General features: G+C 42.4%; 2 protein-coding genes and 1 non-coding gene across 4 annotated transcripts; 1 reads left to right on the top strand and 2 right to left on the bottom strand.

The window, feature by feature from the left end:
• Positions 1-25,363: 25,363 nt before the first annotated feature.
• CAB39 (calcium binding protein 39) lies at positions 25,364-133,719 on the bottom strand. 2 transcript variants are annotated; one of them, XM_055109198.2, is made up of 10 exons: positions 133,330-133,713; positions 106,796-107,047; positions 86,331-86,487; positions 55,405-55,569; positions 53,109-53,227; positions 47,533-47,701; positions 36,125-36,184; positions 32,340-32,405; positions 28,560-28,703; positions 25,364-27,944 (listed from the first exon to the last, which is right to left on the bottom strand). In XM_055109198.2, exons 3-10 carry the CDS (start codon positions 86,442-86,444, stop codon positions 27,756-27,758), a joined length of 1,026 nt encoding a protein of 341 aa, XP_054965173.1. In that variant the 5' UTR covers positions 86,445-86,487; positions 106,796-107,047; positions 133,330-133,713; the 3' UTR covers positions 25,364-27,755. The 2 variants fall into 2 exon arrangements, with proteins under 2 accessions (XP_054965173.1, XP_034811233.1); XM_034955342.3 differs by lacking the exon at positions 106,796-107,047 and having other exon boundaries at positions 133,330-133,719.
• Positions 94,353-94,459, bottom strand: LOC112439234 (U6 spliceosomal RNA). Its single transcript, XR_003027516.1, has one exon. It is a non-coding gene; the product is annotated as a U6 spliceosomal RNA (small nuclear RNA).
• On the top strand, positions 121,045-129,180 carry LOC103786663 (barrier-to-autointegration factor-like). The gene has a single exon (XM_063595604.1). The coding sequence runs from the start codon at positions 121,148-121,150 to the stop codon at positions 121,415-121,417; it is 270 nt and encodes an 89-aa protein (XP_063451674.1). The 5' UTR covers positions 121,045-121,147; the 3' UTR covers positions 121,418-129,180.
• Positions 133,720-144,179: the final 10,460 nt, after the last annotated feature.

Below are 144,179 nucleotides of genomic sequence, written 5' to 3'. Positions count from 1 at the left end.
GTGCTTTGAAGAAAATAAAACAGTGATGTAAGAGGAATGAAGGGTGAGGGGTGGCCAGCATTGGCTAGGGTAGTCAGGGTGGGCTTTTCTGGGGAGGCATCGTTGAAGTGATGAGCTGATGAACAGGAGTCAGCCGGGGCAAGATGGGTCTACTAGAGATCACCCACTCTTGTCAAATCCAGAGTCTATTTGTTGTAGAAGTGGAAATTCAATCAGGAAAAACGGTAGCACGTGCATCTGGTTGCCTTGTCTGTTCTTTCATATTCATGTTTCACAGCGCAGTTGTGTTTCACCCACAAGATTAAAGTTCAGGTTCATCCACAGGGATAAGGGCATGTGGGTCCCCCTAGCAGTTTGTACTTGTTTAGGGAGTGTGGACCTCTTTGGCCTGGGTATGGGAGGCATTTCTTTTTAGAACTTGAGCTGTCTTTCGGGCTATGCTTAAGGACATTTTTTCATCTGTAATTATTGTTGTCAATAAAAAAGTTAAGTCTAGGAATTGGTGACAGTTTAATGGGCTAAATTGTACCCCTATCCTCAATTCATATGTTGAAGTCTTAATCTCCAGTACCTCAGAATGGGACTGTATTTGGAGATAGGGTCTTTAAAGAGGTAATTAAATTAAAATGAGGTCATTAGAGTCGGTCCTAATCCAGTGCTGGCCACCCCCCTCCCTTCATTCCTTTTACATCACTGTCCTTATAAGAAGAGGAGATTCGGACACAGACACACACAAAAGGGGGACCACGAGACCCCTTGGGAGAAGATGGCATCTACAAGCCAGGGAGAGAGGCCTCTGGAGAAACCAACCCTGCAGACACCTTGGTCTTGGACTTCCAGCCACCCAGTCCGCGGTACTTTGTTACGGCAACCTTAGCAAACTAACACACTTAGATAATGTGATCCTTAGAATGAAATTAAGAAAAATCAAAGTATAATGGTTGAAAGGAATGACCCACTCTAAGACATTATTTGTAAATAGGCCTTAGGCAAGCTGAGGCCTAAGTAGTCATGCTGTACCTGGTGTGAGGAAAGAATGTGTTCAGAGGAGGTGGAACAGGGAGCTCAAAGGATAGGGACTTGAAAACTTTCAAAAACTCATTCATTTAACCAACAGTGTAATAAGCACCAGCTGCTTGCTAAGGGGTGGAGGTGAATCAAGCCCAAGGAAGGGACACATGAAGTTCAGAGCGAACTAAGCAACAAATCGAGTCTGCAGGTCTGGTGAAAGTCATTGGGTATTTCCATCATCTGCTGAAATAGTCCTTGAGACACCCCCTCCACTGTGCTGCCTGCTGCCCTGTCGGATGCCTACTAGACAACCTTTTGGTTTCTAATTTCGCTTGACTTAGGAGAAGGGTGTTCACCACCCACCTGAAGTTTCATTTAATGAGCACCTACTGTGTGCCAGGCACTGGAAATAACAGTGAGGGATTGACCAGGTCCCTGCTTTTAGGGAGGCTTTATATTCTGGGATATAGAGAGAAGTGGGTGGAGTTGCACTATGTTTGTAAATAGAGTCAGAAGAACATGGAGAAGAATTGGATGTGTGGGGAGGTAGGAAGGAAAGAGAGGACTCCAGGATGACTCCCAGGCTTTTGGTCTAAAGAACAGGGTAGATGGTTGTGAAATGGAAGCCCATGGAGAGGGGAATGGGGGAGAATTATCTCAGTTGTGTTGGGTTTCAGATGTCCTTTAAGCATCCAGGAGACATTAAGTAGCAGTTTGATACATGGATCCTGGGAGGAGGCTGGGCTGGAGATACAGATTTGGGATTCAGCTTACAGGGAATTGAAAGTCATGAGGCTGAATGAGAATACCTGGGAATAACCCATAGAAGGAGCAGCCAAAGGCCAGGATGAAGCCTTGGGGCTTGTGCACATTTAGAGGTTGAGCAGAAGAGGGGAAGAAACCAGCACGGTGACAAGGAGGCCTCCTTCTATCAGGAATGTGTGGTGCACAGAAGCCAAGGGAGGATCATGCTCTAACAGGGAAGGTGTAGTCAACTGTGTCACATGCTGCAGAGAAGCAGGGTAAGACGAAGACAGAGACTGGAAGTCTTGGGTGTCCTGCCTGGCAGCCACAGGGAGAGATCTGTGGGGATGGTGCCACTCTGCACTGCAAACTGATCACCTCGTGAGATTCCCTAGTATCGGTGAGTCCCTGGTCACTGGGATTCCTGCTCAAGAAGTGGGGAATGTTTCTGGGTGTCTGTCTAGACAGCCCCCCACCTGCCAGTGCCAGTAGACATATCCAGAGACCAAAGTACATTGTTAAGGTATTTTCTGTCTTTGAATAACTAAATTATCTTCTCAGACATGAATGGGAAGGTATAAAACACCATTAAAGATTGGGATGGGGGCCTATGAGCAAACCTTACCTGTAGTCTTTCCAGGATGAACCACATAGTCGTTAAGGTAAATACAGAAGGAATAAATAGATAAAGATATGCCTGGATGGTAGGATGGCTGGCTGGATACAGAGTTTCACAACCTTGGGACCATTGTTATTTTAGGCTGAAAAACTCTCGGTTGTATGGGCTGTCCTCTGCATTAGTAACATCCCTGGTCTCCAACTACTGGATGCCAGAAGCACCCTGCTCCTCACCACCAATTGTGATAACCAAAGAATATCTATCTCTAGGCATTGCTGGAAGTTCCTTGCAAAATTGCCCCTGGTTGATAGATGTTTGGATGGCCACATGGATGGCTGAATGAATGGATGGATGGCTGGCTGGCTGGATGGATGGATGGATGGATGGGTGAGGATGACAAGGGCAATAGAAACTAGAGACCCTCCAAGGGAAGGAGGAAGAAACCTGGGAGGTAGAATACAGTCTGCTTAGCCACCAGGGACCCTCTGCTCCTGGCAGTTCTTCAGTGCTAAACCTTTATATATTAATTGACTTGGTTACTTAGGAGATTGGACAGGGACAGGTATCTGGAAAGGAGGGTTGAGGAGTCCAGAATAATTAGTGGGTGGGAACAGGGTAGGCACAGAAAATCTACTCATGCTTTCCTCTCAGCAGCTAGGACAGAACTGTTGTGAACAAAGTCTACCAGGAAATGACTTAAGATGATTCGGTTTCCCAGCATAAAACTGGGCGGACATGGTGAGGAAGGCGGTTCCCCTGAGGTATCTATAGTTATTCATATATCTATACCTATGTCATCTTGGAAGATAGAGATCTAGATCTATATTAAAAGCAGCAGCCGCTAACATGTATTGAGCATTTACTACTTTCAATACAGGCATAGTGCTAAGCACTTTATGTCCATTACTTAATTTCTCCCATCTCTATGAGGTAGTTATTACTACCATTACTATTGTCCCCATTTTATAGACCTGGAAACTGAGGCATTTAATTTTCGCAAAGTCACAAAGCTGCTAAGTGGTAGAACAAGGATTTGAACCCAAGCAGGCCACCTCCAGAATCTGTACTGTCTACCATCAGCATCTTTAATGATTTGTCTGTTCTGCTGTCTATATTCTCAACCTCATCTCCTTTAGTGACTTGGAGCCTTTAAAACAGCAATGCCTGTTACCGATTGCTAGGGGTTCAGCCTAGGTCCTGCTGCTTGCCACACAGAGAGCCAGTCACTGAGACAGTGAGTATTGCCAGAGAAAATGGCTTTATTACAGGTGACGTCAGCTGGAGGGATGGGAGGCAAGTTTCAAATATGTCTTTCTCTCGCCAACTAAAGTTAGGGGTTTAGATTATAGCAGGGGAAGGAAAACAGGTGGGGCAAGGAAGAAGAGTTGCTCAGCAGGTGGTTAGATGAGGGGTCTAGCATCTGTCTCATAACCACGTGCAGGAGAACAGGAGTTAGGGAGGGGTGAAGAAGAGGAACTGGTCAACAGGCAGCAGGTGTGACTCACTGTACAAATGGAAGTTTCTCAAGCTTCAGTTCTACGGGCATCTGGCTTGTTGGAAAATTGAGCCTGTCTTTCCTCTGTTACTTCTGCTGTAATGGCCTCCTTCTCTTCATGAATGACTGGGTCAGGGGTCCCTTACTGGGCCCTGGGGAGAGCAGTTGCTGATGAACTCTTACTTTATGATACGATGTTCCATTCCATCCCATTGCTTATTGTTTTCTCATCTTCCTTTCTGCATGTAGAGACCCCAGTGACAGCAACTTTGTCTTCATTATCTTCATACACCCAGTGGTTGTTACAATGCCTAACTCAAGAAACAGTTGTTCACTAACTGCTAATAGTAGGTTATTGTGCTTTATCATCTTTAGTGCTTACTAAATTCAGTTGAATAAAACAGTTATATACAGCAAGTTTTATACAGCAAGTATAAAAATACTTCCAAGTGTTTGACATATTATTTCTCTTAATTTGAACATATCCCTTATGTAAAGGTACCACTTTTATCCTGGTTTTACAGACAAGGAAACTGACATACAAAAGGTTAAGGTGGCTGGGCAAATTGGCTCACGCCTATAATCCCAGTACTTTGGGAGGCCAAGGCAGGTGGATCACCTGAGGTCAGGAGTTTGAGACCAGCCTGGCCAACATGGCGAAACCCCATCTCTACTAAAAATACAAAAATTAGCGGGGCATGGTGCCGTGCACCTGTAGTCCCAGCTACTTGGGAGGCTGAGGCATGAGAATCACTTGAACCCAGGAGGTAGAGGTTGTGTTGAGCTGAGATCACGCCACTGCACTCTAGCCTGGGTGACAGAGTGATACTGTGTCTCAAACACACACACACACACACACACACACACACACACACACACACACACACGGTTAAGGTACTTGCTTGAGGTCACACATTTAGTAGATCAGTCTGTCTGGATGCATAGCCTGGAGCTCTTACTGTGCAGGCGAAGACTGTGGGAAAGGAGCTGTGGAGGACAATTAGAGTGAAGGGAGGTAGAAAGTTGGGCAGAGATGGCCGGGCACGGTGGCTCAAGCCTGTAATCCCAGCACTTTGGGAGGCCGAGGCGGGTGGATCACCTGAAGTCGGGAGTTCGAGACCAGCCTGACCAACATGGAGAAACCCCAGCTCTACTAAAAAATAAAAAAAAATTATATATATATTTAGCTGGGAGTGGTGGCGCATGCCTGTAATCCCAACTACTCGGGAGGCTGAGGCAGAAGAATCGCTTGAACCTGGGAGGCGGAGGTTGTGGTGAGCTGAGATCCTTCCATTGCACTCCAGCCTGGGCAACAAGAGTGAAACGCCCTCTCAAAAAAAAAAAAAAAAAAAGAAAGAAAGAAACAATGAAAGTTGGGCAGAGATAACTAAAATCCAAATATGGATAAATAAGTCTTTAAAGACAGCTTTAAAAGATCGTTAGATTTTTTTCAATAAAGATCAGAAATAGCCCAGTGCAGTGGCTCACACCTGTAACCCCAGCACTTTGGGAGGCTGAGGCAGGAGGATCGCTTGAGCCCAGGAGTTCAACACCAGCCTGTACCACAAAGCGAGACCCCATCTCTACAAAAAAAATTTAAAAATTAGCTGAGCGTGGTGGTGCCCGCCTGTAGTCCCAGCTACTCAGGAGGCTGAGGCAGGAAGATGGCTTGAGCCCAGGAAGTTGAGGCTGCAGTGAGCTGTGATCGCACCACAGCACTCCGGCCTGGGTGACAGAATGAGACCCTGTCTCAAAGAATAAAATAATGATAATTTGTGTAGTACGAGTCTGTCAAATTTAGCTGGGTGTCCTGTGTTTAATGTGGCAGCCCTGCTTGGTGGTTCTCTTGGCCTTGGCCAAATACCCATTTGGAACATCAGGGTTGCAGGCATACTCTTAAAAGCATTAACATTCTTCTCCAATAATTTTTACTAAAGTACAATTTTTCTTAAGTTTCTAAGGTTTTTTTTTTTTTTCAGCCAACAGAGCTCTCAGCCTATTATCGTGGGTTTTTTCTCTTACAGGAAATAGGCTAGCTTGAGTAACAGCTTATGATCCTTCTGCATTTTTCTGACAGAATTTGGGCTTGTACTTTATAAGTCTCCAGCATGCTTGATCTTGCCATCTGCTTCGGAAATAGTCTCCTCTATTATTAAAGGGCAAATTCTCTCTAAATTGGCTATTTGGTGCACACTGATTTCTTTTTCTTGATGCAATTCAGGAAGGACTTGGAGTTCCTGCTGGAGCTGTTACCTCCCCTTTTGCTGGAGCTATTAACTCCCCTTTCTGTGTTTGTCTGACTTCAGTGAGGCTGTCTCAGTTTGTAGATTTTAAATATGAGGGCATCGATCATTTCATCTCCTTCAGCTAATTTAGTGTACATTTGATTTCTTTTAAGGTGTTTTAGCTGGGCTCAGTGGCTCATTGCTGTAATCCCAACACTTTGGGAGGCTGAGGCGAGTGGATTACTTGAGCCCAGGAGTTGGAGACCAGCATGGGCAAGCTAAAAAGACCCTGTCTCTACAAAAAACACAAAATTAGCCGGGTGTGGTGGTGTGCACCTGTAGTCCCAGCTACTTGGGAGGCTGAGGTGGGAGGATTGCTCGAGCTCAGGAGGTCCAGGCTTCAGTGCGCCATGTCTGTGGCACTGCACTGCAGCCTGGGCAACCCTGTCTCAAAAAAATAAATAAATAAATAAACAAAAATAAATAAATAAATAAAGTGTTTTATAAGAGTTCTTTGAGTTGCATTCACTTCTTCAAACTCCTTTTGAATAATCTAGGAGCCGCTGGTTTTCGAATGCAGTTGTTCTACCCAGTTCTGAGCTCCCACCATCCATGCTGCCTTCTCCCAGGAAGGCCGCCCAATCACTCCTCTTTAAGCAAGTGGCCACCTAGAGGCTTGATCTGATCTCCTTCAGAGTTTTCTATATTTCATTCTGCTTAATATGCTCACTCACTCTTCCTTCTCTGGTTTCTTGCGAAAGCAGCCTCACACACCCCTGAATACCACCATGGTCATCCAGGTCATGCTTCATGCTGTCTAAAGGTACTCTGTTTCCTTTGATGTATTTTGAAGGCTGTTTTGGTTGCAGATACTTGATATCAGATATATTTTGGTGCATCTTCTAAAGACTGAATGTTTCTTGCAATGCCAGCCGTCAACTCAACTTGTTCTGAATGTTTAGATTTCTCTTTACGTCCTCTTCTAAAAAGCCTGTATTTTAAGCCCAAATAAAGAGTTGGCACTTTCCAACTCTTGATTAATGGCCTCCAGTTTTTATATTTCCATGTGGCTGAGTTTCCAAAAATGTGATGTATTCCCCCTAGAAGGATAGAAATGGCAGTGGCCAGTCTGTCTCTACTTGCATAAAGTAGGCTCTCAACTAAACTCTGACTATGACCAAAACCACCCTCTTGCCCAACAGTCCTTGGGGAGCTGGGCCTGGTCCTGGGCATTGCTCCCACTGCCTGGCGTGGGATCTCTAGGACCAGTGTGACACAGAGCATCATGGCCATAGCAGACCCTACATGGCCCTGACGCCACTGTGAAGTCCCTCAGGTTGTCAGGACCCTGCCAGTTACAACAAACTGAGAAAAACACAAAGACTGAACCAAACCAGCCTTGGCAACCAGCGCAGACTCCAGTGGAGGTGGGGCAGGGGACAAGTTAGTAGACCTGGCTAAAGTTCTTTCTTCTCGTAAACTTTTCATTCTGAGGCCCTGAAGGCTTCATCTTACCCATAAAAAGTTACACAAAACTCCTGATGCTCAGTCCCTCCTTGGTCTGGGTCTGGCCACCCTTGAATGTGTGTAGGGAGGGGTTCAGGAGGGGTTACTGGGGGTCCTGCAATGAGGTTTGGCTTACTTCACTAACTTCATCTTTAAACAAGGAGGAGGAAGTAAGTGGGATTTTTTTGTCGTAATAGTATAGCCGCCCAAGGGGTTCACCTTGCCTGCTGCCTAGACAGAGCCAATTTATCAAGACAGGGGGATTGCAGTAGAGAAAGGGTGATTCACATAGAGCTGGCTGTGCAGGAGACCAGAGTTTTATCATTACTCAAATCAGTTTCCCCCAGCATTCGGGGAGCAGAGTTTTTAAGGACAACTTGGTGGGTGGGGAGAAGCCAGTGAGCCAGGAGTGCTGATTGGTCAGAGACGAAATCATAGGGAGTCTGAGCTGTCTTCTTGCGCGGAGTCAGTTCCCAGGTGGGGGCTGCAAGATCAGATGAATCAGTTTATCAGTCTGGGTGGTGCCAGCTGGTCCATCAAGTGCAGGGTCTGCAAAATATCTCAAGCACTGATCTTAGGAGCAGTTTAGGGAGGGTCAGAATCTTGCCGCCTCCAGCTGCATGACTCCCAAACCATAATTTCTAATCTTGTGGCTAATATTAGTCCTACAAGGCAATTTAGTCCCCAGGCAAGAAGGAGGTCTACTTTGGGAAAGGGCTGTTATCATCTTTGTTTTAAGCTATAAACAATGAATTAAGTTTCTCCCAAAGTTAGTTCAGCCTACACCCAGGAATGAACAAGGATAGCTTGGAGGTTAGAAGCAAGATGGAGTCTATGAAGTCAGATCTCTTTCACTGTCTCAGTCATAATTTTGCAAAGGTGGTTTCAATAGTTCAAGAAATAAGCCGGCCAACATGAACAAGGAAGACACGACATTCAACTCTTCTTATAGGAGTGAAGTGTTTGATGAGTCAGAAGCCCTTAGAAGGTATTAGATGCTGGATAGAATGTGTGACAGGAGGTTTGGGCCACCTGAGCACTTCTGCAATGTAGAATCTGGTCCCTGGGCTATGGGGGAGACCAGCCTTGTCTAGCTTAATGAGCAGCCAGGTGTTGTTGATGATGAGGCTGCAGGTCAGCTGGAGGTTGGCTGATTTGGGCTGGGCATGGCTGGGAAGTTCTGCTGACCTCAGCTGAGCTCACTCCGGTGTCTCAGGTTCAGCTGAAAGTTGGCTAAGCTTGACAGCCCTCTGCCTGACTTGCTTATATGTCTCAGGGGCTGCTGGGGGTTGACCAATTCTGAGACTGGGCTGTGGGGGACATTGGTGATCTTGGCTGGGCGCGCTCCTGTGCCTCAGGGTTGGCTGAGTGTCTGTTGATGTAGGCTGGGCTTAGTGGGGTGCTCGGCCCTGCCCCACGTGTGTCTTTCCTTGGAGACGTCAGCGATTGTTTTGATGACCGTTTTCCTTTCTCTTCCTGAAGTCATCCTTGTCAGGAAGGCTGTAGGTTTCCAAAAGCAGGATCTAGAGTAGGAGCAGGTGTAGTCACCCGTTGCTTATTTTGTTTCTATGGCTCGCTTTACCTCACCAGCCACTGAATAATAGAAAATGTATGGAGAAAATCTCAAGTCTGGTAGGGCCCCATTAAGTGTGGACAGTGCATGCTTGGCAGAGCTGATGGAGCTAAGTTTCGACCTCTGTAGGGTTTTCATGAAAGAATAAGCCAGAATCCATGTCATATGGATGCACCAAGTCATTTCTCCTATGGCCTTGTTCAAAGGCCATGAGCTTTTAATTCTTGGTCTGGAAGAACAGCTGCAACCAAGAGCTCCAAAATCTCAGTCAACTTGGCATTTTGCTTTTCATCTCTCATTTCCACCTCTGAGAGCCACTGGCCCTTCTGCTCCTTGGGGACTTCCGTGACTGACTCCCTTGGGCTGGGCAGTGGCAGCAAAGTGCAGGGGGGTATCCAGAGGAAGCTGCTGTCTTCACTGGATTATTCCATTAATCTTATTCCATTAATAACATAATGTCTGCTTATTCCATTAATGACAGAGAAAGGCATGTTTCATTGATAGACTGCTGCATAGCAAACCACCCCAAAACTTCATGGCTTAAAACAACTCATTATTCCCCATGAGTCTGTGGGTCCACTGGATCATTCAGTTTGCTGAGGTCTCAGCTGGTATCATTTAAACAGCTGCAACCATCCAGAAGCTCAGCTACTGCTAGCTTCACTTATGTGTTGCGGCCTTGGCTAGAATGCATCAGTTCTAGTCCATGTGGATTCTCTGATTCCATGTGATCTCCCAATTCTCAATAGTCTAGTCCAAGGTATTCTACATGGCAACTGGCTTCCAAAAAGTGAAAGAGAATCTTCCAGCCTCTTAAGGGCCAGGCTGGAACTGGCCCAGAATCACTTCTGCTACATTGTGTTAGTCAAAGCAAGTCATAAGGACCATACTGATTTAAAGAGTAGGAAAATACAGCCGGGCGTGGTGGCTCACGCCTGTAATCCCAACACTTTGGGAGGCCAAGAGGAATGGATCACTTGAGGTCAGGAGTTCGAGACCACCCTGGCCAATGTAGTGAAACCCCGTCTCTACTGAAAATATAGAAATTAGCCAAGTGTGGTGGTGCATGCCTGTAGTCCCAGCTACTCAGGAGGCTGAGGCAGGAGAATCACTTGAACCCAGGAGGTAGAGGTTGCAGTGAACTGAGATCACACCACTGCACTCCAGCCTGGGTGACAGAGTGAGACTCTGTCTCAAAAAAGAAAATAATAAAAATAAATTAAATAAATAAAGAGTAGGAAAATAACTCTTGTTGGGAGGTGTAGTACGTGGTTGGATGATGGTGACATTTTTGATGGCCATCTTTGGAGACAATGTGACAATGATTGCAGATTCATCTATTTCTCCATTTAGTTCTGTCAATTTTTGTTTCATGTATTTTCAAACTGTCATTAGATACAGACACATTTAGGGTTGTTATCTTCTTGATAAATTAACTCGATTATCATTAAGAACTATGTCTCTTTATCTTTGGTAATGCCTCTTGCCTCAAAGTCTATTGATATTAATATGGTTACGCCAGCTTTCTTGTGATTAGTGTTTGCATGTTCTTCTTAATCCTTTTACTTTTTATCTTTGTATCTGTATCTTTATATTTAAAGTACATTTATTGTAAACAGTATGTAGTTGGGGCTTGTTTTTTATTCAGTTCAACCATGTTTTTTGTTTTCTCCTCTCATTCTTGCTGTCATCTTAACAGTTGTTGTCTTCGAAATGGAGTGGTTACCCTGTTTACATTTAACATACGTATTGATATGGTTGAGGTTTCAGTTCATCATTTTGCTATTTGTTTTCAATTTATCCTATCTGTTATTTGTTTGTGGCTTCTGTTTTTCTGTCTTGTTGAGAATTAATCAGGTACGTTGTGGTATTTTATCTTATCTCCTCTGTTGGTTTTTCAGATATACATCTTTGTTTCCATTTATTTGATTTTTTTTAAGTGGTTGCTTCAGGCAGTCAATAAAACATGTATCCTTAATTTATCACAGTGTACATTGAATTAATATTAAACCACTTCTGTATAATACAAGAACATTACATTAGTATAATTATTCCTCTGTTGTCTTTGATCTATCCGTGTAATAGATTTTGCTTCACATTTGTTATAATAAACTCCATATTATTTTTTTGCCTTTTAAAGAAATGAAGACAAGAGATAAAAATTGTCTTTTATATTTACCCATAAATTTGTATTTCTGGCTCTCTTTATACCTTCCTGTTTTCATCTGTATCATTTCTCTTCAGCTAATGAGCTCCCTGTAGCATCTCTTGTCTGGTGAGTCTATAGGCTATGAATTCTCTCAGCTGCAATTTCTTCAGAAGTGTCTTTATTTCACCTTCAACTGAAAATTTTTTTTAAACTTTAGTATGATGGAAATTATTCTTTTTTTTTTTTTTTTTGCAGCATCTCATTCCCATGGCCCAGGCTAGAGTGCAGTGGTGTGATCATGGCTCACTGCAGCCTCGACCTCCCAGGCTCAGGTGGTGATTTTACCACCTCAGCCTCCCAAGTAGCTGGGACTATAGACACGCGCCACTATGCCTAGCTAATTTTTTTGTATTTTTAGTGAGATGGGGTTTTGCCATGTTGCCCAGGCGGGTCTCAAACTCCTAGGCTCAAACGATCCACTTGCTTTGGCCTCCCAACATGCTGGGATTACAGGAATGGGCTACTGTGTCCAGCCTGGAAATTATTATTTATTTCCATATTATAATGATATTTTACCACTACTTTGTACTAAGAAAAATGTATTAGCAATTATTAATTTATCAATAGATCATATTTATTCAATAAAAAAACACCAACTTTTTTTTTTAACAATAAAGTGTCTCTGAACTTTAAGATAGCTGGGGCCAGGCATGGTGGCTCATGCCTATAATCCCAGCACTTTGGGAGGGCGAGGCAGGCGGATCACTTGAGGCCAGGAGTTTGAGACCAGCCTGGGCAACATAAAGTGAAACGCTGTCTCTACTAAAAATACAAAAATTAGCCGGGAATGGCATGCACTGGTAGTCCCAGCTACCTGGGAGGCTGAGGCAGGAGAATCGCTTGAATCTGGGAGGCAGAGGTTGCAGCAAGCTGAGACGGCACCACTGCACTCCAGCCTGGGCAACAAAGCCAGACTCCATCTCAAAAAAAAAAAAATATATATAGCTGGATAGAAATAACACATTGTCAAATATCATTTTTTGGTTAAATGATACTTTTTTCATCATTTTGGTTAATTGCTACTTTTTCATTATTTTGGTTAATTGCTACTTTTTTCAATTCAATGATTTTTAGTAAATTTATGGAATTGAGCAACTATCTTTATAATCCAGTGTTAGAACATTTTAGTCACCCCAAAGTGTTCCCTCATGTCCATTTGCAATTAGTTTTTGCCCCATCCTCAGCCCTAAACGACCACAGATCTGCTTTCTGTTCTCATAAACTTGGGACAGTTCATATAAATGGGATCATATAATAGGAAGTCTTTCGTGCCTGGATTCTTTCAGTTGGCATAATGTTTTTCAGGTTCATCCATGTTGTAGTGTGGACCAGTAGTCTCTTCCTTTTCATTGTTGAATAGTATTCCACTGTATGAATCTATCAGACTTTGTTTATACATTCATTAACTGTTGGACATTGGATGGTTTCAAGGTTATAGTTATTATGAATAAATAACACTGCTCTGAACATTCAGGTACTGGCTCTGTGTGGCATAAGTTTTCACTTTTCTTGGGAATATTCCTTAGAAGGGAATGGCTAGGTCATACCGTAAGTTTTTTTGGGGGGTTGTTTTGCTTTGTTTTGTTTTTTGGGACAGAGTCTCACTTTGTCACCATGATGGAATGCAGTGGCAAGATCTTGGCTCACTGCAGCCTCCACCTCCCGGGTTCAAGCAATTCTTCTGCCTCAGCCTCCCGAGTAGCTGGGACTACAGGTGCATGCCACCACGCCCAGCTGATTTTTTTGTATTTTTAGTAAAGATGGGGTTTCACCATGTTGGCCAAGCTGGTCTCGAACTCTTGACCTGTGATCCACCTGCCTCGGCCTCCCAAAGTGCTGGGATTACAGGCATGAGCCACTGCGCCCGGTGCTATTATTATCATAGTAAATCTATATATTATAGATATAACACTACAGCTATACTTGTTGCTTTATACAAACTTACATCTTTTGGAAGTTAAAAGAAGAAATAAAAGCAAAACATGTTTATCTGTTATATAAATGTATATATGTATGATTTCTGGTACTATTTACTTGGATTTACCCTGTGGATTCAGCTTAAAACATCTGGTATCCTCTCCTTTCACCCTAAAGGACTTTCTCCAGTATTTCTTTTGAGTCAGACCAGCTAGCAATCAAGTCTCTCAGTCTTCATTTATCTGAAAATATCTTTATTCAGCCTGCATTTTTGAAGTGCAGTTTTGCTGGATATAGAATAGTTGACTGACAGTTTTTTCCTTAGCACTCAAAATATGCCATTCCACTGCCTTCTGGCTTCTATAGTTGCAGATGAGAGAAGCCAGCCAGTAATTGTATTGTTGTTCCCCTGATGGATGGGTGTTTTTCTCTTACTGCTTTCAAGATTTCCTCTGTTAAAAGAAAAACTTCGGCCGAATTAAACTGAAAGGAGTTTAATTGAACAATGAATGATTCATGAATTGGGCAGCCCCCAGAATCACAGCAGATTCAGAGGGACTCCAGGAGTGTCTCGTGGTCAGAACAAATTTATAGACCAAAAAGAAAGTCAAGTGACATACAGAAATCGGAAGTGGGGTACAGAAACAACTGGACTGGTTACAGCTCAGCATTTGCCTTATTTCAACACAGTCTGAACACAGCCGTGTATAAGTGGTTGAAGTAGGGCCACTAGGATTGGCCAAGACTCAGCTATTGTTACAGGTGCATACTCCTAAGTTAGGTTTTCAATCTTGTCTACCTATTAAGTTAGGTTGCAGTTCATCCACAAGGACTCAAACATGGAAGTATGGAGTCCTTCTCAGGCCATAGTTAGTTTGCTTTAACAACTCTTGGTATGGCCGGGCGCGGTGGCCCACGCCTGTAATCCCAGCACTTTCGGAGGCTGAGGCAGGTGGATCACGAGGTCAGGAGTTCAAGACCAGCCTGGCCAACATGGTGAAACCCTGTCTCTACTAAAAATACGAGAATTAGCCGGGCATGGTGGCACATGTCTGTAATCCCAGCTACTTGTGAGGCTGAGGCAGGAGAATCGCTTAAACCTGGGAGAGGGAGGTTGCAGTGAGCCAAGATCGTGCCATTGCACTCCAGCCTGGGCAACAAGAGCAAAACTCTGTCTCAAAAAACAACAAGAACAAGAACAACAACAACAACAACAACAACAACTCTTGGTAGGTTCAACATATTTGAGGACCTACCATGTGGATCTCTTTTCATTGATCATACTTGGGGTTCGTTGAGTTTCTTGGATGTGTGGGATGATGTTATTTCACAAACAATCATAGTTGATGGTAAGCCTTTCCCTCCATCTGGTGCAGGGATGGATCTTTCAGATTCCTTCTAGAACAAGATGAGTTTGACTGGGCTGCAGCTTTAATCAGGGGCATTCTCTATGGGGAGCCCAGTCCCCAATCTCCTGAGCCACTGCCTTTTGATCTTATAGACAGGGAGCTGATTGTCTTCAATTTCAGCTATTTTTGGTTCACCTTTGGATTCAACGCTGGCAGAGCCCCAGGATCCAATCACTGCAAGAATGTTTCGGATTACACAGTTTCTTTCTAGTTATCATCCTTTGCCCTATTGCTGTTTTCTTAGCAAAACCAGAGGAGGATATTTCTGGGCCAAGTGATCTGTTCTTGTGTTTGAGGCTCGTCCAGACTCCAGTCTGCCCCACAGCCCTGTTTTTCAAGATCTGACTGATTTCCCCTAAAAGTCTCTCCATCCTGGGCAGAACTGCTCTCACCCAGATGAGGCATCACCTCCCCGTATGGAAGCTGCCTCAGCTTCCCATTCACCTACAACAACCTCAGAATGCTCTGGAATTTACTTCTTCCAGGTTCCTTGTTGCTACCACTTTTTGCTAGCTCATAAGAAGCACGCTGTTTCTTATTTTACTTGTTTTCTTCTTGTTACCACAAGACTGAAGTCTCTTGTGACCTAAATCCTAGCTGGGAGCAGAGGCCAAATCGGGAGCGCTTTCTTGTGTGTCCTGAACTTCAGGGTGACTGTTCTTGAAATCACCATTGCAAAATTATAACTGAGACACTGAAAGAGATCTGACCTGACCACCTCCATCTTGCTTCTAACCTCCAAGCTGTCCTTGTTCATTCCTGGGTGTAGGTGGAACTAACTTTGGGAGGAACTTAGTTTATAGTTTATAGTTTAAAACCAAGATGATAACAGCCCTTTCCCAACAAACCCCTTTCTTGCCTGGGGACTAGACTGCCTTTGTAGGATTAACAAATTAGCCAAAAGAATAGAAATTATGGTTTAGGCGTTATGCAGCTGGAGGCTACAAGATTCTGACCCTCCCCAAATCGCTCCTGGGGATAACATCACTATTGCAAAACCTAAGATCAGTGCTTGAGATATTTTGCAGACCTTGCACCTGATGGATCAGCTGGCACCACACAGCTGATGGATAAGCTGATGCATAAGCTGGCTCATCTGATCTTGTGGCCACCACCCAGGAACTGACTCAGGGCAAGAGGACAGCTTCGACTCCCTATGATTTCATCTCTGACCCAACCAATCAGCAATCCTGACTCACTAACTCCCCACCCACCAAATTATCCTTTAAAATTCTGATCCCAGAATGCTCGGGGATACCGATTTGAGTAATAATACAACTCTGGCTTTGTGTGAATTTCTCTGTTGCAATTCCCCTGTCTTGGTAAATCGGCTCTGACTAGGCAGTGGACAGGCTGAACCTGCTGGACTCCTACCCAGTGTGCTTCACTGTCCTGGCAGTCCTGACCTCACTGTGTGAGGGTGGAAGGACCGAGACAGAGCCACACTCAGCATCGCCTGGGCTGGCAGCAGGGTTCAGCACGCACTAGCTGTAACAGTGGCTACAAAACACGGTGGCCCAAGCAGGGAAGGCACCGGGATGTTTCTGGCACAGTAAATGCCAGTGAGCGGCTGTGCTTTCATCCATCAAACAGGGGTGATGAGTCAAGGCAAGCAGTGTCCTGAAGGTCACGCTACACACGTGACACCCAGTGGTTTTTCCAAGCAAGCATGTGTTAAGCCGGGCACTCTCCGAGGTCCTCACAAACCCTGGCTTATTTAGTGCTCACAGAAGACCTAGGAGGTAGCTCTTACTCTCTCCGGCCTGCACAGAGCTGAGGAAAGCAGGCTGGGGAGAGGGGAAGCACATGTCCTGCCATTGCACTTGGCTTCAATGCCTGCACGAACTTGACATTTCATCTCTCACATTTTCAAAATGTAGTAATATTTAAACTGACAGGATCTTTCACTGAGACACTTTTTAACACTTTGTCCTTCATAACTGCAGGTCTGGGTCAAAGGCCCACCTCTTACACGAGGAATAAAGGATTTGCCGTCTTCCTGGCCTCAGCGACGTTCCCATGTATGTCAACGAGAAACCACCCGCGGTGTCCATAGGGACAGCCACTGGCCCAGGCTTCCTCCCTCGCACCTAGCGTGGCCAACGGGGATCTCGGGGACCCTTTCCTCAGGAACTGTGACTGGATGCAGGTGACAGAAGCCATGTGGCAGTGGCATGGGGTTCTCCTCACTTCACAAACGCTCCCAAGTGGGGAGTCCATGCCTGGGCCGGGCCGTGTCCGGGTCGGCACCAAGCCTCTAGGACGCTTTCACCCCTGCTCAGCACCCCCAGAGCCCAGCAGTTGTCCTTCTGGTCCTGTCTCCACGCCTGGCTGGTGGTGGTCTGGGGTGGACTGAGCAGGGCGACACCATGTGTATTGCTTCTTCCCTTGACTCTCTCGGGGGGCCGGCCCACCAATCCCTGTACTGGTGTCCCTTAGAGTCGCCCAGTGAACTGGAAGGAGTGCGTCCTCGTCACCACCTCCCTGGGCACCAGGCTCAGCCAGCAGCTGCCTCTTGCAGAAGTGCCTCCCGTGCTTGCCAGGGCTCAAGGAGGGTCCCCTTCTGCACTGCACCCCAAGCCAGGAAGAGCTGAGTCCTGCACTCAGTGGGGGAGGCAGAGGCTGCTGCCGCCATCGGAGCAGAACAGCTTTCTGGCAGACGGACCCCAAACATCACCTGGGGACTCTTGAGGGTCCACTTTCCAGGCCTAGGCCCTGCGTCAGGGACAGTCCCTTGGGGCAGCAAGGACAGGCCCTCTGAGTGGGAGACGGCCTCGAGTCCTGCACAGGCCTTCGACACAGCAGGGACAGGCTCTAAGGGCAGGGCCGCAGGGACAGGACCTTGGGGCAGTAGGGACTGGACGTCGGGGCAGCAGGGACAGGCTCTCAGGCCGCAGGGACAGGCAGGCCCCCTTGGGAGGTCTGAGGAGGGCTGGGCCACGGTCTTGGCCGTGGGCGGGCGCCTGCGCTCAGGACTCCCCAGAGATCCCCGGTTGCTTTCCCAGGCTCCAAGGCCCCAGCCCTGGGGCGCCGCCGCCTGGCTCCCGGAGAGTCTGAGGCTCCGGGCCGCTGGGGGTCTCCCTTGGGTAGGGACAGCCCGGGGCGGTCGCGGGCCGGAAGGAAAGGGCGGCCTCCTCCCCAGTCGCCGGGGCCCTCTGCAGGGACGCGGCCCAGTGAAAGCCGCAGACCTGGGAGCCCGGGCCCGCCGCGGCGCTGGGCTGAGCCCTGGGTGGGGCCAGGGGTGAAAGGCGCGCTAAGCCGGCTTCCGACCTGGCCACGCCCTAGCTCCGGGTGCCGGACGCGTGGACAGGCCGCGGGGACGCAGGCGAAGCCCACAGCCCAGGCTCCACCCGGGTGGCCATCGGCGTGGCCTCGGTGAGCTCCCTGGGATCTGGCATCCCAGCGACGCCGCCATACGCCCGGGCGCGCCCGGGAGACGCCCACCTCGGCCCGGGCACACCTCGGGGCTGCGCGCCCCGTAGCTGCAGGAGCGCGCGCCTGGCCCTTCTCCGCCCCGCGGCTGAGGTCGCCCGCCCCCCACGGCGCCTCTCGGTGTGGTCCTCACGGCAGCTTAGTTTGGAGTCTCGGGCCCCACCCTAGACCGCCAGACCCCCAGACCCCCGATGGGTGGCGTGGACACTGCAGTTTGAGAAGCCTGCTCCGAGCCTGGCCCTGGGCCCAGCAGGGCGGAACGTTCTGGTTCTAACCTGTCAGGGGACGGTGGCAAATCCTCTTTCCTCGTTGGCGGTCCTGTGACTGTTGATCAGAGCAGATGGGATTCCGGGACCCTTGGCACTGCTCCTCAGGCCCCAACAATGTGCTCTGGAGGTTCTGGAGGAAGCCAGGCATTTGGAAGAGCGCGCAGAGGGCTGGACTAATGAAAAGAAATGTCAGCTGGGCGCGGTGGCGCACGTCGGTAATCCTAGCACTTTGGGAGGCCGAGGGGGGCGGATCATCTGAGGTAGGGAGTCGAGACCAGCCTGGCCAACGTGGAGAAACCCCATCTCTACTAAAAATACAAAATTAGGCGGGCGTGGTGATGTACGCCTGTAATCCCAGCTACTCGGGAGGCTGAGGCAGGAGTGAACCCAGGAGGCGGATGTTGTGGTGAGCTGAGATCGCGCCATTGCACTCCAGCCTGGGCAACAAGAGCAAAACTCTGTCGCAAAAAAAGAAAAGAAAAGAGAAGGGGAGGGGAGGGGAGAGAGAAAGGAAGAAAAAGAAAGAGAAAGAAAAGAGATGTCGCAGCCACCTCTCTGCTACCTACTGCTGTTTGGTCTTGGCTTAATCTCTCTGTTTCCTCCTCTGCAAAATCAGAATAGAGTAACCTGTGCTTCTGAGTGGCCTGAGGACTGAGTGAATTATCCCTCGCGAAGCCCTTGGTAATCACTCACCAAGCATTAATGAGGATTGTTGGCTGTTAATGAAGAACTCGAATGAATGGGGAATCTGCTGTCATGGGTGCTTTAGGAAGATGTAGTTGGGTTTCTCAGATGAGTAAGGACAAGGTTAGCAATGATTTACCTATCAGTTACTAGAACACTTAAATGAAATCTGTACGTATTCTGCATGGCTTCCTCATAAAATTGCATTTCTGTTTCCTAAGAAGGGAAACGAACTTTCTTGTAATTTTAGAAGGCTTGCTCTAATAGTTTCAAGGATGTTTGACTTGCAACCTTGAAACTAAAGCGTTTTAAGGCAGAACATGATTTGCTTTCGATTAGATGGGGGAGGAGGCCAGGCAAGGGTGATTCCCACATTGCTAGCTTAAGAAACCAGGAGGCAGTGGCATCCTGAGCTTTGGGGTCCTGATTGGTGGGCCTCCATCTAGTTCTGATTTGGACACAGTGCAGGTGAGATTGTTGTTGACCTCTGTGTGCTGCAGCCGCTGGGCAGTTGGTGTATTAGTCTGTTCTCATGCTGCTAATAAAGACATACCTGAGACTGGGTAATTTATAAACGAAAAGAGATTTAGTGGACTCACAGTCCTACATGGCTGGGGAGGCCTGACAATCATGGCAAAAGGCAAAAGGCACGTCTTACATGGCGGCAGACGAGAGAGAACTTGTGTAGGGGAACTCCCCTTTATAAAACCATCAGATCTCGTGAGAACAGCATGGGAAAGACCCACCCCCATGATTCAATTACCTCACACAAGGTCCCTCCCACAACATGTGGGAATTATGGAAGCTACAATTCAAGATGAGATTTGGGTAAGGACACAGCCAAACCATGACAGTGGGAAAGTGAACTCTGGAGAAGGTGCTGCGTGTGCTGCTGCATCCCCAGACGCCCCTGAAACCCCCGTGCCCTTGTACTTGGTAGCATGTGCAGGATGTATATCATCGTCCCCACCCCAGCCATTTTTTCCCACCTTTTCATTATGAAATATTTCAAGCATACAGAAAATTGAAAGAATTTTACAGGAAAAAAAACATGTAATGGAAAAGAGACAAATCTTCATGCAGAAAAATGGTAAATAATGTATGTAGATACTCCATTCTCAGGAAGGTGGAGCATAACTCCCTACTTGGTAGGTGTGGGCTGCGTATAGTGACTTCCTCAGAGTACAGAACTGAAAGAGGGAAAATAAAAAGCAATTGTGGAGAAACCTGACAAACACAACCTCAGCCGGGCGATCAAGGTCAACATCAACAGGTAGCAGTCATGTCCATAGTGTGTACCCTTGATATGACGTGATGAAAACAACACTTTAGGCTGGGCGCGGTGGCTCACGCCTGTACAGCACTTTGGGAAACCGAGGCGGGTGGATTGCTTGAGCTCAGGAGTTTGAGACCAGTCTGGGCAACATGGCGAAACCCTGTCTCTACCAAAAGTACAAATCAGTCTGGCGTGGTGGCACATGTCTGTGGTCCTAGCTACTCGAGAGGCTGAGGTGGGAGGATTGCTTGAGCCTGGGAGGTGGAGGTTGCAGTGAGCTGAGATCGCACCACTGCATTCCAGCTTGGGTGACAGAGTGAGGCCCCATCTCAAAAAAAAAAAAAAGAAAGAAAAAAAAGAAAAAAAAAAGAAAGAAAAAGAAAAAAAAGCACTTAATCTGTATGGTCTTCCTCCCAAACCCCATAATCTCATCCTAATCATGAGAAAAAAGGCAGACAAATCCCAGTCGAGGGAGATTCCACAAATACCTGATGAGTACTTTTTGAAACTGTCAGCAAAAACCAAAGTCTGAGAAACTCTCAACTAAATAGAACATAGGATCCTGGATGGGATCTGGGAACAGGAAAGAGACATCAGGGAAAACAAGGAACTCAGAACAAAGTATGGACTTTACCTAATAATAGTGTATCCATATTGGTTCCTTAATTTTAACAAATATAACACAGTGATGTGAGATGTTAATAACAGGGAAGATGGGGTGCAGAGTATATGGGATCTCTCTGTGTCATCTTTGCAACGTTTTCTCTAAATCTAGAACTCTTCCAAAAAATAAAGTTTCTTAGCAACCAAGACAACCATATACCTACCACCTAAACTCTACCTTTCACATGTTACTCTCGTGCATCTGTCCCGCCCTCTGTCACTCTTTTCTTTTCTTTTTCTTTCTTTCTTTCTTTTTTTTTTGAGTTGGAGTTTTGCTCTTGTTACCCAGGCTGGAGTGCTATGGCACCATCTTGGCTCACCACAACCTCCGCCTCCTGGGTTCAAGCGTTTCTCTTGCCTCAGCCTCCTGAGTAGCTGGGATTACAGGCTTGCGCCACCACGCCCGGCTAATTTTTTGTATTTTTAGTAGAGACAGGGTTCTCCATGTTGATCAGGCTGGTCTTGAACTCCCGACCTGAGGTGATACGCCCGCCTCTCCCTCCCAAAGCGCTGGGATTACAGGCTTGAACCACCGCGCCTGGCCTCTGTCATTCTTTTCATAACCCCCTTAGACTGTCCCTGCCTTTTTGCTCAAAAAGGCGTCCAGGAAGCTCAGGGCATTTGGGTCCACGACATCCCAGGTTCTCTGTTGTCGCCCAGATTTGCCCTAGGAATGCTGCACTCCCTCCAGCTCAGCGCCTGCTGAAAACAAGGAGCTCTACTGCCACCCAGTGGACATTTTTAAAAAATGAAAGCAAGTTGACTGCAGGGAAAGCTCATGGGGGCCCGCAAGGCAGAGAGGCCCCTTCAGGCGTCTTTGAGTTGCCTTAGCACCATTGGGCGGGCTCTGCCTCCACATAGACCCTAGCCCTCTCTCCACTGTCCCCATCCAAATTCTTTTCTCAACCTGGACGTTTCCTAAAATTCTGGCTCCAGTTCCCAATTGTGCAATCATTTTGTTGGGCTAGACTATACCTTTCAAGTCTTTTTTTTTAAAGGGGGCAGAACATGAGAAAATCTGGAGTTTTCCAGTTTTGCTAGCATGTTTGATGACCATGAAGAACTATTTGGGAGCAGATAGTGTGTCCTATCCAGCTGCTTTTGAAAGGATAAGAGTCAGGGGGCACTGGCTGACTGGGGGACAGCAAGCCTGTGTCGGGGGTCTCAGAACAGCTTCTTTAGGCAGTAGGAGCTGTGGTCAAGAGCGGCTCTGCTGAGCTGGGCTTCTCCCTACCTGGTGTCAGGCTTTGATGCATACTCGGGGGCCAGCCTCTCTTAAATATTGAGGCAAAAGAGACAGGAAGGATGCTTCCAGAAGGGCAGGCAGCCCTGTTTGCTGTCTCACTGGCCTCCTCTTTCAGGAGAGAGCCCTGTCATCTGGCTGATCACGGGCATGGCTGTGAGTTAGAAGAAACAAAATGAGCATGTCTTAGTTTGGGTTACCCCAGAAGCACACCCTCAGATAAGGGTTCCAGTGTTGGTTATTTATTTGGGACTTGATCCCAGGAGATACTACAGAACGGGATGTGAGCCGGGGATGGAAATAATCTGACAAAAGGTTCCTAGCAAGCTGGTTAACGCAGTGGGCATCGGAGCTCAGCCCTGCTGCGGGCTCTGGAAGGCAGGAGTGCAGCTGTCCCAGCTGAGGGCCAAGGACACTGGCAGCTGAGGGCTGCTTCTGGGGACAGTCATTCCTGCATTTGGGGCCAGAGGAGAGTGCCGAGGCAGAGTCACAGGTATTCACAATAAGCAGAAGCGGGTGTCAAGGACAGGGTGTGGGGCACCGACAGGGCCCTCTTAATGTGTTTGGATGACACAGGTTGGCACCAAACCCTACCTCACGCCCCGGATCTTCAAAGAAGTGAGTTCCCAGAAACCAGCAGGTCCTCAATGGCTTAGGGAGAGCCCAGGACCACACAGATTCAGCTAAGCGTGAAAAGGTGCCCCTTGGGTTAGGAGGGGACTTGGTGCAGAGGGACCCTCACCGCCTTTTTCTCCACACAGGTGAGGACTTTAAGATGATGGGATATATGCAAAGGTCCCCATGAATGTGTGTGAGCAGTGTTTCTGGGGAGGGGTATTTGCTCCCTGGGATTGGTTTGGGCTAGAGGGGACTTGAGGTCTTCATGCTGCAGTTCATGGGGAAGAAAGAGGGAGCCATCAGGGGTGCAGTCTTGCCTGGAAACTTCCTCTGGGCAGAAGCCTCCCCAGCTGGCCTGCGGCTCTTCCTGCCTTTGCACGCCAGTTGCATCTCAAAGAAACAAGACTCAGCTACCAAAACTTAGTGCTAGACCATGCTGTTTCCACAGAACACCAATATTTAGGTGATAATAAATTATTACCAAGGGAAAGGAGCTCTTGTGAGCTAAAGCTCATCTGTAAAACCTGTCAATCTTGTGCAGAATGTTGAAAAAATGTCACTCTTTTCCAGAAATCTCTGGGGTCTGTCTTACTACTGAAGTGCTACCTAGAAAAAATAATAAAAATTTAACAAATTGCAAAGGATGAAATCTTCTGCATAGAAACCAGGGGGTCTGGCTGGGGGTGGTGGCTCATGCCTGTAATCCCAGCACTTTGGGAGGCTGAGGCGGGCAGATCACGAGGTCAGGAGATCGAGACCAGCCTGGCTAACACGGTGAAACCCTGTCTCTATTAAAAAATACAAAAAATTAGCAGGCACCTGTAGTCCCAGCTACTCAGGGGGCTGAGGTAGGAGAATGGTGTGAACCCGAGGTGGAGCTTGCAGTGAGCCGAGATCGCGCCACTGCACTCCAGCCTGGGTGACAGAGCAAGATTCCGTCTCAAAAAAAAAAAAAAAAAAGAAAGAAAAAGAAAAAGAAAAAAAAAAAAAGAAACCAGGGGGTCACGGTCCTTGGAGATTTAGCTCCCGGCGGACGTGCCCTCAGGTGGAACCTACCCCACCTTCCAGCCACAGTGGGGACGGACACTTGGCTGCCAGTTCTCAGACATGAGCAAGGTTTTAGAGGACACTGTAAGGGCACACACAACATGAAGGCCTCATATAGCTGTGCAGTGACACAGCCTTGTGCAACCACCACCATCCTCTTCAGTCAGCGTGAATGCTGGTGGCAGGATTCCTGGAGGTTCGAAAGCTTAAGATCCTTATTAGGCACTTCTTGGGTCTAAAGTGCTCGGTGGCGGAGGTGTGCTGGTTGACCGCAAGCAGACTCTCAACGGGTGAAAGCGGATGGTATTCGTAGAGAAAAGCTCCAGTGGGTCTTTCTGCAGGACTGAGATTGCTGACTGGGGAGAATCTTACCCTGTCCTTCATGTCTTCTGGAAACCAGATGGTCAGTGAGGACACAGCCATGGCCAGGGAGAAGATTCCTGACACATCCGGGAGTACCTGAAGGGCGGTGTGTGCTGGGCTGCCCGGTCTTCCCCTAAAGGACAACTTTGGCACATTGGCAGGTGGGCTTTCTCATGACCGTGAGTGGCTCTAACCTCCAGCATGAACAAGGTATTGGGCACTGACTGCAGCCTCAGAGCACTTCCCGATCAGGACCTTGTTGGAGCCTAACTAGGAAGGCTGGGTGAGAACTGCACTACTCCTGAGCTGCCTGAAGTGCAACGTTCTGGAGCTTCTTTGGCAAGGGGAGGAGGGCATTTGATGGGTGATTGTGGTAGGAAGTGGAATTTGAGCTGAAGCGTGAATCCAGTCCTCAGCCTGGTGATCCTTAGAAGTGGCCAAGTCACAAGTTATGACTTAATGGGCCCTTGTCACCTTTGGGGAACTACTTGACAGAAATAACAAATAGGACATGGTTATTCGGATGAAGTGTTTTTGGCAAGAGCATGTCCCTTGCCTTCACTCCAGAGAATAAGATTTCATTTACTGACAGGGGTTAAAGTCGAGGGCAGGGTTGTGAACTATGGGTTACGAGGCACCCTGGAAGGCAGACGAGGGACATTCTTTACGGTGCCAGAGTTCTTGTGCCTGTTTCCACGGTCCCCTCGCCTTCATGATCATTTCACATCAGTAACCTGTGACTACTCCGGGCCGAGTGCTCTAGTTTAGCCTCGCGGTGTTGCTAACAGCGCAAGAGAGGATCCACTCCTCAAACGTTAGGGTCTAAGAAATGGTGCCATTAAAAGGTGTAATTTTACTCAGGAAGCGTAAGGAAAACATGAGCACGGGGGCGGTGGGGGGGAAGTGAAGCCCCTGAACAGGGAAAAAGGCAGACAGGAATGGGTGTTAACTGTCCCTCCACTTTCAGTTGGTGATAAAATTCGGGCTTGTGTGTCTCCTGATGAAGCTGTTCACAGTAACACAAATGCAACTGTCTATAACACATCATAAAGACAGACAATGCTGTTTCTCCAAAATTTTATTTTAATTTAAATTACAGGGCCAGCCAGATATTCTGATAAGAAATTCACTTTTCCTTAGGAGAAAGAAAATGCTTTCATGGCATTGTTAACAAATGTATACATCTCCACTTTTTTAAGGGTTAAAAATCACATTAAGTAACTGCCTTATGTAAAATTAAACCTTTATAACACAAAAAGAAACCACTTCCAGTATAATAGTCTTGGTAATATGAATATATTAAATGATCATAACTTCAAATGCAACATTTCAAACTTAAATGTTTTCACATTGTTTTGCTTAAAAACAAAACCCACGAAGTCTGAACTACCTTCAGATTCCAATGTAAGAGTAACATGAATATTGTGTCTGACACGCTGCACCCTCACTTCTTCCACCTAAAAGGCTACGACCTCACTGCCAAAGTGGAAGCTGTTCTAGATGTGTAAGTTCTAAGAATGAGCTTGGCAAGAAGACGTTTCTTCCACTTGGTGTAATCCATGTTTTTACACTAACTCCATACACACAGCACTACACCACAAAGCCAGGACACCACATCACGGCCAAGTCTTCCTTCCTAAACATCCAAGAGATTTTCTTTTCAAGGAGACTAGATTGCCTTATTTCACACAGATTCTGGTAAAGACAGTCTTGAGAAATGCCAATTATGATGTAGACTGCCATTTTAATAAAAATAAAATATATCTATATTTTCTGGAGCTATTTTCCTAACTGGTGTTCCTGAAGGTTTAAAACCTGCTGAAACAGCAATTGGGAGGCCCATTTTACTGGCCAGTATATAATTCCATTAGTAAGAGAGGCTAGCAAAGAATAATCATCTCAATTTCTTAATCAGCTGCAGCCATGCTGAATTTGAACTGGCAAACTCTGATTTGTCAGTTGTTAGTTGTGATCTTCATATCACTAAAATGAACAGATACCATTCTAATAACCTTACATAGATACAGTCTAGAAGACATTGTTCTGCCGTGGTCACAGTAACAAAAAAGTGGTGCAAAATCAGTTACTTTATAAATACTGATAATTTGCAGCATTAAGGAACAGGACATTAAAAAAAATAAATTTCCCCATAGGACACCTATGACTAGGAAGTCGTCTTTTCCTAAGAGAAGCCAAAGTTTTAATTATTCAGTTCACAACTATTGTACTGGGTTACTTAGTCTAAGAAAGAAAAGGTGCTCTACAGAGATTTCCCACACACACAAAGAATCAGCATTAATTTAGCATAATCTCTATCATTCACAGATCTGGCAGATTCATTAACTCATTTAAAATGAATAAGGCCAATAGGATGCAGGAAGGTGTGGCTGACTGAGCTCCAGGGCTGTATCGCAGCTTATTGATGGCACCCCATTAGGTAACTGAATACAAAGGACTGGTTTACTTTCTTTGTCTTTTAATGCTGTGATACTTAAATGTTAAATCAGCATTTTCATGTGATCTGAAGTATTTCAATTACATATGAGCATTCATTGTTTTTTGCAAAAACTCAGTATTAGGTAATAGTTACATACTACTACAATAACATTCCTCTGCTGTACAAATTAAACCATTTAAAAGAAATGAGCATTCTAAGAATTATATACAAAAGAAACCTTGAAGCAGTGTTGAAATGAAATGCAAGGTGTCATTGCTAGCTCTACTGTTTTAAAGTATCTTTGAAAAGTAAAATTAACAAATACCCTTCAACATATCCAGGTTTACAAGTCTCAAGAAAATCAAATGTCAAAAAATTCTAGAAAGCTGTGAAAAGCATATATACATTTTCCTTATGATCTTATGAGGCTTCTTTACACTTTTAAGAAGTTGCTAAGTTTCAGTATCAATTTATTCGCATGTCAACTTTATCTGCCCCCAAACTCCCATTTTGGATAGTTCCCCTCTGATTTCAGATAAAGCTCTGCGTCATCTTCCTTCAGCGAAGGTGCGCGACCTGAAGGTGCGCGACCTGAAGGTGCGCGATCTGACGCAGGGATGCCAGGTGTGCACTTGCCACACTGCACTCAGATCGCCAACAAAGATGGGTGCAAACACATAGGTCTAATCTGATATCAGTGCCCTCTTTCCTAAACCACACTCTCATCCATACATTTGCCTTCATGAACCCAGCCATGTTCAGAACTCCCGTAGCACACAGTCTTTGAATTCTGAAATGACACAAAGATCAAGAGAAAGCCCACATGTGCCCTAGTGTGCAAGCAGCAGCAGCTACGATCTCCAACCTGGACTGAAAAACAAAAGGGTAAAATGAAAAACCGTTCACTTAACAGCAGATTAGCAGTAATGTTCCTCATGAATCAATAAGAGTGCCTGATGCTGAATAGCTAACAGCAAATGCTGAATTTGGATTTAACATAGATGTTTATTGGAGATTAAGCTTCTTGCTGAGCTGGTCTCTTCAAATCCCTGATCTGTTTAACTAAATAGGTCTTCTCGTCGTTAAACTGCTCATCCTCCGTCCTGTCATTCTGAAACTTGCTGAGGAACTCTATGAGTTTGGCCTGGTTCTTGAGGAGGATGTCTAGGATGGGCTGCGTCTTGTTAGGATTGGCTACAAACACCTGCGTGGAGAGAAACGCACATGAGGCACAGAGAAAGGACAAAACGCAGCCACACCTGAGCTGCGGCCACAGCGCAGAAAAGCAGAGCTGTGCTCTCCTGGGATGGCGCTGAAGTCAGGGTCATTAGGTTTTGCTTTAGAAGGCGTTATTTTACAATTTGGAAAAAAATAATAATTACATGTTTTAACACAAATACGACTGATAAACTCATTCTGCCAGCCCTGCAACACAGTGTTTAGTATTAAATACAGACTTTGATTTTAGAATAAAATGGGCAGAAATTATTTCTCAGCACAAGAGGTCAGATGGGATTTTAAGAATGAAACCTCCACAGAAAGCATTAAGAAATGCTTTTGTTTTGCAGTTACTAATCTTCTAGGCCAAAGATAAATGACACTCTTCTATGAACAAACCTTCTCGTTCCCAGATCCAAACAGTAACCCGTTTCCAGGTCTACCTTTCTGTTTAAAAGTCATAGCACACAAATATGAAAAGTGACTGAATTTAATTAAGTCACCTGGATTACCAAGTGAGGCTAATAATTTCCGTTATTTGCGAATGAAAGAAGACGAACAATTCCAGTGGACAGTATCACTGATGCTTCTAGTACTCTACCTTAAAAACGTGAAAGGCCTCAAACTGGATGTTGCGACTTTTGTCTCGCAGCAGGTTCATCATTAATTTGAGGTTCTCGGGTTTACTGATGTATTTTGTCATAATTGTGAAGTTGTGTCTATCTAGTAGTAGTTCACCGAGAAGCTGAGAAGACATTTAAACAATTACCTTGTTATTAAAACTTAAAGAAAAATCAAAGTTTAAAAAAACAATTTATTTTATAATCATCAAGTATAGAGTATTAGTAGGCACTCAAAAGACCGAAGAACTGAACTGAATTACAACCTAAAAGCTACGAAGGGCTTTCTCTCCGCCACCTGAATGCCTTCCTCCCTTTCCCTGAGAGATGAAATCTACGGGAGGCCTGACGCTTCTCTCTGCAGAGGATGTTCAAGATGCCCCCTTGGCCCCCAGTGGGAGACTCTCAAAGCCTCCCCTTTAAGCGTGCATTTGTGTTAGCTCACTAAAAAGAAACTATTCAAGAAAATGGTCAAAAGTTATTGATTATTCCTGTTAACTAACCACAAACCTTAGCTTAATTTAAAACAACTATTTTTAAATTTTATTTAGCGGGACTTTCCAAGATAAAGGGTTTTGTGTCCAAAGTTTTCCATTTGTGTACCCTGCACATGCCACAGTTATCGTTTTATCATAGCTAATTCAGAAAGGTTTACACAAGTGAGTATTTTTCTGCTCCTTCTTAGGTCTCCTGAAGATAATCCAGTGTTTTCTTACTGACCCCTCACCATCACTAATTATACCAATTAATGCTAAAAAACATCTGTTTACTTCAGGGTTTACTAATTTCTGGAGAGTTGGTTATATCATATAAACTGATAACTTTTAAACTGTCACTGCTTACTCTTTCCTAAAACCAGCAGTCACTTCTTCAGGTCGTCAACATGCCAACAACCTGGCCAAGGCTGAGTGTGCAGAGCCGGCAGTGGGGCAGGTGCCAAGCTGCGGTCCTTGTGGGCGGTGGCAGAGCTGTGGAGAGCTTGGTCCCTGGTGCCAGCCTGCCTGGGTTCCAATCCTGGCTCCCTACTTCTTGTGAGCTCTGTAATCTTGAGCACGTTACTGAACTCCTCTGTGTCTCGGTTCCATCATCTGTATAATGGAACAGTGCCTCTCTCTCAGGAGAGTGCAGTGAGAAACGAGCATCAGTGTGCAAAGCACACATCAGGCCTGCATCTGCAGAGATGTGAGTGAGTGAGGGCTAAGGGAAGAAAAGGCGCAAATAGCGGCTCTGTGGCTTTGCTTTAATTGCTTTTGTTGCTTCCTTTCTGGGTTTCTGGCTATGTTCTAGATACTTGAAGTTTCCAGGTAACTGATCTCTGAATAAGTAACTTGTCATCATATTAAATAAAAAATGAGCTGATGTACAAGAAAACAAATCTATTTTACTTAGGCTTTATAAGGAACTCATAGGAAGAACTGGAAGGAGTAGGCTTCATATCAATGTGAATCACAAAATCTATTCTTACGGTGACAAGCAACCAGTATCTTACAAAGACTGAAAAGTTAGTATTATGTGATTTACAGCTTTCGTGTTCTTTTTCTATCACAGAAACCAAAGAAAATCTGAAGGAAGATGACTTCAAATATGTAATTCCTTTTTTATTTTTTGAAATAGTCTCACTCTGTCACAAAGGCTGGAGTGCAGTGGCACAATCTTGGCTCATTGCAACCTCCACCTCCCGAGCTCAAGTGATTCTCGTGCCTCAGCCTCCCAAGTAGCTGGGACTACAGGCTTGTGCCACCACACCTGGCTAATTAATTTTGGGGGCTAGAGACAGGGTTTCACCATGTTGGCCAGGCTGGTCTCGAACTCCTGACCTCCATCCATCCACCCACCTTGGCCTCCCAAAGTGCTGGGATTACAGGCGTGAGCCACCGTACTCAGCCCAAACATGTAATCCTTTACTAAAAAACTTGGAGTCTTGCATAGGGAATATAAATTTGCTGGCGACATAAATATGGGAATAAATAAATGCCAGTGTGGCTACAAAAAAGAGAGTACAAATTAAAATCCATCTTTAAAGTACGGCTGGTGCTGAAGCCGCTCCATGTGTTCATGGGGCACTCACAGGCCCACCGCTAACATAAACTGCAGGAGCCAGCAACTTGCTTTATATCCATTCCTAAGGGCTTGGAAATGGTGGTCTCAGCCTTTCTTTTCATGTTGGTAATTCTGAATGGCAGAAGGGTCTTGAAGGCCTTTCTCCTTATCCAAACAGCCCAAGAATCCAACATTTGGTCAAAGTTTATGGATTTGCCAATAACCTCCACCCTGCACCCCCGGCCCCCGCTTCCTCCCACAATGGCCCTAGAAGCTACTAACCTAGGCTATCCTGTCTGGCCTTTGTGGCCTTAGAAGATACTGACTCCAGTGAGCTGTGTGCATCTGTATAACTGCTGGCAAGAGTAGTATACCTCAGCCCTTTGAGGATCACAGAGCAGGAGAGGCCCCAGGAACCTCCACTCTCTCACACACTGATGTCCAGGGAGGAGAAACTCCTCCCACAGCTGCCAGGAAGTTCTGTCCAACCCCCCAAAGATGAAAGGACAGCAAATGATCCTCTAGCCAGGGAAGGTGGGGCCCAAGCAACAGCAATGAATGGAAAGCAAGGGGCCTGGCTGGACTGTGCCTGTTCCCCAGCTGCGGCTGTCACGGATGCCCTGCTGCAGGAATTACAGCCTTACACGGAAAAAAGGCATATGCTGTTCTGAAAGAAAGTGCTGATTGAAAATGTGGACGGTGGAGTGTTCCTATCAAAGGACACAAAGTATTCCAGATGCTCCTAGTGTCCTTTAGTCTTTTCCACAGAAAGATAAGGTCTTCAAGGGAGATTTCCCCACGGTAGGAAGGGGATGAGTGGATGGAATCTTGGTCATTATCGGTCCAGACACCCATGAGGGGAAGAACTCTGGGCAGAGTCAAATTTTAAATGGACCTGACAAAAAACTGAATGGAATTATGATTTTCCCCTCAAATCCTTTGTGATTTCATCTATATTTCCTGTTGGGACTGCTTACTGACAGAGTGGAGGGTATGCACTTCTTAACTGCTATAAGAACTTTCTACAGCAGGGGTCAGCAAACTATCAAGGGCCAAACAGTAAATATTTTAGACTTTGCAGAACATAGGGTCTCTGAGGCATCTACTTAATTCTGCTGCTGGAGCTCAAAACAGCCACAGACAAGATGTAAATAAATGAGCACGTCTTTATTCCAGTAAAACTTTACTTACAAACACAGGCAGCTGGCTGGATTTGGCCCATGGGTTGTAGTTTGCCAACCCTTGTTCTACAGTTTAAATCTTAAATTTAACATTCTAACTTGCGAAGGATATCCTGCTTTGATACAAAGCAGCCAAGCCTGTCTATGGTCCACAGCCTCACACGCACATCGCCTCCCTCCACCCTCACACACCTGCCTGTGCCACCCAGGCCACAGCCCAGGAGCACAGCACCTGGAGTGCCTTCATCTAGCTGATATGACTATGGCTCAAAATCGCAAAGAATGCACTGCTAGGAGATGAAGTCTTCTTCAAACTCCCGTTCATTCCCTTTCTGTGTCTCCACCTTACTAGGAAGCAGGAAAGTGCTCCACATGGATCACTGTCCAAATCCATTCCTTTCCGCAAAAATCTTGACCCTCGGCAAAGGTATTTATTTCCCCCAAAGGTCTATGACCCATCCTGCACATCTCCCTTTCCCCAAATCCACATTTCAAACACAAGGTACAGAGAAATAAGCTATACAAAATGGTCTGTCATACCTTCAGTGACTGTCTTTTTGTCACATAATTTTCTGAATGAAGTAACTTCTCATATTCACTGAAAAACTAAAAGATAAGAGAACATAAATCAGGGTTATTGCAAAAAAAAAAAAAAAAAAAAAAAAAGACTGGTAGGTAACATTGTAAATTAGCTTAAGGACACACTTCTCACACCATGAAGGCCAACAGCTGCCCTGGCTCCCCTGCCACTCTCTTTCATGTCTTCCTCTGACATGTTTGCTCTGAGACTCTCAGGTGATCCCACCAATCCCTTCCATGAAGAGGGCTCCTGGGACTGAGCCCCTTCCCAGTTCCAGCCAGGCCTGCAGACAGAGCTTAAATCCAGGCCTCTCTGTCACCCCAAGCTCCCTATGCACAAAACCTAACTCCCTTACCCCTCACACTTTTGCTTGTTGAGTCTGCTCTCATATCTTGATGTTAGATTGAAAAACTCGTATTTTATATAAACAAGAATTCAATTTGTTCAAAGCACAACCACAAAGAGGAAAGTTATCTGCTCTTTCAATGTATCAGGCAAAGAGAAAAAGTAATTTGGAATAGAAATTAAGAGAGGAGAAATTCAGCATTGTGTTAACCAGGCCGACAACGAAGGTGGGGCTTAGTCTCAGACCTGGCGGATGGGAGGGATTTCACTCAGAAATGGAGGGGAGAAAAGAGAATCTGGGCAGATAAAAAAGGAAGGACATAGTATGAATGAAGCCCCGGGGAGAACAAAATGCCACAAATTTAAGAACTGACAGGTCCACTAGACCTTCAAAACAGCGGTCACTGACAAGAGTGGCACTGCTGGATGGTGAAGGCTAGAAGCCCATTAAAGCAGAGAGTTACAAAACCGAAATGACAGGCACTTGGGGGCCAAGGCTATCCTTCAAAAACCTAGTAGACAAGGCCAGTTAGCCTTAAGATTTTATTTTTTGTCTGTCTGTTTAAACCACAGATAGGTTTAAAACATTCTGAAAGTCTGCAGCACTAGTATGACTGTTGGATCTTGGTGCTTTCCTGAGACTTTCCTTTGGTCATCGCGAGTGCCAGGGGATGGATGCCTGCTTTGTCATCTGTCCATGAGAGAACTACTGGTGTCCATGCTTTATGATGGGTCCTCATTAGCCATTCATCTGTGGTCTAGAGCAGGGGATGGCAAACTATGGCCTGCTGCCTGTTTGTGAAAAGTTTTTCTGGAACACATCCCATGCTCGTTTGTTTACTGAACATGAATTCACTGAAAAGTTTATGTATTATTTACAGCTGCTTTCACAGAACAACAGACAGGAGAGTCAACAGAGACCACATGGCTTACAAAGCCTCAAAAATTTGCTTTCTGGCCTTCTTGGTTTAGAGCTAACACAGAATTATACATTATTTCTTTTGCCTGCCTCTTGGCAGAGGTGAGCTGGCCATCTATTTGGTAAGTATTTGAGTTAGATTTCTCTCTTTTCAGAAAAAGCTGTTAAGTCTACCTTCTCAAATTATCATCAAACTGATGATCAAAACAACTGGACCTGCTTTTAATCAGTAACAAAATATATACATCTCAAGTTCTTATATATACAGAAAATGCAAGTTAAGATTTTCTGCTGCATCTTTGGATAAGCTTGGTTGCAAGAAACTTTTCATGGAGAACTGCCTGAAAAGTATGTATGTGGCCCTGTTTCCTTCAGGTTATGTTACGATTTTTTCTCCTCTGTATTAGGACAGACAAAGAGTAAGTAACAAACCTAGATACCTGTCCTCCCACCCACTTCTGGGTTCCTCAAAGACTTGCTTTCAGGGAACTGCATCGGAGTTGAGCATTTTATTTACTGCAATGCCACGGCAATGACTGTCCACTACATGATACTGTAACTTGACTCTCCTTTAAGAATGCCAAGGAGAGAAACCGGTTTCAGGTCCCAGTGCTAGGAAAGGCTACGTTTCTTTTGAGCAGCCAGCATGAATTTTACTCTACAAATACTGTCATCTTTTAATTGCTTTTCTTTCTTTCTATGCTTTGGTTATTAGAAAGCTCAGAGCCAAACTGGACCAGAATTTAGAGCATGTATTTTGGTGTAATAACCTGTGGCTTTAAATTACCCACATCCCCCACTGCTTCTCCCTCTATAAGATCTGACTGCTTTCTATAGATTTGTTGCCTCACCTATGTTCTTCTAAAATCCTGTTAACTGATGTCATCTATTAACAACATGTAGGAAGCTATTTTACTGCAAGATTAAATAGATTTCACTGTAGCAAATGTCTTGGAAATCAGCTAGTCTGTGTCTTTGGTAGGCCTTAAATTACTCGTATGTTGAAAAATCTTTGTGGTGATGATAAATGAACTAACGTTTATTAAATGCTTCCTGTGTTCCAGGCACTGTGCCATGCACGTCACATACACGTTCTTATCTAATCCTCATGATGATCCCAGTAGACAGGTACTATATGAAGAGCCTTCTTCAGGGTGGAAGATCCTGAAGGCACAGAGGGTGCATGAAGGCAGTTGCTGAAGTCCTACCAGCCCATGGTAGGGCTGAGACTTGCAGCCAGAATCCAGGCAGTCCAAGGCTCAAGTCCATGCTTCTATCTACTGTAAAAAGGCCCTGATGATGACAGAACTGCCATTTTAAAGCAATGAACATACAAGAAACGCACCCATATCCAAATACACATGAGCTGAAATAAAAATAAAGGACCAGCAATTTTTAAGCCATTTATGAGGCTACTTATGAAGGACTTGTGTGCTCAGTGTTGTGTTATGTTCTTACTGGGAGTGGAGGGCAGGGGGAAAAGACAGGGAAAAAAAAAAACACAAAAGAACAAGAAAGCATAGATTTTTGCCTCTAAGAATCTCAGAATGTATTTGAACAGCAAAGTGAATAATGAAGTATTAATAATACTCAGGATTTCAAAAATTTAAATAAGTAGTGGAAAAATTAAAATCTAAACCAAATCTTGCAGGATAGACAGGAATTTTAAGTGGATTGTCATTCTTCTAACCTCTTTACGGGTACCTATCAGAATCTTCGACGATGTATAGTTAAACCAGTACATCACAACAGTGCTTGTGGGTATTATGGAAGATCCTCCTGAGGCTGGCAGAACTGGCAGTGGTGGAAGAGATCATTTCACATGGCAGCCCTAGAGGCAGTTGTGCGGGTCTAGGGAAATCAAGCTATCAAGCACTCTGGAAATCATTGACAAATCTCTGGGGGACACTATTACCAGGAACATCTGACATTGACTCAGTGCTGGAAGGGACCTTACCGACAAGCTAGTCCAATGTCCTCATTTTACAATAAGGACGGACTTCTAAGTCCCCAAGCGGTTAACTGCCTTGGCCATGGCCACAAAGGAGTGAGCAGTAGAGCAGGAGCAGAGCCGGGCTCCCGTCCCCTCTGGCCAGTGCTGCTCTCATCCTATCAGCTGCTGCCTCCCTTTCTCTCTATTTGTATGCAGCAGAAATGTGGGGCAACTGATGGAAAAGGAAGGAAAAGTTAAAAAGTCAGATAATTTTCCTACTATCTTTACTATCATTTTAGCAGCAAAATGCTCTATTTTCCTCTTTTAAAGCAATAAAAGCTTCAAAGGGCAGTATGTCAATCAAAAAGATCTACTTCTGACCAAGTAATATTCTATAAGTTGTTTAAGTAGAGAAATAACTACGGCACCATTTATAAACATTACATATGCAAAATAAATATTCTAGTACAAAAACCTAATGTAAGTCTTTCATTTCTGGTAACAAAAGTTACAATTTATTATTTAAAAATAGTATTTCATATACTTACTCTATCATAATGCTGTTCCAAAAATTCTGCACTGAGCAATTTATGTCTTGTAAGTAAATCCTACAAAAAGAAAAAAAAATTGTTAACAGTTGTTCTCCAAGTTTTCAAAAAAGCGAATCCTAAATTCCACACCATTTTACCTAATAAAAACTGTTGTTAAAAATCACCATACTTAACATTTTAGCATGAATTGTATTAAAAACACTGATTCTATAAGAGCAAAATAAAATCATTAATTATTTGGAACTGCAATTTTAATGATTATGATGAGTCATGGATCTACAGCTCTTAGAAAAAATGATAAAGGCAATGGAAATATAAACTAAAGAAAAAGAATAAGGAATTGTAGTGAAATTAAAGTTAACACTCCCCAAGTGGGCTGGTTATTTAAAAACAAAAACACAAAAACAAAGCTAACAGTAGTGGTAAACTGTCAATTCCACGCCCACTTAGCGCTCCTGGTGGAGAAAGAGGAAATTTCTTTTATTAGAAAAAGGATTAGAGGCTCTATTTTCTTCCTCCTAAGTTCAATCACATTCAGGTTCATAGCTAACGCAAATTTTTTAGAGGTAGAGTGTGTTTTAGGTAAGCAGAATGTTGGTACGATAACGTAGAATTAACAATGACTATGAACCTCCAGTCTGATTTTGTATTACCATGAAACAGAACCCTATGCCTCACCCTATAGCTTTCCCAAGGATCATTCATTCAGAAATATTTACTAAGTGCCAGGTAAAACTCTAGGTGCTAGGGCTTCAAAGACAAAAAGATATGATCCCTGGCTTCAAGGACCTAGAAGTTAGCAAAGGACTAGCCTTGGTCTCACTGGGTGGGAAAGAGAATGGGAACAAGTGACAGCAGGAAGGCCTGGCCAGTAGCTGGTAAACTAATGGATTGAGGTCCTTCGTACCACTGCTAAAGAAGATAGTGCCAATCATCGCCTTTCTCCCAACCACCTTTCCTAGTTTTCGTTCCTGTTTATGTTTGAAGGTTGCCCAGGTTACAAAGAACTAGTGTTTCTTGAAGTATGCTGAAATGAAACACTGGTTCTGAGAAACACTTTAAGAAATGTCCCATGGTCAAGCAAACGAGGGAAGTGCCACAGCTCACTCCAGATGTCAGGTCCTAGACTGCACAGGGAGCTCTTTTGCCACCTACTTTCTGTGAAAGCCCTTCCCGAAAGGGCCTCTGTACAGGCTTTCCCCACTGCGTGGTTACCTACTGTTCGTCTTTCGGACCTCAACTCCTCCTGATTGGTCACCAGCACAAAAGCACTGGACATAGCTGTGACTCTACACTGGTTTGTGCGATTATTTGATTCAAGTCTCTCTTATGCTACACTGTAAGTTCCATAAATACCAGGATCGTGTCTGTTTTCATTAACCTTTGAATCCCCAGCACCTATGCAGTGCCCAGTGCATAGTAAGCGCTTAATATTTAATAAATCAATGAATGAACCAATAAAATCAGGGAACATGTCTGGAAAAACATCACATTCAGCAATCTTCAAAGTATGCTTTTGAGAAGGTTTCTAACCCCACCCCAAAGATTTACAGTTGTTCAAACTGCTGGATAGGGTATGTGTTATATTTCCTGATTATAACAGGGATGGCCAGGAAGGACCTACCCAATTTTTCCCAAATCCTCCTTGAGGATTCAACAGGCCATATTAAAAACCTGAAGTTTATTCTGAGTACACTCAAGAGTTTGGCAAGAAGTGCTACAACGTTTCCCCTTCAGGGGAAGGAGAAGAAGAAAGTGGTAAGAGAATTTCCATTATCTTCGTACCGTGGTCCATGGGGTCACAGATGCAGAGAGAGGAACATGAGGACCTGAAGTGGAATGTATCAAGTATGGACAGCACCATTTAACATGCTATTGTGGTGTGTTTATGGCTGATGTCCTGCTATGGAGGTGCCACAGGGCAAGGTTTGTCTGTAGGGTTCACTGCTGAATCCCCCACCCCTAAAGAATAGTGCCTGGCCGAGGTGGGTGGATCACCTGAGGTCAGGAGTTCGAGACCAGTCTAACATGGTGAAACCCTGTCTCTACTAAATACAAAAACCTAGCTGGGTGTGGTGATGCATGCCTGTAATCCCAGCTACTCAGGAGGCTGAGGCAGGAGAATCGCTTGAACCCAGGAGGTGGAAGTTGCACTGAGCCGAAATCGCACCACTGCACTCCAGCCTGGGCAACGATAGTGAAACTTCATCTCAAAAATAAAAAAAATTAAAAAAAAAGAAAAGAAAAGAAAAGAAAAGAAAAGAAAAAAAGTGCCTGGCACAGAGCAGGCACTGACAATCTTGGTGAATAACAAATGAATATGTTAACTTAGGAATTCAAGTGTCAGGATCCCTGTCAGACAGTGTTGCTTCTAACTTTTTGCGACTAAATCATTCTGGAGGCCAGTGTGAGGAAGTACAGCAGAAGGAACCTGCTGCTCACTGTTCTGTCATAACCTCACGAAGAGAGTGCCAAGCAGGAGGGTCCTGAGAGACACTGGCTCTCAACTGGGGTTGGATTCTTAGGAACAGGCAGGAAGAAAGTATCTACTCTATAAAGCAAAGGCCCTCTAGGTGTTAACATGTTGCACAACAGATTTTTACTGAAGGTTTGAGAGAAGCGAGTATTCACTCTGTAAGGTATCTCAAAAGCAGCCAGAGGCTCACAGATGGGCCACACAAAGGGGGACCTCTAACATCTTCCCATGTAGGGGAGATTCTATGTGTTACCATCTGGAAACTCAGGAAACTGCTGCCAACCAGAAATCAAATCTCAATGGCTTTGGGGTAAGAGCGATTGAAAGGGGCACTCAGAGTTTGCCCAAGGAGCAGGTGGACCCAGTACATAACAGGATGAAAACCCTTTGTTAAAAAGGGTCATTCAAAGGCCTGGGGTGGGCGGTTGGGGGGGTAAAACACTAGTAGGAAAAGAGCAACTGTTAAGAGCCAGCTCAGAGAAAAAGGTGAATACTAAGCTGGGAAAAGGAGGAGATGAGGACAATCAGCAGAGCCTCTATCTACTGAGAGATGAGAAGGAACCTTAGCCTAGTGACTGCAGCCAAAAACTTCGGACAGCTCAAACTGGGGTGAGTGTGGGTGGGAGGGGGGTGTGTGTAGACCAACAGAATAGAACATAATGGGCAAAGGGCATGCAGACCTGCAAAGTTTAGGGTGCATGTGACCCCAGACCAGCAGAGTTGCTAGGTCAGTCAGCAGAGGGGAGAATAAAAGGATTCCTCATCTTCCATCTATCTGAATTCCAGTCTATGCCAGGCCCTCATATAATGGAAGAAAGACTAGGGATCATTTCCCAAGTCCAGCAGACTAAGCAGCCAACTTTTAGGGTAGGCTGAATTTAAAAGCTTCCTAAAAGCTTGAGTTTGGGCTGAAACATCATGTGACTAAGACAGCCCTGGGATCCCTGAAGAAATCCTGCTAACCCAGGGGGCTTATTTTCACATTCATCTTGGCAAACCAGTTGGCCCCATTTCCTACTTGATGTTTGATTATGTCTAAGGACAAGAAACTCAATTTTTCCAGTTGTGTGGTTCACCTCTGGAGTTCTTACAGTGAGAAAGTTCTCCCTGTGCTAGGGTCAGACCTATCCCCAAATACTATCCCAGGAACCATCAGAGCTGACAGATCCATGTTTTGTCCATTTTCTATGGGACCCCACTTCAAATACAAGTAGTGCTCTCATGGCAGGTCCCTACCGAGGCTTCTCTTCTCCAGGCTAAATACGTCCAGTTCCTTTAACCACTCCTCGAATGACAGGGTTCTGAGTCCCCCTCACCATCTACTGTCTTCTGAAAGTCATCTATTTGTCTATGTGCCTCTTAAAGTGTAGCACCTGGAATGGAACACATTTATGTGTTGTTACCTGATAAGCTCATAGTGGAGTGAGACTATCAGTTAGCTCCTTAGGTTACATACTACGTGGTCACATGGAGCTCTGGGGAACACATTATCATACTGCTTAATTGTATTGGGGGTATTCAAAATTGTTTACTCAAAGTGGGCTCTGGTAGCCTGCCTGCCTGGGTCCACAGTCTGACTTCCCCATTTATTGTCTGATTTCAATCAAAATCTCTAGGCTTCACTTTCTTCATCTGTAAAGTCAGTAATAACAACACTGCCTTCCTAGGGTTGAGTATGATATGAAATTATCTACATTCTAGTAATTATTATACTTAGTATCTCATTTTGTATTTATTATTATTGTGTTATTCCTCCATCCCATATTTTATACAGTTGGGTCCTCAAGTGGAAGACCTCAGTTATCTGTATTTAACTTCATCCTGCTATATTCTGGTCTCTCTGACCTTTCTAAGTTTTAGGATCCTCTGTTATCTGCTGTCCTTCCCTTCATGGCTAACATCTACACATTCGATAAGTATGCCTTGTCACCTTTTATTTCAGTCACTAATAAAAACGTTCAGCTGGGTGGGGAAAGCCCCGTGGAAATTCGCTAGAAGTTTCTCTGCAGGGTGACGGCAATTTACGTGCCAATAGCATATGGATATAACATACAACTGGTTGTGAATTACTATACTGAAACTCCATCTAGCTCAGTTTTACTGTTTCCATGAAAACAGATTTGTAGAATTATACAACATCTAGCATATCCTTGTTGTGATGAAGGAGTAATTCTAACAGCTAATGTTTACTTCATAGACACTGTGTGAAGGCACAACAACTGATATGGTCATGTTATTACCTGAATCTGAACAGATGAAGAGACTGGAGGTTAGATCAGCAGCAGAGCTGGTGTGAACCTAGGCAGCCATGCCCTTTTACTCCCCCAATCCACCAGTACCTATGAGATCAATATGACTGAACTTCCTCTTAGTGAATCCATGATGGCTGTGGGTACAGTTTCCAAACTGCTCAGAAGCCATTTTTTTTTGTATTTTTTTTAAAATTATACTTTAAGTTCTAGGGTACATGTACACAACCTGCAGGTTTGTTACATATGTATACATGTGCCATGTTGGTTTACTGCACCCATTAACCCATCATTTACATTAGGTATTTCTCTTAATGCTATCCCTCCCCCACCCCACCACCCCATGACAGGCCCCGGCGTTTGATGTTCCCCGCCCTGTGTCCAAGGGTTCTCATTGTTCAATTCGCACCTATGAGTGAGAACATGCGGTGTTTGGTTTTCTGTCCTTGCAACAGTTTGCTCAGAATGATGGTTTCAAGCTTCATCCATGTCGCTACAAAGGACACGAATGCATCCTTTTTTAAGGCTGCATAGTATTCCATGGTGTATATGTGCCACATTTTCTCAATCCAGTCTGTCACTGATGGACATTTGGGTTGGTTCCAAGTCTTTGCTATTGTGAATAGTGCAACAATAAATATACGTGTGCATGTGTCTTCATAGTAGTATGATTTGTAATCCTTTGGGGATATACCCAGTAATGGGATCACTGGGTCAAATGGTATTTCTATTTCTAGAGCCTTCAGGAATCGCCACACTGTCTTCCACAATGGTTGAACTAGTTTACACACCCACCAACAGTGTAAAAGTGTCCCTATTTCTCCACATCCTCTCCAGCACCTGTTGTTTCCTGACTTTTTAATGATCGCCATTCTAACTGGTGTGAGATGGTATCTCATTGTGGTTTTGATTTGCAGTTCTCTGATGACCAGAGATGATGAGCATTTTTTCATGTGTCTGTTGGCTGCATAAATGTCTTCTTTTGAAAAGTGTCTGTTCATATCATTTGCCCACTTTTTGATGGGGTTGTTTGATTTTTTTTCTTGTAAATTTGTTTAAGTTCTTTGTAGATTCTGGATATTAGCCCTTTGTCAGATGGGTAGATTGCAAACATTTTCTCCCATTCTGTAGGTTGCCTGTTCACTCTGATGGTAGTTTCTTTTGCTGTGCAGAAGCTCTTTATTTAGATCCCATTTATCTATTTTGGCTTTTGTTGCCATTGCTTTTGGTATTTTAGTCATGAAGTCCTTGCCCATGCCTATGTCCTGAATGGTAGTGCCTAGGTTGTCTTCTAGGGTTTTTATGGTTTTAGGTCTAACATTTAAGTCTTTAATCCATCTTGAATTAACTTGTGTATAAGGTGTAAGGAAGGTGTCCAGTTTCAGCTTTCTACATATGGCTAGCCAGTTTTCCCAGCACCATTTATTAAATAGGGAATCCTTTCCCCCATTTCTTGTTTTTGTCAGGTTTGTCAAAGATCAGATGGTTGTAGGTGTGCGGTGTTATTTCCGAGGCCTCTGTTCTGTTCCATTGGTCTATATCTCTGTTTTGGTACCAGTGCCATGCTGTTTTGGTTACTGTAGCCTTGTAGTAGAGTTTGAAGTCAGGTAGTGTGATGCCTCCAGCTTTGTTCTTTGTGCTTAGGATTGTCTTGGCAATGCGGGCTCTTTTTTGGTTCCATATGAACTTTAAAGTAGATTTTTCCAATTCTGTGAAGAAAGTCAGTGGTAGCTTGATGGGAATGGCATTGAATCTATAAATTACCTTGGGCAGTATGGCCATTTTCATGATATTGATTCTTCCTATCCATGAGCATGGAATGTTCTTCCGTTTGTGTCCTCTTTTATTTCGTTGAGCAGTGGTTTGTAGTTCTTGAAGAGGTCCTTCACATCCCTTGCAAGTTGCATTCCTAGGTATTTTATTCTCTTTGTAGCAATTGTGAATGGGAATTCACTCATGATTTGGCTCTCTGTTATTGGTGTATAAGAATACTTGTGATTTTTGCACCTTGATTTTGTATTCTGAGACTCTGCTGAAGTTGCTTATCAGCTTAAGGAGATTTTGGGCTGAGATGATGGGGTTTTCTAAATATACAATCATGTCATCTGCAAACAGGGACAATTTAACTTCCTCTTTTCCTAATTGAATATCCTTTATTTCTTTCTCTTGCCTGATTGCCCTGGCCAGAACTTCCAACACTATGTTGAATAGGAGTGGTGAGAGAGGGCATCCCTGTCTTGTGCAACTTTTCAAAGGGAATGCTTCCGGTTTTTGCCCATTCAGTATGATATTGGCTGTGGGTTGGTCATAAATAGCTCTGATTATTTTGAGATACGTTCCATCAATACCTAGTTTATTGAGAGTTTTTAGCATGAAAGGCTGTTGAATTTTGTCAAAGGCCTTTTCTGCATCTATTGAGATAATCACATGGTTTTTGTCTTTAGTTCTGTTTATGTGACGGATTACGTTTATTGATTTTCATATGTTGAACCAGCCTTGCATCGAAGGGATGAAGCCCATTTGATCATGGTGGATACTCTTTTTGATGTGCTGCTGGATTCAGTTCGCCAGTATTTCATTGAGGATTTTCGCATCGATGTTCATCAGGGATATTGGTCTAAAGTTTTTTTTTGTTGTGTCTCTACCAGGCTTTGGTATCAGGATGATGCTGGCCTCATAAAATGAGTTAGGCAAGATTCCCTCTTTTTCTGTTGATTGGAATAGTTTCAGAAGGAATGGTACCAGCTTCTCCTTGTACCTCTGGCAGAATTTGGCTGTGAATCCGTCTGGTCCTGGAGTTTTTTTGGTTGACAGTCTATTAATGATTGCCTCAATTTCAGAGCCTGTTATTGGTCTATTCAGTGATTTAACTTCTTCCTGGTTTAGTCTTGGGAGGGTGTATGTGTCCAGGAATTTATCCATTTCTTCTAGATTTTCTAGTTTATTTGCATAGAGGTGTTTATGGTATTCTCTGATGGTAGTTTGTATTTCTGTGGGATCGGTGGCGGTCTCCCCTTTATCATTTTTTATTGCGTCTATTTGATTCTTCTCTCTTATTAGTCTTGCTAGCGGTCTATCAATTTTGTTGATCTTTTCAAAAAACCAGCTCCTGGATTCACTGATTTTTTGAAAAGTTTTCTGTGTCTCTATCTCCTTCAGTTCTGCTCTGATCTTAGTTATTTCTTGCCTTCTGCTAGCTTTTGGATGTGTTTGCTCTTGCTTCTCTAGTTCTTTTGTGATATTAGGGTGTCAATTTTAGATCTTTCCTGCTTTCTCTTGTGGGCATTTAGTGCTATAAATTTCCCTCTACACACTGCTTTAAATGTGTCCCAGAGATTGCGGTAGGTTGTGTCTTTGTTCTCATTGGTTTCAAAGAACGTATTTATTTCTGCCTTCATTTCGTTATTTACCCAGTAGTCATTCAGGAGCAGGTTGTTCAGTTTCCATGTAGTTGTGTGGTTTTGAGTGGCAGAAACCATCTCTTCAGACATACTTTCTAGAACCTTACACAGGCACAGTCTGGTGAGGCTACCTTCTTTTATTCTAGAACATTGGAAACATATTTTTGGCTTTCTAATGCCCCTCTCCATCTCCTTAATTCCTCAAAAAAGAAAAAAAAAATTACAAATATTTGGCCATCTGGTTTACTATCTGAGCATCCATTTATTCAAGCTATGAATTTTGGACATATTTAGAACATTTTTTTTTTAAACAGAGTCCCACTCCGTCGCCCAGGGTGGAGTGCAGTGGCGTGATCTCGGCTCACTGCAACCTCTGCCTCCCAGGTTCAAGGGATTCTTATGCCTCAGCCTCCTGAGTAGCTGAGACTATATGCACATGTCACCACAACTAATTTTTTGTATTTTCAGTAGAGACGGGGTTTCATCATGTTGGCCAGGCTGGTCTCAAACTCCTGACCTCAGGTGATCCACCCACCTCAGCCTCCCAAAGTGGTGGGATTACAGGCGTGAGCCACTATGCCTGGCCTAGAGCAGTTCTAATTTCCTTTAAAGACTCAGCACCTTTTCCAGGGCTATGGATGAGCCACGTGTTTGGAAATTTTTGTGTGTAGAGCACGTTTTCTGGGAGGGCGCTCTTGCCACATTCTCAAAGGAAAGCATGAACCATAGATCTATTCTTCTTTTCCATTATAAGAATATGCTCTGCAAACAGGAGACTAGCAGCAAGACAGGAGAGGAGCAGCAACGTGTCCCTCCTTGTCAGCGCCTCTGGTGTGCAGCTGTAAGGCTGTTCCTGCTGGTCTTCCTTTCTTCCCTGACTGGAGTTTCTTTCAGGGAGGAGTAGGAAGGTGACTTCCACCTGTCTGCTAGTTTAGCCACCCTGAGATTATGATGGGAGGTCTGTCCTCTCTTTCACGTGTTGTCTTGGCTGTAGACTCTGCTTAATTTTGTTTCTTGGAGAACCCTCTTTTGGGGGACCTCTCCTCTCAGCTCCTTCCTTTCCATGCAATAAGGAGCACCTGAGATGCACAGTCCAGGCCAGCTCCCCAGGGCTCTCTCTTCCAGAGCTCACCCTTAGGACACTACCTTGTTTTATGAAGCTTCCTCTTTATCAAGTAGGGGTGACCTGCCTGGCTGCCCAGTCTCCCTCTCTGGCCACCATGACCTGATAGGGCTGCTTTACCCATAGCGATCCATCACTGACATTTTCTCCTTGGTGAGAATTATCAAAAGAAGTAACCCTAACTGAAATGAAATTATCAGCCAGGCCAGATGAGACTCACTGCAAATCCCATTTCCAGCACATAGTCAGTACATCTCTCTCACCTCTGAGCCACCTTTGCCATCTGTGCCAGAAGCATGTCAACCACATCCTGACGGGGTCAGGGGTCTTGCTGCATTCTCCCACACCACTGCTGCTCAATCCTCTTCCTTCACCCTCATGTGGCCAGAGTACTGCCACCCTCAGGCTCCTGGCTGTCCTTCCACACAGGGGAATCTCTCCTTGACACATGGTGCTGCTACACCGCCCTTCATGGCAGGTCTGCTACTTCTGAATGGGACATACCCTTCCACCGATGCATTATAAGCATGAGTCCTAGCCCACCAACTGTGGTGACACCTAAGACATCATATTGACCACTCTATGTTATAATCTCAAATTCATTTTGTTTTGCTTTGTACACCTACATACAAATATCTGGGGCCTCACCTGAGGCTTTCAACTCCCTCTTTAAGAGTTTTGGGAAATAAATTCCTGGGGAGCTCTCATACTATGACCTGATTCTCATTCAATAAATCCCTGGGGGCCTTATGACCTGATTCTCATTCAAGGTAAAACCCTAATGATCAGGTCCCCAGGTTTCATCCTATCTTTAGGGCATTCATTCACTCTGAGGTGGGACATATTTCACCCAGAGACCAAAGTGTGTGCTCATTATTTCAGGGGCTTTTCATAATCATGAAAATGGACCCTCACAAGAAAGGTGGCCACTTCTCACTGTGATAGTGTTCATGGTTTCTGAGCATGGTCGTCTGCATATCAGTATGCTAAATACTGGTGTGTATATATATATATATATTCTTTGGGGTGTGTGTGTGTGTGCGTGTATACATTTTTTTTTTTTGAGATGGAGTTTCGCTTTTGTTGCCCAGGCTGGAGTGCAATGGTGTGATTCTCGGGTCACCACAACCTCCGTCTCCTGGGTTCAAGCGATTCTCCTGCCTCAGCCTCCCGAGTAGCTGTGATTACAGGCATGCGCCACTACGCCCGGCTGATTTTATATTTTTAGTAGAGACGGGGTTTCTCCATGTTGGTCAGGCTGGTCTCGAACTCCCGACCTCAGGTCATCCGCCCGCCTCAGCCTCCTAAAGTGCTGGGATTACAGGCACGAGCCACTGCGCCTGGCAAGTATTGGTTTATATTAAAACAGTTCTAAATATTTACTCATAAGGTTAGGCAATTTATATAAGGGAATGTAACCTACAAAGGCTTGCTCTCATTGTAAAAGACTCCTGCTTTATTCATAGATTGTAAACAGCATAGAACCTTGTAACTCAAAACAAGAATCTGCACGTTGTACAGTGCTGTCACATCATGTATGTATTTAATTTATACAAATATACACCAAGGGAGGAAAGGTAGATGGGGGAGCGGGGAAGATACATTATGATTTGAATAGTGTGGGTGATTCTGTCCACGCTCTACATTTAATCGACATGATCCAGTGTGAGCAGAGATGGGAGAGGTGAATCCACTGTTTCCTCGGGCCTGTCCACAATGTGAGTATCTCTGTCCTGAATGTGGTCCTAATATTTCATGAAGTGTATATTCCAAATTAACATAAACCTGAACAGAAGCCAACTACTTCATCTGGTGCTTAACCAAAGAAACTGCTACACAATGTTTCAACACAGGAGAAAACCTGGTTGTTACATATGCTGTACAGTATACCATACTTAATTATAATTTAACAGCAAAGTAGAATTTTGACCACACAGGACTTTTGTCTTTTAGATAGACTTTAGAATCTAACTTTTCCACCCTTTTAAAGCTGTGACTTTACTGCATATACCTCTATCACACAAACACATACAAAATGTATCTTTCTCTTCCCACTAGAGGGCAGCCACGTGTAGATTTAGGAGGGCAATGAAGGTTTAGAAAAACAGCACACCTCTGACTTTCAAGGATATTTAGAATTCTACAGTTTTTGTTACCTTGAATGTGGCAAATGCATCTGAAGCTATGTCAAATGTTGACATTTCGACATATCTGAAGAAATCATAAAACTGTTCCGACCACAAAATGATTTTTGCAAGTGGTTCATGTCTGATGCATTCTCTTAACATTATTCCACAATTTAGAGCTATTTCTGGAGATTCATACCTGCAAAAACAAAAAACCAAACAAAAAAACCAAACATGATTGCTTTTTCAAAACTCCAACACTGAACAGTTCAAACTTTCAGGGCAAAGAAAGTTTTCAGACATGTATCCTAACTAAATGACCATCGCAGATTACAGAAGGTATTTCTGTCGGAGCAGAGCATGTGCTCAGGTAAACTGACTCCAGAGTGCAAACACACACTGGTTGGTGATGACCGCCTTAAACCAAAGAAAAATAGCCATACGAGTGACTGTGTGACTAAAGGTTCATTATTTAAGCTGAAAGATTTCAAGAGAAGTATTTCGGGTCATACCACTCCATACAGGGGTTAGCTTTTACAGATGGTGCTCTTGACACTCAGAAAAACCAAAAGCTAAATCAAAAAACAGAAAACAAAATATTTCCCCAAATTCAGAATATCTAAATAGGTCTACAAATATATAGAATTTATACCTTGTTGTTTCAATTCAATACTCAAGATAGTACTTGGAGACTCTCAGCCACATGTAAACACTACCAAGCTGATAAGCCTCCTCCTGAGGACTTCACAAAGTGTCCCCATCAGAGAGCCCAGGGGCCACGGAGCAGGCAGACCCCCCTCATCAGCTCTCTGCACACAGCCTTCCCTATGCTCATCTCCATGTCTCTGGCTTCTTCCTTCCCCGCCATTAGAGAGACACCTCTCAGCCAAGCAAGAGGCATTTCCCCTTCAGATGTGCACAAGCCCTCTGACTGGACTCTTCCGCCCCCTCAAACACATGGCTCTCTTCTACTTCCTCTCAAGCTGCATGCACTGGCTTTCTTTCCACCTCACATTCTCCTCTAGTCATATTCCATTTCCCAACACACTAGTGAAATAACGGGCCAGCAAAGATTCCCTCTTGGCTAAATAGAGTCTTCTACTCAAGTGTCCTGACAGTGCTGTAAAAAACCAAAATAAAACCTTTCATGTTCTCCTTTCTATCTCTCTGACTGTTCCCATTTCTTGCCTGGCTGAGGTCTTCACCTGTTGCCTACAGCCTGCTAATGAAAGCCCATACAATCTCATGGCTCCCACCATGACTACTAACCCCACCTCCATGTCTACTCCTGAATTAGTTAGGCATTTTCTGTTGCCTCTGGACAACTTCCGTTAAAGGGCTACCATAAACTCAACGTGTCTCAAATCAAATCTCATCCCCCTCCATAAAATCACCCCCACCCCCCTGCTTCCTCATTTCTATAATTTGGCATCATTATTTTGTTTCAGTTACCCAGTTCTAAACCAGGTCTAACAGAAATTTCCATGTTCTGTATCTGTGCTGTTCATTATGGTGAGATTGGCCACATGTAGCTACTGAGCACCTGAAATTTGTCTAGTGTGACTGTGGGGTTGAATCGTAAATATTATTTAATTTCAATTAATTACATGTGGTTAGTAGCTACTATATTGGACAGCCCAGTTCTAAACCTTTCCTTCTTTACTGCAAATCTTCCCAACTTCAATGTCAGGCTTTAAAAGCCTTCAAAGGCTTTAAAAAATATTTTTCTGATTATCTTAGTTTCATTTCCTTTTATCCATTCCCACTGCTACATTAATTCATACCTGGACAATTGGAAATGATTCCTAGCCAGCACCTTTGTTCAAGCTCTGTCATAATAAATCTACCCAACACACAAGTGTATCAACAGCATTTCCAGCTTGGGAGCTTAAAATGATTTCTTCTAGCTAATCAAATAAAGACAAACTTCTGGACTTAACTATCCAGTCTTCCTCTTATTAGATCTCCTGTTCTAGCACAATGTCACCTCCCAACCTGCCACACAACTTTCAAATTCTCTCCTTATTGCTGCCAATCATGTTATGTTCATTCCTGCCCCTGTACCTTTGTTCCTAGTCATATGCCATTAGGATGCCTTCTCTCTTTTCTGCCTGTGTAAATTCTAAACTACTAGGAACTCCCATCTTAAGTCCTATTCCTTTTATCAACCCTTGCCTTATTAACCCAAACCACATTTTATCCTCTGAAATCCTGTAGTACTCATTTGTTATCTAGTAGTGGTGTCCTCTTACACATCACAGATCCTCAACAAGATAAAACCACACTTCTTGGCATCAGTGGAGGCATGCAACTAGAATGCTGACCGGCTCTTACTTGATGGAAATATCTGCTCACAAAATGGCTGATCATACAATTCATCTTTGCTGAGCTTTAGTAGGCAGGAAAGACAAGGGTAAGACAGTTTGGTACGAGTTGAACAGGTTTTGATGGAGGCTTGTCAAGCTTGTCTAAACGATTAAACCATAAACCAGTAAATACAAGGCAAACAGTTATGCTGTATAACCTGTGAGCACTAGAGTGAACAGCATACTAACATGTAAATTGCCAGTAAAAAAAAAATCACCTCCAAATGTAGTCTAACACTAGCAATACGACTTCAAATGCATGCTAATATTAGCAGCATGGACCCGCAAATAAATATCTAACATAGAAGTACTCACAGCCTAAGAAGATAATCACACTGTATGGAAGCAGTCTAAATTAATTAACAAAAGTACAAAAATCTTAAAATGCAATTCACAGCGCTCCTTCAAGAAACAGCTGTTTCCAGGTCTGGCAGGACTCGTACAAAATGAGCAAGATGGTCATCCTACGCCAGAAAGCAAGGAAGCAATCACAGACTGATGGGGTCTTGCCAAAAGAACACAGAAGGCAACTTGAAGGAGTTCCCAAGGGCCAAAGATGGGGCAACTTGGACACAAGAAAGTAATGACTGGAATGGACTGAGACATATCAAATATAATTTTTAAAAAGACAAAAACGTGAGTTTATAATGATCCTTAAAACAACTCAATACTTATCTAAGGAAGTGGTCAGGTCACCAACTGATTATACTAAAAAAAAATACCTGATTATACTAAAAAATGAGACTATTTTGGGATAACTAAGTCATCAAGGAAGAAGGGTTCTTCTTTATAGAAACAATTTAATTATATGAAGAAGAAATAACAGAATCAGGAAACTGTCATTCTGAATCTAGGCAATGATTCTCAATGGAAACTAAAACCAGGAGGTGAAAGGTCAATGAGAATTTTGTAATGGACAGATTACAGACTGAGGACACCTGCATCCACCGGTCAATCCGAACATCACCAGAAATGGGATAACCAGTGCCACCCAATATGAAGCACACAGCACCATCCATGAACTTTTGCCCCCCTCAAAGTGAATCTGAATCTAATAAAAAAAAGCCAGATCTAACTATCCACCAGTTAAATCACTAGCGGATAGTGGAACATGTTACAGAAGCAACAGGAAGGCCAAGTCTAAAATATATGATTTTTCTACAAAACAAACAATCCAGGCTTCAACAAAGAGATGGCATAATATTAACTATTATAGATTAAAAGAGAGCTCAGAGTATTAACCAAATTCAGTTTGTGGGTTTGTGGGCCTTGTTTGGAACTTTTTTTTTTTTTTGGAAATCAAGTCTTGCTCTGTCACCCAGGCTAAAGTGCAGTGGCGCAATCTCGGCTCACTGCAACCTCCATCTCCTGGGTTCAAGCTATTCTTGTGCCTCAGCCTTCCGAATAGCTGGGATTACAGGTGTGTGCCACCACACCCGGCTAATTTTTGTATTTTTAGTAGAGGCGGGGTTTCACCATATTGCCCAGGCTGGTCTCAAACTCCTGGACTCAAGTGATCCACCCGCCTTGGCCTCCCAAATGCTGGTATTACAGGTGTGAGCCACCATGTCCGGCCTGGAAGTAATATTAAATAAACGAACTGTAAAATGCCATTTTTGTGAAAATTGAGGAAATCTGTAGATTGGGCATTAGACATTAGGTTTGCAAATGGTATCGTAACTGTGTTATACTGTGTTTTGTAATGTGTACTAGGGATGCATACTGAGGTGATGTCATGTGTCAGAGGAAAAAGGGGGCAAGGACTAGAGGAACAAGAATGACAGAACATTCGTAACTGTTGAAGCTGGGTTTAGGGTAGGAACCGGTATGTTACATATTCCCTCTAGTTGTACGTATATTTTTCACAACAAAGGAGGTGGGCGGGGCTTCTGGTGGGCCCACCAGTTGCATTCTCCATGCTACTTCCTGGCTAGAAGTGTCTGCTCTGGCCAGCACAGGTGAGAGCTCTAAACTGTAAATTGTATCTCAAAAGTCTTTCTTTACATGCCATTTAACAACATTCATATCATGCCTCTGATTACTCTGAAGTGAAAAATGTCAGCAGAGTTAACTAATGTATTGATTTTAATAATCCTTGGTTTCTATGGAAAAGGAAATATGGGCTTTAAAAACACACAAAGGCACCTGAAAGCTGCTCTAAGATCACCACAATTTCACACTGCTCACTACATGTTTTTACATACAACTCTGAATTGATACAACAAAAAATTAGATGCCAAAAGTTCTGTATCCCAAAATCTGAAGAAGTAACACAGATGGTTAGAAATAGAAAGAGGGAAACGGAACGCTGGCGTGCAACACAGGCACTGACTCACACTTTGTCTAAACAAGCTTGAACTTGGGGGAAGTGTTAAACCGCAGAGACGTGAATCAGACTGAGGCAAGCTATAAAGCCGGGAGGAGTAGAGCAAGCTGATTCACACCAACAGTCATGCCAGGAACATGCCTGCCCACCAACTTAATAGAACAGACCACCACCAATGCTGGGACAAACAGATGCACACCATACCCGGGGCTGGCACACAACTCTGGTGTGAAACAGCAGGAGGTTACCTTGCCAGTCAATGAGGCTCAGGGATGAGGGAGAAGGGCATTTGGTTCTATGGTTCGGTTTTCAGGCTTTTTTAAACTGACAAGACTACCCAAACATTAATGCCTGCTTAGACCAGTAATAATTTCAGGAAGATGCACTGTGAATTACCAAATTATATGGATTAGTAAGTGGACACAGAGAGGTAAAAATCAAAGGACACTACTTCATAAACATGTACTTTGCTGACTCAACAAAGTAAAGCTGTAGAGAATCCATGCTCCATTTAAGAGGCAGCTTTTACTGCCTTACAGCGTGCATACTATGTCCAAAGGAGATGTCTTTCAATATATAACTTAACTGATACTTCAATGAAATTCAACTTTTTTAAATCCTAGAGAACAGAAATAAGACCACAGAGAATTATTATTTTTTCCTTCAGTCATGCTGGATTTGTGAATTTAAAAGCTCAGAATTCACCTAATTTTAAATTCCCACCTGTAGGGCATTTTCAAATTCAATTTAGCTCACAGGTTGAATTTCAAGGAGGGAAATGTGTTCAAAATCTATGGAAAAATTATCTAACTACAGAGAAAATGCTTCCCACATTCAGCATCCTGTTTTTTTTCCCAAGGCAATCCTTCCTTTATGTTCAACTGAGAATACAAATTTTATTACATTGTACATACCCTTTCAATAACATGAACAAAATATTCTGTTGGGTGCAGATGTATTCAACAGTAGGAGTTCTCGTACCAATTTGTCTTCTGAGAATATTGTTGAAAATTTGAGCCACGTCTTTTTTGCCCTATTAGGAATACAATCATTAACATATTTTCCTGACTAAACATCAAAATGCTCATTCACCCTCCCAAATGAACTCGAATAAGGCCATTGTACTTATTGTTATGACTGAATATCTGACTTTAACACATTCATAGACATTAAATTATCTCTTCATTTGTAATTCCAAATTGTAAGTTTACTAGTGTACTATTTTTAACATGAACAATGTGTTGACAAAAGCAACAATGGGTTGACTATATTCCACATATAATTTCCACCATTTCTAAGTCTCAGGATCACGCTGACTCTGATATGAGAAACAAAACCCTGCAATATGTTAACAATCTAAGGGATCTGAATTCCACCCAAATGGAACAAGCAGCTTCAAATAAGATGCTTACGTTGGGAACACTATATGTGCTTTCCTTTCATAGTGATGGAAGGAGAGGAAAATATACTCTGCTGCTATATTAAAAATGGAATAATTCTGTATGAAGCTGGGCTTTAATGGAAAGTAGACCTATCTTCCAATTAAACTAGGCCTGTTTAGGGAAGACTTTATATAGATTAATAATGAAGGTACTAAGTATTACATGATACAGTAGTTCAGAGATCAGAACTTCATTACACTACTGTACAAAACAGACGGATCTTTCCAGTGAATCTTACAATCAGAAAGCTGCACAAGAAATCAACAAATGGAGAACTGGACTCCAAGTGGCATTTCTGAACAGCCACTTGTTACAAGGCTAACAAGCCCATAGGAGAGGGAGTGAAATGCTAGCTTTCCAGGGTATACCTAAACCACAGACAGAGAGATCATCCTGGGCCCCGCACTAGCTCAGGAGCAGAAATGGCAATCTCTAAGAACCAGCCTTAAGGGCACACTTTTCTTTTAAGTTGATGTCTTTAAAGTTCCACATAAATATTAAATTCAGTGTCCAGGTCGGGTGGAGGCAGACAAAGGAGAAGGAACCTAGATGTTCCACTACATCCCCAACTTTGCAGAGGAAATACAAATTGTTGCTGTTGGAATTTGATACATTATTAAAAATACATGAAATCAGCTATGAAATGAAAACATTGCAGTTCTATCTGCTCTACAGTAGGACAGAAATAAAATTTTACTTTATTTTATTAACAGTATTATACTCAACTTATGAACCATACCCTCTTATCCTTTTCCAAAATTTAATCTGGCTATACGTCTGTCATTTTCTCCTCTGGAACATGTACCTGTCTTTCAAGCACCTGTACAGACATCCACTCACTCAGGCTGACAAACACTGGGGCTTAAAACAAAGCACGCTGATGACAAAGAGTTAAAGAGGCATGGCCATGCCACAGCGCTTCATTAGCTTCATTACCATATATGCATCGCAAATATTCAGATGGTATCCAGGATCATTATTCTCACTGTTAAATCCACTAAATATTTAACATAGCATGATCCAACTGTATTAACTCGGGCAACAATGTCAAATGCCTACCAGGGCTGGGCAGGAGATGCAAATGGGCCCTGAGACAGGAGGAGCAAGCTGTGCCACCTACAGCAAACCCAGGTGTAGACGCCCTGTGATGCTACTCTGCTCTAGCTGAAGGGCCAAGTAGGACTATATACCCAATATTGCTAGAATCAAGCTTTTCAAGAGAAGCCAGAAATTCAGACCGTGTATAAATGTCCTGTCACTTAAATGTTACACTAATTTAAAATTTAAAAGCAGTGCTAAGCAAACAAAACACATATGGTCTCTGGTTGTAATGAATTAACAGGTAACGAAGACATAACTGGATGTTCTCTTAAGATTGTATCTTCCTCTGAAATTCTAACATTCTATAGCTGTCTTTAGATTGTTTATTCCTTGAAAGTCAAGGGCCAGTGAATTATTAGAGTACTAGAGTGCTCTAATAAGCAGTTGTTTTTTAAAACAACCTAAATGAAATGGCATAATGAATATCTAAGAAACTCCATGTCCAATGTGATGAAACAGGGAAGAACCCTGTCCCAAGCCTGAAACACCCCTGGGTTCCTGCCTTTGCTCTGCTAATCAGGGCAGGCAGCCCAGGCATGCTGACAGAGGTCAGTAAACCTGAGCCAAGAGCCCAAAAGGAATCTTACGATGTTCCAAAAGAGAGAACGTATAGAAAAGAATTATGCACAGGGTACTGTTTTTTAAAAATAAGAAATTGATTTCTTACCTCAAAGTCAATGAGCTGTAAATCAGCTACCAGGGTGCTAAGGAGCCCACTATTATAGAGTTCTTGAGCAAGTTGAGCTACTGCTTCTGTCTGAGGCTCTTTTTCATTTGTGCCATACAGAATTTCTTTCATGGCAACCAGATTTTTGGAAACTTCTTCTGTAGCCTAATTTTAGAGAGAGGAGTTGGGGAGAGGAGAAAAAACAATTCATTTTAACAAACATATAACACGTCAAAATTTGTCAAATCACCTCTCTATATTACAGACCCATGGACCTATGAACAAGAAGCAAAGTGGGCAAGCTCCATCCTTGCCCTCAGGAGCTGGGCGCTATGTATGCGTGCACATGGGGACCAACATGCATACACCACAGGAAGGCCAGCATGTGCACAACACAGACACCCAAACACTGAAAACCATGTTTATCTATGGCAGAAACAAAACAGGGAGAAAGGTTCACTTCCTCAAGTGGGAGGGAAACATCACCAAAGAGGCAACTGGGCTGATCCCTAAGAATGAAGAGATTCTGACAAGCAAGTACGGAGGATAAGGAATGGCATGAGCTAGGGATGAGGGAGAAGGGAAAGTACAAGTCTTATCACAGAAAAGGTGTGGAGGAAATAAGGGAAGAGAGCAGAAAACGGGTGAGTGCAAAGCTAAGGTGTTAGTGATAGATATAAAGTCACTAAAGAGCTTCTACTTCTGCTCAAGATAGAGAAGGGCCAGATTTACCTTTCCCCATGAAAAAGACTAATGAGTAGGATAAGATACATAAAACGACTTTTTTTTTTTTTGAGACAGGGTCTCGTGCTGTCGCCCAGGCCTGGAGTGCAGTGGTGGGATCACAGCTCACTGCAGACTCAACTTCCTGGATTTAATCGATCCTCCTGCCTTAGCCTCCTGGGTAGCTGGGTTTCCCACAGGTGTGTGCCACCATGCCAGGCCGATTTTTATATTTTTAGTAGAGATGGGGTTTTGCCATCTTGCTCAGGCTGGTCTCAAACTCCTGGGCTCAAGCGATCTGCCCAACTTGTGCTGGGATTACAGGTGTGAGCCACCGTGCCTGGCCAAAACAATGACTTTTAAACAGTGGACTTCAGGCAGTACAGGACAGTGATCCCTGAGAGAAGGAAACAAATGAGGGAAACTTCATAATTACCCTACCTTCTTGCTAGGTCACAGCACCAGGACGGGGGAGCCAGCCAGAAGAGGTGTTCTCCATTAGCTGAAGAGGCAGACCTGGCAACCCAGGGAGGCCAAGAAGACTAGAGTTTACAACAGGGCAGAGTGGCAGAGAGGAAAGAGCTGCCCAGAAAGAGCATGGCAGAGACCTGCAGAGCCCACTCATGTCTTCAACTGAGTACTGATAACCACACGTGGGTAAAGAAAGTAGCCAAGGCTAGGAACCAGAACCTTGGAGCTCACATGGGGCTGGAAATAGCTCCTGTTTCCTACCAGCCTAATGGAAAACCTCATATTCACTAGTCATCAAGCAAAGTACTCAGGGGGGTTTGCCTCAGTAGGCATACAAAATTAATCCTAGGCCAAACTCTGATCTGGTCCTGCCCAACAAAGCTTAACAGCAATCCTGGAAAGGACCAAAATCGGAAAACACGACTAATAAGAAGAAGAACTCATCAACAGAAACAGCTGTGGAAATGGCACAGATGGCAGAATTACTCAACAAGGACATTAAAATAGTTACTCAATAAGGACATTAAAATAGTTACTACAACTACAAATAGTTATCTATCACTAACATGTACCATGTTAAGTAGACGAATGAAAGGCATAAAAAACACCTGAATGAAACACTTAGAAATAAAACTACAAGGTCTAAGATAAAAATTATACCAGATGGGATTAACAGCAGATTAGATAGTAGATAAGAATAGGTTAGTAAACACAAAGAGAGAGCCTAAAAACTATCTAAAATGAAACTTAGGGGGAAAAAAGGGACATCTCATTAGTGAGCTAGGGGATAACTTTAAGCAACCTCACAGATGTGTAACTGCAGCCCCCAAAAGAGGTGGAAGGGCAGACAAACTATTTGAAGACATAATGGACGAATGTTATCCAAATTTAATAAAAATTGTAATTCCATAGAGCCAAAACATTGAAAAATCCCAAGCATGAGAAACAAGAAGACAATACCAAGGCACAGAATAATCAAATTGCTTAAATTCAGTGATAAAGAATCCTAAAAGTAGCCAGAGGGAAAAAATACTATGGACAAAGAATCAAAGAATGACAACAGACTTCTTGACAGGAATGATGCAAGTCAAAAGATAGTGGAGGAACATTGTTAAAATACTGAAAAACACAACCAAATTGTCATTCTAAAATTTTATACCACAGCAAAAATACCTTTGAAAAACAAAGGCGGAATAGAGTTTTTGAGACACAGAAAAGTAGAAATATTTCATCACCAGAAGACTTGTACTTCGTGAAATATTTAAGGAAGTCCTACTGGCTGAAGAAAAATGATTCTTCACAAAGAAATGAAAAGCAATGAAGACAGTATTAAACAAAATTTTCCCTTTTATTTAAAAGAGAATTGGTTCTTTAAAGCAAAAATAACAATGTATTCTGGGGTTATAACATATGTAGAACAAAAAATACGGCAACAATAGCTCAAAGAGGTGTAATGGAGGTACATAGGTATAATGTTGTCAGGTTCTTATAATAACTGAAGTAGTATATTTCCTGAAGATAGACTATAGTAAGTTAAAGGTGTATACTATAAGCCCTAAAGCAACCACTTAAAAAAAAAAAACCGAAAAACAAAATCAAAGATTTATAGCTAATAAACCAACAAAGGAGACCCAAGTAGAGTATTAAAGAGACATAACATAAAGGCTATAAAAACTTATATAAAGTGAAGCATTTATGATCAGAAATATACTTCAAGATTACTTTGCACAGATTCACAAAACCTCAGCGTTAAGCAGTACTTAGAGGATCATATAGTCTCATGGTATTCAGTTATGTAACCTTCTAAGCTTCCTATCAAATCACATGACTTTACCTTAAATATTTCCAGTGTCCAGTAATGCAGGATGAGCTGAATTCAGAATCAGATAGTTGTTAGACAAATTTATGAGACAAACATTGCTTCACTACACTGTCTACTGGCCCTGGGTTTGTACTGCAGATCAGGCAATATTTTAACTTCTCTTCCACATAAATCTCTTGAGGGCAGCCTGCCTATCTTCCCTAAATTGTCATCTTCTCCAGAAAACCTCCCCTCAGGTTCTTTGATTAACCTCCTAAGAAAGGCAGAGCTAACATTCAGCCCTATCCAGAATGGTACAATGCAGAAGACACCAGACCACCACTCCTCCATTACAAATGTTAGTGCAGCCCAAGGCTACCTTCTAAGAATTTTTGCAATTATATTGTATAATTGAGTCAGAGAGAGCTTACAGTGAACAAAATGTCTTTGGCTTTCACAGGTACTGCTTGGTAAAGACAGGTCTTTCCAAATGTTATTCTTAAACTGGGGCGAATGACACTGCAATGAAGACTTTAATTTTTCTATTTAATTTAATCTCATCAGCCCATCATTCAAGATTATGGCAGTAACTCTGGATTCTGATGGACATCCAATGTATTAGCTAAACGCTCTCACATACATATGAAAATCTCATATGTATGTCTCCCATGACCTGCCTCAATCATTGACTAAAATGCTGGAAAGGAATGATGCATGAATAGAGCCCATCATATCTTTGAATCATCATGCTCCTTTCAGTAATGATCTACTACAAATCTTGGAGCAGGGCTGCTCAGTCATGTATATATGCAACTATTTCCAAGTTATATTCGAAAGGTTTTTTTGGTCAAATACCTTGATAAAATTAAATTATACTATTTCTTCCCTATTTCCTGACCATGAGAAAATGAAGTTATTTGGTCTGACCTTTTTACTATACCTACACTAATATCTACTGACTACGACATTCTTTTCTAAATGCTTGTAAGTCATCCTCCTAATAATCCCCCTCAGTATCAATGCTAAGCCGAGTCTACCTTTTCCAGCCTGCTGTTACTACTTCATTATCAGTAATGCCTTGGAGATCTGATGGTAGTTCATCATCCCATATGCAAATTCAGTAACCCAGAATGTAATTTTTCTGGGCCAAGAGAAAATCATTTAGCAATAGTAGGTGTTCTCTTACAATGTATCTGCATGTACTGGGTTTTCTACTCCATTTTACTATCTCTATTCTTCAGATAATTCTCTTTGACAGGAAGAATCTGATACCTAATAGGTTTTGTGAATGCATTATCTATTGATTCTACACCAGTGACCCTAAGTAGGAGGCCTCAGCCTCCTTTGCTTCTCTGGTTAGATCAAAGTTTTAAAGCTCTTAACAATTCTTCATGTACCTCAGTTTATACTTCTCTTTGAAATCATTATATGATTTTCAAATTTGAATTCAGACCATATTCTATTTTGACAGCAAAAGATGAGTAAGAAAGAAGGGAGGTGAATAGCTAAAGGGTACAGGTTTGTGAGGTGACAAAATGTCCTAAAATTAACTGTGGTTATGGTTACACATATTTGTGAATAAATTAAAAACCACTGAATTGTACCCTTCAAATGGGTGAACTATACGGCATGTAAATTATATCTCAATAAAGCTGTTCCCCTCATCTCCACCCCACCCCCCAAAAAAAGGAAGGAAAGAGAGAGACAGGAACCTAATTAGAAAGCTATTTATGGCTGGGTGTGGTGGCTCACGCCTGTGATCCTAGCACTCTGGGAGGCTGCAGCAGATAGATCACTTGAGCCTAGGAGTTTGAGACCAGCCTGGGCAACATGGTGAGACTCCATCTCTTTTTTTTTTTTTTTTGAGACAGAGTCTTGCTCTGTCACCCAGGCTGGAGTGCAGTGGCGCAATCTCGGCTCACTGCAAGTTCCACCTCCCAGGTTCATGCCATTCTCCTGCCTCAGCCTCCCCAGTAGCTGGGACTACAGGTGCCCGCCACAACACCCGGCTAATTTTTTGTACTTTTAGTAGAGACGGGGTTTCACCGTGTTAGCCAGGATGGTCTCGCTCTCCTGACCTTGTGATCCGCCTGCCTCGGCCTCCCAAAGTGCTGGGATTACAGGTGTGAGCCACCGCGCCCAGCCAAGACTCCATCTCTTAAAAAAAAAACACAAAAGTTAGCTGACTGTGGTGGCATGCACCTATAGTCTCAGCTACTCAGGAGGCTGAGGCTGCAGTGAGCTATGATTGCACCATTGCACTCCAGCTTGGGTGACAGAGCGAGACCCTGTCTCAAAAAAAAGAGAGAGAAAGCTATTTGTTGTACTTCTGAATTGAATGGCATTGTGGACTCTGTATAAAGCCCCCTTCTCCTTCAGAAGGAATTCCCTCACCAGCTGATACTGCACCCGCCACCTACATTAATCCTCATCTGCTTTTGGATCTCCCCACCCCCATGCCTTCTTAGGAACTCACCCTGCCTGTTACCTCACCTCCTCCTCACAGAGTCAATCTCCCCTCACCTAATTTCTTCCTATCAGTTTTAAACCTGATTAAGACTCCATTTGACAAAATCGAATAGGCCTTCCTTAGATTCCACAACCGCCCCCTGCCCCCCTGCCCCCCGCCCCCGCGCCCCTGCCCAGCTACTACCCACACCTCATAATTAAACCTCTCAAAACATTTGCCTGTATTTACCATAGTCCAAGTCTTTTTCCTCACTCACTCTTCAGCCCAATCCTTTTGGCTAGTCACTGACCTGCATGTCATTAAATACAATTGTGTGTCTTTATTACTGTGAGAAATGGGAAAGTTCTTTTTCAAAGATTATGAAAAGTCACAATTTCTTACTGTAAGATTGCTGTGCACTATTAGTGTGTATATGTATGTATTCCAAATCAGCTCTCCTAGCTTGCTCCAGCATGCCTGGACAGAATTAGGCACACCGGAGCCCACAGTGCATGCCATTCCTTATTTGGAGATGCTTCCTTAACTAGTCCTGGACAACTTCCTTTTCTTTGTTCTGTTCCCCTTACGTATTTAAGAAAGTTTTAAACTAATAGCCAATAGGATAAAGTGTAAAGTGTGAGGTCCTATCCCAGCCAATGGAAACTGGACACAGCAGTAGGGTAAACACGTCAGGTTATAAATAACTCTGTCTCCTTTGTTCGGTGTGCTCTCGTGGCCAGACAACTATTGAGTAGCACCCTTTCTGCAGAAAGTAAAGCTCTCTTTGCTGAGAGATCATTTCTTCCCGCGTTAATTCTTTTTTTCTCTTTTTCCCGACACCAAAAACTTCATTCCCAACAATTACACCTGAACTTTCCACAGGATTCGGAATTGCTGATTACACCCGCCTCTGAAAACCATTCTTCTGGTCCTCCGTGACTCACCACCATCCTTATTTTCCCTCCTAACTCTCTGGTTGCTCCTTCTCTGTCTCCTTTTTGCCTCATTCACCTTGGCTAGGCCATTTAAACACAGGGAATCCCGCAAGGCAGGGTACTAGGGCTTCCTCTTCTTATTCTCTAGACTCTTAAGTGATCTCATCCACACCCACTGCTTTAATTAACAGTTAAATGCAGATGCCTCATAGATTCCTATCTCTAATCCAGTCCTTTTCTCCCAGGCCTTATCAGTACCACTGGGCAGCCTTCTCAAAATGTCTCCACTTGTAATGTCTCAAGGTACCTCAAATCGAATACATCTAAAATAGAACTCAAGATCTCGCCCTAGTGCCTGATATCCTGCCTTGTTCCGTTTCATGTAATGATACCACTGATGGTGTTACTACACGTCAGAAATTTAGGAGTCATCTTCAACTCTCCCCTCTTCACCTCGCCCCAATAGCTAACTCATCACTGACTCCCAAATCCATCCATTTATCCCCGTCTACCATCACCACCCAAATCAAAGTTCCCATAACTCTTGCCTAGATTAATATATCGTGTACTGACTGGTTTCTTTGGATTGCAGGGGGCCTAATGGGGATGCATTCTCCAAATCACACCTAGAATTATCTTTTCATAACATAAATATGACTAAGACATTGCCGTTGCTTAAAATGCTTCATACATTATTGATGAATGGCTGAAAATCAGCATTCCTGATCACAGGGTTTAAAATTCAGATTACAAATGGATGTAGAGAAATGTGATGTTATCATACCATGAAGTCAAGGGATTCCTTAAAAGTGTTTAATTGAGGCAGGCCACAGTGGCTCATGCCTGTAATCCCAGCACTTTGGGAGGCCAAGGCGGATGGATGGCTTGAGCTCAGGAGTTCGAAACCAGCCTGGAAAACATGGTGAGAGACCCTATCTCTACTAAAAATACAAAAAATTAGCTGGGCATAGTGGTGCATGCCTATGGTCCCAGCTACTTGGGAGGCTGAGGTGGGAGGATTGCTTGAGCCTGGGGGGTGGGGGTGGGGAGTGGTGCAGAGGTTGAACTGAGCCGAGATGGTGCCACTGCACTTCATCCACTGCCTGGATGGCAGAGCGAGAGCAAGACCCTGTCTCAAAACAAACAAAACAAAACAAAACAAAACAAAACTGGACAAGAACAGACTTCCCTCTAAGAACGGGCAACGAAATAAATCACCTGAGATGTGAAAAAATAACTGCAGTTCAAAGGAAGGGAGCCAGCTAAAGAATTACAAGCAGATGTCTTCCTAACAAAGAGTTACAGCAGTGAACAAGGAAAGAGACTGGCTGAGTGATTCAATGCTGGCCATTTCACTTAATGAGCATATGTCCAGAGCTTGGGTCTCAGTGTGCACGCACAGCTCATAGTGTGGACAAGTCCCCAGGCTGAGCCCAATGAAAGCCAACTACTGCATCTGGTGCTCCACTAAAGAAAGAGCAGTCTGGGCCGGGCGCAGTGGCTCACGCCTGTAATCCCAACACCTTGGAGGCCGAGGCGGGCGAATCACAAGGTCAGGAGATCGAGACCATCCTGGCTAACACGGTGAAACCCCGTCTCTACTAAAAAAAAAAAAAACAAAAACAAAAAATTAGCCAGGCGTGGTGGTCAGCGCCTGTAGTCCCAGCTACTCAGGAGGCTGAGGCAGGAGAATGGCGTGAACCCGGGAGGCGGAGCTTGCAGTGAGCCACCACTGCACTCCAGCCTGGGCGACAGAGGGAGACTCCCTTCCTCTCAAAAAAAGAAAGAAAGAAAGAAAGAAAGAAAGAAAGAAAGAAAGAAAGAAACAGCAGTCTGTTTCAATGTTGGAGGAAATACTTGCGGTGTTGGAAATCTTGAGTCACAGTACGGCCACACTGTTTACTGCTCTGTATGGACAATTAAAGGGTTTTCAAAGGTAAGTTTGGTTGTGATTTGCCTTGTGCTCAATTTACAACGTAATTCCCTATGGTCTCACAGAGAAAATACTCTGGGAGAATACACATCAAACTCAGTATGGTCGTCTACCTGTGGGGTGGAGTAAGAAGAGTATTTGCTCCATTTCAGACTTGCTTGAATATTTTTTCTCACAATTCACATTCTACTTTCATTTAAAAAAGAAAAAAAAAGATGAGGTAAATTATATAGATCAAAATGATCATTATGTTGGTACTCATTGATTTCTTCTTCCATTTCTCCTTTTTCAGCCCTCCCCACGAGACATCCCCCCTCCCACATTTTAAAGATTTCTAACAAATAACCAAATAACCATGGACAATTATAAGCTGATTAAACAAAAAGCTTGAAAAATAGATCCAAATACTACCAAAAGATGATCAGAAAATTTTAATAAGTGTTTCACAAGAGAAGGCAATTTAGCAAGTATTTACTAACTGAAGATGACACACACACAACAAATAAATTTGGTTGTGGCCGGGAGTGGTGGCTCATGCCTGTAATCCTAGCACTTTCAGAGGCCGAGCTGGGCGGACCACCTGAGGTCAGGAGTTCGAGACCAACCTGGCCAACTTGGCGAAACCCCGTCTCTACTAAAAAATGCAAAAATTAGCTGGGTGCAGTGGCATGAGCCTGTAGCCCTGGCTACTTGGGAGGCTGAGTCAGGAGACTATCTTGAACCTTGGAGACAGAGGTTGCAGTGAGCCGAGACTGAGCCACTGCACTCCAGCCTGGGTGACAGAGCGAGACTGTGTTTCAAGAAGGAAAAAAACAAAACAAAACACAAAACCTTGGTTGTTCTTGTTTAGTTTTGACTTGGTCCCCTTCATAGCAGCTTGCATTAGGGACTATGCCTAGGGCCCCACCTCTGGCCTGCAGGCATTGTGTCAATATATTCTCTGCCCTTGTAACCACATCCTTCTCATCTCCTACCACGCCATCGGTCCCCTCACACCTACTGAGTAAGGTATTCACACTTACAGCTCCTCCAAACACTGTATCCTTTTCAAGCTGCTGAATCATCATGTCACCTAATCCACTGAACCCTTAATGACCACATTCCAGGTCCTGCCAAGCCTGCACATTTCAGTGCCACTCATGCGAGCAGCTCAAGGTCTCTTGGCTCCCCTACATAATCTTAAATGTGCTTTATTCAAATCTTTCTCTACTTGAGCTCCCAAATTTCTGAGCACTGTAGAAAAAGTGATGGAACTTGTGCACATTCGGTTCACCAATACACCATGCCATTCGACTTCAAAGCAGCTCAGAAACAATCCTTTAAACCAGGCTGATTTCCAACCAGTAACTCCCAGCAGCACATATTTCAAGACGGCTCCACTTTCCTCAAGAGCCATTAGTCTCTCTTTACTCCTTTATCTGAACATCTAGCTTCACTCCTCCTATATTAACATAAGACTTTCTAATTAAAACATTCTCAACTTCTTCACTACATCTTGATGTATTTCTGCATCCTATCTCAAACTTGTCAACACACTCAGAATCACCTGAGAAACTTTTAGAAGAGATGCTCAGTTCCCCCGAGATAATTTTTTTTTTTTTGAGGTCGGATCCAGCTCTGTTGCCCAGGTGGAATGCCGTGGTGCAATTATGTCTCACTGCAGCCTTGACCTCCCAGGCTCAAGTGATCCTCCCACCTCAGCCTCCCGAGTAGCTGGGACTACAGGTACACACCACCATGTCTGACCACGTTTTAAATTTTCTGTAGCAATGGGGTCTCATTATGTTGGTCAGGCTGGTCTCAAACTCCTGAGCTCGAGTTATCAGCCCACCTCAGCCTCTCAAAGTGTTGGGATTACAGGCATGAGCCACTGAGCCTGGCTCCAAGATACTTATTAATGACAAAAGGAAAAACAGTAATTTTCCAGTAGACACCACCTTAACCAAATGATGTTACTGACCATCATCAGTAATGAGACTATTGACATCACTGCCTCCTGAACTGATGCAATGAAAAGGGTACTTCGCTTCTGTGGTATTCTTGCAAATGCATAATCGACATTGAATCATGAAGAAACATCAGGCAAACCTAAATCAAGGGACACTCTATAAAATAGCTGACTAAGTATTTCTCAGAAGTACCAAGGTCATAAAAGTCATAAGAAAGACTGAGGAACTGTTTCAGATTAAAGGAGACCTAGGGAGATGTTACGACTCCTTACATGTAACGTGTGATCCTGAATTAGATTTTGGTTCAGAAAAAGGACATGAGTAGGACAACTGATGAAACTTGAAAAAGGCCTGTGCATTAGTTAATAGTATTATACCAATGTTATTTTTTGGATTTTGATCATTGCCCTGTGGTTATAAAAGACGTTAACATTTAGGGAGGCTGGGTGAAAGGCACTCTTCTAAATCATTCTGTAAGTCTGATAAGTTCATCAATAATCTTTTTGCCTTTTCTTCACAGGTAAGGGGCATCCTACTTAGTTCCAAGGCTGATGGCTCTCTCTGTGCACTGGAGAAAGGGCTCCCAAACAAAAAGGAGGTTAGCTTTGACTCAGGTACCCCCTGTGCAATTGTGCCAGTTCTGTGGCCTCATGGAAACCTGTTGGGTCTTACTGGACCATCTGATAATTAAGGGAACTGGACCAGATGACCCCTAAGACCCATTCCATTTCTTTAAGATCTCAAATTCCAAATAAAGGTCTTCAATTCTCTTTTGCCCTGTCATCTATATTCCTTCTCTCACCCTGGACATCTCTGTCTCTACTCAAGCTAACATAAAAGCCTGAATGCTCACACTCCTTCTTTCCACTCTTAAGAGCTCCTGCATCCAGGAAGACTCTCCTCCCTCCCATGACTCTCTCCTCCTCTGATGCCTACAGCAGCTGTGACCTTATTTCAGTTGCTGACCTTTCACACATACCTCTCATCTCCCTAACACATTCAAGGGCTTTGGAAAGCGCTTATGATGGCAATTTACACATGGAATGACCTGATGATTTTGTTAACTGACTGAATTGTCTGGGAAGTTTCCTCAGTTGAACATGGTGTTCCAAGACACAGATGCTACATTTCTATGTACCAGTTAGCCTCATATTACTTTTCATGGGCAGACTGCTTTATTAAAAGTAGCCAACTGTTTTATAGATCATGGTCAAGAAGAAAGGCGTAAGAGAACAGCCCCCCTTTACAACAAGCCCACTCACTTGCCTAGAAAGAGATGCGGATCATCCCTTACTGCTGACTCGTCTGGGAGGGAGGTACAGAGTTTTGTTTCAGTTCTTAGCTGTTTCCTTATGGCTTCTGAGAAGTGCTTCATCCTGTGTGGCTGTACAGAGCAGCCGTATGTGGTGGGAGTGTGGAGGCTCCAAAAGAGCACAGCACAGAGGAAAGGGTCTGGGGCTTGGCACAGCTTCTCAGATCAAGGCTCTGAGTTGAGAGGTGAAGTCCCTATGTCCCATGGGGCCAGGCATATTAATTCTAAACTATGGAGCCTGACTTCCACATATGGTCAAATGATAACAACTTCATCTTTAATTACATTTAATAATTTTTTAAAGTTAAAATATTTAAGTGTTAGGATCAACTTAAGTAGTAACCAATATCCCAAAGTTCACACCTACTGCTCACCTCACTAATAACAGTATCAGAAACTAAACTCCTTTCCCTCCCAGGGTGAGGACATAGGTAACTATAGTCACGCACCACATAATGTCTTGGTCAACAGCAGACCACAGAGACAACTGTGGTCCCACAGATACAATACCATATTTTTGCTGTACCTTTTCTATGTTTAGATAAACAAATACTTGCCATTGTGTTCCAACTGCCTACAGTATTCGCTATAGTAACATGCTACACAGATTTGTAGCCTAGGAGCAACAGGCTGGAAGAAATCGCCTAATGATGCATTTTTTGGAAGGTATCCCTGTTGTTAAGCAACGTGTAACAGGACTTCAAATTTTTAAGGATAGAGTCCATAATAACCTCTTCAAGTAGCACTAAGGCTATGAGATTTTTCACTGCCTGCTTTCCCATTAAAAAATAAAACAGGGTGGGAAAATAAGCAATTAGTAAGCTAAACATTAGTACAAATGGCCTTTTCAGAGATCACCAAAACCTCAGGAGGTTTCGTATTAACTCTCTTGACTTAAATCCAATATTCCCACGGTACCTATCAGTGCACTATTTTACTGTCACTAGAGGCAACTGCTGATAAAAAGTAGTGATACAAAAGTACAATTTCAGAAGACTCGAGAAGACAGCTCACATACCCATTAGTGCTTCTATGCCATGTCCTTGAAGTACTCACAGCCCTTACCAACACTCCTCCTCTGGACTCAAGCACTCAGTAGATCCAAACCGGCCTTACGTTAGGAAACAAGGTGACAAGAAGGCTACTTCCACATGAAGGGACAGGACTTTACTTGGTGAGATACAAGACTGGGCTGCCCTCTTCACTGTCCCCAATTTTTAGTAGTTAGTAGCAATTCTAACCTCAATATAGAAAGCACACTTAAAGACAAACATAGTAACATGCTGAAGTATAGAAATGGCTAAGTCAGACATTAAAAACCTTACAAAAGATTCTATTTCATAGTAATAGTAACAATCTTAAAAGGATAAAATATTCTTCCTTCTTATCAGAGGCAAAGGCTTTTAGATACACCGCTGGTAGGAAAATAAATTGGTACAACTTTACTGGAGGGCAATTTGGCAAAATGTTATTGAAGAGTTTTAAAAGGTGCAAGGCCTCTGACTCATTTCTGCAACTTTCTGTGAATTATACTTTCAGGAATTTACCCTATGGAAACAGACAAGTACACAAAGGTAAGTACATGCAGTGTTACTTACAACAGCAAAGAATTAGAAGTAAAAGTTATCCCACTGAACTAGTTTAATCATTATGTACCCATAAAATGGAAGAACCACGGCAGGCTTTAAAAATAACTGAGGGCCAGGGGTGGTGGCTCACACCTGTAATCCCAGCACTTTGGGAGGTGGTCAAGGTGGCGATCACTTGAGGTCAGGAGTTCAAGACCAGCCTGGCCAACATGGTGAAACCCCATCTCTATTAAAAATATGAAAATCAGCCAGGTACCTGTAATCCCAGCTACTTGGGAGGCTGAGGCACAAGAATTGCTTGAACCTGGGAGGCAGAAGTTGCAGTGAGCTGAGATTATGCCACTGCACTCCAGCCTGGGTGACAGAGCAAGACTCCGTATTTAAAAAAAAAAAAAAAATTGAGATCTATATGCACACAAAAAGATGTTAAAATTTAAAATTAAAAAAAAAAAACAAACAAAAACACCAACAGGTTACAGAGCAGCATGACCCCATACTCATTTACTTATCTGCCCCAGAGAGAGGGAGAAAACAAGCTAGAATATGAATGAGAATCCCCACCAAGTTAACAGTAGTCATTTCATGTGGTACTGAATTAAGGATAAACTTTATTTTTTTCTTTATAGTCTTGTATTTTCTGCTTTTTGGGGGAATGAACATACATCATTAGAACATGACTTTGTATAGATACAGAAATAAATTAGAATCTATGAAGGAAACAAAGATCTTTCTCGCACGCACTCATACACACTTCCCTACTACACAATGTAGAATTCCAATATACTAGTTAGAATAAAGTAAAACTAAAAAAGTGGATGAAAGGCCAGGTGCGGTGGCTCAAGCCTGTAATCTCAGCACTTTAAGAGGCCGAGGCGGGCGGATCACGAGGTCAGGAGATCGAGACCATCCTGGCTAATACGGTGAAACCCCGTCTCAACTAAAAATACAAAAAATTAGCTGGGCGTGGCAGGCGCCTGTAGTCCCAGCTACTGGGGAGGCTGAGGCAGTAGAATGGCATGAACCCAGGAGGTGGAGCTTGCAGTGAGCCGAGATCGTGCCACCGCATGCCAGCCTGGGTGACAGAGCGAGACTCCATCTCGGGGGGAAAAAAAAAGTGGATGAAGTGAGACAGAGCACCTGGAACCATGACCTACTTGTTTCTCCAGAGCAATGAACTAGTGACCCTCACAACCACTTGTGTGGATCTCATGGGAATGATGCTGAGTGGAAGAAAGCCCATCTCAAAAGTTTACACACTATATGATTCTATTTATTTAACATTCTTGAAGTAATAAAATGTATAGACTTGGAGAACAGATTAGTGGTTGCCAGCAGGGGTTACGAATAGGGGAGATGGGTCTGGCTATAGAGGGGTAGCAAGAGAGGTGGTGATGAAACAATTCTATATCATGAGTGCTAACGGTGGCTACAAAAGTGTGATGCAATTGCATAGAGCTATATGCATATCCACACAAACTGTAAAACTGGTGAAATCTGAACAAGCCCTGTGGATTATACCAATGTCAATGCTCTGGTTTTGATATTGTATATAGTTATGTGAGAGGTTACCACTGGGGATATGGGTGAAAGGTACATGGGTTCTCCTGAACTCATTTCAGCAACTTTCTGTGAATTAATTAATTTCAAAATAAACAAAACAAAGTAAGGCAACATAAGACTTCTATAGCGTAAGACCTCTTGCACTCCCCCTCAGTATACCCTTAGGTTGTCTATAAGGCCCTTTTCATTCTACCAAAGCTTGTTTCTCTAGTCTTACTTCCTACCATTCCTCTTTATCTCCACCTCTTAAAGTCACACTGAACTTGTCACTGTTTTCTGAACATGCCATAGGTTGTTTCAAATTCTGTTCCCTTTCACACTTTGCCTGCCAAAAACCTTAAAAACCAGCTTAAATGTCACTTCAAACCTGTCATCTCTGTATCTGTCTCTGACAGACGTAGGAACTGCTTTATCCTCTTGGTTCCCACAGAATTTTATCTGCGCCCCCAAGTCCCTCTATATTATATTATTTACATGTGTATCTCCTCTACTGGATTATATACTTTTTTAAGAACGGGGACAAGGTTTGACTCCTATGCCTACCTGCCCACACAGAGAGGCACTAAAATGTCTGTGGATTCAATCAAACTGGGGATCTCTTGCAAGAGATAATGATGCAAAAGTAAAGACAGTAGACAACAACAAAGGCAACCATGCATGAAGAAAACGTTAACTCCAATGCGCACCACTGTTAAGTCATCTTTTTAGAAATAATTTTGAAAGGATCTATTTAGCAAAATTTTCCATACCTGTGTTCATTAGTTTACATAACTGAATTGATTCTAACTTACATATAACTAGTTATTGTTAAGAAATGCCTCAAAGAGGCCAGGTGTGGTGGCTCATGCCTGTAATCCCAGCACTTTGGGAGGCCACAGTGGGAGGATCACCAGGTCAGGAGATCAAGACCATTCTGGTCAACATGGGGAAACCATGTCTCTACTAAAAACACAAAAATTAGCTGGGCATGGCAATGCATGCCTGTAATCCCAGCAACTCAGGAGGCTGAGGCAGGAGAACCAGTTGAACCCGGGAGGCGGAGGTTGCGGTGAGCCGAGATCACACCACTACACTCCAGCCTCGCAACAGAGCTAGAGTCTGTCTCAAAAAAAAAAAAAAAAAAAAAAAAAAAGAAATGCCTTAAAGAGCTCAGATTTGGGGGGAATGATGAGGCTTAAATTATTATTTTTTGTTTTTTTGAGTTTCTTTAAACCCAATCTTTAACAAAAGAATCATTTTAAACAAGAGTCCTCTAAATATTTACCCATTTATATTTACTGCCTGAAATATCAATTCATTCTACAAGAAGAGATTAAATGACCTTGTTGAAAAAAGAAAGTTCTATATCAAAGTAAATGAAGACCAAGATGTGAAATGGAATCTAAAAGTGAACTGACAGATACTGTTGGTGCCAAGTATTTGATAATAAGAACAATTCTATTATCACATTAATTCCAGTGATAAATGCTTTCTACCTCCCCCAACCCCCACCTCTTTACTAAAGAAAATGTCTGCATAGTCTAAGCTGAATGATCATGGACTAAGGAAAGTCTATTAATAACCTTCTGGTGTCCAAGATTACTGTAAACAAGTTTAGTAACCATGAGTCACTGTTAAATGGCCATGCTATGAAGAGGCTACTCCCTTTCCCCCCTCTTAAAATATGTCAGCAAACTTACTCCTCTCATGAAATGAGTGAATATAGCTATTCAACCCTGTGAACACAAGCATTCATCGTAAGGAAGGGAACCACCTATAAGCTGAGCAAGGCAGCCATACCTCCTTTATACAGCATGTGGTGGGCGAAGAGTGTGTAAATAGTCCCCCCACACACCACATCTGTTTGGTTGTTGGCAGTGAAAGACTAAGTCCCACCCCACCCCTGCCCCCAGTTACCTAAAAATAAGGATGGTAACATTAACCGCTTTTTTAAAATGTAAGAAAATTAGTTTTGTATGAATTCTTTTAAAAGAATTAGTCTCCTAAGAGACTAATCTATTTGTATCATACACAATTCTTAACGTGGTAACTATGTACCATATAAAACAAATACAAATACCAACATATAACAAATAAAGGAATAAACACTCAAATGTTATATTTATCATTTTGTCTGTGAGATCACAAGAAATGGATGTAAAAAGCCCAGGGACATAATGAATAAAGTGGAAAAAGGCATAATTTTACCATGGATTTGGCAGAGCTAGGTGTGAATTCCGTCTTTGACTCTAATATAATGAGTCAAAGTAATAAGCCTAGTAAATAACAGCTTTCTTCATCTGGATCACGGGAAACCAGAATCAATTCTATCTCAAAATAAGATGGGGGACTCTATACAAAGGCACCTTGCAAAGTATGGTGGTATATCGATGTAAGGATATGTCAACAGTGCAAAGCTTGAATTCCTTCTAGAATACTTAACTAAGTGGTCACCTAGTCCATGCCAATACCTCTTCAGAAACAGAAAACTTGCTGTCTTCTGAAAAAGTCAGCTTCCACTTACTGTTTTTCCTAATATCAAGACAAAATTGGACTTCTTGTTTTATTTCCACTCATGGGTCTGAATTCTACCTCCTGCCACGATCAGTTCGAATCCTTTTGTTACATTATATGGTCTCCCAAATACATTTTACTAAGAGCTACTCTGCCCTACAACATTACTCTGCTCAAATCTTCTCCCTAGGCTGTACCTCACATCTTGAGGTCATTCAACTGTTCCTCACAGTAGAGTTTTCAATTTCTATGTCAGCCTGGTCACTCCTCTCTCGGCACACTGCAGTTTCTCTACATCCTCAAGTGTGGACTTGCCTATACAGAGTAGAAGATAATCGCTGAATTTCAATAGTGTATTTCAAGTATTGCAATCTAGCCTTCCAATGGCCTTTCTGGGTGCTTTATGGTTTCTAAGCCACATCTGCCCCAGTTGGTACATGAACAGTCTTTTTTTATTCACTACTGAGTTATAAATGACATACAATGAACTCCACATATTTAAAGTACCTAATGTAACACACACACACACACACACATATATATATATATATATACACCCATGAAACCATCAAGATAGTGAACACATCTGTAACCACCAAAACCGTAACCACCAAAAGCTTCATGCCCCTTTGTGGTTCCCTCCCTCTACCATGCAACCCTTCCCCTACACATCTTTATCAAAGCTAAAGCAACCACTGATCTTTCTGTAATTATGGATTAGCTTTGTTTTCTAGAGTTTTGTGCAAATAGAATCATATACTATGTGCTCTTTATAGTCTGGCTTCTTTTGTTCAACATAATCACTTTGAGATTCATCCATGCTGTTGTGTACAGCAATATATATTTTTTTTAATTGCTGAGTAGTACTCTGTTACATGGATGTACTACAGTTGGTTTATCCACATGTCTGGGCTATTTACAAATAAGGCCGCTATGAACATTTAGGCAAAAGTCTTTTCATGAACATATATTTCTTGTTCTCTTGGGTAAATACTTAAATGGCTAGATCATATGGTTGGTTCGAGTTTGGTTTAAAAAGCTGCCAAACTAGGCCAGGCGTGGTGTCTCACGCCTGTAATCCCAGCACTTTGGGAGGCCGAGGCAGGCAGATCACGAGGTCAGGAGATCGACACCATCCTGGCTAACACGGTGAAACCCCGTCTCTACTAAAAAATACAAAAAATTAGCCAGGTGTCGTGGTGGGCACCTGTAGTCCCAGCTACTTGGGAGGCTGAGGCAGGAGAATGGTGTGAACCAGGGAGGTGGAGCTTGCAGTGAGCCGAGACTGTGCCACTGCACTCCAGCCTGGGCAACAGAGTGAGACTTCATCTCAAAAAAAAAAAAAAAACCTGCCAAACTATTTTCCAAAGTAGTCATACCATCTTATATTCCCACAAGCAGTTCCAGCTGCTCTGTATCCTTGCCAACATTTGGTATAGTCAATATTTTCCATTTTAGCCACTCTAATAGCTGTGTAGTGGAATCTCCTTATGGTTTTACTACACAATTTCCTAATGATTAACATCTTTTCAAGGGCTTATTTGACATCTGCCTATCTCCTTTGGTGAAATGCATATATGAATATCTTGCCCACTCTTAACTGGATTGTTTCTAACTGTTAAATTCTGAGAATTCTTTATATATTCTAGATGCAGTCTTTTATCAGATATATGCTTTGCAGACTTTCTTCCAGTTTGTGGTTTGTCTTTTTCATTCTTCTAACAGTGTCTTCTGAAGAGCAGGTTTTAATTTTTATGAATTCCATTTATCATTTTTTTAAAAATGAATTGTGCTTTTTGCATAACATCCAAAAATTATTTGCCTAACCCAAGGTCACAAAGATTTTCTTCTGGCAACTTTATAATTTTAGGTCTTACATTTGGCTATGTGATCCATTTTGAGTTAATTTTTAAATATGGTATGAGGTCTGAGTCCTATCTTTCTGCCTACTAAATAGTTTCAGCACCAATTGTTGAAACAACTACCTTCTTTCTGCACAACTACATTTATGCCTTTGTCAAAAATCAATGTTCCATACATGTGTAGGTCTATTTCTGCACCCCAATCTGTTCCATTAATATATCTTGTCTATCTTTGCACCGACACCACACTGTTTTAACAACCATAGCTTTTTAAGTCTAGAAATCAGACAGTGTGAGCCCTCCAACTTTGTTTTAATTAGTTATTTTGATTACTCCAGGTCTTTTGCACTTCCATTCAAATTTTAGAACAAACTCTTTGATTTAAAAATCCTGCTGGAATTGCACAGAATCTCTAGATACATTTGGAGAGAAGTGACATTTTAACAATATTGAGTTTCCCAACCCATGAACAACATGTATCTCCTGCTTATTTGGGCTAATTTCTCTTAGCAGTATCTTGCAGGTTTCAGTGTACAACTCTTTCACTTCCATCCCTATTTCATGTTTTTATGCTATTCTAAATGGTATTTTTAGCATTTCATATTTTTTGATGCTATTCTAAATGCTAGTTTTTTTCTTTTTCTTTTTTTCCATTCTTTTTTCCCAATTACACCTAACACTCTTGAATACAAGGTATTTTTAAATTTCAATTTTGGACTGTTCATTGCTACTATACAGAAATACAACTGATTTCTGTATATTGACCTTATAACCTGTGACTCGCTAAACTTATTTACTAGTCTACTAGTTGTGTAGATTCCTTCAGTTTTTCTATGTAGATGATCATGTCATTTACAAATTAAAAGTTTTACTGCTTTCTTTTCAATCTGAATGCCTTTAATTTATTTTTATTGCCTGACTGCATAGGCTAGAACCTCCAAGTACGAAGTTGAATAGTTGTGGTGAAAGTAGATATCCCTGTCGTCTTCTTGATCTCAGAGATAACATGACTTAGCCTTTCACCATATGTATAATGCTAGCTGTAGGATTTTTGCCGATGCCCTTTATCAGCTTGAGAAAATTCCCTTCCTCTATTTCTAGTTTGCTGAGATTTTTTTTTTTTTATCAGGAATAGATGCTGGTTTTTTTCCCCTTTTCATCAATTGACATGTACTTTTTCAATATAGTGAATTATACTGATTAACTTTGTAATGTTATACTAGCTCTGCATTCTAGGAATAAATCCCACTTGGTCTATTATTCAATTTGCTAAAATAGAGAAATTCTGCATCTATGTTCGTGAGACATATTAGTCTGTAGGTTTTATTTTATTGTAATACCTTTGTCTGATTTGGCGATGATTATAATTCTGACCTCACAGAATGAGTTAAGAATGATTTCTCTTAAATTTTCTGGAAAGGTTTACATAGAAATTGTATTATTTCTTCCTTAAACATTTGGTAGAAATCTCTAACAACGCCATCTGGGCCTAGAGTCTTCACTGTGATAAGGAAGGGTATTAACTACATAGGGCTATCAGGTTATCTATTTTTTCTTGAGTTAGCTTTGGCAATTTGTGTCTTTGGAGTTTGTCCATTTCATCTAAGCTGTTGAGTTTAATGGCATGCAGTTGTTCATATATTCCCTACTAACTTGTACAATCTGTGGTAATGTCACTACAGGAATCTCTCACTCCAGATAATGGGAATTTGTGTTTTCTTCCTCCTGGTCAGTCTTAGCTAGAGTTTATCAATTTTCTTGATCTTTTAATTTTTTTTTTCTATTTAACTGATTTGTTTTGATAGCTATTTCCTTTCTCCTGCTTACTTTGTATTTAATTTGCTCTTGTTTTTCTAGTTTTTAGGGTAGAAACTCAGACCTTTCTTCTTTTTAAATATATTTTAACATAGATATTTAGTGCTAGAAATTTCCCTGAGTAAAGCTTAGCAGCATCCCACTAATTCTGAGATGTATTTTTGCTTTTATTCCACTCAAACTACTTTCTTTTTTTTGAGACAGGGTCTCACTCTGTCAGCCAGGCTGGAGTGAAGTGGTGTGATCTCAGCTCACTGCAGCCTCCACTCCTGGGCTCAAGCGATCCTCCCACCTCAGCCTCCCGAGTCCCGGCCCTTTTTTTTTTTTTTTTGTATTTTTAGTAGAGACAGGGTTTTGCCACATTGGCCAGGCTGGTCTCCAACTCCTGAGCTCAAGTGATTTGCCTGCCTCAGTCTCCCAAAGTGCTAAGATTACAGGCATGAGCCACTATGTCCAGCCTCAAACTACTTTCTAATATCTTCTTTGATCCATGAGTTATCTAGAAGTACGATATTTAGTTCCTAAATATTTTGGGATTTTCTAAGGATTTTTCTGTTATTCATTTCTAATTTAATTCTATTGCAGTCTTGGAACATCCATTGTATAACTTTATCCTTTAAAATGTACTGAGACCTTTTTCTTTGACCCAAAATATGGTCTACCTTGGTAGATCTTCCATGTAAACTTCAAAAGAATGTGTAGGTGTGTTCCACAGTTGTTGGGTGTTCTATAAATGTCAATCAGGTCAAGTTGGTTGACAGTACCATTCTGGTCTACCTAGAAAATCCTTGCTGATTTTCTGCTTGCTTGTTCTATCAATTATTGATAGTGGGGTACTGAAATCTCCAACTATTAATTGTGTATTTGACTACTTCTTGCAGTTCTATCAGGTTTTATTTTGCTTTAATTTGAAACTCTGTTATTAAGTGCATAAATGTTTAGAATTATTATATCTGTTGGAACATTTCACCCCTACTTTATCATAAAATGACTTTCTTTACCCTTGGTAATATTCTTTGCTCTGAAGTCTATTTTGTCTGCTATTAGTACAGCCCCTCCAGCTTTCTCTTTATGAGTGTTAACAAAGTTTACCTTTTTCCATTCTTCTTACTTTTAACCTATTTAAGTTGCTAACTGTAAAGTACATTTTTTAATAGGTACCATATAGTAGGGATTCTTTCATCCAATCTGACAATCTCTGTTTTTTAAATGGGTTATTCAGACCATTTATATTCAATGTGATTACTGATACAGTACATCTGAGTCTATCATCTTACTATTTGTTTTCTATACCACATCTGTTATTTAATTCCCTTCATCCCTTTTCTGCCTTTTTAAATTAATCAAGTGTTTTTAATGATTCTGGTTTCTTTTTGACACATGGTCTGTTTTTTTACATACAGAGTCATACTTTTATTTGTACTGTGTTTTGTCAATTAATATTAACCATTCCCTCTAACCACTGACCCACCACCTCCACCTAATTGACCCGTTTTTGGTGCCTAATTTAGTCACCCATAGAATGTGCTATTCTCCTCCAATTTTTGTCTTTCACAAACTTGGCTAATTAAACCCTTTAATTCTCTTCATATAACTTAATCACAATGAATGTCAGCTTAGACTTGAGAACTGTCCTAGATCACCAAAACCCTGCCAACAAGCTCACAGTGATTCAATCATCACATCCATTAGTTATGATTATTTATCTAATAGGGAAAAATGTCCCCTGATCACCCTTAACTACAGGGAAGATGATGAACATAAACCTGTATGGACAATACCAGGACCACCAGTAAGTATCTCTTGAGAAAGGACATTTATCTTACTACTTCTGTGGGCAGTAGCACTGAAAAGAAATATAATACAGTAGTTGGCCACCATCACAGAATCCAGAGAACATACCTAGCTATGGTACTCTCTCCTCAGTCACAAATTCAATATATAAACTCTTATAAGTCTTAGCAATATCTGTTTTAACTAATTCAGATAAGATTAAGAATTCAGAAGAGAACAAGATGACTGTGTTTCATGTTATTAGTAACTCTGTTTTTGATTCCATTTTCAATAAATACAACTATTTGTTGAGCTCCATCTTTGAAAGGCTGATGGTCTAACAAGGGGAAAATAGCAAGCATATATCATTATGTATAGTGCACAGGAAACTAGAGCAAGATAAGGGGGAAGAGGAATGCCACACGGTAGGGTTGCATTTTAAATAGAGGATTGGGTGAAAAATGGCACTTGAGCAAAGACTTGAAAAATATAGGAGGTAAGCCAAATAGAGCACTAGGGAAAGAACCTTCCAGGCAAAGGAAAAAGCCAAATGCAAAGGTCTCCAACAGGCAGGAGTATGACTGGAGTGCATGAGGAAAGGAGACCAAAGTGGTGAAGAGTATTAGGAGACAAGATCATAAAGTCATGGGCCTCATTGCTCAAGGCAGGAGTTGGCATTTATTCTTCTGTAAAGGAACAGACAGTAAATATTTTAGACTTTGCAGGCCATATAAGGTCTCTGCCTCATATACTTTGCTTTTTTAACCAACTCTGTAAATGTAAAAACCATTCTTAGGTCACGAGATTGATAAAAATAGGCCTTACAGGATTTGTCTGCAGAACTTACTTTAGGCCCCTGTTAGGACTTTGACTTTTACTCTAAGGAATATATTATTTGACTCATGTTTTGAAAGAATCACTATGGTTGTAGGGAAACCAAGGGAGACCAGTGAAGCAGTGAGCAGGACACTACAGTAATCCAGGGCAGAGAAAAGGACAGCTCAGTGGGAACAAGGAAAATGGGGAGAAGGGATTAGATTTTGGACTTTTTTTTTTCTCCAGATAAAGTGGATAGATTTGGGGAGTGAGAAAATAGTCATGGGTGACCCTTAAGACTTTTGGCCTGAAAAACGGAAAGGATAGAGTTATGCTAATGATGAGCATGAAGAATGTGAGTGGAACAGGTTTTGAAGTATGCATTTTGCTTCAAAACAGAGTAGAACTTCTATCTGTAAAGCTTCAAAATTATCCTGCTGTGATCTGAATAGAATTGCTTTAAGCATGATTTGGGAAAAAATGGCATTTTAACTATATTCCATATTTACGTCTAATAACATAGGCCAGGTAATTCTTGTACCTCTGAACAACATCCTTGAGCTTTCTTCATACAGGTTCAGCGTACTTCCTGATGAAAATGTTCCTGGACATCTTATACTTATTTTTTTGCTGCTATAGTGAATGAGCTACTTTCTTGTAAAATTACATTTTCTAGATATGGTTGGTGATATGATTGGGATATCTGTTCCCTCCAAATCTCATGCTGAAATGTAACCCCCAGGCCAGGCATGGCAGCTCATACCTGCAATCCCAGCAATTTGGGAGGCCAACTGGGATGAAGCTTAAGCCCGGGAGTTCAAGGCCAGCCTGGGCAACATTGTGAGACTCAGTCTCTACAAAAAATAGAAAAATTTGCCAAACATGGTGGCACATGCTTGTAGTCCCAGCTACTTGGCAGGCTGAGGACTGACTGAGCCCGGGAGGTGGAAGCTGCAGCAAGCGATGATCGTGCCACTGCACTCCAGCCTAAGTGACAGAGTGAGACCCTGTCCCAAGAAAACACATAACCCTAGTGCTGGAGGTAGGGCCTGGTGGGAGGTGTTTGGATCATGGAGGTGGATCCCTCATGAATGGCTTGGTGCTCTCCCCATGGTAATGACAGAGTATCACTGTGAGTTCATGCGAGATCTGGTTGTTTTAAAGACTGTAGTACTTTCTAGTGTCTCTCTCTCCTAATAAACTCTCATTTTTCCCATTAATTATCTTGTATTTTGTAAATGTTTATAAATACCTCTACAATAATTTCCCCTCTTTACTTGCAATAGGTATATTCTTTATTTCTAAACCACTTCTTTATGCATTGATTAGAATTTCCAGAACAATGCTCAATAGGTCGCAAGCACCTGGGTTTATAGTCATCAGATTTTCAGTATGACATCAGTTGTTTTTCACTGTTTTCAATTAGTAATGGATTTTCATCTTTCCATTGTTTTCAGGTCTCAGTACTCTCTTCGTTATTTGCATTAGTTGCTACTTCCTTTTGAATCCTGATAAGAAAGTGAACTGGAAATTCCAGGGATTTTCCCTCCTAGTCTTAAACTATTTCAGCATAAGTAATTTGCATGGACTGCTCTTCAGAAATGCCTCCTTCCTTTGAACTAAAATTTATTTTTAATAAATTCAAATGTTTTTCTTTGTTTTGTTTATCCTAATAGCGAAAAGTCTATTCTTGTTCAATGCTGGTTTAGGGCAGGAGTTCTCAATCTCAGCATTGTTAACATTTTTTTGGCTAGATAACCCTTTGTTGTGGGGAGCTATTCATTCCCTGTTTAACAGCATCTCTAGCCTGTACTAACTAGATGCCAGTAGTAGTATTCCCCTAGTGTTCCAACCTGTAATGTCTCCTGACATTACAAGTGTCCCCTTCAGGGCAAAATTGCCCCTGGTTGAAAATCACTCATTTAGTCAAGCAGATGATATGGATTCCATCAGAGACTAAACTTGCCTTCTATCATTCAAGACTCATTTTCAATGTCACCTTCTCAACAAGACTTTCCCTACATAACCCACTTAAATTAGGACACTCTCCCTACCTGCAGCCACTCTCATACACAGTCTTTTAACTATCATAGTACCTTTCAAAGTGCGGACCCTTGAGGTCCTCAAGACCCTTTCAAAGCGTCTGTAAGGTCAAGGCTGTTTTCATAAGACATGCGCTTCCTCCCTCTGTATTGCTATTTATACTGATGGTGCTGACACCATCATGAACCAAGCATGAACAAAGGCAGTGACGCCAAACTTTAATAGCAGTTATTGCAGTCTTCATCACCGTGCACTCAGTTAAAAAAAGTCAGTCCATTGGGAGGCCAAGGCGGGCGGATCACGAGGTCAGGAGATCGAGACCATCCTGGCCAATATGGTGAAACCCTGTTCTCTACTAAAAATACAAAAAAAAATTAGCTGAGTATGGTGGTGCATGCCTGTAGTCCCAGCTACTTGGGAGGCTGAGGCAGGACAATCTCTTGAACCCAGGAGGCAGAGGTTGCAGTGAGCCAAGACTGCGCCACTGCACTCCAGCCTGGCGACAGAGCGAGACTCCGTCTCAAAAAAGGAAAAAAAAAGGTCCAACTTAAGAATGTTCCTGAAGCAGTAAAAATTTAATTTTATTAAATCTTGACCTTTGAATATACATACAATATTTTTAACACTTGGAGTTAACAAATGGGATGTACATATAAAGTACCTTTGGCTCCTTATAGAATGGTTATCTTAAAGAAAAGCCCTTGTGTGATTATTTCAGCTATAAGTTCAACTAACTGCTTTTGTTATTGGAAGACAGACAGACAAACTATTCAGACTTGAATTATCTGGCAGTTATTTTCTCTAAAATGAATAAAATGAACCTGTCACTTCAAGGAAAACGACCAACTATATTTGTTGCCAAATCTGAATTCTGAAATTTGAACAGATCATGAATAAGCCTGACCACATCCCAATACTTAAGACTCTTCTAATGAGATCAGTGGTGTTATTTAAAAATGTTAATTTTTATAATCTGTATAATGTGTCAACATCTGGGAGATCTGTATATGTCAGTGATCCAACACAGATGCTCCTCATAAACTGATGATGGAGCTACATGCAGATATACCCATCAAAAGTTGAAAATATTGTTAAGTCAAAAGTGCATGTACTACACACCCAACTCACAGAACATCACAGCTTAGCATGGCTTACCTAAAATGTGCTTGGAACACAATAGCCTATCATGGGCAAAATCCTCTTACCCAAAGCCTATTTTATAATAAAGTGTGGAATATCTCATGTAATTTATTGAATATTGTTACAAAAGTGAAAAACAGAATGGTTGTATGGGTACTCAAAGTATGGTTTCTACTGAATGTATACCTATTTTGCAACATTGCAAAGTTGAAAAATCTTAAGTCGGGGACCATTTGTACTTTCTTTGGTTTTTTTTTTTTGTTTTTGAGACAGTCTTACTCTGTCACCCACGCTGGAGTACAGAGGCACAATCTTGGCTCCCTGCAACCTCTGCCTCCTCCGTTCAAGCAATTCTCCTGCCTCAGCCTCCTGAGTAGCTGGGACTATAGGTGCGTGCCACCACACGCGGCTAATTTTTGTACTTTTAGTAGAGACAAGGTTTCACTATGTTGGTCATGCTAGTCTCGAACTCCTGAACTCAAGTGATCCGCTCGACTAGGCCTCCCAAAGTGCTGGGATTACAGGTGTGAGCCACCATGCCCAGCCACCATTTGTACTTTCTGAACAACCAAAACATGTTATAAAATCATGTACTGGTAAAAGTTTCGTTCAAAGTACAGAGTATAAAAAGTTCATTCATGTAGTTTAATGTTCAGTAATGCAATCAAGAAACCACCAATTGCATGGTATTAAATATTTTACATTATCTGAAAGGCTATTAAAATACTGCTCTTTTTTCTAATTACACAGCTGTGAGACCAGGTTTTCTTTTTCTTGTCTTTGTTTTTTTTTTGAGACAGAATCTCGCTTGTCACCCAGGCTGGAGTGCAGTGGCACCATCTCGGCTCACTGCAACCTCTGCCTCCCAGGTTTAAGCAGTTCTTGTGCCTCAGTCTCTTTGAGTAGCTGGGACTACAGGCGTGTGCCACCGTGCCTGGCTAATTTTTGTATTTCTAGCAGAGAAAGGGTTTTGCCATGTTGGCCAGGCTGGTCTCGAACTCCTGGCCTCAAGTGATCCACCCACCGCGGCCTCCCAGGGTGTCAGAATTACAGGCGTGAGCCACCACTCCCAACTTTAAGTATACATTTTCTTTATATACTTAAAGCAAAATAATGTTTGAGCAGTTTGATTACAAACATAGCTAAGATAAGCCAGCTGTTTTCTATTAAGCCAGACACTGAGATTTTCAAAACTTAAAACAATGCTACACTTCTCACTAAATTTTTTGTTTTGGACAATATGGTTATTTTTCATTAAAACACATTATTTATAACTTGTAATGAGTTTATTACTTTTAAATGTATTAATAAATATTGTTAAAATTTTCAGTTTTAATTTATAATAGGGTAGCATCAATAGATAACACACCTATACTTACATGAATCTCTTTTGGGTCCTCAATAATTTAAGAGTATAAAAGGGGTCTTGAAACCCAAAAGTTTAAGAAATGTGCTCTATCATCACATCAGTACATTCTATTGCTTTTGTGGCACTTGCTGCCAACTGAAATTCTTTTTCAGCTATGTTTACTTATTTACTGTCCAGCTTTCTTAATTAGAACGGAAGCTACGAAATAGCAGAGACCTTGTTCATCTTATTGAGTATTATATCCCCAGTGCCTAAAATCTGACCCAGCATTTAGGTGTTCAGTACGATTCTGATGAATAGAATGAATGTAATGAGTAGACAACATATTTAGCCACAGACAAAAGATGAACCATTTTTAATTTATGGGACATACACATTATCCTTTCATCAATTTGCAGTTTTAAGATAAGGATTAAGGAATAGCCACTGAGGGCAGTTCCAGCAGACATGTATCATGTCTACTCTGTGGGGTCTGCTCTCTCCCGACTGCCTCTAGAGGCCAGTCTTGGGTACCTCTGCTCTTTGCTGGCTGTTAGCTGCCTCCACCTGGTGCAAAGCCTGTAGGGCTATCAGGACTGCTGAGTGCTTCCTAAAGTTGAAGATGTCCAACTGTGAGAGGGAGGTCAAGTTATGTGCTATTACCTTCTGAGTTAGTAGATGTTAATGTGGTTCAGTCAAAAGTCCCCTCTAACTTCTTGAGGTCACTTTGTTTCTAGTTTCTGGAGCTAAACTTTTCATATTTTTATATCCCCATTGACCAATAAAATGAGAAATGTACTTGAATCCTGTGTTTACAATACCACTTACCAGCCGGGCACGGTGGTTCACACCTGTAATCCCAGCACTTTGGGAGGCTGAGGCTGGTGGATCACCTGAGGTGCGGAGTTCGAGACCAGCCTGACCAATATAGTGAAACCCCGTCTCTACTAAAACTACAAAAATTAGCCGGACATGGTGGTACGCACCTATAGTCCCAGCTACTCTGGAGTCTGAGACAGGAGAACTGCTCGAACATGGAACGTAGAGGTTACAGTGAGCTGAGATCGTGCCACTACACTCCAGCCTGGCTAACTGAGCGAGACTCCATCTCAAAACAACAACAACAACAACAACAACAACTAAAAAACAAACAAAAAACAGTATCACTTACCTTACCCAAGGAAGTTCTCTTAGAATCTATATTCTCTTATTATAAATTGTTTCAATTAATCTAGTTTCCCAGTCCAAAGGGTATTAGAAACATTGAACAGAATGAGAAAATGCAAGGAAGCTGGGTAAGCTTAAGATCAGCCAGCAGCACATACCAAAAGATAATAAGCAATAAAGGAAAATACAGACAGAACAGAAATGATAACTCATAGGTACCGAAGCCAGGACCATTTAGAGTAGGAATAATTAGTTGTATACTCCTCAAACTGACCTGAAAGCATCCATACTACACTGCAGTATAATTCTTATGACAGAAATCCCAAATCAAATAATAATGATTATGACATTCTAAGAGGTTACAACAGATACAAGTGATACAACAACTATGCTGCTTAGTTACCCTGAACTAAGATACCACCTTAGTTCCAGTACCATCACACTCCAGCCTGGTATTATTAATGGTATGTCATATTTTTTACAGTTAAGTACTTACATGTGAATAAGTGTAAGAAAATGACTGCTTATCGGTAGCATATAAATTCAGAGTCAGGAATGATGATGACGCCACAGAACCAGAGACTATGACATTGGTGGCTGAGATAGCAACATCTTTGCCTTTTGATACTTCAATGTACACAAACTTCATTTAATGCAAATTTAAAATATTGTATAAAATTACCTTCAGTCTATGTATACAAGGTGTATATAAAACATAAATGAATTTCATATTTAGACATGGGTCCCATCCCCAAGATCTCATTATGTACATGCAAATATTCCAAAGTAAAAAAAAAAAAAAATCCAAACTCTGAAACACTTCTGATCCCAAGCATTTTGGTAAGTGACACTAAACCTCTACAATTTACTTAGAGAAATAAAGATCAGATCACGAAGATCCTGTGTGTTACAAGAAGAATCTACACTGAAAATGTAAAGCAGAGATTTTTAGAAAGTGCAGTAAGAAGGCTACTGCTAAAATCACAAAGAGTACGAACAACTTCTTCAAGAAGGAATGGAAGTCAGAACTGAATCATAAACAATTTAGGGAGTTGAACAAGATTTAGTGAAAAATTATATTTTAGGGAAGAGAGGGCAAGTCACAAGTGGGATGAAAGTTGGGTTTTGGACTGTGGTGACTGGGTAGATGGAGGCATTTGGCACGGATACACTGAATACAGGAAGAAAACCAGGAGGGGTGTCCTCCCAGGAAGATTGTGGGGGAAGAATCGATTTCAAGAATCAGGTAACTGTGGCACTTATAGCTCTCAAGTTGCCTGCTTGGCCTTCTTTCAAGTATACTTTACTTCCTTTTGTTCTTGCTCTAAAACTTTTACAAACAAACCAACCAAGCAGATAACTGATAACTGTAATCCTAGCACTTTGGGAGGCAGAGGCGGAAAGATCGCTTGAGGCTTGGCGTTTGAGACTAGCCTGGGCAACATAGCACAACCCTGTCTCTACAAAAATAATTAGTAATAATAAATAAATAAATTAGAATCAAACACTTCAAGATGAAATAAACACAATTTAAATAAACTCGAAAACCTGACAGAACAGTTAGAAATCTATTTGTTAGACGAAAATACAGAAGAAAAAGTATGTTGCAACAGCAGCATATGTTGCTTTTGGATGTTATTTTTAAAATCCAAAATAAACCCAAATTGGGACTTACTGATTCCTCACATAAGGTATCTTGCATTTGCTAATTAAGATATTTCAAATATAAATAAAGCCAAATCCATACCTTTTCTGCTTTTTTATCAGAAATGTCTTGCTTTTCCAGAACAGCCATGCTCTCCTTCAGATTCTTCACAATGTCTGCTGGAGATTTGTGAGACTTCCCAAACGGGAACGGCATGACGGCAGCGGCAGGGGCCTCCGCTGCACTCCGCCTGTGCTACCTGGAACACAGCACAAGGTTCATGTGAGCAAACACTGGGATCAATGGAAGACAGACTTTCTAAATCCTAATCTGGGAAGAAAACCCGTGTTTAGGCAAGTCATTTTACATAACTTTCAAAATCAGTAGGAACAGGGAAATCCACAAATATATGCAAGAAATGATAATACACAGATGTCTTAGAATTACAGAACACTGTATTTTTCAAAACACTTTGTTTTTCTTTCCTTCAAATCAATTGCTCTCCTAACCACGCAAATGGGGACGAACATGCTGACTGATGCTGCTGAGGTAGAGAGCAGCAGCTCCCACTCACGGGGCAACTGCTACTGCCAGGCCTGATGCTGAGCACTAGAATTCAACATTTCATGAAACCCTTTCTAACAATCTCCTGCTCCTATTTACTGGTGAAGTTTAGCAAGGTTGAGCGTCAGGCTCAAGGCACTAAGTGGTCAAACAAGCTCAGATCTGACTTGATCCAAAGCGTCCTTAATCACCACACTGTACATCAAATTGATAGTATCTATTTTACAGCTGAGGCAACTGAGGCAAAAAGTTAGGTAGGGTGTTTAGCCAAACAGCACTAGCAACAGCCTACTATCGAGGTCTCTCCAGATGCTCTTTTCCCGGTGTTCACGCTGCTCCTCCTAAGCACCCCAGTGGGCTGCCCTGAATATGGCACACACTTCCTCGGGACACCCATCCTCTTATTCAGGCAGTCACAGGGTCTCAGAGCTAGAGAGAAGCCTGGACAGGGGAAAAAAATCTCCCATTAGATCCTCTAATCCCCTATGTGACAGTTGTCAAGATGTATTATTTTTGCCTGGATTTGACCATCTCCTATGAAAGAACTCGCTGGATAAAACCCTGAGGATGATGAACTTCTAGAAGTTCTTAATTTTTTGTGGGTAGTAGAAAACAACATTTCAACCACATAAACCACAGTATTACATCATCCAAAAGGAGAACATGCAACTATTCCAAGAAGGCACTATGAAGAAACAAAGTTAACAAGACAAACAATGGAAGTGACTTGGGAACATGTTGGAAGTTACCATTTTTCAGTAAAAAAACTAGAAGTAGTTAAATTCACAGGCACTAAACAGTCTCCTATCAGACACCGAAAGATGACACTTTTTAGAAAAACCTTATGGATCACTTAGATCAGTGGTTTTCTGACTGTAAGTTTCAACATCCTATATTTAATTGCCCAAGGTGCTCCCCACACACACCCAAGTAAGAAAAGGTGGCTCTCAGACACCCCAACCCCACTTTGTTTTCCCTTCTATATAAACACAAAAATACATCCATTGCATAGTATCATAACACTTCTTTTGAGCTTTACCTAAGATTTGATGAACAAACTTGAGTGTTTTTCCCTTAAGTTTGAAATAGAGTGACTTACATATTTGTTTATAAAGAATGTTTAAAACATGCAAATGAATGCTAATGTCAAGCCTGCAACTAAATCATAAACAAGTATGTTATCTCTAACCCCAAATATTGCCTATCTTACCTTCTGTCACCTTGTAAATCCTTTTTTGACAAAATTAAAACCACATTTTCATTAACCAAAGAGAAATAGTTTAATGCATATCCTTTGTCATAGGTTCTTAAATATCCAAGGATTTATTTTTTTTTATTTTTTTTTTGGAGTCTCGCTGTGTCACCCAGGTTGGAGTGCAGCAGCGCAATCTTGGCTCACTGTAACCTCCACCTCCCAGGTTCAAGTGATTCTTGTGCCTCAGCGTTAGCCTCCCAAGTAGCTGGGACTATAGGTGTGCACCACCAACCCAGCTAATTTTTGTATTTTTAGTAGAGATGGGTTTTCACCATGTTGGCTAGGCTGGTCTCAACTCCTGGCCTCAAGGGAGCCACCCACCTCGGCCTCCCAAAGTGCTGAGATTACAGGTGTGAGCCACCATGCCCAGCCATAAAATCCAAGGATCTTTAAGTCCACTTCTAAATAACTTTTCTATGCCTAAAAGTTTGAACTGACGTTAGGGGAGTCACTCTTAACTAGCTGTCATATGATTGCTCTACAAGCCAGATGGGACACAAAGCCTGGATCATTCTTTTCCTTTTCCTGGATCATTACTTTTTCCTTTGGGCAGGGGAGTGGGCGGCAGGGGGTGGGGGGGGAAGCATGCAAGTTGCTTCTCCATAAACAGTGTATCACACTCACAATATGTCCTCTGAAAACATTATCTTTCCTATCTGTAACTCTGCAAATAATAGCAGTGATGTGGAGGGTGGGAATGTTTAATGGTATTTTGCAGGAAGTGTTACGGTGCTATGCAACAGAGATATTTTCAGCTCTGGCTCAATGGGGAAAGATGTGACTTTCCAGAGTAACAGAGGTTTACAAGTCCTACCACACACCAAAAGTTGGTTACAGCAGAAAGAGTACAGCCACCAAAAAGAACACATATATAAAATACTTCTGTGTGGGCAAGGGGAGGCATGACATAATCATTTCTGTTAATTAATATACCAGCCAGCTAAGATTTTACAGAACATATGAACTAGTAAGACTGTATTCTACAGAAATACAGGCCAGGTGAGGCAGCTCATGTCTGTAATCTCAGCACTTTGGGAGTCTAAGGTGGGGTGAATTGCTTGAGGTCAGGAGTTTGAGACCAGCCTCGGCAACATAGGGAGACCCTGTCTCTACAAAAAATTTAAAAATTAGGTGGGCATGGTGATGCATGCCTGTGGTCCCAGCCAGCTACTTGGAAGGCTGAGGCTGGAGCATCACTTGAGCCTAAGAGGTGGTGACTGTACCACTGCACTCCAGCCTGAGTGACAGAGTAAGGCCCTGACTTAAATTTAAATAAGGAGGAAAAGAAACACAGTAACAACTACCCAAAACAAGAAGTGACATTCCTCAGTAGCATCCAAACACATTGGTAAAGTTAATAAATCATTATTCATGATTTAGTTTTAAAAATACAGTTAAAGGCTGGGCATGGTGGCTCACGCCTGTAATCCCAGCACTTTGGGAGGACGAGGCCAGCAGATCACAAGGTCAGGAGTTCCAGACCAGCCTGACCAACATGGTGAAACCCCATCTCTACTAAAAATACAAAAATCAGCTGGGCGTGGTGGCGTGTGCCTGTAATCCCAGCTACTCAGGAGGCTGAGGCAGGAGAATGGCTTGAACCCGGGACGGGGAGGTTGCAGTGAGCTAAGATCACGCCACTGCACTCCAGCCTGGGCGACAGAGCGAAACTCCGTCTCAAAAATAAATAAATAAATAAATAAATAAATAAATGTTAGAAACTATCCTCTATTTTTAAAGTATGAGTGTAATAATTCTCAAAAATCATTTATGTTCTTAGGCTCATCAACTCTTAATACAATTACCCAAGATTTTGGTAGGCAAAAACAAGGAAATAACACTCCCCAAAACTTCTGCATTACACAATTTGTTTCTTATGTTCAGGTTTGCTAAGCATTAAGCTTAAATATCTTACACAGTCATGTAGCTGCCTGATGAGGTTTCAGTCAATGATTGACTGCATTATATGACAGTGGTCCCATAACAGCTGAAAAATTCCTGTCACTTAGTGCTTTGTGTTACAAATACCTACTGTATTCAACACAGTAACACACTGTACAGGTTTATAGCCTAGGAGCAATAGGCTATATCACATAGATTACTATGTAGTTGACTATACTATCTAGGTTTGTGTAAGTACTGTACACTCTATGATGTTTGCACAATGACAAAACTGCCTGATGCATTTCTCAGAATCCATCTCAGTTGTTAAGCAACACAGGAGTTAATTCCTTCACAGGATCATGTGTGACCTTCAGACAATGCTCAAGTGATAGCAAAGGCACCTTTAAGAGTGGACTCTTCAGCTGGTACTGCTTTCTCCCGGGGGGGACGCTGCCTTCCAAAGGGCCTGGTCCACCATCAAGCCATTCAGAGTGCTCTGTGACCTTGAAGGACGTGCAGCACATGGGCACATGTCTGAGTTTTGAAACTGACAATCCCTAGAGTATGGAGATGCCCAAGTTGGAAGTAGCAATGGTTCGAGAAGGGTTCCAGTGGTTTAAAGATATATTTCACCATAACAATCCACCTACCTTTCTCATCTCCCCTTTATCATCAGCAGTATTTCCTTTTATACATATTTGGAGGAATTTAAGGGAATAACACAAATTCACTGGTTAAGGTCTTCAATAATTTTTCACTGCCCTTAGAATAAAACCCAAATTCCTTGACCAAAAACCCAAAAGCAAATGTAATAAAAGCAAAGATAAAGAGCTGGGGCTTAATTAAAGTGCTTATGCATGGCAAAAGAACAGTTAGCAGAGTAAACAGACAACCCACAGAGTGGGAGAAAATCTTCACAATCTATACATCTGACAAAGGACTAACACCCAGAATCTACAACAAACTCAAGCAAATCAGTAAGAAAAAAACCAACAATCCCATCAAAAAGTGGGCTAAGGACATAAACAGACAATTCTCAAAAGAAGATATACAAATGGCCAATGAACATATGAAAAAAATGCTCAGCATCACTAATGATCAGGGAAATGCAAACCAAAACTACAGTGCAATATCCACCTTACTCCTGCAAGAATGGCCATAATTAAAAAATCAATAAACAGTATATATTGGAATGGATGCGGTAATCAGAGAACACTTCTACACTCCTGGTGGGAATGTAAACTAGTACAGCCACTATGGAAAACAATGTGGTGATTCCTTAAAGAACTAAAAGTAGAACTACCATTTAATCCAGCAATCCCACTACTGGGTATCTACCCAGAGGAAAATCATGGAACCAATCCAAATGCCCATCAATCAACGAGTGGATAAAGAAACTGTTGAGTGTGTGTGTGTATGTATGTATATATATGATGGACTACTACTCAGCCATAAAAAGGAATGAACAGCATTTGCAGCAACCTGTATGAGACTGGAGACTATTATTCTAAGTGAAGTAACTCAAGAATGGAAAACCAAACATCATAATGTTCTCACTGACATGTGGGAGCTAAGCTTTGAGGACGCAAAGGCATAAGAATGATACAATGGACTTTGGGGACTTGTGGGGAAGGGGGCGAGCGATAGAAGACTACAAATAGGCCGGGCGCAGTGGCTCATGCCTGTAATCCCACCATTTTGGGAGGCCAAGGCAGGTGTATCACCTGAGATCAGGAGTTTGAGACCAGCCTGGCCAACATGGCAAAACCCTGTCTCTACTAAAAATACAAAAATTAGCTGTGCATGGTGGTTCGTGCCTGTAATCCCAGCTACTAGGGGGACTGAGGCAGGAGGACTGCTTAAACCTGGGAGGCGGAGGTTGCAGTGAGCTGAGATCGTGCCACTGCACTCCAGCCTGAGCAACAGAGCAAGACGAAGAAGAGGAGGGGGGAAGAGGAGGAGAAGGAGGAGGGACGAGGAGGAGGAGGAGGAGGAAGAGGAGCGGAAGGAGTAGGAGGGGAAGAAGGAGGGAAAGGGGAAGAAGGAGGGAAAGGGGAAGAAGGAGGGAAAGGGGAAGAAGGAGGGGAAGGGGAAGAAGGAGGGAAAGGGGAAGAAGGAGGGGAAGGGGAAGAAGGAGGGGAAGGGGAAGAAGGAGGGGAAAGGGAAGAAGGAGGGGAAGGGGAAGAAGGAGGGAAAGGGGAAGAAGGAGGGGAAGGGGAAGAAGGAGGGGAAGGGGAAGAAGGAGGGAAAGGGGAAGAAGGAGGGGAAGGGGAAGAAGGAAGGGAAGGGGAAGAAGGAGGGGAAGGGGAAGGCAGAAGGGGACGGAAGAAGAGGAAGGAGAGGAAGGAAGAAGAAGGAAGAAGGAAGAAAGAAGAAAGAAGAAAGAAAAAAGAAGACTACAAATATGGTACATACAGTCTATACTGCCTGGGTGATGGGTGCACCAAAACCTCACAAACCACTAAAGAACTTATGTAACCAGATACTACCTGTATCCCAATAACCTATGGGAAAAAATTTTAAAAATAAATAAAATCCAAATTCCTTACCATGGCCCTCTAGGTTTTACCTATCTCCAACTCACAGCACAGCCTCTGGCCTTGATCCTAGAGGTCCAGACACACTGATGTCCTTTCTGCTCCCCAAACTACTTCTAAGCCAGATTATCACATTTGCAAATATGGTAAAATTGTAATTTTAAAATTTAGATGGTTGGTGGGTGTGTGGGTTTTCATTGTTAGTTAACTTTTCTGTATGTTCTAAGTTTTTCTTAATATTGTTTTAAAACAGCCTTAACTATGTTTTGGACATAACTGAAGTTCACGAAGAAAATGAACAGAAATAGATATTTTAATAAAATAATTCATTTGGCTTTCAAATACAATTCCCTTGTCCATTAAAAAATGGTTTTTTTCTTTTTTTTTTTTTGAGATGGAGTCTTGCTCTGTCACCCAGGATGGAGTGCAGTGGTGCGATCTCAGCTTGCTATAACCTCCACCTCCTGAGTTCAAGCAATTCTGCCTCAGCCTCCCCAGTAGCTGGGACTAGAGGCACGTACCACCATGCCTGGCTAATTTTTGTTGTAGAGACGGGGTTTCACCATGTTGGCCAGGCTGGTCTTGAACTCCTGACCTCGTGATCTACCCACCTTGGCCTCCCAAAGTGCTGGGATTACAGGTGTGAGCCACCACGCCTGGCCAAAAAATGGTTTATAATAAACCTCAGCAGGATTCCTTGGGCTAAGCCAAAAGTATTAATGTGACTGGGACAAAGCCAGACAGTGACAGGATTCTAAAGTGGGTTGTGGCAATCCATACCTGCTATGGGGACAGGCTTCCTTCTGATGGTAATTATTGGTGTATACTTGAATCCCAAAGTGGTGGTATGTGGGGGGCTGTTAACATATTACTTTCATATAAAATGAACAGTTACAACACTGCAAGCTGAATCCGCATGGACATTTAGCTTCCCCCTTTCGCATTCATGCACTGCTCTCCGCTAGTTGTTTTCTTCTCTCTCCCAATGCCCTTTCCTTTCCTGCATCTATTTATTTATTTATTTTCCTTTCTGCATTTAATTCAATGACTCTACTCCAATGTTGATGTCCTTCAAGGTTCCACTCTTGGCTGTCACCTCACCCTATATTCCCTCTGGGTGATCTCATCTATGGTTTCAACAATCTGAAATCCATTTCTGGCCCGACCAATGGCCTACCTTTCCAACTGCTGCTCCCTATAGATGTCCTCCAGGCAATCCAAATTTCATCTAAGTCCTGCTTCTTTTTCAATGTTCCCCTTCCCAGTGAATGGATCCATTGTTCACTCCATCACTAAACTTGGTTGTCACAGCAAACTTTACTCAACTCTTCCATGTATATTCAGTTCACGATTTCAGTCAATTCTGTTTTCTAAATCTATCTTTACAGACATTAAGGGTAGACCCTCACCATTCTCCACAAAGGCCAGGAGTTGTCAATGGGGTCACTATCACCTCTAGGGTATTTCTATGGTCTGAATATACCTTAAAATCCATGGGTTGGAAATTTAATTCCCAATGCAAGTGTTGGGAAGTGGAAACTAATGGGAGGTTTTTAGGTCATGAGGACTCTGCCCTCCTGTCACTATAACGAGGACTTACAGGAGTGGATTGCTCTCTTCTGCCATTGTGAAGACATGGCATTTGTCCCTATTTTGACCTTCCACCTTTCACCATGTGAGATGCAGCCCTCCTCAGACTCCGAATGCCAGCACCTGATCTGGGACTTAGTCTTCAGAACTGTGAGAAATAAATTTGTTTTTTATAAATTACCCAGACTCGTATATTTTGTTATAGCAGCACAAATGGACTAAGACAGAGATGTTGTGTGAGATCTGGTTGTCTATGATTGGGACATTTACTGACCATTGAAATTTTTTTTTTTTGTAAATATGTAACGTTTCACAAGTTTGTGTGTCATCCTTGTGCAGGGGCCATGCTAATCTTCTCTGTATCATTCCAGTTTTAGGGTATGTGCTGCCAAAGCGAGCACCAAAATCATCACTTTAAAAAAGGCATTGCTTTTTAAAAGCACATAAGCATATCCTTCTGCTAGTTTCTATATCCTTTGAGGTTGGGGGTGTGTATGTGGGGGGGGTGGTCAGAATATGAAAGTCTTTCCATCTACTCCTGCATCTAAGTCCATCACAGAGAGTTAAAATTCGAGCTTTTAAAAAACGGTTATACTGTTCATTATGCAAAATTCAAACATTAAAGGATTACATAAGGTAGAAAAGTGAAAGTCACCTGAAAAGCCTGTAAGAGACAGTCATTATTAGTAGTTTGGCATATATTCTCCTTTTTATTACTTGCTTTGTATTTGTGGGGGGTTTTGGTACTGAAGTCTACTCTCTTCTCCAAAACAGATGGAGACCAGATGACACTAGAAATGGCCACTTCTATCTTACAAAGAACAAAGACATCAAATTACTGCTCTATTACATTAATATTCTCAAAAATATTTTCAAGAGTACAAAGCAACATCCCAAGAAAGTGCTAGAGAATATACAGGATACCCATTAGGAAAATAAAAGCCCACACCATTTAAGTTAAGCCTGTTAGGTACTGCCCATCTTTGGAGATCTGACTGCTTTTGCGTTATGTGACACACTCCTCTTCACCTATGTATTGACAAATACTGAAAAGAACTCAAAAGGTCCATAAGTCAAAAGGTCCATAAGCCAGTCAGCAGAATATTCATTCACTCCATTTCTAACTGTGTTTACTATATGTCACAAACTTAAGGCATCAAGAGTGCCTGCTCTCAAGACAACATTCTGGTGTGTATGGATGTGGGCGTATGTGTTTAGAGACAATAATGAAAAGCTGCTGAATGACAACACATTCCTAGACAGCTGAGCTCACAAGACTCTACACTAACATATGTGTTAGATCTGACTCACGAACTTCATGGTCAAATACAAAAAGCACAAACAAAGAAAAAACCCCACACATCATAAGATAGTTGCCTACAAGGATTATTAAGGTTCTTAAGCAGTCATGGAGTGTGAAATGTAGTACATGCATGAACACATTCTTTTTAGATAACTGGCTCTAAGACTTAATCCCTTGCTTCCAGTGTTAATGTTACTTAATTAAAACAGTAACTATTTACAGATACTGTATTAAGTGCTAGACTATCTGTCTGGTAGTACAGAACAATTATTTAAAGCACAATAGTTAATTACACGGGTTTTAAAGATAGCCTGGGTTCAAATCCTGACTTTGTTATGCCTCAACTGACTTAGACATTTCTAAACACTCTTTTCCTTATCTCTAAAATGGGAAAAGCAATAGCTACTTCACGCTATGGTATAAGAATTAAAAAGTGCTTAGCACTGTATCTGCATATCTATTATATAAACTGGATAGCAATATAAAATGGAATAAAATGAATGACCTTATTGTTCTATTTAAGCCTACATCTAAAGTCTTGATTCAGCTTTTGGATAAATGGGAAGCAAGATTTTCTTAGCTGCAACTAAGTTGTGATAACTAAAAATTTTTAAAATAAAAACAAAATTGAGAACTACATATGGAGAAGTAAAAAAAAATAAAAGGTGGTAACTTAGGTTCCATTAAAATAAATCAAGAGTAGCTTTAAGAAGCAGTTGAAATTTGGGGTAATTTATAAAGGGAAGAGGTTTATTTAGCTCACGATTCTGGAGGCTGAGAGGTACAAGATCAGGTGGCAGCGTCTGGTCAGCTTCTGGTGAGGGTTTTGTGCTATATCTTAACATGGTGAAGAGGAGGTGGACATATGTAAAGAGACCAAACAGCAGAGGTGGCCTCACTTTATAAAAGCCTGCTTTGGCATTAACTAATCCAGTCCCAAAACAGTGAGAACTCAATCCTGGGAGAAAGGCATTAATCCCTCTTAACGACCTAATCACCTCTTAAAGATATCTCCTCCCAACACTGCCACATTAGGGGCCAAGCCTCAGTATAAGTTTTGATGGAAATAAACAACATTCAAACCACAGATGGCACATATTTGTAGAATATTTGTAGAATGAACTATTATTTATTTTGATCCTCAAAGTAACAGCAGGATTCTCCATTTGTTCGTTCCTACAAGAAGTTCTATTTCTATTCTATAGATGAGTAAACTAAGGCTCAAAATTATTGGCTAGCTTGTTCAAATATCATGAAACTAGCTAGTAAAGCGAAAAAGCTGGGACTTCAAAGCAGGTTTTTAGCAACTCTTATGCAGTGTCTATCAGGTTGTCCAGTATCTTTCATACTACAATCAATATATTCATATGTATCAGTAAACTTAAAAATGTTTCTAAGTCCGCAATTACACTTCTACGAGTGTATCCTCATAATCTATTGCTTCTCTAAGATTTACATACAAAGATGGCCACTGAATAGTTATTTAATACAGTAGGAAAAGGAAAACCAACCAGAATTCTCAGCAAATAGAACTGAACATTCAGAAGTCATTTAAAATCAATGCTTCTGAGGATTTCTACCGATATGAAAAAATGTCTACAACTCCTCTTAAGTGAAAACACTTATATTTAAATATGTTTGCATACATATAATCCCATCTTTATCTATACATGCAGAGCGATTTGCTAAGAGAAAAAATAGCAAAGGTTAATAATGGGTAGTGAGAACATGAATTGATATTTATATTTTTCTAAGGTTAAGTATTTACAAAGTTCATATAATACTTTTTTTCTAAATATAAAAAGTGTATTTTAAAAAAATCAATACATGATCATTTCCTACTAAAAGAAACCAAGACTTCATGAAAGAGTAGGAAATACCCAAGATGAGCCAGGGACGTGTTACTCCAGAAAGCAAATACTGTACTTATGAGGTCATGCTAAAAAAGGCACAGGAGCTAAGTTGAAAAGTGCTGCAAAGGCCTAAGATGGTAGAATTTGAGCATAAAAAATAATGATTACAATGCATTAACATGGAAATCAAGCATCTGCATACATTAAAGTATTGTATATTTAATAGTAACATATGTATATATAAGAATATATGTAAAACATTAGCACCCATTAAAATTATAATAATACTAAAAATAATTTTCTTTGGTTACCTTGGAGGTTGTGAAGGCAACAATGCAACACTCCAACAATTGGTTTAAAAAAACAACACGGGGGCAGGGGGCGCACATTTATCCTGCCTTTTTCTGTACAGACTATATTTCAGGATAACCATATAGATGACAAGGGAAAGTTCTTTATAGGAGATTCATAGCTAATAAGTGTAGATAGGAAAAAATTACCATTTTGTTATATATATATATATATATATATTTTTTTTTTTTTTTTTTTTTCTTTTTGGAAATAGAATCTCACTCTATTGCCCAGGCTGGAGCGCAGTGGCATGATCTCAGCTCACTGCAAACTCTGCCTCCCAGGTTCAAACCATTCTTGTGCCTCAGCCTCCCTATGTAGCTGGGACTACAGGTGGGTGCCACCACACCCAGCTAATTTTTGTATTTTTAGTAGAGATGGGGTTTCACCATGCTGGCCAGGATGGTCTCGAACTCCTGGCCTCAAGTGATTGACCCGCCTTGGTCTCCCAAAGTGCTGGGATTACAGGCATGAGCCACCGCACCCAACCCATTTTGTAATTCTTAATGAAATAATGGAACTAGGCAACAATCACCAATGGCCTTAACCATTAGGTGAAAGGCTGATGGGGAATTTCATAGAGGATACACAGGCTAACTACATGGACAACACTAATCTATTAGGACAACCACACACCAGTGTGACTCATGATACAACACAATAGGAAGTACAAAGCATCATCTATCAAAATTTGACTCTCCCTTGCCCACCCCGCCCAACTACAATTCTGAATCAAATCAAGCTTCTAGATCTAGCAGTTGGTCTACAGGCAACAAGAGGGAGGAACAAGTTTAACATCACCATAGGGAAGCAGTAAATCAAACCCAGAAAATGGACACTTCACAGGACAGATGTCAGGCTTCTCCAAAAAACCAAACAACATAAGAAAAAGGAAAAAAAAAAAGACAGCAGAGACTTAAATAATAAGAGCCTCATATAGTCAAATACAATGCATGGGCCCTCTCTGGATCCTGATTCAAATAAACAACTGAAAAAAAGATATTTTGGCAATCAGGGAAATTATATACTGGGTATGACAAGGAATTACTGTTAATTCTGTTAGGTATTATGACGTATGTAAAAAATATCCTGATCAGTTAGACATACATGTGGAAGTATGAGTGATATGGGATTTCCTTTAAAATACTTTAGTTCCACCTCTCTCAGAGAACAAGGTAGGGGACAGATGAAATAGCTAGCAAAGTATTAACTGTTGAAGCTGGAAATTCATTACACTACAGCCTATGTGTATACACTTATATATTTCATAATTTAAAACATAGTAATATGGCAAAAGTTTCTATTTGAAGAACTGGTATGTCTCAGATCACTGGAAGGTGAACTATATAATCCATTATATTTTGTGCTAATTTTTCCCCTTATTTGCCAACAAGTTCAAAGTTAGATTTATGCATAACTGCAAAATGACCACTGTGACCACTGTAATCCATGTTTCAGACATAAACACTACGTTTTCCTTCTACAGAGTCTCAAAGCTCTCTTACTTAACTGTTCCGATCTACATGTGTTTTCATTTTGTCCACTGTAATTCAATTAAACTCACCTTGTTGATGGCAGGTAAGAGGAAGAATATCTACAGAGGAAACAGTTCCATGGGCAATGCCGTCAACAAGTGGTTCATAGTGCTCCTCTCCCCTTCTCTCCGTGAAATAATTTTTGGAAACTACAGCAATGCCAATGGGGGTAACCCCTCCTCAGAAATGCCCTCACTCCTCTACTTGTCAAAATGCTGCCCATCTCTAGACCACTTTTTTCTTTTTCTTTTTGAGAAGGAGTCTCACTCTGTTGCCCAGGCTGGAGCGCAGTGATGTAATCTCAGCTCACTGCAACTTCTGCCTCCCAGGTTTAAGCGATTCTCCTGCACCTGCCTCGGCCTCCCCAAAGTGCTGGCATTACAGGCATGGGCTACCACGCCAGGCCTCTAGACCACTTTCAAACACCAGCTTCTCCATAAAGATCTCCACAGTCAAAGTGTAAGACCCTCCTTGTACCCGTAAGATTTTTAAAATCTTGATTATAATGTGTTATTATGTATGTATGTATCACTCCCAACTAATCTGGAGGCCTCTTGATAGCAAAGTTGTATATTAACAGTCATTTTATATTCTTATAACATTTGGCATGCTGCTTTGCATAAGACCCCAGATACATTTGCCAAGTGGGACTGAAGAACATTTCTGAAAACAAAAATCACACCAACAAAAAAAATCCTACAGAAATGATACATAAATAACCAAGAGTTGACTAGAAAATTTTCACCTGAAACCCATGCAGAAAGGAGCCAGAGGCCAGAACCAAGATGCTCTTGGAGGGTAAGTGAGCAGGAAATCTAGCAAAGTGCCTATAATTTCTCTATTGCTACACACAAAGCTGGACTCACACCTTTGCTGAGCAACCCTTAATTTGTCTGTCTGAATACTGTTTATACCATGAATATAAACCTGGCAATATTGTGACTAAAGTGTGATGGCTTCACGTAATACCCAAGATGGAATATTCAAAGGGTTGATCTGGGTTCCTAAGAGTGCAACACTATTTATAGAGCCATCCTGTTATGCAGCGTCACAGCTTTTTGGGATTGACTGTTTTTATCAGTGTTAAACTGGAATGAGTCATTGATTAAGGCGTGTTACATACTGTGATGTGTACTCCCTAACCCAATGTCTGCGAACACTTTCCATCCATGAAACCACCCTGCACCCTTTCTCTAGCTCCCATGGTAACTAATTCCTGTATATCTTTAAAGTCACATAAAAGGCTAGCCGTGACATTACACACTGAATGTAGGTGTCAGGATTCAAGGCAAGTCTTCTGATTCCAGATTCTACTTTTTGTACTTACTTGTTCTGTCATCTTACACATAAATAAAGTATTACAAAAAAATGTAAAACATAAAAATGTAATTTTAAACACAGTAATCACAAATAAATGTTGCTGAGTGACTTTGTTAAATCCCGACCAAATAGGCAAAGGGCAATTTCTAAGATTATGAGTCAAATAAACATGAAAAGGATACCCCTGAATGCCCCATCCTTAAAAAATTTTTTTTTTTAATTTAAAGATTTTGGCCAGGCGCGGTGGCTCATGCCTGTAATCCCAGCACTTTGGGAGGCCGAAGCAGGCAGATCACAAGGTCAGGGGATCAAGAACATCTTGGCCAACATGGTAAAACCCCGTCTCTAGTAAAAGTACAAAAATTAGCTGGGCGTGGTGGTATGTGCCTGTAGTCCAGCTACTCTGGAGGCTGAGGCAGGAGAATCGCTTTAACCTGGGAGGTGGAGGTTGCCGTGAGCTGAGATGGCACCACTGCACTCCAGCCTGGGCAACAAGCGCGAAACTCTGGCCCCGCCTCCCCTGCAAAAAAAAAGAAAAAAGAAAAAAATTTTTAAAAGCTTGGTCCATACCCCAGCTTCATCTGCTTTTAAGAGGATTATTGCTCATCATTGATAAAGTTCCTTTTCTATTAAATCTCAGATATATGCTGCATAGAGAGTACCTCCCAGTCCCAACCAAGTCTCCGGAGTGCAAGCATAGGTCTGAGGACCATCAGCTCCTCTGAGGACTCATCATCCTTTGGGAAAATAGCATCTTAACTAAAACAAAGTTCTTTAGGCACATGTCTACATTTTTCTCAGAACACTTACAAAAAAAGATTTTTCAAAGACTTCAAATTTTTTTAACCTTTCCAGAATAGAGAGGCAAAGGTAAAGGTAGACCATTGTTAGCGGAACATTCTCCACGATCCTAAAACTAGATATACCTATTACATATGTCAAGTAGACCATTAATTCCATTTTGGTAATCTAAAGTATTAAATAATTCTTGTGCTAACCTATCTTTAATGAATGAATGAATTAAACAATGAGTACTTAATGAAATGGGCTTAGTGAATGTATTGTTTAAAAACACTTATGTTCCTCTTAAAAAAGGCTTTCTGTTAATCCTTAAAATTTTTCTTTATAGTAAATGAGAAATGTCAAATTATGAATGTTTATGAAATATGCTGTAATGCTAAGGTTCATTCTTCATTGGAGCAACAAAATATATTTGCTTAGAGAAAAGAGTGGGCTTTGCTTTAGTAGCTGATTTTTTAGAGAAAAGTCACTTTACAAAGTAGCAACAGCTCTTGCAGAAAGCTATGTGTTAATTTTACAAACAGGAACTTCATGTTAAACCTCAAATACTTATTGAGAGACTCATACTACTATTGTCAAATTTTACTGTGGTGATTTCAGTGTACCATGCAGTTGTTATAGATTTCAAAAACTAAAGTTATGATAAACACAACAGACTATTTCAAGCTCCCTTAAATTCTTTCTGGAACAAGGTAGGACATGTATAAACAACCACTGTAACATCTAAACACAGTTATAGAATATACTTCAAAATATGGTTGGAGGCCAGGCATGGTGGCTCACGCCTGTAATCCCAGCACTTTGGGAGGCCAAGGTGAGCGGATCACGAGGTCAAGAGATCAAGACCAGCCTGGCCAACACGGTGAAACCCCGTCTTTACTAAAAATACAAAAATTAGCTGGGCATGGTGTCACGTGCTTGTATTCCCAGTTACCCAGGAGGCTGAGGCAGGAGGACTGCTTGAACCTGGGAGGTGGAGGCTGCAGTGAACCGAGATCATGCCACTGCACTCCAGCCTGGGCAACAGAGTAAGACTTTGTCTCCAAAAAAAAGAAAAAATATGTATATATGGCTGGAAGTGTTTTAACCAAACTGACCATAACTAAGTAGCTCTTCGAAGTTAAGAATGTATCATGGGGCTGGGCACGGTGGCTCACGCCTGTAATCCCAGCACTTTGGGAGGCCAAGACAGGTGGATCACTTGAGGTCAGGAGTTCCAGAGCAGCCTGGCCAAAATGGTGAACCCGTTTCTACTAAAAATTTAAAAAATTAGCCGCGCATGGTGGCAGATGCCTGTAATCCCAGCAACTAGGGAGGCTGAGGCAGGAGAATCACTTGAACCCAGGAGGCAAAGTTTGCAGTGAGCTGAGATCGTGCCATTGCACTCCAGCCGGGGTGACAGAGCGAGACTCCGTCTTAAAAAAAAAAAAAAAAAAAAAGTATCATGTATCAGAGCTCTGTGTCTTTATTCTTCTAAGTTCTAATAACCATATATATACACACACATACACATACTTACCTGATTTCTGCAGACAAAAGGTTTCTTTCTTTATATTAATATTTGTTTTTTGCCCTAATTTAATACTGGCCCCAATCAGCAGTTTTCAAATGTCTTTTGTTGTTTACAAGAAAGGTAGTTTGCTCAGTACTGAAACAAGCTGCCATCAAAGCAAGTACTCTTCTAAATGAGTTTCTTCTAGTTGTGACTGAATATCAAGTTCTAAATTAGCTTAATAACATCATAAATAAAGTCAAGTTTAAAAATTAAGGTCTACATCCTTATGTTTAAATTTTCTATATTAATGTAGCTTGGCAAAACTTTCAATATTTTTATCAATAACTCCACACAAAACTATCTTTAATAATGTCCTTTAGATTAATTATAAAAGTAAATACGTATTTTCTTCACACTTGAAACTGTCAGACTAACACAACTCTTTCTGGAGTCAGTAGGGGGTCATCACAGCATTTTTCCAATGGACAGATTGCTTTGTAACTATTTCAGCAAAAAGACTCGTCTTTGGGGTCTTATTTTTAATGAGTTACTCTATCTGTCCCTTCCTTTCTGTGCAGACATAGCCGGCCTTACTTTGTCGTAGAGTTCCAGCCTAGTTGTCTGTGGAAGTCATACAGAGTGAGTGAAGGGAAAGAAACTGCAACTCCTTGTCTTCTTCTCTACTAACCAGAACTAGGACAGTCAATGAGCTTAAATGCCAGTTTCCTCATCTTTATAAAACTTGAGGTAATTAGACCTCTCCTGCCCACCTTAGAAAGCTATTCATAAGGAACGGCTAAACAAATGGCTGACCCGGCCACAAAGAGACCACACAATGTTCTGTGCAGTTATGTATACCACATATGAGAGTAAAATGCAGCCAAGGAAGATTCTGAGTGACTCTGATAAGGCAGCAGCAGTCTGAGAGTCAAAACACAAAGATTCTTAACTCATACCAAAAACTTAGGCCAATTTACACAGTCTTGAATCTAAAGTCCATGAAGGCAGCCATTTCTTTGCCAGCTAATCAACACTAGGACCTATTAACCTTTTCGATTTGCCAGATTAAAAATGCTGTCTTCTTGCCTTCCTCTTCTTTCCACCCCTCTGATCAATTATTTTAATTTGAATTGCCAATCATTAATGACAATGAACATACTTCCATTTGTATTTTCTTACTGAAATTGTACATCTCTATTGCCCATTAGCCAGCTGGCTTTGGAGTCCTTTTCTTATTGACTTGTAGGATATTGAATAATTATGAACATTATCCCTTTGGCTGTTTAGATTTTTTTTTTTGCAAATATGTTCTCCTAGTTTGCCATTTGCATTTCAACTTTGTCACTTAATATAGGAAGTTTTCATTTTCTTACAAGATTTATCGGCCAGGCGTGGGGGCTCACGCCTGTAATCCCAGCACTGTGGGAGGCCGAGGCGGGCGAATCATGAGGTCAGGAGATCGAGACCATCCTGGCTAACACGGTGAAACCCCGTCTCTACTAAAAATACAAAAAAATTAGCCAGGCGTGGTGGCGGGTGCCTGCAGTCCCAGCTACTCGGGAGGCTGTGGCAGGAGAATGGCGTGAACCCGGGAGACGGAGCTTGCAGTGAGCCGAGATCGCGCCACTGCACTCCAGCCTGGGCGACAGAGCAAGACTCCATCTCAAAAAACAAACAAACAAACAAACAAAACAAAACAAGAAAGACTTATCTGTAAATCTTTTTATTTAGGAATTTTGGATTTCCTGCTAGGCTTGGAACTGCATGCTGAGTATGAATCCAAAATTTCATATTTATAGATATCTAACATTTATGGTCAAGCAATGGTATCTTTCTGAAATAAGCCATTCTAGTAGAATCTCATTTAATGAATCTCACTACTATCCAGTTTGAGAAAGGATGGCTGCTTTCATTATAGCACTGCTTAGTTATAGACAAAAAAATAAATAAACAAATCCACTGTAAGAATTTGTGACTTTTCTCCAGTTAGCCAGCAACTAATTAAGTTATTTTGGGGGAGGCATAATATATTCTTTATATGGTAACTATATCTAAATACACGTTGAATAAGTATAACATTACATAAACTTATTTAAATTTGATATATTGTTCAAAATTATAGCTCTAAGATTTGAGGATATTTTAAAAACTGAATGTATACACGTGCCTTTAGAATTGGATTCCAACTTACGATGTGATCAAATTCCCATTCCTAGAGTTGGGCATGGGTGCCTGTAATCCCAGCTACTCAGGAGGCTGAGGCAGGAGGACTGCTTGAGGCTAGGAATTAGAGACCAGCCTAGGCAAAAAAAGTGAGACTCCATCTTTTAAGAAAAAGGAGAAAATAAATTCCCATTCCTAGACCTTATCCCAGTCCAAGCCAAGCCAGGGGCAAATACTAGAAGTAAACTGACGAAGTATCAAATCTGAGCAACCATTTCCATGGGTATCAGGTAGGAATATTCTGAAGTAGACCTGTATCCTTGTGTCTTAAGCATGGAGGCATCCAGGATTGGGATAAAATGAAAGAGATGTCATGAAGAAAGAGCTGAAAGCATTTTCAACAGTCTAATAAGACATGTTAATATGTAAATAACCATCTCCACACTAACCTGTGTGGTGTCTGGGAACGAGAACCATATATTCACATTGAATCTGCACCACAATTACCATAGTCAGCAACCAAATTCCTATAAAATTTATCCAGCTGTGGTTTTGTCAGAGGGAGATAAACCTTGGGGGAATTAATCAGGGGACCGCCTGAATTATTCTCCAGGCATTCCTATTTGTCACTGCTCCTCTCAGAGTGTGGTGCTCCAAACTGGATCCCATACTCCCCATGTGTCAGCTAACCAGGCAGACTACCTTTCCATATATTTCATAAATGTGATCTTAAATTATGTTAAGTTTTAATAGTCACACCACACAGCTAAAACACTTTCTACTGAGCAATTTAATTGACCCAAGTCTTTTGTACCTGTTGCATAGGAAGCCCCATCTTCAACCATTGTATACTACTGCAGGGGTCCCCAGCCCCCGGGCTGTGGAGTGGTACGGGTCCAGTGGCCTGCTAGTAACAGAGGAGGTGAGCAGTGGGTGAGAGAGCATTACTGCCTGAGCTCTGCCTACTGTCAGATCAGCAGCAGCATTGGATCTCACAGGAGCGTGAACCCTATTGCGAACTGCGCATTCGAGGGATCTAGGTTGTCCACTCCTTATGAGAACCTAATGCTTGATGATCTGAGGTGGCACAGTTTCATCCTGAAACCATCCCCTGCCCTGCATGCCCCACCAGCCCTAGTCCGTGGAAAAACTGTCTTCCACGAAACTGGTCCCTCATGCCAAAAAGTTTGGGGTCTGCTGTATTACTGCATTTTGGGACGTGCCAGCAGGACTGAACAATTATTCCTATTCAATTCCTTCTGATTTAGACTCAGTATGTAATATGGCATTTAAATTTTTTTACTTGGATCTTAATGCTGTTATCTAGTATACATCAGCTTCCCCTACCAGATTCCTGTCAACTACAAATCTGATTAGCAAGTCACACAGGTTTTCCTTTACTTCCTGTTAAAAGTATGAATAGGTCAGGGAAGAGAGTACTGGAGCTTTCCAATAAAGCCTCTCCTCAATCTGTATTTTGTGTACAGTCATTAAATAACCACGAGGCCACCAGGCCACCTAACTGCATTATAGTATCACTGGTGGCGTACAGACTACTTTGACCTCATGACCCATGATGCACACATATTCATACAAAGAAAACAAGAGTCACCAAATAGCACTTATACTTACTATGTAAAATTATACTGACATTCTTTATTCTATTTTGTTCTATCCTAGCCCTACTCCTTCCCTTCCTTGTAAATGCTAGTCATAACCCACTAAGGGGATTTTATAACCCACTGATAAGATCGAACTTGCAGTTAGTAGAAGATTTAAAATCAATCTGAATAGCTCTTTTATACTAATGATAGCAACCATATTCACAATGCTGAACTTCTCCAATTACGGCAAAGCACAAAGACTTTATCATGATTTAAGACTTCAAATTAGAGGCTGGAGGTGGTGGCTCATACCTGTAATCCCAGCACTTTGGGAGGCCGAGGTGGGCGGATCACCCGAGGTCGGGAGTTCAAGACCAGCCTGACCAACATGCAGAAACCCCGTCTCTACTAAAAATACAAAATTAGCTGGGCGTGGTGGCGCATGCCTGTAATCCTAGCCACTCGGGAGGCTGAAGCAGGAGAATCGCTTGAACCCGGGAGGCGGAGGTTGTGGTGAGCAGAGATCGCGCCATTCCACTCCAGCCTGGGCAACAGGGCGAAACTCTGTCTCAAAAAAAAAAAAAAAAAAAAAAGACTTCAAATTATAGTTTCATACTACAAAGCATTATTTATTTAGAAACATCTGTAATACATGACTGATTTCTCTGAATATGTTAAAGGTCTTTTATCAATATAGATCTGCCATCTTTAGTTTTACCTACAATGATTTATTCACAGATACCCTAACAAATTAAGAGTTAAATTATCATATCTTTAGAACTAGTTTCAGAAAACGGGAACTTCAGCTATTTCTAGACAAATTAGCACTGTATTTTAAAATACAAAAGGTTAATCAATGTCCACATTTTAAAAATATCTATTTTCCTTCTGGTTAAATTTACTCTCACTTGCTACAAGGCTGTGTAAACATAGTCCATATGATCATGGGCAAACATCACAGCCTCACCCACATTTTGGTAAATAAGAAAAGCAAACAGTGAATCCTGCTCTTTTATAGAGATAATTCCTTTAAAAGAATACCTAAACAAATAAGAAAACTTGAAAGTTCAAGTATGGGGAAAAGGCCTTCCATAAAATTATTTTTGTGTCAAAGAATTAAGGTAGATTGGAAATGCTATGGTTCTAAAGTCATACCTGAGAGTGGTGAAATGATTTTTAGTTTTTCCTTTTAGTCATTCCAATGAATAACTATTTTGAAAAAAAGTTTTATTTGCAAAATTTATAACCTTAAACTTATTTCTACAGCATCAGATGTAAACCTGGAAAATCACTCTCCTTCAAGGTCTAAGCATTGCTATTTCTGTTCTGGCCAAATGCCCACAAAAGCACAAACATGCCACAAAACCAGCCTGAGCTAAACCACCATAGTAGGAGATTGGAAGGTTTCTTTTTAAACTGCTCAAAGGCTGTCGTATGGTGGTATTTAGTGTAAACAGACTTTTTCCAGCAGCAGTATTTAGTCACAGAATGCACAAGTACACAGCCCTGTAGATGATCACATAGAACATTCTACCCAAGGATAATTTCTGTTGAGAATTTTCCTAACCAATCAACATATTCTTTCCACTCCACTCCTCCACATCAACACACTAACTGGCATATGAAGCCTTGATCCTGATGAAATAATGAGGCTAAACAACACTGAACTTCAGAGGAAGTAACCAAACCTCATTTGCCAACTGACTGGTATGATCAAATATAAAAGCTCTTGCTTGTGTTTTTGGAGGAAAAAAGTTCCCAATCATACAGCCTAAACTCAGCTCATAAACCAAAAGATGAGAACTAAATGGCATGAATGATAAGTGGTACATATTCGCTAGGTGTTTCAGGACTTAGAATACAGCTGGGGAGAAAGGCACAAATACAGAAGACTTAAATCCATGGAAGACTAATAGGTACAGACAGGGCACTGTGTGCTGAAGGTCCCAGACTTCAGCGGAGACGTTTCTTGAACTGCCTTGTGTAGAATGAAAAATTTGGATAAGGGTCAGAAAATGTTTCACTGGAAGACTTTATGCAACAGTCTGAAGCATGATAAGGCGAGAAAAATGACTTTGTAATTTCGTCAGGCTCTGATGGGTAATAAAGTATCGGGTGAAAAAGCAGGCAGAAGGTGAAAAACCCAAGTGCTGTTTACAGAATAACCACATACCTTCTTTTATTGCTCAAAGAACATTCCACACTTTATGGAGTAGTGCTTTCCAGGTAAGTGTTGACATCATAATATAGTCAAACTGGAAAACTTGCTTTTTAATCTCAAAGCAGTATCTAAAATGCACAACAAAAGCATCTTATATCCGAGGGAACATAAAAATTTAAGTTTTAGTGAGAGGCCTAAAACCATTCAGGAAGAGGTACAATGGATACATTTACTTACATTAAAAACTTATTTTCCTCTACAAAAATTTTGAACATGGGATTTTATTTTTCCTTTACTATTTTGGCAGAAGAATATTACTAACACAAGTCAATGTGAGGACTAAACAAAATATTTGTGACAGCGCTCTGTAACCTCTAACAAACAGAGATGATCATTTTCGTGCAGGCCTCAAAAATCTATCCTTTGGATTTTTCTATCTCCCCAAATGCTGGGGTTATTGTTAACCATACGGCCAATCTCTCAGACTCATAGTGGCTTGAAAAGGAAGTTACATTGTTTAAAATTAGATTTTCTGCAGGTGTCCTGAGAGGGTAGCGGGGAGACAGGGTGAGCTTGTTCCATAACAGTGGGAGAACAGCAATCCAGGCACTGAAGTTTTGTCAAACTAAAATGACAGTAGCCATGATTCTGATAGTGGCTTTTAAGCCCATTCTAAGATCTGCAGCAGGTGAGGGTCTATCTTCTCTTCAGCCCAAACACCTCACTCTTAGCAGTTTTACATATTGGGTTTCAGTGTCATCAATTTAAAAAATTTTTTCTAAAAATTACTTTAAAACTGTGTCTATTAAAAATGTCTGCATGTTGGGTGCAGAACTAGTTTCTGAGGAAAACACTAACCTGGACTCCAAGTCAACTTATGTAACTAGATTTGAAATCAAGTCCTGGTTAAGTTTTGAAAGGCAGATATTAGTGTTGGTTGCCATTTGAGCCAACTGTTAAAGCCAGAGCAGCTACCAGACACTCTAACCTTGGACCTCTCTGGTACTCAATTTTAATTAAAAGGTTGGCAGCATGAATCATTATAAAGGGCCACTTCCACAGCTCCAGAGCATCAGAAAAATGATTTAATTAAACTGCACTCTGGCCTAATACTATGTCTTTTATGTCTTGTACTAAGATACCTTAAACTTGAACTCAGGTACTTCATTTTTACAGACACTGTTGAGATCAGAGAAGGGTCAAATTTTTGAGATTTTTTGACTCCCCTCCTTCCCCTCCTCCTGACCGAGATTTGAGAAGTATATGAAGGACCCAGAGCTCACATTAATAAAGGATCCACAGGGTCTCGATTACAGAAAATTATGCTTCTCCTAAGTGGTTGGCTTTCTTTTTATCTCATAAACTGTCTTGGATTTGCTCTTTCTTTCTTTGTTCTGGCTACTCAAAACTCAAAGCCAAATGTGTAGCTAGTGTAAAAGACATGCATTTGATACTAACCTTGTCCTGAGAATAATTTCATCTCTCCACTTTTTCCATTGCTTTTTATCTAACTCTTTGGGGTGACGTGGAAGATGAGACAGAAGGGGAGAAGAAAAAAAGAGAGAAGGAAACATATCCCTAATTTTCTCCATTTCCCTAAAATGACAGGCAAAGGACATGAAAAAATCTAATTTTAGCACAAGGGTGTAGCTTTTATCCTTACCACCATGCTAAATTTGTTAAATACTGTAAGATCTAGCATGTCAATATTCTCACTGCTGTAGAAATAGGTAACAATGTTACAGGGACATCCTGTCTGGGAAGAGATTACTACATTAAGTCAAACAGAGAAAATGTGGTAAAGCCATCAACATGTACAATGTGCAGCAAAAGAGGAGACTTCCACCATTTTTCTTGAGAGTCAAATACTTTCTATCCATGAGTAACAGCATACCAGCCCATGTGAACATGAGAGATGGTCGGCATAACTCTTCCATCTCTCAAAGAGCCCCTATGCAGTGTGCAATAACTGCTTAGTTCGTGTCGTTCTCCTTTCTGGTAAGTAAAGATGAATGAAAATACTTCCAAGTTTCTTCAACATACTTTTCAAGCCCCTATTACATGCAAGCCATTACAGATATTAAAGTCTAAATGGTCTTTATATAAAAATATTTTTTTTGTTGTTGGGCATGGTAGCTCATGCCTGTAATCCCAGCACTTTGGGAGGCTGAGGTAGGTGGACTGGTTAAGCACAGGAGTTCAAGACCAGCCTGGGCACCACAGTGAGACCTGGTCTCTATAAAAAAATTTAAAACTTAGCTGAGTGTGGTGATGTGCACCTAGGGTTCCAGCTACTTGGGAGCCTGGGGTAGGAGGACTGCTTGAGCCAGTGAGGTCAAGGCTGCAGTGAGCCATGACTGCACCACTGCACTCCAGCCTGGGTGACAGAAGGAGACTCTGTCCCCCCCATCCCCCCCCCAAATTATTTTTTAACTAGGTATACAAACCATTCATAAATTAAAATAATGGCTGAGCTGGGAGCAGTGGCTCATGCCTATAATCCCAGCACTTTGGGAGGCCGAGGCGGGCGGATCACTTGAGGCCAGGAGTTCAAGACTAGCCTGGCCAACATGGTGAAACCCCATCTCTACTAAAAATACAAAAATAAGCCAGGCGTGGTGGCAAGTGCCCGTAATCCCAGCTGCTCAGGAGGCTGAGGCAGGAGAATTGCTTGAACCCGGGAGGCAGAGGTTGCAGTGAGCCGAGACTGCACCACTGCACTCCAGCCTGGGTGACAGAGTGACAACTCTCTCTCAAAAATAAAAAAATAAATAAAATAATGGCTAAGCTCTACTTGTAAACTGCGATTCCACATTCTACTCCAAACTCTCTAAGGAAATTAAGGAAAACAACAAGAATTCAAGGGGTATCAGGGCAGGCGACCAGCAAAGAGCACAATGTAAATGAAAAACAAGCCGATGAGATAAGCCAAAATGCTACCCAATCAACAAGTATTGGTCACTTGATGCTTTCCTATGATTCAACAGAAAACACAACCCCACCACCGCCACCAAATATTGGTGGTTTAGACCAGAAGACTAATAATGCAGAACAGTGTTCCACCCGGGTGGGGCACATATTCCAGTTCCTCCCTCCACAGTTGAGAGAATGTAAGTGCAGTGACTCCTTCGTCAGGGGTGGAATGCCTCTGGGATCCTGTGGGCCAGCTCTTTAGACTCCCTCAGGCCTTCATGATACCTGTGGCCAAAAGCCCTAAAGCAGGGCCTACATTTAAGACTAACATGAGGGCTAAAGGACAAAATAACAGGAATGAAGATGTGGTCTGGGTCAAATAACCAAGAAGTCTAAGGATGTTTGATTTTGGACACCTAAACAAACGAGAGGGGAAGACGACAGACTCCACCAATCCTCGGAAGGGTCATAGGGTCATTCTATATCACCCCCAGAACCATTTCTTTCTGGCAACTCCCCCATTCACACATACCACTCACATAGCTCCAGTGGGTGGTACTATGGCCTTACCTGACCACATCCCTGCTGGCCTCAACAACCTAACCGAGAGGTTAGGGAGGGGCAAGCTAGACACTGAACAGGAAGTCAGTCTATCCAAAGGCTGAAGTTCCATGATACATATTTAGGAAATGCAGGTGGCCAGATTTTCTATCAGGTGGAAAAAACTAGTCTGCACAGAGATCAAGGGGCGAATAAGCAAGGAAATGCAGTAGGAAACAGTCTTAAAGATGCCTGTATTCTTGGTTCCAGCTTTTGAGACCCAGATGCACCTCTTCCTTTTCCCCAAAATAAAATTTTACTAAATCTCTGTTTTGTTGGAAAAAACGAGTTCCAATTAATACAAGGGGCCACCTCTAAGGGCAGGGGTCAGATCTTTCTCCTCTTCACCTTTTAGAGGGCCAAACTGGCCTAGTGCGGGCTGCGAGTGGCAATGTCTTATTCTTCCATATACTCTGCATATCTACTTTTGGGGATGGAGATCTGAAATGTGTCATTAACAGGGGAAGAAACAAAGAAAAAAATTAAAGTGTAAAAACAGTATGTCTATTTTCACAAATTGAGAACAAAGTTCAAGATTATATAAGCAAATGCAAATTAAATGTAATTTTTCCCCTGGCCATCCTAAACTCAACTCCCAAAACGATCTTGTGAAACTCCTGGTATTTCCCTTGGAAACATTTGCTCTAAAACTTGGAAGGGATATGGAAAATAAAGAATTAAACATTATATAAATATGTAAGTATAGGAATACTGCTACACTGTCTCCTTAAACAGTCCTTTTTTAGAGTTATAAGGCATCCAGTAACGACCATTTAAAATCTGCAACTCCCCAATTTCTCTTTCAATAGTTCCTGAGAAGCTACTTATGGGAGAGTGAAGGAAGAGAGAATCTGGGCAAAAACAGTGTTTACATTTAGAATCTCCTTTCAAACAAAGTCGAATACTTTAGAGCCAGAAGTGCTAACAGCATATAGCTCTCATTGAGAAGGAAGAAAAGTCAACGCAATCTACTGAAAACCCTTTTAGTTTCAAGGAAGGAATGCTACAGCTCCAGAAGCAATACCTGAGAATCAAACTACCTTGCGGGTATGTGGGGGGACATCCGAGGACCTGATACGACATCCTTAACACCAAAAAAAATGAGAGGAGGGGGTCAAAAAACAGCTAGTCTTGCAACTGCTGAATGGTAAGATGACAATTTATCATCCAAACTAGGGCAAATTGGAGAATGAAGGGGGGCACGATGAATAAATACATCAGGACAACAGGCATAAATGTGTGCTGTCTGGGAAGTCACGACACTTGGTCACCCCTACTAATCTGTGACTATTTTGATTCCCCTATGACTAGCCAACTTTCCTGTGCATGTCCATTTCTCAATCTAGCAAAGACAGAGCACCCTCTACTTAAAGTAGGGTGCAACAGGGTAACCTGCACATAAATATTTGTTAGTCCTGGTTGAAAAAAATTCCATATTTAAAATTTTTTTTAATTGTCAGTGATAACGTAAAGAAGTCTCTCTTGGCAGTATTTAATACTTCAAAATCAGTAAATATCTACAATTCTCAAGATTTATTGGGGATTATGCCTATGTCATGAAATAAATAACTTTTCAACCTCCCACTAACCACACTGACCCAGGCCAGGTGGGCAACTAGTTGCCATTTCTCTTACAGGCACACACTTCATTATCATCATCATTTAGCCCATCCTGCTCTCATTGCTGAATAATCAGAACAGGCTGATCTAACTGATCTCATTCCCCCAGCGGCAAGAATCTAAACATGAGTTTTTTCTCCCTACTGAATCTTTGAGCGATTTTACCCTGATTCATGCACCCCTATATTTGAAAATTAACAATAAATGCATTTACATACATGACCCTAGACAGCAAGGGCCATCTTCACGTACTCCTCACAAGGTGCGATACAACTGAAAATAACAGATTATGTTTGTAGGCACACATTAGTTTTAAACAAAGATGAGGTAGAAGATGTTTCCTAAAACCCAAGTAAGGGGTCTTAAAACTGACTGATAAACCTGAAACTGAGTTCTCCTGTTAAGAGATAATTTCGGCCGGGCGCGGTGGCTCACGCTGGTAATCCCAGCACTTTGGGAGGCCAAGGTGGGTGGATCACGAGGTCAGGAGATTGAGACCATCCTGGCTAACACAGTGAAACACCGTCTCTACTAAAAAATACAAAAAATTAGCCGGGCGTGGTGGCAGGCGCCTGTAGTCCCAGCTACTTGGGAGGCTGAGGCAGGAGAATGGCGTGGACCCGGGAGGCGGAGCTTGCAGTGAGCCGAGATAGCGCCACTGCCCTCCAGCTTGGGTGAGAGTGAGACAGTCCCCCCCCCCCCCCAAAAAAAAAAAAGAGAGAGATAATTTCACCAAGCTCTCAGCTCTCTCTCCTTTGACCACTCACTAAGACAGTCTTAGAACTAATTCTACTTTCTGTAGATTTAGGATACTCCATTAAATGGGGTGTACCAATAAAATCAGTGCAGGATAAAATGGACTTGTTGGAACATTTTTAACAACACGAAGTTCGAAAAAGCTAACTATTTTCTTCGTCACTCAATAGCTAAAATAGCTAGATGTTTTAAATATTAGCTTTATTGAGATAAAATTCACACATCATACAATTCAGCATACAATTCAGCTGGGCATGGTGGCTCACATCATAATCCCAGCACTTTGGGAGGCCTAGGCAGGAGAATTGCCTAAGGCCAGTTCAAGACTAGGCTAGGCAACATAGCAAGACCCCGTGTCTACAACAAATTTAAAAATTAGGTGTGCAGGTGCTCGTCTGTAGTCCTAGCTACTTGAGAGGCTGAGGAGGGACGATTACTTGAGCCCTGACGTTTGAGGCTACAGTGAGCTATGATGACACTAATGCACTCACAGCCTCGGTGACAGTGAGACTTTGTCTCAAAAAAAGTATTTTGAAGCATAAAATCCAATAATTTTCAGTATATTCAGAGTTAAGCAATCACCACCACAATCAATAAAACAGCTAGATTTTTTAAGACACCGAAGATCACTTGTAGTAAGAATGAAAAAGGAATTTTATTTTTTTCCTGGTTTACATGAGTATCTTAACAACCTGGCTATATACGGGACCAAACTCTTTCCCAGAAAGGCCCTACCAGCAGTATATGAGATCGTCTTGCCTTATGCATCTCAATGCAACCCTACTTGCATTAAGCATTACTACTTGTTAAAATCTCTAGTAGCACCCCCCATTGTTTTATTTACATTTACTTTAGCCACTATCTGATCTGGCTGTTCACTTGGCCAGTGTTTTAGCCTTTAACTTGCTTGAAAGGCAGCATGCTTTAAGGATTAAGACCATCTCTTATCAGACACCAGTTTAAATCCCAGCTCTACTGTTTAGTAGAGGTATGAACCAAAATCTGGGGATAAAACATTGACCTTTTGTATCTCAATTAGTTATAAAATGATTGTTAAAATTTTAACATGAATAAAATGCCTAGGGCAGCATTTGAAACATAAAAGGAGCTTACTAATAAATGGCAGTTATCAGTTTGTATAAGCTTTTACTATACTGAGGTAAATGTCAACACTTCAGCCATTGTCGCACAAATTTTTTCACACATTTTTCTTAGTTCTTTTCTTCTATCACTCGACAGCAATGAAAATAAACCTGCTTTTTCATCCAATGGATATTCATATAAGTTTTCTTGGCCGGGCACAGTGGCTCATGCCTGTAATCCCAGCACTTTGGGAGGCCGAGGCGGGTGGATCACCTGAGGTCAGCAGTTCGAGACCTGCCTGGCCAACATGATGGAACCCTGTCTCTACTAAAAATACAAAAATTAGCCGGGTGTGGTGGCAGGCGCCTACTATCCCAGCTACTCAGGAGGCTGAGGCAGGAAATCACTTGAACCCAGGAGGCGGAGGTTGCAGTGAGCCGAGGTCGCACCACTGCACTACAGCCTGGGGCACAAGAGCGAGACTTGGTCTCAAAAAAAAAAAAAAAAAAGTTTTCTTCTAATGTATAGTTTTTAGTCATTCTCCCAACAGATATATTTTCATATAAAGGGTAGCTTAATTATCACAATTCATTTTCCCAAAGAATAACCAATCATTTAAAAATATTTTGCTCTAGCCTGGGCAACATGGTGAAACCCTGCAAAAACTACAAAAATTAACTCGGTGTGGTGGTGTGCACCTGCAGTCCCAGCTACTCGAGAGGCTGAGGTGAGAGATCACTTGAGCCCAGGAGGTCGAGGCTGAAGTGAACCATGATCGTGCCACTGAACTCTAGCCTGGGTGACAGGGCAAGATTCTGTCTAAAATTATAAGAAAAATTTGTTTTCTAAATAATCCTTTTTCTCCACTAATGTGTGATGTTGCTTATGTAGCAGGCTCATATGTATCTTTTACTGTGTTCCATAAGTCAACTTTTTAAAAAATCTGACAGTATTCTCTGGCCAATACTACACTGATTCAACCTGGAAAAATTTTCTCATTTGTTTATTTAAGTCTTTTTTCACTTAAATTTATAGTTTTCTTTGTAAAAATCTCAAATATTTATAGATTTCCTCACCCTGGGCATTTCATTTTTTATTGCTATAATGAATGAGGTTTTCGCTCAAGATTTTTCATAGCCAAGTGCTACCAATTATTAAATATCTTTATGTGGTATAAAACCATCTTACTAAACTTTTTTTTTTTTTTTTTTCCTTAAGACAGTTTCATTCTTGTTGTCCAAGCTGGAGATCTTGGCTAACTGCAACCTCCACCTCCCGGGTTCAAGCTGTTCTCCTGCCTCAGCCTCCTGAGTAGCTGGGATTACAGGCACATGCCACCACGCCCAGCTGATTTTTTTGTATTTTTAGTAGGGATGGGGTTTCACCATGTTGGCCAGGCTGGTTTGAACTCCTGACCTCAGGTGATCCACCCAAAGTACTGCGGATTACAGGCGTGAGCCACCGCGCCGGGCACTAAACTCTTATTTTTAACTCTTGATTTGATTCTCTTGGTTTTCCCAGGTTTAAAATTGTGACTGTCTGCAAATACTGCTATATTCCACCATTGTTTCCAATAGTTAAGTCTTTTATTTGATGTATTCTTGCGCTGGCCAAGACATTATCAAACATCAGTGTTACTGGGCATCTTTGTTTTGTTTTCTGATTTCAAGTGTTCATAAAACAAGGAGAACTGTTTAACACTGCTATCTTGGCACATATTGGGATGATATAGCCAGAGGTTAAATACTAGCTGCTGCAAACCGCCCAAGGGTTCAAAACCAGGCTCTGTGGCTAATTTGCAACTAATCTTTGGGCAGACTATTTAACCTTTTGGCCTATATTTCATAATGTGTAAAATAAGCATAATCTCTTTCTTCAGGCTGAGGGGATTAATTGAGATAATGTAAGTGCTTAAAACACTTACTTGGCACACAGTAAATACCAGGTTTTGTCTTCTTTGACAATTTCATATTTAATTAGTTTTGCTGGTGTTTTACTTAGAATGTTCTTGGCTTCTGTATGTGCATCTGGGGCCGGGTGCAATGCTTCATGCCTGTAATTCCAGCATTTTGGGAGGACAAGGCAGGAGGACTGCTTGAGCCCAGGAGTTCGAGACCAATCTAGGAAACAAAATGAGATCCCGTCTCCACAAAAAATTTAAAAAATTATAGCTGGGTGTGGTGGCACATGCCTGTAGCCCTAGCTACTCAGGAGGCCGAGGCAGGAGGATTGCTTAAGCCTAGGGGTTCGGGGCTACAGTAAACTATGATTGCGCCACTGCACTCCAGAATGGGTGATAAAGCAAGACCCTGTCTCAAAAAAACATATAAAAGATAAATTGGGGCAGGGTGCGACGGCTCATGCCTATAATCCCAGCACTTTGGGAAGCTGAGGCAGGTGGACTGCTTTGAGCTCAGGCGTTCAAGACCAGCCTGGACAACATGGCAAAACACCATTTCTACAAAAATTAGCTGGGCATGGTGGCTCACCCCTGTAATCCCAGCTACTTGGGAGGCTGAGGCTGGAGAATCACTTGAACTTGGGTGGAAGAGTTGCAGTGAGCAGGAAAAAAAAAAAAAAGATAAATTTGGAATATAGTTTTCATCCTTTGTAATGTCTTACCAGGTTGCTGTTCTTATATTTTGTATTTTATTAGTTTTTTAAGAGTTTAGGCTAGTTTTTATTTATTTATTTATTCTTGAGACGGAGTCTCACTCTATCGCCCATGCTGGAGTGCAGTGGTGTGATTTCAGCTCACTGCAACCTCCGCTTCCCAGGTTCAAGCAATTCTCCTGTCTCAGCCGCCGAGTAGCTGGGACTACAGGCGTGCACCACCACACCCAGCTAATTTTTGTATTTTTAGTAGAGACTGGGTTTGACCATGTTGACCAGGCTGGTCTTGAACTCCTGACCTCAGGTGATCTTCCTGCCTCGGCCTCCCAAAGTGCTGGGATTCCAGGCGTGAGCCACCACACCTGGCCTGGGCTAGTTTTGTAACATGAATTTGGTATCTTTTGGTATTCTAGGATCTAGAATAAATCTAGTTTATGTTTTTTGAAACTTTTAAAGAGAACATATAATTTATATATGGGTATTTATGTTAGGTATATCATTTATATAAGAGTATATAATTTCTATGCTAACTGGGTCTGGAGCACTCCTTCCCCTAGCTGGTTGCGAGGGCATGGCCTTTAATATATATTTAATATATTCCATGAGTTAAGGCCAGGCACAGAGGCTTACACCTGTAATCGCAGCACTTTAGGGAGGCCAAGGCAAATGGATCACTGGAGCCCAGTTCTGGACCAGCCTAGGCAACATAGCAAAACCCCATCTCTACAAAAAATACAAAAAAATTAGTTGGGTATGGTGGTGCACACCTGTAGTCCCAGCCACTCAGGAAGCTGAGGAGGGAGGATCACTCAAGCCCAGAAGGTTGAGGCTACAGTGAGCCAAGACTGCGCCACCGCACTCCAGCGTGGGTGATAGAGCAAGACCCTGTCTCAAAAAAAAAAAAAAAGAAAAAGAAAAAAATACACACACACACGCGCGCGCGCACACACACACGGTTAACAATCTATTCAAGTGCTCTACTTCTTAAATACATACTTATTTAAATATTTACACAATTTAAAATATCCCCCGCCCCTCCCTTTTAGCTTCCATAAGGGTACCCTCTTCCAATTTATATATATTTAAATATTTACATAAATTATTAAATATGGTTAACAATCTATTCAAGTGTTCTACTTCTTAAGACAATTCTGAAAAGCAATCAGTTCCACCTTCATGATTAGCTCTTCCAAAGTTGTGCATGACACACAAATTTAGTCCCAGTGTCTAAAGTTACTTGGTCACTTTCTTCTGGATATACTCCTATGTCTTGTTCCTCTTCCCTCTCCGTATTTCTTATTATTCCTTCCTCTTCTCAATGATAACAAAAGCCTCCATAAAAGACAGTCTTTTGACCTTTTCAAACACCAAAGGGCATCAGCATACAATCTCGTATGCTAAGCACACTGATTCCTTCTGTCTTCCTTTCACTATATTTAAAAAGTCCGGGAGCTTCCATAAGATTAAAAAAGAAAAAACATTCCCCGCCCCTCCCTTTCAGCTTCTGTGGGGAAGGGTTGCCCTCTTTCCATCAACTCAGTTTCCAATCACTATGTGAACAAGACCAAGACTAGCCTTTGAGTAAATGAATAGGTTAGCAACAATCTTAAAGAACAGAAATGGATGATTTTAACAATATAAAAACAGAAGGTATTTACACTTTGCTGTGTTTACATACAGGAAGATGCTAACAGTTCCTAGTTCCTTCCTGCCTACATGGGAAGGTTAAGGCACAGGGATGCAGGCCACTGTACCTGTGACTAATGTGCCATATGTGACTTATGTGCCAAAGCATATTAGATAGCTATAATGAACACAAGTAAAAGGATCCTATAAAAACATCAAAATGAGACCAGGTGCAGTGGCTCATGCCCGTAATCCCAGCACTTTGGGAGTCTGAAGTGGGCAGCTCACTTGAGGCCAGGAGTTCAAGACCAGCCTGGCCAACACAGCAAAACCCCATCTCTACTGGAAAAAAAAAAAATACAAAAAATTAGCCGGGCATGGTAGCATGCACCTGTAATCCCAGCTACTCAGGAGGCTAAGGCACGAGAATTGCTTGAATCCAGGAGGCAGAGGTTGCAGTGAGCCGAGATCATGCCACTGCACTCCAGCCTAGGTAACAGAGAGAGACTCCGTCTAAAAAAAAAAATTAATTAAATTAAAAAGCAAAAACATAAAAATGACTTTCAAGTCCTAGAAAATATTCCAATTTAAATTGTGCAATTTAATATTTTCAGATAATCTCAAATATGGAAGAACTATGCATTCTTTCAGCAATCCTATCCTGCCCCATCCTTATCTCAGACATTTAATAGAATCCTACTAAAAAAGGAAATAGTTAATAAATAAATGGATGTAGCTTCTAGAAATCAACACTTAGCTAGGTATTCTGGCAATCAACATCAAGTGCAGTCTGATGATTTGTAGATTCCATCTTTTCCTTTTATGGAAAAACTGTACTTTTAACTTTCCTAATTTTCTTGCATGGCTCCATTTCATCACAGCTCCTCAAAGATCACTGACAGCAACTCAGTAAAGAGAAATGAAAGTTCTCTGTGTCCTAGACATCAAACATCCTGACCAGGAGACTTGACCTCATCTGTTTCTGTATCAGAAATGTCCTATGTTCCAGGATGATTCTACATTCCAGTATCCTGTGGTAGAGGCAGCATGGTAGGTTGCAAGTTCAAGCTCTGTGACCTGGGTTTCAAATCTAGGACCCCTTTCTACATGTATAACTTCGGGCCAATTACACAATTTGCTTGGTTTTCTCCATTACTTACCTAAAAATATGAGGACAAAATTTGATATTAAAAAGGGCTGTTAAAAGATTAAACGGGAGGTATCCGCAGGAGCGGCCGGGTGGCGGGAGGAACCGTTACGGGAACTGAAGTTGCGGATTAAGCCTGATCAAGATGACAACCTCCCAAAAGCACCGAGACTTCGTGGCAGAGCCCATGGGGGAGAACCCAGTGGGGAGCCTGGCTGGGATTGGTGAAGTCCTGGGCAAGAAGCTGGAGGAAAGGGGCTTTGACAAGGCCTATGTTGTCCTTGGCCAGTTTCTGGTGCTAAAGAAAGATGAAGACCTCTTCCGGGAATGGCTGAAAGACACTTGTGGCGCCAGCGCCAAGCAGTCCCGGGACTGCTTCGGATGCCTTCAAGAGTGGTGCGACGCCTTCTTGTGATGCTCTCTGGGAAGCTCTCAATCCCCAGCCCTCAACCAGAGTTTGCAGCCGAGTAGGGACTCCTCCCCTGTCCTCTACGAAGGAAAAGATTGCTATTGTTGTACTCACCTCCGACGTACTCCGGGGTCTTTTGGGAGTTTTCTCCCCTAACCATTTCAACTTTTTTTTGGATTCTCGCTCTTGCATGCCTCCCCCGTCCTTTTTCCCTTGCCAGTTCCCTGGTGACAGTTACCAGCTTTCCTGAATGGATTCCCGGCCCCATCCCTCACCCCCACCCTCACTTTCAATCCGTTTGATTCCATTTGGCTCCTTTTTTGGCACAACAGTCACTGTCCTTGTAAAGTTTTTTAGATCAATAAAGTCAGTGGCTTTCAAAAAAAAAAAAAAAAAGATTAAACGAGGTAAACTACTCATAGAGGTTTTTTTTTTTTTTTTTTTGGTGAGTGTGTGTGTTTTTTTTTAGATGGAGTTTCACTCTTTGTTGCCCAGGCTGGAGTGCAATGGCGCGATCTTGGCTCACTGCAACCTCCGCCTCCAGGGTTCAAGTGATTCTCCTGCCTCAGCCTCCCAAGTAGCTGGGATTATAGGCATGTGCCACCATGCCTGGCTAATTTTGTATTTTTAGTGGAGGTGGGATTTCTCCATGTTGGTCAGGCTGGTCTCGAACTCCTGACCTCAGGTGATCCGCCCACCTCGGCCTCCCAAAGTGCTGGGATTACAGGGGCGAGCCACCGTGCCCGGCCCATAGAGGTCTTAAACAATGTATCAGCAGCTAACATACCTGTGCTAAAACATACCTGTGCTATGTTAGCAATTATTTACTTTTTACCACATGCCTCCTGTTCACACAAGTACAGAATCTTTATGCCTTTATGCTATCTTCTTTTTTTTTTTTTTGAGACAGTCTTGGTCTGTCACCCAGGCTGGAGTGCAGTGGCGCAATCTCGGCTCACTGCAACCTCCACCTCCCGGGTTCAAGCGATTTTTATGCCTCAGCCTCCCAAGTAGCTAGCATTACAGGTGTGCGTCACCACACTCAGCTAATTTTTGTATTTTTAGCAGAGACAGGGTTTCACCATGTTGCCCAGGCTGGTCTCAAACTCCTAAAGGCCTCAAGGGATCCACCAACCTCAGCCTCCCAAAGTGCTGGAATTACAGGTGCGAGCCACCACGCCAGACCCTCTTTATGCTATTTGCATACTGAATTGGTATGTGGTGGTGATGCTGATTGAAACCTCTTATTTCAGCAACTTCAGGTCACACTGAAGACAAACTGGGGAATAAAAGAAACAAACTGAGAAACACCTCAAATTGCCTCAGTAGTGACATTAATATATGAAGTAGCCAGCTATGTTTGAGATAATGGGAACCCTTGGCCAAACAATGCACCAGGGCATGGAGAGGGCAGGGCAAGACATACGCTGAGTTCTTTCTCCTCCTACCCTCTCTAATCTTCTGCCAGGGCTAAACCCAACCAAAGCCCAACCAGCAGGCAGGGGGTTCTGGGTGCCATGGTGACAGTATGGTCCTTCAAGGACAGTGTGGGGCACTAAAAGGAGCAAAAGGGTCTGGGAGGTGAGACAACTGGAGGATCAGCTCAAAGGCAACACACTGCAGGAACGTAGAGATGAAGACACACCTACTGCAGAAGGGGCAGCAAGATTTCTCTGATGTGGCTTTGGAGAGTAAAACTTACTCTCCCAAGAATGTTGAATCAGAGACTTGCTTGTCTTCCTGTGTTTGGGGGAGGTTCAACCTTAAAATTTAAGTGGGGTGGGTTCAGGAAGCCCACAGCAGAGAAATTAAAATGAAGTGTTTAAACCAGAAAGAAAAAAAAAAGATAATGGGAAATCAGGCTCCCACTATCGTAAATCCCCTGTAAATGTCCCTTTTCTTAGGTCAGGACACAAAATTAAACCCCCAATGGCAATATAAAATATTGAGGATGGGCAAACTCACCAAACCTGCAGAAACGTGGATAAAACAGGAAACAGTAACTTTTTTATTTTAATGAATTAAAACTACAAGAAAGCTAAATTAATAGGTTACAGGTATGAACATATTTGTATTTAATTACATGCTTATAAAGATTTTTTAAAAAGGCTTGAAAGCTGCTAAAGTATTCATTCTTTTAACAAAATTGAAAATTAAGAAAGTTAAAAAGGAATAGTTTTAAAACTATATAATAATATAGCATAAAGCTCGGCAACCGAGAGTCAATTTGCAACTGAGACAAAACAACTTTAAGTGGCTCCTTTTCGCTATTTTTAAAACTTACTATTTCAGAGGGCTGAGATCACAACAAATGATACATCCAACTAGAGATCAAGAGTCTAGCTTTACTTGGAGGTTGCTTAAACACTTCTAAAGTCTTAAAATATTTTTCAAAGTACGTATAGTACAGCAGAAAGAATTTGAGACTTCAACCATCATAAAAGCTAAAATGTATTGGACACTTACAGCACACTATCAGACACGCTATGCATGGCATTCTTACTGAATCCTCACAACTACTTTATGTATAGGTTCTATTATTGCTATGTTACAAATGAGAAAGCTGAGGAAAAAGAGGCATTAAACACCCTGCCCAAAAACACACAACCAAGGTTTCAATCCAGAATTTATGGCCAGAGTCCCTCCCATCTCATCTCTACACTGAGCTTTAGTTTTCTCACTTATAAAACAGTTTGGAGCTGGGCAAGGTGGCTCAAGCCTGTAATCCCAGCATTCTGGGATGCTGAGGCAGGAGGATCGCTTGAGCCCAGGAGTTTGAGGCCAGCCTGGGCAATATAGTGAGACCCCGTCTCTACAAAAAATATTTTTTAAATAGAAAAATGAAAGTTTGTATGGTATATTCTCACTCTAAGTTTATAAATTCATGTAACCTTGTAGTGTCTCTCAAACTGCATGCTGATTTTAGTAGTTCATAAAAAGCATTAAGAAATAAAATAGAAAGTATTAGAATGCATTCTATGTAAGACCTAAGTACTGTTTCATGAAATTTCTTTTTCAGTTTTGAGAGTGTGTGTATGTGTTGGGTCACTGGTCAAAAATATAATTTCTCACTGCAGGCTGAAATTAAAAAAAAACAAAGGCTTGGTGAAAGCCACTACAATCTTAGTTGAATTCCAACTGACAAAAAATTATCATCCGAATTAGTAAGTAAATGCTTTGAATGCCATACTAGTAAGTATGCAAATAAGAGGGTTTCCTAACCTGTGTTCCAGTAGAACCTTTCTTCAAGATGTTTGTGTGTATTTCCTGGGGGGGAGGGTGTGTTCTTTTAACCAAATAAACTTGAAGGAAGGAAATATAATGCGCAGTATTTCTCAATTTGCCAATACACACTACTAAAAACTCTGACAAGCTCTGCAGAAAAACAGTAACACAATCACCATCAAAAATAAAACTCTGTTTAACTATGTTTAACCCAGTGTTTTCCCAAGTTGAAATCTCACCCTGCAACCTCTCCTACAAACAACTAATCTAAGACTGGCAGTCTACAAAACACAATTTGGGAAACATGGCTTTACGTGGAACTTATCTGCCAAAAGGGGATCCTCATAACCTTCAATTATCATGGTAAGTAAATCACTTTCAAATAAGCACAAATATAGCTGAGATAAAAAGATAAACAGAAAAAATTGTATTTTGGTTAAGTATTTCATCTCTGCTAAGCAAGTTTGCTTTTTCTTTTTTCTTTTTTTTTTGAGATGGAGTTTCCCTCTGTTGCCCAGGCTGGAGTGCAGTGGCACGATCTTGGCTCACTGCAACCTCCACCCCCAGGGCTCAAGCGATTCTCCTGCCTCGGCCTTCTAAGTAGCTGGGATTACAGGCACCTGACACCATGCCCAGCTAATTTTTGTATTTTTAGTAGAGACATGGTTTCGCCATGTTGGCCAGGCAGGTCTTGAACTCCTGACCTTAAGTGATCTGCCCACCTTGGTCTCCCAAAGTGCTGGGATTACAGGCACGAGCCACCATGCTGGCTGCAAAAGTTTTCTTATACTACCACACAGCTGTATCATTTAATATTTATAGAAAGAACGTATTATTATACTCTGAAAACATGAGGTGGGGAAGAGGGGAGGGAAGATAAATTTTAAAAGGTAAAAAACAAAAATCCTCTATCCAAATAAATTACAATCTAGAGACACGAAACTTACATACATAGGAAAAACTTATAACTCACCAATGCTGAACAGCGATGAAACCATACTGTAACTAGAGAGATGGGAGCCAAAAGAGTATCTACGTGGGTCATGTTAACGGCCTGAGTTTCTGTCTCCCTGCTATAGAATCTAAAAGTAAATGAACTGGCTGGCTGATGATATGCCATCAAAGCAGGAAAAAACTTGTTTACTGAGCTCCTTGAGGCCTGGCCTTTAGTACCTAGCATAAGGGGCATTAAAAACTGCTTAAGCCTGGCGCGGTGGCTCACGCCTGTAACCCCAGCACTTTGGGAGGCTGAGGTGGGCGGATCACAAGGTCAGGAGTTCAAGACCAGCCTGGCCAACATGGTGAAACCCCGTCTAAAATTAGCCATGCATGGTGGCGCGCACCTGTAATCCCAGCTACTCGGGAAGCTGAGGTGGGAGAATCGCTTGAACCCGGGAGGCGGAGGTTGCAGTGAGCCGAGATCACGCCACTGCACTCCAGCCTGGGCGACAGAGGGAGACTCCGTCCTGAGAAACAAACAAACAAACAACTTGTGGACCAAATTAATAATAGACATTTGAGGATGTATGAATGCTAATGGGTGGTGAATATCACCCTTATCTCTTACCAGTGATAGAATCCCGAGCTGCAAAGAACCCTGTGATCTAAGCCAGGATGCCACCTTTACATAGGTAGGGGATTAATACCAACCACAGCCAAAGCATGTTCTTTACATTCCCAAATTTAATTCTACATTTTTGGTTCTTTCTTTCCCACTCTCACTGCCTTTTGTTAATGTTTTTCCTTCCCCTAAAACACACAACTCGCCCAACTTTACAACACAACTGTGACAACGAAACTGATGTGAGGCTTGAGGACTTGTTAATAAATAGACTGACTTACTAAGCTTGTACTTTACAACCATAAAACATTTAGTTCTTAACTATTTATTCATAAGCACAAAGGTAGAACATTTGAAAATACACATTTTGATGTTATTCTCATTACCCTAAGCAGAGAACTTCAGTACTGTGAAATAACACTACCATCTGACCAACTGGGAGAGAAAAGGTTAAAGCACAGTCACATGCCATAAAGTACTCAGACAGACTGCAAGACCACCAGCAAAAGGGGAGGGAACCAGTGCAGGAGAAAAAGGCAAGTCAGAAGCCTACATACAAATCATTGAAGATAAGGGTAAGAGAATTTAAGGGGTTTTCAATCTGGGGCCCTTGGTATAATAATGGGATGACTGAAGCCCAGAGAGATGGAGTTACTTGTACAGAGTGACAACATAATTAGCCATGGAGTCAGGACCCAGCCCAGATCTTTCGATTCCCAGGCTTCTGTGTTTCCCACTGTAACACAGGCCTCCCATCTTCTCTACAAGAATAATGTAGAAATTAAATACTATCTACTGGCCTAACTAAACTATAAGCCACTAATCAAATTACGACTATACAACTAAAGCATTTATAATAAACCATCTCTTTTAGATTGTAATGTGGTTACTGCTTGGAAACCTATTAAAATCCAAATTCGGATCTATTTATAAACCTTCATTCTAAAATACTAATTCAAAACTGCTCAGCAAGGAAAATAAAATTATTTCATGAGGGAGTCATACCCTATTTCAGGGAGCACATATTTTGAAGTAAGGCAGACCTGAGTTCAAATTCTGGCTCAACTGTGCAATGTTTGTGTTATCCTGGACAAACCCTCCACTTTGGTTTCCCATCAATGATGTTGGGGACAATACTACCTAAGAGGTTTGCCCAACATTTAGTGGACCTAAACGGTAATTTGTTCCCCCAAGCTAACTAATTTTTGTTAATTTTCCTTGATTCTTTGTCTATTTCGACTTCTAACTTCATACACGCCTCCCAAATCACTTGCCAGCTACATCACAAATATTATGAATATTAGTATATTAAACCTTAAAAAAGAATTATATGACAAAGAACATTTAATATATTTTGAATACAACCTTTGTAAATGTTAGTGAAAAGGTCCAAAAGAAGACATTACTGCATAAAGTATGATACTTAATTCAAGTAAACTGGACAAAGAATGAAGAAAACCAGGCACCAGATTCAGTCCTGTGGCTAATAAGCCATAAAACCCTAGAAAAGAGACTTCACTTTGCAGAAAGCTACACCTGTTACTGCTCAAAGTGAACCAAACTCTGCTCTAGTTACGGTGGGCCTCAGTGTTCCCACCTGCAGAAAGAACCATTCTGCCTAGGTTGTTTCTGAAGTTCTAAAGTTTCTCCCCCCTGGAAAAGCCTATCATCAGCATCACAAAACTTATGTCTAGGCATCTGATACACGGCAGCACATCAGATGTAGCAACTCATTTAATCGTCCTACAACCCTCTCAGATATGGTCTATTATTACCATCCAAGGAATTCAAGCTAGACAGAAGGAACTTAAGGTTATAGAGCCCACAGCAGAGGAATGAGGGTTCAAAATCTAGGCAGTCTGGCTGCACCTGCGCTTTTAACCACTAGCTAACACTACCTCTCCAAATTCTATAAACCTAAGAGCGGGCCTTAACTACAGACATGTAAACAGAAACCTGTCCAAGTATTTCTTCCTAGTGCCTCAATACAGCTGATATATAATCTACTGTGGAGGGAGACAACAGTGACTAGCATGTTAATAGTCAGTACACTGTAAAGAGCAAGTTACAGTTCATGAGACAAGATCACAAAGTAGGAACTTAATTAAGATCAAGATACACAATGTATGTTTTGTTTCTCAAATGTATTACCAAATAAAGTGCGTGATCTTTTAACAGTATCATACTTCCGTGGTCCTCAACAATTTTTGCTGGATAATGCTCCCAAAGAATAATTACCATATAAAAACAAACTGCCACTAAATAATGGCTAGATTTTCCCCGTCTTTGAAACATGCATATGAATACACACATAAACAAGCAAACACAATCTATAACTTAAACACTATATTCTGAGTACCAAGACAAAAGCTATTAAAGATCATACAAATAGGTATGCACTGGATATGGTCAACATAAAGGGCCAAGGCAGGATTTACCTCCCTCCTTTGGAGCCACTTCACACCCGAATGACCTCCTGCAATTCTCTGCATGCCATTCTGCCTTCCTCTGCAGGCTTAACATCACAGCTGCTATAAACCACAATTCTGCTGTCCCCTCACCCCTTCTGTTTTAAAAGTTAAAAGCACAGTGGGACTGGGAAGCTCAGTGAGACAGAAATGGCACAACACCCCCCAAAAATGCAGATGGCAACTAGCTGTTAACCTGATTTCATCACCACCAGTCTATGATCTGCCACCTAGGCCTGTAGTAACTCTTCTCATAATCCTCGGAGGGCCTGAGAAACAGAGGCAGAACACTGATCATTTTATTCACAGACTGGTCTACTCTACAAATGGTGACGGCAGAAATATTTGCTTCACTTTGCTCTGCCCCCATATTCCGGACTGTAGAGATGAGGGGAGTTGAGTCCAGTCTCTCTTTCTCACTGCAAGACACCCTTGCAGGAGAATTTTTTAAAAAGTAGTGGTTGGGATCCGGTCAGAAAGTCACTAAGGGCACAGAACGTACGAACTCTCACACAGCTCAATTCCTTCTGTAATTAAAGAAGGCTCTAATACAAGTCTTCTTACAATGGCCAAAAGATACTGATGACTAAATTGCTATGCAAATTTAGATTACCTGACTTCATAATAATGCCAGATCTTTACACCTCAGTAATAACAAGTCACAAGTAATTTAACCCAGAGATTCAGATTTGATATTTTTTCCCCACAATTTTATCAAAGTGTGTAAAAAAAAATGTTTACCAGTTTTTCTGTTATCCAAATTAATCCACCTTCCACAGTCCCATTTCTGTAACATGTAAAGACATTCATAAAATCAAATGCCCAATTAAAAGGAGCAATGAAAAAGAGGAAAATGAATTTTTATTTTTATTATTTTTATTTTATATATACATTTTTTGAGATAGGGTATCACTCTGTCACCTCAGGCTGCAATGCAGTGATCAAAATTCACTGAGGCTGCAAATTCCTGGGCTCAGGCAATCCCTCCTGCCTCAGCCTCTTGAGTAGCTAGGACAACAGGCACACACACACCACCATGCCCAGCTAATTTTTTATTTTTGTGGATACAGGGTCTTGCTATGTTGCTCAGATCGGCCTCCAACTCTTGGGCTCAAGCAATCCTCCCACCTTGGCCTCCCAAAGCACTGGGATTATAGGAGTGAGCTACCCCGCTCGGCCTGACCTTTTAAAATAGGGCTGGAGGCCAGTGTGGTCAGGCCTATAATCCCAGTGCTTTGGGAGGCCGGGGCAGGAGGATGGCATAAGCCCAGGAGTTCAAGACCAGCCTGGGCAACAGAATGAGACACCATCTCTTTTAATTAAAACATTTTTTAAATTAAAAAATAAAATAGAGCTGGAATAGAAACAATGCCAGAAAGGTAAACAAAAGACAATACCTGAAACGAAATTCGTCCTACTACTGAATTTTATTTTTGGGGGTTGGGGAGGTTGGATTTGTGTATTTTCAAGGCAGATGGCTAAACTGTGAGTGATTAGTCATCAATCTGGAAAAAAAGCTCTTGGGAAAGTATGGCAATAACTAAAGAAATCTGTAATCCCACAAAAGTTGATCAAAACAGAAAACTTTAGTAAATATTCCAAGGTAATAAAGACCCTGTGTGGCATACGTATTTGCAATATACAAACATTCAAATAAAATCAAGTTACCAAACCCCATACTTATACTGGACTTTCTTAGCAGTTCTTCTACATTAACTTTAGGAAACGTACACAGCCTTACTCAGCATCTTACTTCATACGTGATGAAACAGAAACAGAGATCTTATTAATACACCTTAGAATGTAAAATACATGGGAAAAAACTGACCTAGTACAAGAACGTGAAGTAGAAAATGCTAATGAAGGGAAGTAAGCTGCCTTGAAATAAAAAAACAGATATCCAGGCAGGCGTGGTGGCTCACGCCTGTAATCCCTGCACTTTGGGAGGACAAGGCGAGATTACTTGAGCCCAGCAGTTCAAGACCAGCCTGGGAAACATGGCAAGACCCTGTCTCTATAAAAATGCAAAAATTAGCCGGATGTGATGGTACGAGCCTGTGGTCCCGTCTACGGGAGGCTGAGGTGAGAGAATGGCTTGAGCCCAGGAGGTTGAGGTTGCAGTGAGCCATGTTCGCACCACTGCACTCCAGCCTGAGCGACCGAGTGAGAACCTGTCTCAAAAAACAAAACCAAAAAGGCAAATACCACCCATTTGTTATAGTAGCAAACCATTTCATGAAATATTCTATGCTTATATCCAGCCTGAGTCTTCGTGATGTCATGTTCAAAACATAGTTAACCTATATGGATGGCCCTAGTGTAGAGACTATTTTTCAGGAGCGAAGTGGGGAGTGGGAAGGGACACTGCATCGCCGTCTGTGGGGGATGGTATACCAGCCATGACAGTAATCTTTTGACAACATCCCTTTAAAAGTCCATTCACTCCTATAGCAGAGATCTGTGTGCTTTCTTCCTCTTCCACACCTCATGACAACACACATCCTGCCAAGAAAAACTTTATTCAACAAGCAAGAGGATCCAAGTCTTACAGAGAAAGAAACATACTTCAAACAAGAAACTTTCAGAAAAAGTTCTGTCCACACTAGTAGTTATTAAGCCTAACTACTGCATTTCATCTGAGGTAAATAATACAACCTTGTCAGGAAAACATAACATGCTTAGAAGACTTCCATTGTTGAGTAAAAAGTTTTTTATATGAAGATATTTAATGACAAGAAAAGCTTAATAAGAGATGTGTGTGTGTATACATATGCATACAATATATTTCATTATGCAGAGAAAAAATACACAGAAAAAGACTGGAAAGAAAATACGCAAAAATGTTAACAGTAACCAAATCTAAGTGGTAAGATTATAGAAAATGTTTTAAAGATTTTCTAGCACTCCCTGAATTTTGGAAGCTTTGACAAAGATCATGTATTATTTTGAAAAGGAGAAAAATTTTAAACTGCAAAAAGGTGGCATTCACTTGTCATACACGCAAACAAGTGCATGCTTACAAAACTTAGGCCCTAAGCTGCTTTCACAGATCGTATATTCTAGATTTCGAATACAGCTGCTAATTACTTCCTAACGATTTGAACAAACTACAAAATAAAGCTAAACACTTTCACTTCTGGCTCTACTATAAAGATTTCATAATAAAATAAAATATAAAAACAAAGTTTTACCTTTCTGTAAAAGGTCTACGTCTGGCTTTCTACAGCAGAATATTACTAACCATTTTTTAAAAATCATCAATTTATGTTACTTTACACAAATGCCACCTCAAAGAATGTAGGTTTAGCTTAGTAATTCCAAAGTACATACGCCTAATACAAAGTGCAAGAAGTTTTTATGCACTGTAGCGAACGCACAAATAGAAACACCTTCTGTGTGCAGATGAGCTTATTTTATAGACACCTTTCCATTACCTCTTAAGAGCCTGATATCTAATGAAGCTTTCTGCAAAGGTACTTTGCTTAGCCTGGGCATGGATTTATTTGATTATCTGGGAAGCTGTCAAAATCGATCTGAAACTGCATTATATTCAAGGCACAGAATGTCAACTCCTGACTGGGCCTCCTTCTCTCTCCTTTCACAAGAGCGCCTTTAATATCCCCTAGCCTACATTTCCGGGCTCATGAGTCACTGAGAAATGAGCTCTAAGTTTCTCTTAGAATGCTGCTCAAATAGCTCCTCTACAGCATTCAAGGATCTGGCCCCAAAATACCTCTTTAGCCCAATACCCCCCGCCCCCTGCACCATGCCAACAAACGGAATTATCCATGATTTCTAGGCTTTGTCTTCTCGCTTTTGCTACCCCTTCCACACACCTCTTCTGCAATCCTCCTCTCCTAAATCCCATCAGGCCTTCAAGACTCTGCTCAGCATCCCCCGCCCAGGAAGCCTTCCAGGTTTCTGCTAGGCAGAAGTGATCGGTTCGGTTTTTCCGGGTGCCCTTCTAGCACTCCGTCGTTCTTTCACAGGACTTATCACCTCCTTCCCGGTATCGCAGTTATTTGTGTTCTCGTCTTATCTCTCACACCAGAGCCTAAGCTCCTCGGGGGAGGGGACCGGGGCCCGCTTCACCTTTGAATCCCTCCGGTGCGGGCCGACTACGGCGCCTGCACGCAGTCTGCGCTTGGGGTGGTTCCATTGAACTCCAGAACGCTCCGACCGCCCAATTCCTAACCAGAAATCAGTTAGGCATTTTCCTGAATTGGTCACAAAGCTGGTATCTGCCTCCCGACAACAGGAAGTTTACCAGGGGCGGGAGCGAGGCGCTGAAGCCCGGGTGCAGCCGGTGACAGTTGACCCGGCCCGCACTTCCCCGCCCTCCCGACTCCGGCCCGGACCACCCCGCGCCGCCAGCCCCGCCAGAGAACCACGGAGGGAGAGGCAGGAGCGCCTGGACTGCAGGCCCCCGGGCGCCCCACGCCGGCGAAGGCAAAGGGAGCGTCTCAGCGAGGGACCGGAGCCGAGCCGGGCGGAGAGGGCAGGCTGGGCCCGGCTGCTCCCGGGGGCTCCGGGGACAAGCTGGGCCGGGGCCGCCGCCACCCAGGAAAATGGAGGCAGCCCCGGGGCCGGTGAGGGCCCAGCGGGGCAGGCGGAAGCCGGGCAGGCGTCCGCACCAGGAGCAGGGCCGGCCGGGGGTCACTCACGGGGCTGGGCCGGGCGTTCCCTTCTCTGCCTCCGCGTCGTCGCTGTCCCCGTCCTCGGCCGCCGCCGCTTCGGGCTGCTCGTTCGGTCCCCGCGGAGTGGCTCGGACGCTCGGCCCCTCCGTTGTCTTCCGCCCGCTCCTGCTCCCGGCGACGGGCTCCCGCGGCGGCGGCGGCTGCGCGGGCGGACGGCTGCCCAGGGGCTCCCGCGGCTGCCGCCGCGCTGCTGCGCTCGCTTGGGCTGCGGCTGCTGCTGTGGGGCCCGGCGCCGCCTTAGTCTTCGCCTGTGCCCCCGCCCCGGCGCCTGAAGGCTCTGTGTCTCCCAGGCCGCGCCGCTCCCCGATCCCCGCGCCCCGCTTGCGGCCCGAGCCCGGCTTTGACGTGCGCACTGCGCAGCCGCCGAGGACGCGACGTCGGGCGGCGCCGCAACGCCCCCTTCCGCCTCGGGCGCCCCCGAGCGGCCGGCGGACTCAGGGCGCCGCAAGTAGGCGCGAGGCCCGAGCGGGAGGGGCCGCAGAGAAAAGCAGAAGCCAAGCCCCGCAGTTCCTCTTCCTCCGCCGCAGCTTCCAAGGCGGGGCTCAGCCCCTTCTCCTCCGCCTGAGCGCTCTTACTGCGGGAATCGCACGCCCACTTTCAACGACCACTTCCTCAACTCTTCAAGCTTAATTCTGCGAGAGGCCGGGATCCCACTTTGTGCAGACCGATTCTTACTTTCTTGGAGCAGATCACTTCATTTTAGCATCCAGGGGGACAAGTGCCAGAACGTTCCAGATTACTGGGAATATTCCTATTTAAATCAGCAACCTGGATTTAAATCCTGCTCCACCATTTGCTATCTATGGGCTGTTTCACGTCCCTGTGCCTGGATTTCCTCACACATTAAAAAAAAAAAAAGTGTGTAATAATATAGTGGTACCAGCCACGGGCTTCTGAGGATGAACGGGACAGTGCATTGCAAAGCTCTGACAACGGAGCCTGGCACATACAAATGCCATATGTGTGTATTTTTGTTTCTTTGTTTTTAATGTGTAACTGAACTACTTTTTAAGCACCTCCTGTACGCCAGGGATGGGGCAGTGAGCGAAACAGTCCATGCTCCTAGCACAAACAGTTGACAAATAATTGACTAATAAACCTACAGGTATGTATAATACTGGACAATTGGGCCAGGCGCGGTGGCTCACGCCTGTAATCCCAGCACTTTGGGAGGCCGAGGTGGGCGGATCACGAGGTCAGGAGTTCAAGACCAGCCTGGCCAACACCGTGAAACCCCATCTCTACTAAAAATACAAAAAACAATTAGCCGGGCGTGGTGGCGGGCGTCTGTATTCCCAGGTACTTAGGAGGCTGAGGCAGGAGAATCGCTTGAACCCGGGAGGCGGAGGTTACGGTGAGCCGAGATCGGGCCACTGCACTCCAGCCTGGGCGACGCAGCGAGACTATCTCAAAAAAACAAAAACAAAACAAACAAAAAACAACAACAAAAAAACAAATACTGGACAGTTAAAAACACCACTGGGTGAGGAGGGGAGAGAAAGCAGGGTGTTGTTATTTACAGTGTTCATTCAGGGAGCAGCTTCCTGGAGAGAGAGAGCCTGGGAGCTTTCTGTATGGAAAGGCAGAGGGAATAGCAGGACCAAGGCCCTGAGGCGAGAATGTGCTGGCTTGAAAGCGGCCCCAGATAGGGGAAGAGATGAGGAAGGAGTGCGGCCCTACCAACCGAAGTTAGGACTTCCTGTTTTTACTCTCAAGGAGATGGGAAGCAATTTGAAGGGTTGTGAGCAGAGAAAGGACGTGGAATGACATTTCAGGAGGATCCCTGTGGCTGTGGTATGAGGACCAGACTGAAAGCCCTGAGGGTTTCAGCCGGGGGACCAGCGAGAAGCCTGTTGAAATCAGCCAGCCAAAAGATAAGACTGTCCGGCCGGGCGTGGTGGCTCCCACCTGTAACCCCAGCACTTTGGAAGGCCGAAGCAGGGGGATCACCTGAGGTCAGGAGTTCGAGACCAGCCTGACCAGTATGTTGAAACCCCGTCTCTACTACAAATACAAAAATAACCCCAGCTACTTGGGAGGCTGAGGCTGGAGAATTGCTCGAACCCGGGAGGCGGAGGTTGCAGTGAGCCGAAATCGCGCCACTGCACTCCAGCCTGGGCGATAGAGGGAGACTCCATCTCAAAAAAAAAAAAAAAAAAAAAAAAAAAAAGATAAGGCTCTGTCCAGGGTGGTGGCAGTAGAAGAGTAAAATGATCACCTGTAGACACGTTTAAAAGGTGGCTCACGCCTGGAATCCCAACACTTTGCGAGTCCAAGGTGGGAGGATCATTTGAGGTCAGTTCGAGATCACCATGCCCAACATGGTGAAACCCTGTCTCTACTAAAAACACAAAAATTAGCTGGGCATGGTGGCGGGCACCTGTAATCCCAGCTATTCGGGAGGCTGAGACAGGAGAATCGCTTAACCCGGGAGGCAAAGGTTGCAGTAAGGGGAGATTGCAATGAGCCAAGATTGTGCCACTGCACTCCAGCCTGGGCAATAGAGCAGTACTCAGTCTCAATAATAATAATATAAGGTGGCTCACGCTTGTAATCCCACCACTTTGGGAGGCAGAGGAGGAAGGATCACTTGAGGCCAGGAGTTGGAGACCAGTCTGGGCAACATAGTGAGACTCCTGTCTCTAGAAAAAAAAAATTAGCCAGGCGTGGTAGCATGTGCCCGTAGTCCCAGCTACTCCAGAGGCTGAGGTGGGAGGATCACTTAAGCCTGGAGAGTCGGGGCTACGGTGAGCTGTGACTGTGCCACTGTCACTCCAGCCTGGGCCACAGAGTGAGACCCTGACTCAAGAAAAAAAATAAATAAATAAAGGGTAAAGCTAAAAGGATTTTCCTGATTTCTAATTTTTTTTTTCTCAAGCAACTAGAAAATACAATTTGGTGATATGGGGAAAATTTAAGCAGAAACAGATGTGAAGGGAGGAACTTGGAAATTTATTTAGGGACATACAAAGTTTGAGCTGCCTGTTGGACACCCAAGTTGGAAGTTGGACTTAAGAGTTCAGAGGAGAAGTCCTGGCGCGGTGGCTCACGCCTGTAATCCTAGCACTTTGGGAGGCTGAGGCGGGCGGATCACCTGTGGTCAGGAGTTGGAGACCAGCCTGACTAACATGGTGAAACCCCGTCTCTAATAAAAATACAAAAATTAGCCGGGTGTGGCGGCGTGCGCCAGTGGTCTGAGCTACTCCGGAGACTGAAGCAGGAGAATTGCTTGAACCTGGGAGGCAGAGGTTGCATTGAGCTGAGATTGCGCCACTGCACTCCAGTCTGGGTGACAGAGTGAGACTCGGCTCAAAAAAAAAAAAAAAAAAAGACTTCAGAGGAGAAGTCTGGGCCAGAGACAGAATTTAGGTGGTTCTCAGAGTAGGTAAAACCTCTGAATTCAGTGAGATCCTTTAGGATGTGAGTGTTACTACTAAGCCCAGTCCCCCAACAATGACAGGTCAGGGAATGGTAAGGAACCAGCAAAGAACCCTGAGAGGGAGGAGCCAGTTTGGTAGGAAGAGATCCAGGAAAATCTGGCCAGGTGAGGGGGCTCATGCCTATAATCCTGGCACCTTGAGAGGCAGAGGCAGGCGGATCACTTGAGGCCAGGAGGTCGAAACTAGTCTGGCCAACATGGTGAAACCCCATCTCTACCAAAAATACAAAAATTAGCAGGGCGTGGTGTTGCATGGCTGTAATCCCAGCTATTCCGGAGAGTGAGGCAGAAGAATTGCTTGAACCCAGGAGATGGAGGTTTCAGTGAGCTGAGATCACAACACTGCCGTCCAGCCTGGGTGACAGAGGGAGACTATGTTAAAAAAAAAAAAAGAAAGAGAAGGAAAGAAGATCTCAGGTGATCCACTCAGGTGATCTCTACTAAATACAAAAAATTAGCCAGGCGTGGTGGCACATGCCTATAATCCCAGCTACTTGGGAGGCTGAGGCAGGAGAATCGCTTGAACCTGGGAGTTGGAAGTTGCAGTGAGCCGAGATTGTGCCATTGCACTCCAGCCTGGGCAACAAGAGTGAGACTCTGTCTCAAAAAAAAAAAAAAGCCGGGCACGGTGGCTCACGCCTGTAATCCCAGCACTTTGAGAAGCCAAGGCGGGTGGATCACCTGAGGTCGGGAGTTCAAGACCATCCTGACCAACATGGAGAAACCCCATCTCTACTAAAAATACAAAATTAGCCGGGCACGGTGGCATGTGCCTGTAATCCCAGCTACTTGGAAGGCTGAGGCAGGAGAATCACTTGAACCCAGGAGGTGGAGGTTGCCGTGAGCCGAGATCGCGGCATTGCACTCCAGCCTGGGCAACAAGAGCAAAACTCCGTCTCAAAAGCAGGAGAGGAGGAGAAGGAAGGGGCGGGGAGGGCAGTCCCTAGAAAGAATGGGGGCCCTGGAAAGAAACCATTGGTTTAGACAACATTTTCATGAAGTTTTGTTTCTAATGAGGAGCAGAGAAATGGGGTGATGGCTGGAGGGGAATGTGGGGTCCGAGCAAATGTTTTGTTTTATTTCATTTTGTTTTGTTTTTAGATTGGGAGCTCTTCCAATGTGCTTAAATGCTGGTGGGAATGATTCAGTCGTAAGGGAAAATGTGATGATGAGGGTTGGGGGGTGTTTTCTGGAGAGCTGTCCCTGATTGAGTGAGAAGGGAAAGACGCAGAGTGCACTGGAAGGTCTGGCCTTGAATAGGAGCAAGGCAGGTGAGGTCACGGTTCCAAGAGGGCAGGTAGAATGTGGGCACGAGGCAGAGAGCCAGGTAGACGAAGTTCCTGGAACTTGTGGACAGTCCCTTCTGAGGGCTTCCATTTCCTCAGGGAAACAGAAAGAACAGTCATTCATTCGCTCAGTGCAGAGAGGGAGGAGGTGTTGGAAGTTCCAGGGAAGAGGAGCAGGTGTAAAGGACCAGTTGGCAGGCTTATTCCATGTTTCTCAGCGGCCACATTTTGCTGGGAAGGTGGGGAATCTATTCCACCAGGGTTGTTTTTGCTAGATAATTCCATGGAGGGAAACAGGGGAAAGGAAGTAATAATTATGGTGGACTGTTAAATCCACACCTGTCCAGGAGGGAATGAGGAAGGGTTGTGGGCAGTGGGGGGAGAGAGGCCCATGTAGAAGTGGCAGGATCAACGGATGGTTGGAATCAGCACGGTAAGGGAGTGAGCTGGAAGGAAGAACGTGCTGGTTGGAGAGCCAGGTCGCTTGCTCCCGAGATTATGGAAGGAGTGGTTTTCAGGAATGATAAGGCCTAGGGCAACTTCTCAAACTATGTGAATTTATAATGTGCATTTCCAGGGGCTCTTGAAGAAATGTAGATAATGGTTTTAGTGGTCTGGAGTAGACCTCTGATTCTGCATTTCAAACAAGCCGAGATGGGAAGGGGTGGAGGAAGATACTGATTTTTTGTTTGTTTGTTTGTTTGAAACGGAGTCTCTCTGTGTCACCCAGGCTGGAGTGCAGTGGTGCGATCTCAGCTCACTACAACCTCTGCCTGTCAGGTTCAAGCAATTGTCCTCCCTCAGCCTCCCAAGTAGCTGGAATTACAGGCGCCTGCCACCACGCCAGGCTAATCTTTGTATTTTTAGTAGAGATGGGGCTTCACCATGTTGGCCAGGCTGATCTCGAACTCCTGACTTCAGGTGATCCACCCACCTCGGTCTCCCAAAGTGCTGGGATTACAGGCGTGAGCCACTGCATCCTGCCAGATACTGATGTTATTCTGATTATTGGCATGATACCAAAACCTCAATAAATGCAACACACAAAAAAGAAAACTAGACTAACCTTGCTCATGAACCTAGATAGGCAGATAGATGGAAAACTTAACTACAAAATATGAAATGTAAGGAAAATGTCAGCACGTTTAAAGTCCATCCCAACCAAGCACAGTTCATCTCAAGCATATTGGACGCTGTTAAAAAAACCAGCCGTTACGCCGAGAAGGAGGCCTACAGGGGCTGTGGGGCTGGACTCAGAGAGAAATCAGCTGAGGAAACATCCTGCAGCCCTGGAAGTGAGGACGTGCAAGTTTGCCGACGTCCCTTGGTTCCTTTTTGCTAAACGTGAAAGGGTGGAAGGAAGGTGACCAGCCCTCACAGGTCAGACTGCAAGTGATGTCGAATTTTGAAACTTTGTTCATTAGGACTTTTTTTTTTTTTTAAGATGAGAGTTCTTTGTAACTGTTGTCCCAAAGAGAGGCTTTTATTGTGCTGACATTTCACAAAAACAAGTGTGGACCCAATTTCCCACAGAAAAAAAGAATGCACAGGGGTGGATAATCCCATATACAGGGTTTTAATTGCTTTGCTTTAAGGATCAGAGTAAGATTCCAGATTAATGTCTTAACTGGGAGAAACAGCTGAGAATTGTAGCAGTAAGACAGTAGACATTTCTGATACAGGGGTTTGTAACAAATTCTGAAACCAAACTGGAAGAAATCATGTCATTTGACCACTTGAAGGTACACTGGGAGACATCTTCTAAACCCTTCTATTGGGCTCTCTGGGAAGACCTTTCTATTAAAATGCTTCTCTGTAGACACAACCACTTTCTAGAAAATTCTCCCACCTGTTCATCATGAAATCCTTTTGAACAGAGGCCCTTCATTCTCTAATGAGGGCCCACAGATCTCAGGGTTATAAGGCAGTGCCATGATTCTCGTTGAGTCACTGCTGGCTCTCTGTGTATCTTCCATCACTTTCATTTCCCTTCCTCTCCCCGTGCAGCTTGGAATTAGGATGAAGGCACCTCCCTGCCTTAATCAGACCATCTATGAAAGGACTTTGGAGCCTGACTCACAGCTTCCCTCCCCACCCCACCTGGTGCCTGACCTGACTTCTCCTAGGCAACACAAGTGCCACTCATCCCATCTATGGGGTCATAGTTGCCTTGTATTCTCTGCTCCAGTGACCTTCAATTCCACTCCACTTCAAAAACCACTTGTTTAGCCCCACCCTGGATACTGCACCAGAAGGACTCTACCTTTGAAGCATGAACTCTAGTTATCTCTTTCGCCTCCCATCCTTCCACCCTACCCACACCCTCAGACTCACCAAACCTGCTGTAAATCTCAATGAAACTTTGTTTATTCAACAAATACTTATTGAGAGTAAAAATTACTGAGCACAAACAGTGAGAATGAGACATTGAACACTGTGTGGTCCTTGCTCTCAGTGAGCTTATAGTCCAGGAAAGACACACAAGAAAATAGGCAACTACAAAAGAGTGAGATAAGAAACATGAATAAGATTTAGTCAAGTGAAGATGGGGTTAAATGTTCAAGGAAAATCATGCAAATAACACCAAAATCATGGTGAACTTAGGGAACTTCATATGAGTAGTTAATTATACAGAGCTTAGAGTTTGAGGAAGGGAATTGGCACCGATAAAGTTGGAGTGATAAGCAAAGGGCCAGTCTTGAACAGCCCTATCATCCATATTAAGGAGATTGGATTTCAACATGAAGATAGTGGGGGTGGGTTAGGTAGGTGGGCATTGAACCTTTAAGCCATTAAGTGACACACTCAAATGTGTACTATAGATTTGGAAACACCACTCTGATCCTGGTGTGTGCTGTGGCTGAGAGGAAGGCCAGATTGAAGGCCGTGAGACCAGCAGGGAGCTGTTCTCATTCTGGGAAGGGGTAATGAGGGCCTGAGCTAGGATTGCAGCAATGGGCATAGGTAAAAGTGAATCCATTAGAAAAAAAATATTTAGAAGGTAAGTACTTGGTGTTCTGATGGATGTAGAAGTCTAGGATGTGAGGTCAGGAGTTCGAGACCAACATGGCCAACCAACATGGCCAACCAACGTAGTGAAACCCCGTCTCTACTAAAAATACAAAAATTTGCTGGGTGTGGTGGCATGAGCCTGTCATACCAGCTACTTGGGAGGCTGAGGCGGGAGAATTGGTTGAACCCGGGAGGCAGAGGTTACAGTGAGCCAAGATCATGCCATTGCATTCCAGCCTGGGCAACAGAGTGAGACTCCTTCTCAAAAAAAAAGAAAAAAAGTCTAGGATGAAAACCAGGCTTTGCCAGGCACAGTGGCTCACGCCTGCAATCCCAGCACTTTGGGAGGCTGAGGCAGGTGGATCACCTGAGGTCAGGAGTTTGAGACCAGCCTGATCAACATGGTGAAACCCCCTCTCTACTAAAAATACAAAATTAGCCACGTGTGGTGGCATGTGCCTGTAATCCCAGCTACTTGGGAGGCTGAGGCAGGAGAATCACTTGAACCCAGGAGCCAGAGGTTGCAGTGAGCCGAGATCACACTGTTGCACTCCAGCCTGGGCAACAAGATTGAAACTCTGTCTAAAAAAAATAAAGAAAGAAAAAAAGGAAAACCAGGCCAGGCGCAGTGGCTCATGCCTGTAGTCCAGCACTTTGGGCGGCCGAGGCGGGCGAATCATGAGGTCAGAAGATTGAGACCATCCAGGCCAACATGGTAAAGCCCCATCCCTATGAAAAATAAAAAAACTAGCTGGGCGTGGTGGCGCATGCCTGTAGTCCCAGCTACTTGGGAAGCTGAGGCAGGAGAATCGCTTGAACTAGGGAGGCGGATGTTGCAGTGAGCTGAGATCTCACCACTGTACTCCAGCCTGAAGACAGAACAAGACTCTGTCTCAAAAAAAAAAAAAAAAAAAAAGAAGCTTCCAGTGATCGTCCTCCCTGCATAAACACCAAACTGAGCAACTATCCCCACAAAAAAGCACCTTCCTGAGAACCAAAAATCAAGCGAGAGATTATAGCACCTGGTGCACTCCAGCCTGGGCAACAGAGTGAGACTCTGTCTGGAAAAAAAAAAAAAAAAAAAGAAGAAAGACAGAAAGAGAGAAAGGGAGAAAGAGAGAAAGAAAAGGAAGAGAACAAGATTCTCTGCCTGGTAATCAGATAATTCTTCCAGCTCTTATCCAAGACCACCAAGGCGGTACCTCTATGAGTCTACATGAGTTGCAGCATTGCTGGGTTTGGGGTGCCCCCTAATATAGACATGGTAGCAGTGACCAAAAACTTAGATTACAACACCCAAGTCCCTTCAAATACCTGGAAATTTTCCCAAAAAGGATGGGTACAAACAAACCCGGACTGCAAAGACTACAATAAGTATCTAACTCTTCAATGCCCAGAAACCAGAAAATATCCACAAGCATCAAGACCATCCAGGAAAACAGCTCATCAAACAAACTAGATAAGACATCAGGGACCAGTCCTGGAGAGACAGAGATATGGGAACTTTCAGACAGACAATTCAAAATAGCTATTTTGAGGAAACTCAATAAAATTCAAGATAACACAGAGAAGGAATTCAGAATACTATCAGATAAATTTAACAGAGACTGAAATCATTAAAAAGAATCAAGCAGAAATTCTGGAGTTGAAAAACACAACTGACATGCTGAAGAATACATCAGAGTCTCCTACCAGCAGAATTGATCAAGCAGAAGAAAGAATTAGTGAGCTTGGAGACAGGCTATTTGAAAATAGAGGAGACAAAAGAAAAAAAAAAATTAGAATGAAGCATGCCAGCTGGGCGCGGTGGGTCACACCCATAAACCCAGCACTTTGGGATGCCGAGGTGGGTGGATCACCTGAGGTCAGGAGTTCGAGATCAGCCTGATCAACATGGAGAAATCCCGTTTCTACTAAAAATACAAAAAAAAAAAAAAAATAGCCAGGTGTGGTGGTGCATGCCTGTAACCCCAGCTACCCGGGAGGCTGAGGCTGGAGAATTGCTTGAACCTGGGAGGTGGAGGTTGCAGTGAGCCAAGATCATACCACTGCACTTCAGCCTGGGCAACAAGAGCAAAAACTCCATCTCAAAAGAAAAAAAAAAAAAAAGAAACATGCCTACAGGATCTAGAAAATAACCACAAAAGGACAAATCTAAGAGTTACTGGCCTTAAAGAGGAGGTAGAGAGAGTTAAAAGTGGAAGGTTTATTGAAAGGGATAATAACAGGGAATCTCTCAAATGTAGAGAAAGATATCAGTATTCCAGTACAAGATGGTTATAGAACACCAAGCAGATTTAACCCAAATAAGACTACCTCAAGACATTTAATAATAAAACTCCCAAAAGTCAAGGATAAAAAAAAATGATCCCAAAAGCACCAACAGAAAAGAGACAAATAATATACAATGGAGCTCCTATATGCCTGGCAGCAGACTTCCAAGTCTTCTTTACAGGCCGGGAGAGAGTGGGATGACATATTTAAAGTGCTGAAGGAGGCCGGGCATGGTGGCTCATGCCTGTAATCCCAGTACTTTGGGAAGCCGAGGCAGGCAGATCACTTGAGGTCAGGAGTTCAAGACCAGCCTGGTCAACATGATGAAAACCTGCCTCTACTAAACATACAAAAATTAGCTGGGCGTGATGGTCCATGCCTGTAGTCCCAGCTATAGGGGAGGCTGAGAATCACTTGAACCCGGGAGGCGGAGGTTGCAGTGGGCAGAGATTGTGCCACTGCACTCCAGCCTGGGTGACCTAGCAAGACTCTATCTCAAAGAAAAAAAAAAAATAAAAAAACTTGAAATAATGTCAAGTCATCTTCTCTGACCATAATGAAATAAAACTAGAAACCAATAATGATAGGAATTTTGGAAACGATACAAATACATGGAAATGAAACAATATGCTATTGAGTGACCAGTGGGTCAATGAAAAAATTCAGAAGGAAAGTGAAAAATTTCTTGAAACAAATGAAAATGGAAACACAACATAAAAAAACTTAAGGGATACAGCAAACACAATACTAAGAGGAAAGTTTGTAGCTGTAAACGCCTGCATCAGAAAGCTACAGAAGGTTCTAGA

Source organism: Pan paniscus, chromosome 13 (genome assembly GCF_029289425.2).
Source record: "Pan paniscus chromosome 13, NHGRI_mPanPan1-v2.0_pri, whole genome shotgun sequence".
NCBI lineage: Eukaryota > Metazoa > Chordata > Mammalia > Primates > Hominidae > Pan > Pan paniscus.
This window is presented reverse-complemented; position numbering and strand designations above follow the sequence as displayed.

What these genes read in the sequence shown, in the direction of transcription:
- CAB39 (XM_034955342.3), bottom strand. Translation starts at nt 86,444, where the DNA reads ATGCCGTTCCCGTTTGGGAAGTCTCACAAATCTCCAGCAGACATTGTG. An exon ending in TGGAACAGCATTATGATAGA is followed by an intron (nt 32,406 to 36,124) that starts GTAAGTATATGA and finishes CTTATCTTTTAG; the next exon opens with TTTTTCAGTGAATATGAGAA. An exon ending in AGGCCTTTCACGTTTTTAAG is followed by an intron (nt 27,945 to 28,559) that starts GTAGAGTACTAG and finishes CTCTCCACGCAG; the next exon opens with GTGTTTGTAGCCAATCCTAA.
- LOC103786663 (XM_063595604.1), top strand. Translation starts at nt 121,148, where the DNA reads ATGACAACCTCCCAAAAGCACCGAGACTTCGTGGCAGAGCCCATGGGG.